The sequence below is a fragment of the Micropterus salmoides genome, unplaced genomic scaffold (genome assembly GCF_014851395.1).
Source record: "Micropterus salmoides isolate LMB-PRFRI ecotype aquatic unplaced genomic scaffold, ASM1485139v1 Ms_hic_scaffold_21, whole genome shotgun sequence".
NCBI classification, from domain to species: Eukaryota; Metazoa; Chordata; class Actinopteri; order Centrarchiformes; family Centrarchidae; genus Micropterus; species Micropterus salmoides.
Window position 1 is genome coordinate 12414580 of NW_024041262.1, and position 143805 is coordinate 12558384.

Here is a 143805-nt window from a genome sequence, read left to right on the forward strand (position 1 = left end):
TCTGTTACATGCAGATTTCAATAGTGCTTCAGATGAAGCAGTATGCAAACAGATAAAAGTATTAGACTTCTGAGGTATGTAGATAACAGAGCGGACCAACATGTCCTACATTTCACTGAGAGTGTCATTAATGAGTGTTATTAATTAAGGAACGAGATTCTTACAGAGTTTAGTGTTCCAGTATCTATTACTTGTGATATTAGAAGATATGCATTAAAATGCTGAGTAAGTCTCTGCTGTTCTGTATTTCTGTACTTCAGTAACCCTCACAGTCTGTACGCACTGTGCGTGTGTGGGAGCTACATTTTATGATATTTATGTAATTATTGCTTACTGAGCTAAATTATCATTTCTTTGGAACTGTAAAGAATATGAGTGACACTTTCACAGATAATAGTCCAAGTGTTTTTTGTTGTTTTGTTTTTTTACTTATGGGCTTTAGTGGTATAGATTTCAAGGTTAGAAGTACATGGAATAAAGAGACAATACATTTAGATTTAGAGGGGACCTAGAACTAAGTTTTTTTTAATGATCCACAACATATTGAATAAGAACAGGATACAGATCGCCCATTACAGCCCACATACCCTGTTTCTACACAGTAACTACTGTGAATTAGTAGTGAAACTGGACCGCTTTACTTTAGTTTGCATCATTTTGAAAACATACATACTCCATATTTGAAAACCTTAAATTGCAATTACTGTGACATGGTAGTGAAACTGGGCCTCTTTATTTTACAGCCTGCATACTCTGTAACTACGCTGTTATTACTGTGAAATAGTGGGGAAACTGGACCGCTTTATTTTAGTCCACATCATTTTTAAAACATGATACGTACTACATATTTGAAAACCTTCTACATTGAAATCTCCCAAATATCTTAATTTCAAAATATACTTTAACATAATTGAATTTCAGCATTATAACTTTTAGCCCATTTCACCATTTTCCTGCCTTGTTGCTTAGTAATAATACCACTATAACCTGTAATCAATAAATAGGCAATCAGTAATAAAAAAAAATACATACAGTCTAATTTATTTCCTCTTAAGTCCCTCCTAAACACAATTATTCCCACTTATTCTCCTCTTGTCTTTTTCACTTGTACTTACATATACGTACTGGTATACTAAATAATTACACTTAAACTGAAAGAGTAAAATTATTGTGTAATCTAAAGCGTTACGTATAATGTCAAGATGTATGATATGGAATTTAAGTGCCTAATTATTTACTACACACTGCTTCAAATCACAAGATATACTCCTAGATAAGTAATTTTCCCTTTGTTTTTACAGTATTGTGTCTGGTTCAAACTCACACAGTCTGGCTTTAGTATTCATACCATGTAGCCAAATCCAAACTTTTCACCGCAATCATGTGACATGCTGTCCCAGAATCTATTTGATAACCTGCCATGACTAGGTGTTCCCTGCTTTGTCTTTGAAAAGTGATTGAAATTCCTTACACCTACACCCACTCACCCACCCACGTACCACCACTGAGGCACACAACAAACCTCGCAGAATGCAATAAACCTCAAAGGATATGTTTTCACTTGCAACACGGGCGACGGATGTAAAAACTATAAGCGCTGTAATCTGTTAAAAAAAACACAATTTTACTAACTAGATGGGAAAAGGGAGGTATAGTACAGAAATAACTGTTTTCAAATTTCAATCATGTAGCAAATTTTCAGTTTAAAGGACCAACGTTTGATTTGACATGTGGTTTTAAAATTAGCAAAGCAGCTAAGGGATTTAAAAAGTGATTCAGCATGCATTTTTGTGGAATGCAGTTTATCAAGGTCAAGGTTTCAGATAAACAGAACAAATAATTTCATTGTGCTTCTGTTTCATTTAATGGAGTTCATGGACAAGCATTGTGGATATGGCAGTGATTAAATACTTTGTAACAAAAATATAAACATGGATTTTGCATGTAAAGCACAAGTGAAGTGCTGCATTTTGCAGCACATGCTAACTAATCTTATTCCTGCTGGAAAGAATGAGAAAGACATTTTTCACTCTGTACAGAAACTGATGAGACCAACAATTAAATAATATTAGGTGGTTCATACTCGCGTTATGGCTTTACATTTCAGATTTGCCACCACAGTGTTGCAGCTTAATTCTGCTCTCCACTGACATTTCCAAGGTCTTACTTTCAAGCCCTGCCTTGATTAGTAAAGCAGGTTTTAATAGGAACTAATCCCACTCCCTGGAATTTCCTTCTTTTAAATCAACCAGTTAGCAAATGGGGAATAGTCAGCAATAACACACAGTAACAGGAACAGAAAACATGTGATCCTGAAGCTGAAATGACGACTATATCTAGCAACAAACAGGATGCTGATGCTGGCTGGTACTAATGAAGTGCAAAAGCAATGTCATCTTAGTAATAATAATACTGCTTTTGCCATTTCACTTGAAAAGACTGCTGATAGTTAGCTATGATAGCTAGCCTAGATATATTACTGTAGGCAAACCATTTTTTAACATTCATGGAATACATAAATCTTTCTTGTACCATTTGAAAATATGTCAATCCTCTACTCCCACTTGAAATCATGACCCACCATTTCATAAAACTTGACATTGTAAGGTCTATAGAAGTCTCGCAGTTGCTCAATGGCATCTCTGTCTATCTGCACATGAGTTCGGCCCTTGGACTTGCCCAGGCAGCGGGGTGAGCCGCTGCTCTCCGGCTTCTTAAGGCAAGGAAAGCCCTTGGTGCGGTTGAAATAGAAGTGTTTGTCCGTGACAATGCGCTTTAACCCAAGGAAGTCTTGCACCCGAGCCAACTCCCCTGCTGGGTCTGTGATAAGACGCTCTCCGCTCACAAAATGGATCTGAGCCAGAGGGAAGTAGCGGAGCCAGTTTTCAAGGTGCAGAGCGTACAGGCCAATACGAATGGCGTTCCAGGACGTGTCCACAATGCCCAGGCTCTGATTTCTGAAGGCCAGCTCCTGGAAGCTCGGCAGGTCAGGCGTTTTGGTCAAAGTCTGAGTGTAATCTGATATTGCACGAGTGACGGGGTCACGCACCACCACAATGAGCTTGGTATCGTGGGACATGGCAGAGATCCGGTGTGGTGTCTCTTTTGTCACAAAGTAGCTTGGTGTCTTCTCCATTGTGATTTGGCTTTCAAGAGTCCTTGGCATTAAACCTCTGAGTGAAAGATGAAAACACAAAGTAAAGGTAAAGGTTTCTCATTTACATTCCTATAGCTTTAAATGTTTTTATAACATGTTTTAAATTGCTTAAATTACCACAAAGACTAACAGATTCAGACACAGAGGACGTAACGTCCTTCCATTCACTCTGACAAAAGAAAAAAGTGTGTGTTAGATGTCTATTTAGGACAGGATTACACAAGCGAGTTTCAAAGGCATAAAAGCACTCTAACTCAGAAGCTCCAGTTTAGCCATGAACCCAGTTTCTCAATGTAAATGATAATAGGAGCACTGACGCAAAGTCATAGTAGTCTGTTGTCACAGGAGGCTTGTCTCGCAGACAACTCTCCTGTGCATCGGCCCAGCATGGTTCAAGAGTAATAAATCACCATGAATGCAAACAGAACATGTAGCAGAGTGACTCTGTTAGGTTACTTCGGGGGCTTCAAACTAGGCCATTGTCGTCTTTGAAAGAAATTATTTGAACGGGTATGCCTTCACAGTAAAAGTTTGAAGTTTGAAGACAGAGTTTGAAAAGAGCCCATAAATAGGGCTGCAATTAACAATTATTTTCGTAATCGATCAATCTGTCATTTATTTTCTTGATAAATATATTAATCAATTGGCCTATATAATGTCAGAAAACTGTTTCTCTTTAAAATTTTCTAGGCCCCAAGGCGATGTCATCAAACGTCTTGTTCTGTCCAACCAGCAGTCCAAAACCTAGAAAATAAATGAAGAGAATGCTTGGATTTTGAACTTAACAAATTACTTAACCCATTAATCTCACTGTCCCCATGTTGTATTGATACTACAACCAGAAGGCACCATTATTGAAATGACACTTCACAGTTGTTATAACTTGTGAATTTGGATGATGCAGTGAATGACTACTTGACTAACAAATACAAGTGAGCGATGCATCATGCTGGTAATTTAGCTAGTACACTGACTAAATTACACTGTGTTACAGTATAAAGTTGATTACAACAGCTGGAAAATAAAGACTGCAGCATCAAAATGGACACAGCACAATTAAGCGGGTGCAGATCAAATCAAAGTTTTTTTGCACCCAAAATTAAATAACTTGTTTCATAATGTTGCTTTCCACAGTAGAGCAAGCTGTAGCCTTTAGCAATGCTCAGACTGCCATCTCATGCATCCACTTCAGGGATCTTTACCACTCATCTTCTTTCTTTATTCTTGTGTTTAGATATGGAATTAAACAAAAACATGCGCGCAGAACCCTCCACTGCATACTGAGAATGAGACTGTGGCTATTCAAAACAATAGTTTGGGCTCTATTGATGAGCGTTACCAAGAGAATTTTCTGAGAAGCAACTGTTTGTTTTGAAATCAATCCTCAAAAGTCAGCGAGTTGGCATTTGACCCTTTCTCCACAGCTTTGGCAGATGACAATCAAACTACGGTAATAGGAGTGGGTTCACATCTGGTTCACATCTTTAAGACACGTCTCTGAGATATAAGGGCTTCAGCCGCCAACCTTCCTGAAGAGTGCCAATTAGCGGAGACTCTTTCAGTCTATAATAATTTGATAATACCACTGATACACATCCCTTCTGCAGGCCACATGACAGCCAATCAATCAACATAGTTAGAAGTCAGTCTGTGTTTGAGTGTGTTTGTGCACGATAGGTCGTCTGTTTGTGTTGCATATGTGCACAATATTTGTAAACCAGAACATATCTCTGTTCTAAATCTGTAAGGAGTTCAAATAATGATGTGGATGTTTCATGAATGGAATTTATGTATATACAAACTAAAGTTAGTTGCACTTAGTTAAATGTGCTTAAATTGGCATTTTAAACATCAATAAATAATGTACTTTAACATTATTTTTTGGGTTTAGACTTATTAGTTTGCACACTGCAGCTTGCACAGTTTGCTTCCAGAGGTTGGATTTTATGAGAAATCTGATGAATTGCTCCACAGTACATCAAAAGAAAAAGAGGGCCACTGTTCTGCAGATGTAAACAGAGCTCAGGCCTCCAAAGTTTCTTGCAATAAGAATCTTACATGAGTTGAGAGACTGCAGAAAACACATCCAGCATGTTTACCCACCTCAAAAGATAATGTACACAGAGAGGCACCAAGGGGAAGTAGTACAAAATTGCACTGTTGCCAGTAAGCAGCTGATTTAGTGTGAAAAATGGTTTTAATTTTCAGCAGACATAGGCCAGCATTTTTCTCAGCTTTTTCCTTTCTTTAAATGATTTCTTTTTTATGTCATTTTTTGGAGACACAATTCCATCACTAAAGAATTTCAATACATATGTGACTAGGGCACATCCTACAAGAATACATAGGTTTATAAATGTTGTAATGTTATATAATTATATGTTTTTTAAGGGGAAAAAAGTCATGCCATAGCTACATATTAAAAACTAAACTCCTTTAATTAAACATATGATTTGGCCAAATATAGTCATATTGTCTGCTGTACAACCCATTGATTTGTATCATTATATTTGATCATTTATGCCATCAGCCTTAAATGTCCAGAGACTGCTGGAGCCTTTGATGGCCCCAGCCAAATGAAATGGCTACATTTTCCCTAATTAAGGCTGCTAATGACTCATCTTACAGGACTGCAAAACACATCGGCAACCTCAATCCCTGATTTCTTGGCACAAACCCTTATTAAACCGTAACCGTGGCGTCATTTGCAGGTTATCTATTTTAAGATTAGTTTTCATGACCACTGGGACAGACACTCATGCACCTGTGCAGGTGCCCTCTTACCTGTACCACTCCAGGCCTCTATCATAGTTCCTGTCGAAGAAGTGTGTCTCGGTGCCAGCCGCTCGCACGTCAGGGTGAATTCTTATGAACTCCAGAACAGCCCTGGTGCCTCCTTTCTTCACACCAACTATGATGGCATTTGGTAACTTTTTATTCCCAAACTTTAGATTACCTATGGGAGGACTGGGCGTGTCGTTCCCGACGATGTGAAGAATCGAAGGAGGTCTTTGGTCGAGTTTCAGCCGAGATGCCTCAACACTGCTCGGTCTCGCATCCAACGGCAAAACGCAAGACAGGTATTTCTGAGTGCGCCTTTTGGCTCCATCGGCCAGGACGCGCTGACAGCTGGGCGTCGGATCACCTGACTTTTGCATGATGGCATCTGCAGGGAACAGTGCACAGTAGCACAAATATGAAAGGAAAAGGGATAATAAGCAAATGGATGTTCTTGTGAGCCGGTGTGAGAAAGGAAGGAGACGACTGAAGAGGAGCACGCATGCCATCTCTCCATGGAAATGAACAGTGCATGATTTTCAAATTGATTCTGCGTTCCGTCCTTTCTGATTGTTTAAGTCGCTTAAATGGCTGAACTGTCCACTGTCCCCGAAGCTGGAACAAAATCAACTTCTGAGTCTTGTCACTTGGCAGTCACCGCATCCATCACTTCATCGCGGAGCATTGGCTATTAACATAATCCACCTGCGTCCCGTCTCTCCAGTACTTGACTTGAGGAGGCATCCTTCGCTGCACGCTGAGTTTGGAAATTACATCCTTCTGTGAAACTCCTGGACGCCTCCATGGTCATCGCGCATGAGTGGAGGCAGAGGCAGCGCGCTCTCTGACAGCTCCAAACCGGCTGAGCGACAGAAAAATGTTTCAACACGGTGACGTCAGAGCATCTTTGCATATTAAAAAAAGTATTCAGAGCTCTCATCTCGCTCATCTCACTTTACTCACTTCTCATCATAATTCCCTTTTGGCACAGCTTAGTATTGACTGCTTTTTGCCAGCATCCCCCATATGTGCTTATTTTTCCCAGTAAGACAAGATTCAGCATAGAATTTGAATGAGTTTGCATGTGGCTGATGTGTCAGGTGGCCAGGATGAAGCAACACCTATGACAGATACAGAAGGAGATAGTTGTGAAATTTCCTCTGGAAGTTCGTTCAGAGACATTTAGGCCAACAGCACAGGATAAACCAAAACTTCAGGATGAAACACATCCATAAACATCCATAAGTCTCCAACCTGAAGCCAACTCACCCTCTATCTGGTGTTAGAGAGCTTATTAGTTTGTAATCAGCACTAGTTTACTCTTTTACTGAGTTTACTAAGTTCCTTGATATTGATCTTAAAATGAGATTTTGCTTCATGGTTTGTCCATGTCCATTCATTAAAGTGCTCAAAAAATACATTTAAGAACAAAATACATTATAGTTTCTAAAATTTTTTATTTAATATTATATAGTGTTTGTGTTGATGGACTTGATAGAAGAACTGCTCTTGATTCTCAAATAGAACAAGACCTGCTGATGACAAAAACAACAGTGCCCAAATGAACCATGCTAGAATTCTTTTTGGTGACTTCTCATCATCACTATGCTGCCTCATATGCTAGTTGAGAAGCTAGTTAATGATTTTAAAGAGGATTTAAGTATTGCATGTTGGGTGCTCGACTTTCTCACTAATAGAACGCAAAGCAATTGTAAGGGTGAACGGTAAACTGTCCAGTGTGTTGAAATCATCCACCGGCTCACCTCAGGGGTGCGTTCTTTCTCCTCTCTTTCAACACACAAACGACTGCCAAAGCCATTATGACAACAAGTTTGCTGTTGACTCTGTAATTGTAGTCTTCTCGGTGATGATGAAATTGGTATGGTCCAGTTGTTAACTATTTTGTTTCCTTGTGTGATCAAAATTTGAATTGCTGTGTAAAAAGAGCCAGCAACACCTTTTTTGTGGAAACTTGCTAAATTTCAGATTGACAAGTCTCTAATGTCTAGAGACCATCTATTCTACAGAGCTTGAATCTGTCATTTCATTTTCTATCATCTGCTGGTATGGTAACCTTGGTACCAAAGAGAAAAATGCCATTAAAGTAGCCACTACGACAGTGGGAGTTCAGTATTTGAATATATTTAATCTAGTGTAAAAGTTGTGCAAAATATGGTATCGTAGTGTGAGACATTGTGGTGCAAAATATAGTGTAATATATTGTAGTACATATAGTTTATCCATAGTGTTAACCTCATTGTCAGACTAAGACAGATACGTTGGGTAATGGTGATGTATGTCACAATTTCATGTTTTTAGTACTAGGGTCAATGTGTTTTATATTATTCATAGGCCCTCGGTAGCAATAGTGGTCTCTTATGGCCTGCTTCAGATAAGCTAGGAAGACCAATGTTGCATTGGTGTAAGGAACCTGGTGCATAGGTTCACTGTTGTGTGTTTCTGTATTATATTGTGTGTCTGTGTCATATTGTCTTTGATATTTGTTGTGTGCTAATACGCCTGCCGCAGCACAAATTGCCCACTTCGGACAAATAATAAACTGATTGACTGATTGAAATGTGTTCATGTCAGTGACCTATACAAATACATCAACTTCCTTTGATGAGGGATATTATATTCAACCCCTTGTTTCTCCCATTCTGTGTGCATTTGTGCAGTTATTCTTTCATCAAATACCCGCTCAGAGGTTTGCTGTGTGGCAATTTGATTAGCACATTCATTTAGGAACAAATTTTGCAACATATAAGCACATTATCAGCTGAAATCATGAAGGTCTTATAACTAGATTTTGACACAGGGACCCTCCTTAAGGCATGAGTTTGAAGATCAGGGCCCTCCTTCATCATGTCCACTGATGTTGAGCTTTAGTGGTGCATGTTCCCAAAACACTTTTCACTTAAATGACCACAAACCAGCTGACACACTGCAAGGATGGAACTTCCAGGGGCCCAGGTGTTGTGGGGCAGTTATCCACTTTGCCCGGTTAATAATCCAGCCCTGACACAGAGCCTGCATTCTTTTGCAACCTTAAACCAGTATTCTTCGTCCCTGGTCTTCTTTGTCATCACTTCCCATCCTAGCAGAGGAAGTGCTGGGGTGTTGGTAGAGAGCAGAGAGCGCAGGGCAGGTCATCCCTCTTAGTTTCCTGATGACTGATACAAATGCAGACAAGCCCGAGGAGGAAACAGAAGAGGATAAAAACTCCAAGGATTGCAGAGACGCACTGGGAGGAGTTTGAGGTGTCACAGTTGTGCTCCCGCGGGTGTGTGCGCCCAATCTCAGAGGCCTCTGATTAAAGAATGATTTATAGGGGCCGGTTGGAGAGGGCCGCTCAGCAATCTGTCTAGTGAATGAGATTTTTCCTCAGGAAGAGGGCGGGTAAATCAAACCTTGGGGCGAGAAGCCTGCAAAGAGTGGCGATAGGACTCAGTGATTAAATGTTATAATCACCTCTGCTGAGTGTGCGGGCTTGTTTCTGTTGCTCGTTTTTATCAGGTATGCGGATATCTTAAATCAGTTTACCCTTAGTTTAATTCACAGAACATATGTCTTGTTAAAATTTGTTACAGAAGAGAGTAACAATGTGGAACAATTTATTTCAATGACATTTCATACAGAAAATAAAGATCTTATAGGGAAAGACACACTTCCCCTGTGGAAGAGATGTAAAAATTAGGCCATTGTTAAACTAGAAGCAATATTTAATTTTTAAAGCAGGTTGGTTTTAGCATCAGGTTACAACCTGAGATGATTCTTAGATTCCTGTGAGCTCTAGGCTTTTTCTTAATATTGTTGCTTGTCTTGTGGAGATCACTGAATAAAGGCCACAATTTGTCCACTGACCACTCCATCAGCACTGCTCATTTGTCAGAGGCAAGTGAAGCCAGAGGGCGGGAGATGTCAGCTCACCCCGACTCTGATCAGACGCAGAGTGCAGATACAGATGAGCCAGACAACTTTACACTGCATATGGATGAAGAATCACTCCCATGGATACAGTTTACACCCCCTTGTAAAACAGTGCACACACTGAACTGTTTTTTTTTTCTGACAAACATGCAGTCACAGTGATGTTTGCCTGTCAGAATTTCAATTAACACAGTGCTGCAATATGAATGTAGCTTAGACCGCTCAAATTAATGATTTATTGAAAAGAAGAATGACCTTATACATTCTGTAACAATCTTAGAGGCAAGGAGCTCTATAAGTAGAACATGTCTGTGATGATTTAGTGAGTTCCAAACGCTACAACAAACAGTATAATCCTGAACAGATCTCAGTGAGACACCAAATCCGTTATTGCTTTAAATATGCATTTTGCGAGATTCACTTCTATTTCAGTAGAGGCAAATTAAATGAGGCAGAGACAAGGCATTATGTTTTAATTAAGAAGACCCCACTAAAATCTGCTAGCCCTATATTATAAATCTTTAATTCCTAAATAGCATGTGGTTTGCAAAAGCTACTTTTAGTTTCAATTGCTTTGATACTTCATCATGTATATAGGGCATAGTAACAGCGACTGCATCCTTCTAAGTCCTGTGCATGCCACACAATGTTGCAATACCGACACCTGCTGGTCAGATTATGGCAGTGCATCCAAAGTGCGTCATTTCAAATTTGATTTAAAGTGAAAGTGAAAGCTCTTAAGGCCTAAACATTTGATTTCCTGTAAATTTCAGCGGCTGGTTGGTCACGGAACAACAACAGTTCGACCATCAAACGGCCCAAAAGGTAAACTGACTTGAAATATTAAATGCTTTAACTCTTGGAAATCATTAAAAACTTGTTGAATGCTACTCAACTCAACCCGTCGTCTTGGAGAAATGCTCTGAAACAATATGTCTGAGGATAAGTCCCTACCCTGTGGTGGAGGAACTAGTGAGTTCCTTTTCTAAAGTAAAATATATATTATCATGTGTCAAAATTGTTTTTATGAGACATTCTCATAAAATTAGGACGTGTCATCAAAAGTACGCTGATAAAATGATGTTAAGTACTTGTTTTAAGTTGTTAAAAACAGCACTCGAACAGAACATTAGAGTTATGTAAAACTGACAATTATTTTTGTATTTTACAGGAAAAATGAAGAAAAAGATTTACATACATTTAGCTGGAAACACTTTAAATTCTCATGAGAAATTTATTAAAAAGCTCACCAAAAGAGGTGCAAAGGAAGTAAAGAAATACGAGAAGAGTGACGTGATTATCATCTTCTGTCCCATCGTCAGTCGTTTTGAGACCGACATTAACTCAGCGTTATCCAGCGCCCCAGGTAAACATGCAGAAACTCACACATGAAAATGTAAAGCTATGTTTTGTCTTTTTGATGCAAACTATGATACTTTTTCTGTCTCTATCAAAAGGGTTGGAAGCTAAGAAAGTGATTCTGGTGGCGATGCATCACACTTTTGATGAAGACTACACTTTGCCAAACCACAGAGTGCTGGACAACAGTGCAGTCACACTCTTTGTGGACTGTCTCTTTTTTGAGAAAAAGGGACTTTTGACTTGCTCTCGCAATAAAGAGGCAGTCAAGAAGGTCCGTGAAGAGGTAATCACATGAAGTTAAGCATCCTTTCTATTTCGTGTATTATATTGGCTATTGCAATAGCAATCCATGGATCATGATCACATTTATTTAAGCATGCTCGTAGTTTCAAGGTCAACATGAAGATATTTAGTCTTGTTAATGGAGGCTAAGAAATGGAGGCAGTGAGGTTCACAGTTGTCCAAGTGGTGTCTGCAAATTCTATCAAATTCGGTTCAGTGAGGACAACCTGGGAGTGTCCCGGATTTCAACGCATTGCTCACATAATGATTTCTTAATTTAAAGGTTCAGTGCGTAAGTTTTAGTAACTTCTAGTGGTGAGGGTTGCGAATTGCACGCCCCCTCCCTTATCCAAGCGAGTAGTATAGCTACGGTGCATGTCATCTATTGGTGCTTTTCCATTACCAGTACCAGCTCAACTCACCTCGACTCGACTCAACTTGTCTCGGTTTGGTCGTGCCACGTTTTCCATTGCAGATAGTACCCAGAGATAGTACCCCTCAATGTAGCTGGTCGTCATAGCGATGCCACATACAACTGCCGCGACGTAATGTTCAATGCAACACACACATCAACGATCCACACAGTTTTCTCTTTCTATTTAAGTTAAAACGTTTCAACAGACCCAGCCTACAACCTACTCAGAATGTAAAGACAGATAAGCGGTATGAAAACCTTCCAGCTGTGTTTTCCTCTGCCGTTGTTGCTGCGGCGGTCTGTGTGACGGCGGGAGCAGAGGGCTCTGTGAGCGGGTGGCTGGCCGGCCTCACACGCTTGGCACAGGCATCCCCCTCAGCCACTTTCGGAGCTCCTCAACTTCGAAAACTTTCAAGAACATTTTTGTTCCGCCATCACTTTTCGTAAAACTGTCAATATTCGAAATCTACACAGTTTATTTCTCACCTCAAAACTTCTCAGAAGTGGATTTAGTGATGAAATTCCATACGAAAACTGTAAAATATAAAACTTTCTGTTGCTGGCCTCTGTCTGGTGCGCGCGATGATGATGCAGTAAATAGTGACAATTCTCTCTGACCAATCAGCTGTCTGCTGTGTTTTCACGTCACATTTTAGTATCACCTCAGCTCGCTTGGAACCTCGACGGAGGTGATACGAAAAAAAGTACCTGGAAGCAGGTACAGGTGCAACTTTTCCACACTGGAAAACCAAACAAAGGCGATTAGAGTCGAGGCGAGTTGAGCCGAGTTGAGCTGGTACTATGCAGTGGAAAAGGGCCTTATGAGATAGCAGAGAGTTGTACGTTGTCAAGAGGTTTCTTTAGATAGATATATTAAGAAATTATATTTACTTAATTATTCAGTAAAACAATATGTTTTTTTGAATATTATTGTTACTTGTTCATTACTAAACAATAGCAACATCAAGAAATTAAGTGCTACATGATATCTCATACACCTGTAATCCAACAAAGGTTGAGGTTAAGGGCAACTGGACTCGGTAGAAGAAATCAAGTCCAGTTGCCCTTGATTTTCAACCTTTGTTGGATAACTATGACCTGGATGACTGAAAATCTTCACAGACATACTCCTGCAATACAGTATTTTACAACTTGGGAGGGTTGGCGTATCTGGACTAACATACCAAAGTAAATAAAGAACGTCTCAAACACTATCACATCTAGTGCATCAAGTATGACCACTGACAGATAACAGGACAATGTAAGCCTCACTGTTTCTGCACCACAGTCCATTATAAAGCACACAATACATGAAGTTTACAAAGGCATTGTCAGGTGAGGATCAAGGCTCCTCTCACTTTGCTTAATTAGATAAGCAATCTGCAAATCTTACCAAAATGTCTTTTTAAAATTTTTAAAATATAACAGAAACACAAAGTAGTACTGACAGCCATAATTTCAGCTTGTGGTAAAACGGTGCAACGTTTTTAATGGGCATTTAGCATTTAGCAAGTACAAATTACACATTTGTGTGCACAGTGTGCTCATTCTAAGGTAATAGAAACATAATGGTTCATTCTTTGTACACCACTGAAAACATAGTTATGGATCTTATATTGCATTTCTGTCAATAGATCCTCAGAAATATTACACACTGAACCTTTAATAAAAAAAAAATCTTTTATAGTGTAAAGCAAGAAAAATATGTCATAAGTGAGGGTGGCATTACTGTACTTTTTATGTGTCATAGCTGTTTAGATTGAACAGGCATGTTCAAGAAACAATGTAATTCTGGCAAAGTTTGAATACCTCTGACAAAAGTACAAAAACATAACAGCCTATCAACAGTTTAATGCTGAATTTAAGTTAAGGTTCTTGGACCACTCTCACCTGTATTCTGTACAGGACAAAAAATATAATTTTATAATGTTAACATGTACGTGGTATTATCAATTAGACTACTGTATTTTATTGTATATATTATTTGAAAAATATATTTTCATCTGAAATTTTTCTTTGCCTGTGAGTGATATACCCAACATCCCCATCCCACTTTTATTTACTATCACTGTATGTACAACAGATTTATTATAAAGTTTGACTTTTTTTTTCTTTTCTTTTTTTGCAGCTGGGTCTCAAGAAGTATCAAATCAATTTGCAATAAAAGTAAACTGCATGTATAGTGTATGCAAGTAGCTAACAAGTAAGCTACTATATCATTTCCTTCTTACCTTTGTTGAGTTTCACATGGGCTATAACGGCTAATCCAAGGCTCAACAGTAACTGTCAGACCTGCAGCCTCTTCCCTCTCCGTCTGTACGCCTCCACTCCACGCACACACTCGCGCACACACAGAGTGAAGTTTACATTCTCATTTACTCATCTCATTTACATTTACATTCACATTTATTCATTTAGCTGGCGCTTTTCAACAACTGCGGTCAGTAGTGTAAGTAGGCAACGTGGTGCAATAAAAACCTAGCGAGTAAAAAGCCAATAGCCTACTTTACTAACATATCTGTTTAATAAGAATAAACACGCAAAACGCGATATTTTAATCAGCTCAGTCTCATCCACCGCAGCTGTGTTTTTGTTTTACACAGGCACATGTGCTATCCCGGCTAATAGCTTTTTGTTGAAAACAAGCTAAAGTGAAAGCTGTCTGTCTTTAGTAGCTGTTTTGCTTAGTTTGCCAGTTCATTAAAATATGGTACATTATAAACTCAGCTGCTGGCTGAGACAGACCAGCCCTCCTCTCGACCAGCAGCAGCAGGGGGAGGAGGAGGAGGACAGGAGGGACTGCTAGGGACTGAGTTCATTCTTTCTAAAGTTCCCTCAGTATTTTGATGTCAGGAATATAATTTATTTTACTGACATTTTAGATTTCTAGTGAGATATTAGTGACTTTGCGGTTTGCTGTAGAAACAACATTTAGTTAAAAAATATTAAATTATTTTTTCAAATAATAGGCTATATGCAATTATTTAGTAATAAATATGACTGAGCTTCAATAAAGAACTGAACCAACAAGGAGTACCAATGCAAATGTGTCAATAAAATCCTAATGATATCCCAACTCATGAGAAAATTTCTGGCCCATCATTGTGTCCTGATTTTAAAATTTGGCCCAATTGAATTTTTAATTGAATAGCCCTGGCATACATGTTTAATTACATAATTAAAGGGGCAATCAAGTGCAAGAAAGTAAGAGAAAAAACAGAATTGAAAACAACCACGACAAAATCAAATAAATTAAGGAGTAGGGAGATCAAAAATTTTAAGCAGAAATAAAGATCTGTAAAATCAAGACGGATTCCTCAGATGCCTTTTGTTGGACTGAAGACAAGGAAGAGAAGCCGACTCAAGCCAGCCTTCACCAAGCCTCACCTAAAATTCACGCTAGTTTGATAAATGTGATTGCTCATTATTTCAGTTTTTTTATTCTAAAGATGGTCAAACAACTATGTGCTTGTTGTTACAGTATATGACTGTGCAGTGTGCTTATTTTCCACTTTCTGCAACTTTGGATGTAATTTTACTGTTTACTTTCAAATTAACATTGAGCTTAATAGAATTTAGGTTGTAAATGTAGACTTGTAATACCAGATTAAAGCAATCTCGTGCACTTGCTCTGGTCTTTGGGCTCATTTCTTAGCTAGAGGTTCACTTTACAGAAACACCTTCTCTCTGTAGTTGTTGGCAAGACATTCTATAGTCCCCTACTTTGAAGAGTCACCCATAGTAAACCAGGAGAACAGAAGTGGAGCTTGATCCCGTTATCGCTCATCTGACTCTTCCTCTGCTGGTCACTGTGAAACATTTGCCTATGCTTGGAACTGTGTGTAGGTTATTTGTGCCATATGTTTTCATAGACGGAAAAGGTTACTGTCAATGCATATAAAATAAGAATCAGAAATACTTCATTGATCCCCAAGGGGAAATTCTTTGTCATAATTGCACACTTGTCAAGGCATAAGGAATAGAAATAATAATAAATGGTAGCTAGATAAAGAGTATATAAATAAAAAATATAAAGGAAAAATATAAAGGAGTGTGGGTATGTACAATATTTACATTATGTACAACAACTATTGGATAATTGTTATGGTGAACCAAAAAGGACTAGTGAATAAATAAAAGCAGAGAATATTGCACATTAATTATTAAACAGATAATTTTCCACAAAAATAGATAATACAGTCCAGTTTAATAAGGGCCCGTGTGTCAGACACTTAGAGGGAGGAGTTATAAAGTTTGATGGCCACAGGCAGGAATGACTTCCTGTGGTGCTCAGTGGTGCATTTTGGGGGACTGAAAGTGCTCCTGTTTTTGAGCAGCACGTCATAGAGTGGGTGGGAGACATTGTCCAAGATGACATGTAGCTTAGACAGCATCCTCATCTCTGACACCACCGACAGAGAGTCCAGCTCCACCCCCACAACATCACTGGCCTTGCGGATCAGTTTGTTGAGTCTGTTAGCGTCCGCTACCCTCAGCCTGTTGCCCCAGCATGCAACAGCAAACAGGATAGCACTGGCCACCACAGACTCATAAAACATCCTCAACATAATCTGGCAGATGTTGAAGGACCTCAGCCTCCTCAGAAAACAGACGGCTTTGGCCCTTCATGCAAAGGGCTTGAGTGTTCTTGGCCCAGTCCAATTTATTGTCCATGTGCACTCCCAGGTATTTGTAATCCTCCACAATGTCCACACTGACACCCTGGATGGAAACAGGGGTCACTGGTGCCTTGGCTCTCCTTAGATGATATAATAATGATAAAATGTAGTTTTGCTATGTCGTGGCGGTCTGCCTTTGGGTTTGGCAGCAGTGACTTTGTACCTTAACTTTCCCCTAGCTCCTCCATTTAATTGAGGGTACTTTAATGATGAAGTTGTGTGCTTGAATAAGAATGCTTTGCTGACGTGTGCAAATTCTGCTAAAGCATGAGCTTGGCACAATGTTGGACACTGATTCCCCTGGGATATCGTGTAAATCGTATGCTGATCTGTGTCTGACTCTTTGTGTTGCTGACTTTGTTGATTCACATGAGCCCGAAATAGTAATCTCCTAGTCCAAGGTTAAAGCTGTGTATTCTTTCATGAGCTGACCCAGATTTTTGGCAAGGTCTATACTGGATGTCAAAACCTTTCTTGGTCATTTTATTCTGTGTCATTTTGCATCTTTAGCATTTTAGCAAATGTGATACTAAGTAGTTCTGACATACATCATGTGATTATGATGCCTTGTGCACCTTTTGGCTTTTATATGCTGTGGTCAGTGGAATCTACGCTCATCAAACCTTTGACTGTATGGAGTCATCCGTCAGTTGTCTTTGAGTTCTCTGCTGGAAATTCACTGTAATCCCAGTAGACCTGTGAACCGTATTGTTTCTCTTAAAGATTGTCTTTGATGGTGAAGCATTTTTGTTTTCTTTTTTTTTTTGTTGTCGTTGAGGTTATAGAGTATTTTCTCTTTCTGTGGTTTCTAAACACAGGACTGGCCAAGCTTTAATAGTGTCATCAATCTCTTTGATTTTTTTTTAGTTCCTTCTCGATGCATTTGCAAAACAAAATCATTGCCTTCAAATGTATTTGGAGCCAGCTCTATTTCTATGTGAGAGCTGTTTTTGAATGTCAGTGACTCTGAACTCCAGGCACATGTCTGACTTAGTTGCATAATGAATACTTTTGGACACGGTTCTACTGTCAATACTGACTTCTCAGAGTCAGAGTAATGAGCTTTCAGCAGCTTGGTTTTCACCTCTTTTCTCTGATATATTCATGACTACTCTTTTCAGATATTAATGACTTTGTTAAGCAGTTTAATGAATCGTGCACCTTAGCACTTGATACTGATGCTCCAAATAAAACTACTTGTGACTAGCCCCAGTGTAGATGGGAAAAAACAAACCTCCAAGTACTCATGAAGGAGCTACTAACTGTGCTCAATCAAATTAATCAAAATGCAACGTATTTCTCTGGCCTGATCAACAATAACAAGCATTACCCTAGGTTTTTGTTCACCATTAACCGATTTCTGAATCGTGTCCATTCTGGTGCACCCTTTTCTGTTATAAGTTTGTAAATTTCTTTGCTGGCAAGATCAGTGGTCTCAGATCACATATCCACTATGACATTCATCACTGTGATGAAGTCACCTGCAAACCTAATTGAATATTCAATAATACAATCAATCATTTAGAGAAGACAGATACATCTTTAAAGATTTCTTTTATTGGAAAACCCCCCAAGAAATCAGAGTAGATTCTGCAGAATGGACAGACGCAGTACAGAAAATCCACCCTCTTTCTATTCCTACCAAAACATACTATCTCCTGCACTCCCTTTACAGACCCTGCCATATTTGGACAAAGCCAGTCAGTCTTCCTGCAAATGCTGAAACCAGTAGTTAATCAATCTTCGAAATTTGTTTGTGCCCAAATGAGCTAGCTTGATCCCGTTCCTCACATTTTTCCCAGTGAGTCTAAGGACACCCAGTCCTCAAATAACAATAACAGAAAAACATCTGGTTTTCGTATATTTTACGTGTGTGTGTTCACTTTGGCTGCAGTTTATGGAAGGTCTATCAAGTCTTGAAAGTCATGTCGTGGACACCCTTCTATGTATGTTTCTGATCCAACCTTGATACTAACTGTCCTTAACTGCATGAATATATGATAACAGGAGTGTAAACATACACATATGCCTTCTACCGCTCTAATTATGTCATGTATCTATCTCTCCTTACACAACCTTTTGGCCGATATGTGAACCGTACACACCCACCCACACAACGTCCATGGAATGTAGTCAGCGTTCCTGAGCCAAGTTTAAACACAGGAAGATCAACCCAACTTGAACGTATCCACTCATGCGTCCCTCTACATGATGTATTAAAATACATACAGTACTTACAGTGCATTGTGATAAATCAAAACTTTGCCACCACATATGTAACATGAAATAACAGTGACTTAAACAGCTAAGAGAGCATTTATTTCTGATTGCACTTCACTCGATTGCTCACAAGATGGCAGTTGAAGACATTTTCTCTGCATTAAAACACAGACGCTGCTTGGTAACCCCATAAAGAGCAGACTCTCTAGATACTCTCACTGACAAACTTGACAAACTTGATAGACACTGAAAATAAACAAAAACAACATTCTACATTAGTGGGATATCTAAACTTGTTCTAATACAAGGTAAAAACTGTGTTTATGGACTTAAATTTGATGTATGAGAAAAAATTACTTCAAAAATAACCGATAACTAGAGTTCTATCAGCATTTGTCTTGATGTCTTGACGATTCCCAGCTCCATTTAAAATCCTATTTTCTAAAATAATACCAAGATTGAACAAAAATAAATTGTTTCAAGTATACCCCTATACCCGTATAATGCTTATTATAGAAAATATCTATTTTCTTGTCTTTTTGATGACAAAAATTTGAGGGACATTCTTGAAAACACCCCGACTGAGACGCAAAAAATACATCATGTTTGCATCGGTGCACATACTGCAGACCCGCATCTGCATATGAACGTGGACACACGCCAACACACAAAAAACAGACACACACACACACACACATGCCCTCACACTCATACGCACAAATACACTGTGTACAAACCAAAAGTGAGTTCTCACAGACAGGAAATGATGTCAGTTCTTGTCTCCAAGGAGATGGAGGCAGTTGCTAAGATACTGTGACACTAGGATTTTTCTCTCTATTTTCTCTCCCTCTCTGTCTCTCTGACACGCGCGCACACACACACACACACACACACACACACACACACACACACACACACACACAGGGATGTCACCATGAATAACTTGAAACTCTCCCTTGAATCACTCTTATTCTTTTGCACAGATGGCAATGAGCACCAATCCAACTTTTTTTCTGTGACATTTCTAAAAATAACCACCACAAATATCGCTTTGTTCACAATTCCAATTGGACGCTTGGGGCCATTGAACAGATCACTAATACTCCTCACCCAAATCTAACATCGACGGTACTGCTCCAAAAATGATCCACGTTCTTAATCTTTGCTTTGAACCGTCTGCAATTACTCAACCACCCACTTCCAGAGTAGTGAGGCCTGCAGCTAGTATCCTGAAACGATGGAAGTGATGGATGTGTATCAGCACCCCTCCAAAGCCTCTTCACAGTGTGAGCTGCACCTCTCTACTGCTATCAGCATGCCACATATGTCTTGGCACTAGCATGTTGCTGCCAAATCCTCATCGCCCTCCCCTTCTCCTCCCCTGTGGCTCCTAACACAGCATTAAGAGTTTATGGGGTATGGGTTTGTATTGGAAATGCCATGCACTCGTCCTCTGGATAGTGGGATTAGCTCTCTCCGCTGTATTTCTACTCCAAGAGCCTTCCTGTACTGATGACACAAGCAATACAGCGATGAGTGTTTGTTCATTTACTGTGCACAAATGCACGTCCCTCTCCCTCCCTACCCTCCATCGCCTCTACACACACACGCACACACACACACGCTCAAGGGTGCCTGCACACACACATACATGCATAAGGAGGATATCAGATTCAATGTGCAATGACACAGTGAGGACATAGAGTGGAAAGGGGGGAAGGAAGGAGAGCGGAGGCACAGGGTGGGTTTGGCATGGGCGGCGTGGAATCATTTTAAATGGCGCGGGGGTTGGAAGGCAAAAAGATGTACAGACAGAGGAGATGGCGAGAGTGGCATGAAGGCACTGAAAGGCAGCCGGGGTCGGGCGAGAGACTGGATGTGGGCTAAGATTTCAGCATGAGTGATAGGGAATGAGGGAAGAGGGAGAAAGAGGGAAAGGAGGAATATCCTCTGCACCACTGTGTGACTGGAAATTTAATAGAGGGAGCGAGATAGAGGGAGAAAGAGAGGGAAAGAGAGAGAGGGAGATGGGTGGGAGAGAGAGGCAGAGGAGGGGGAGGGGAGAGGAAGAGAGAAGCAAAAGGCACAGAGACCTCATTGCTGTGCAGCTTTCAGCAAAAGCTAGTGGTCGTGAACAATGCTCACTACGGCATTCACAGAGAGGGAGGGAAGGAGGGAGAGCGATGGAGAGGAGGAGAGAGAGTATATATCTTGGGGGTCTTTCTGAAGCATAACTGGCCTTCTCTGTCCTTTGACCTTTAGTGTGAGCTGAGACAGAGCAAAGATGTACTGAGATTTATTTCTACCTACAAACTAACCTTTGCTAGTGGATACAAAGCTACAAGGGGTGCTTCTCTTCTTCTGCAATTTTGAACTGAAATAAATGCTGCCTGCTTTGTGAAGGGGATAATGATGATACAGGAGATACAGCACTTGACACATATGGACATACACATGGCAAAGATCGATATGGGTAGGCCACTTAGAGAGAAAGACTGGCATCGCTTTACTGACTGAAGCTTTCTTTATTGGCTAATAACTTGCTGACATTCATTTCAATTTACTAATTAAAATGTGCAGCAGCCCACTGGTAGCCCACTTAACTCTGGAACCTGATCTCAAAATACTTCATATGCACATTTTCAGGATTCAAAAGTATGTCAAGGTTTGGGTTTTAAAATGTGCAAACCTCACAGGGCTGCAGAGTGTTTGCTCTTTGAGTCTGGATGATGGTAGCAAGTAAAAGTGACTGTGGCTTCCTTATGTACAGCTTAAAATATACCACTGAGAAGGGTTTTAGGGGAAAAAATACTCATATGCAAAGACTGCAGAAAACAGACCTCATTAGTCTGCTAGATTTAATCTTAGCTGGCCATTACTGTAATATATGTGCTTGCACTGCACATTCATGATGAATATGGATGTTAGTAGGCCTACAAAACTCTTTAAGACTCAATGGAGCAGAAATGTTTCTTACTACAGATGTTTTGGCCCAATGGTTCAAAGCTAAACAAGTGTCTATGTCATGGTGATAAACACTGAAAACTGACCAAAAATGCTTGAAATGTCACAGAATTAGGAGAAACAGGCTGACTCAAGTTATCCTGTTGATCATTCAGAACTGCTGAGTCATATTAATAAATATGACTCCATAGTCATTACATGATTCTGTGCCACCTGCAATCTGAAACAAAATCTGCAGACTAAACAAAACCTAATAGACTATAGGCTAAAGAACCGTACAACAGTCATCCATACATGTTTAAACGTTTAAATCATCTAAGAAAACGCAGGTACATCCATAAGCAGTCAGTCCTTCATCCATTCTTCTAATGCTGTCTTAGTGGGATTCAGACTGAGCATACGGAATATGCGTAAAGAGCCTCTTATGCTGGACGCAAAATGCTCTGCCCACCGGGCGCCGTCGCGTTTGCTGCCTGCGTTCCTCTCCAAGGATGATAAGGCGCATGGATGCACTCGTCCCAGACCTCGTTCCTGAATGTGATAATACTAACATCATTTTCTCCAAAGACCCTTAATCTGATCTCCGTCCCCCCCCTCCCGTGTGTGTGGATTGTGTTCATCTTTAACCTGCCATCACTGTAGCACCCCGCGTTGCGTTGGCGCTGCGGAATAGCCTACAAGAACAAGAGCCTGCTCACAGCCGTGGAAACAAGCGAATCAATTTAGGGAAGAGAAAAAGGAGAGATAGATAGCGAGGTTAGAAAACTAACGGTCGGGAGAAGGGGCGAGAGGAGAGAAAACATCGACCTTACGCCGCAGCCGCCGGAACATTAAGGTACGTGTATATTGGTTGTACAGGTAGAAAGGACTGAAATGGCCGGCGTTAATTATTGCATTTGTTACCTAATCTGCATGGATGCTGAGATCACTCACGAGATGACAAAGATTGATTAATGAAACGTGCAAAGGCTACACAGATGCATAGTAACTTGAGTAAATAATTTATATAAGCTAAAGATACAGTCAACGTCGATGTCAGTTGAATAAAGCTGTGGTAGTCCTTGCAAATGTATTAAAATAACACGGTTCCTTATGTAAGCCTGTGTGTTTCACATGTCCACACGTTATTTTCCACCAAAATAAATAAAATAAAAATACAGAGCCTATGGATTATTTTTGGGTGCAGTCATGTTGTCATTACCATGAAGAGAGAATGGATGCAAGCCATTTTGTAATGCAGCATGTGCAGAATTAGGCCTATTCAGAATTTCAATTGCGTTCCCGAGAAGGTGCGCCGTAGTGAGCGCAGCTGCATAGATGAATAAGGCCATTCTGTTGAATTGTAGGAGATATTATGCTAGAGGCTATATGATGAGGAGAGATTGCAGATTAGAGGTTGCGACTGCAGGAGAAACCGCCAGGTTATGGCTGTTTTTTCTGGTGGTGGGGGGAGCTTTTTTTTCACGAGTTGATATGAGGCAAATGGGAAAAATATAAATGTCATCAGTTGAAAGTTTCAAAAATATTTGGCGTGAACCTGCATTTCTCTCTCTCTTAAAGCTCTGATTGTTACTGTGCTGGTGAAATGCGTCCCATCCTACCCTGATTCCCACGTCCTGAATCAATCTAGTGTTGTCATAGTTACAGCAGATGATGTTGGCCCTGCTGCACCTGTGTCGCTTTGTGTTTCATCTGTAAATACATGAGGTCTAATTGGGCCTTGTGTAGGCATACAGGAAACATCCCCACAGCCTCGGTGTTTATTGATAACAACACCACGATTTTTGCCTCTTTATAAACCTTAATGAATTTGTTGTGGAGAGCAGGGCATTGATACAATCAGGCGCTTACGATGATGTGATTGGTTTGTAGCAATTGGTCAGCAGCTTACAGCTAATTTGTCTTTTCACGACTGAGCGCTTTCTTAGGCCTGATCCAATAATCGATATCTACATGGCTGCAATCTGCTCTTGACATGGTAAAACGGCTAAGATCATGAAAGAGAAATACCTGTGAGGGGAATTAAAGTACAATAGAGACGATGTTTCAACCGCGTCATAAACCTAAAGAAAACACATTTAGCACAAGGATGAGGAGGAAGGCCACTGGCAAAGGAACTGACCCTCAGATGAGTCAAGGTGTATTATTCTAGAAAAAAAGGCCATCATCGGTGTATGCTGTTGTTCTTAAGCTCTCATGTGGTGGAGAACTTGAAGATTCAGGGTCAAGGCAACAGGCATCCTGCTAGCAGATTCAAGGTCTCTCCCATAATCCAATTTTACCCTGTGTGGTGTTTTACATATATAGTTTTTACGGTCTCCATAGTGACCTTTGCCACCTAATACAAAGACAAACTTTAACTCAATTCCTTCAATGTACTTTTAGTACTTATTTTGAGAAAGAAAATACATCAAACAACCGATGCTGTGAAAAATAACAATTTCTCATTTTTGCAAAAGGAAAATTAGACCAATATCAGAATGTATTTTTGATGAATACAACTGCTCATCTCATTCATTTACATTTAGAGAGCACATGCATGATCAATTCTATAACCAGCTAAATATTAATGATGTTGTGTTTTGATGCTTCCACGAATCATTTTCTGTTGAGCTAATCACTGTAGCTATTAAGCCACCACTCTGGATTAGATACAATTCTGACATGTGAGAGAGAATGAAACTTTTTATTTCAATTCAGTCAAGTTATTGAAATGCATAATTACCTGCTGTGTGGGGATGAGATGGAGACTCTTCAAGGAAGGACAGCAGTGTAAAGAACACCATAATGAGGAGTGCTGCAAAGGGGCTGCATAGAATAACATGCAAGTTTAGCATTTGCATTCATAAATCTACATTTTTCTTATTAGATATAGATTATGTGTTGTTATTTCTCTGTGGCAGTTACAGTTAGGACAGTTGTGGGTATGGATGTGTGAATAGCTGTGTGTGTGTCAGAGAGAGAGCGAGTCTGTGGGATGTGCAGAGCATCTGAAAAAGTCTATTTTTAGCATACATTCCCTTATGAGCTTTCTTAATAGCTGCTTTAAGAGTTCTCAGAGCTATGTTTTTAATAAAGACTGATGTTGACCTAATCCTCAGACCTTGTAGATATTAAGATTCATGGCAAGTGGTTCCCCCTGTTGTGATACTGAAGGCTAAGGTTCAACTGTGTGCTTTCCCAGGTTTCCCTGCACTTATGCAAATATATATTTTCAAAACTAGATTTTCAACATTCAGTTGTATTCCTCTAGGTCAAGGTATCTACTGAGAAAATGACTGTTGATTTTATATCTGGTGTAACACAAAATTCTGTGATGAGAATAAACCTTACGCTTTAAATCAAATATAAGATTTAGACCACAAAGGTGCTGTTGGTCAGTCTTGAACAGCAAATGTTCATCAAGCTCAGCTAAACACAGTAATGTGGAATAGGGCATTGGACAGTAAAAACACAAGATGGTGAGTGAGCAAGTTGCCACAGCAACCGTGTTTCTAGGAGCGCATGCATCGTCGCTACATAGGAGAGGAGATACTAAGGACTACCAGGGACCCTTTAAAAAATAACCTATTTATCAGAGAGTAAAAACATTAGGAGAGTTATTTTATATAAAATATCCATAATGGCAAAACAGTGATCATATAAGTGACAGGGAACAAAGATCTTCTTATTTGTTTTCAACAGACAACACAAGCTTGTGACTGCTAGTCATAGCATCAAGCATAACATGCTTGACAAAACAATGAACACTTTGTTTTTGGTCTAATCATTGTAAGGGTAAACAGCCCATCCTTTTCTAAATATAGTGAGTCTGCTCATGCTTGCAGCAATTTCTGTTTCAAGAAGTGTGTGACACTCTCTTAACCAAGACACACAAATTCACATTTATCTATTACAAATGCAAATCTCAATCTCAAATCTTTTTTGCCCTTTGTTCACAATCTAGTTGTAATTTTCACATTTGGTTCATCAACATTAGCTGATTGTGCATTGCACACAACATTGCAGTAAAATTTCAGGAATCAAGAATCATTCCTTCATATCTTAATTGCTAAATTACAGCTACTGCCTCATGATGGAATGCATGAATTTCGTCATTAACCTCACGTCTAGAATAATCCCGTCAGCAGTTGTAATTGCATTCCACAACCTTGCTTTTGATTTTTATGCGAGCATATACCAATATCGTGGATGAAGAGACTGCCATTCCAATGGGTCTGTTGCAGCACTTGTGACCAAGCTTGAGGTTTTAGAAATTTGTGGCCATTTCAGACCATGACCCAGATGTTAAGTTCAACCTATGAAGAAAATGGCAGCTGACTCACCAGTTGGACTACAGGCCACAATTTGAGAGCCACCTCTTTAGGAAAGAAAGCCTGACCTAGCTTGTCATACACTCTGGCGTCAGGACTTTGTAATATTTTGAGATTTAAATGAAGTCCTGAGAAGACGTGCATGTATGTGCTAAGCTAATATCTTAAAGCTACTCCATTGTGCACTTACTTGACCTCCTTCCTCTCTCTTCTTTTCTTTCTTCCTCCTACAGTGAGAAGCAACTGCCTCTACAAAGACAACACTTCCAAGAGCAAATCCTCCCCCAAATTTGATTTCTATTCTAATAATTCTCAAGGGAACCAAAAATACCAGGTTCCCTAAAATGATATGTTGAAAAGAACAATTGTTTGATGGTCACAGAAGCATGAGCAAAGTAAAATAACCAATTAATGATAGGTGTCTTTAACATTTTTAACAATTAACAGTTTTATCTCTCAATTCTTAAAGTGGCTGCTTGAAGGAGAAAATAAATAAATAAGAGCATACAATATGAACATCAATATATGCACTTAAATTCACTTGTTTGGAAGTGACTTATCAACATCATAGCAATAGGGGTGGGTCATGACTCAGTTGCCATGCGTGTTGTCATGGTGACCAGCCCCTGTACCCCTTCCCCCCTCCTCTGGCTGGTCCAACTTTTGTTGTGGTTACACAACCATGGACCTCAGCTGACAGAGGCAGCACCCCCCTGCCCCACCCTGTGTACCTGCTCCAATCAGGCGAGCCGTGTCATCTGTACAAGGAAGAGTTTAGATCAAGTCCCAGACAGTATTTCAGAGAACACAAGATACCTCAATCTACAAGAGAACACAATTCAGGTAAATATGGCTTCATCTACAAATTCAGACTGAATTAATATATTTTGACAGCAGTCATTTTGATGTTGCTACAACATGCTTCCATGTTTTTGTTTCCACACCAGGTGATCAAGTCTGACACATTTAAGCACCTGCGGCATTTGGAAATCCTCCAGCTCTCCAAGAACCACATCCGGCAAATTGAGGTGGGAGCTTTTATTGGCCTTCCCAACCTCAACACACTGGAGCTTTTTGACAACCGTCTCACAGTGGTGCCGTCACAAGCCTTTGAGTACCTCAGCAAGCTAAAGGAACTATGGCTACGAAACAACCCCATCGAGACACTGCCGGCATTTGCCTTTCACCGTGTTCCCTCTTTACGCCGTCTCGATCTAGGGGAACTCAGGAAGCTGGATTTCATCTCAGAGGCTGCCTTTGAAGGTCTGGTCAACTTGCGCTTCTTGAATCTTGGCATGTGTGGCTTGAAGGACATCCCTAACCTCACCCCACTAGTTCGACTAGAGGAGTTGGAGCTGTCAGGAAACCAGCTCGGGATAGTCAGGCCTGGGTCCTTCCAGGGCCTAGTGTCACTTCGCAAGCTGTGGCTAATGCACTCCAGAGTGTCAGTCATCGAACGCAATGCTTTTGATGACCTCAAAAACTTGGAGGAGCTCAACCTTTCCCACAATTCCCTGCATTCCCTGCCCCATGACCTCTTCACCCCTTTGCACCAGTTGGAGAGGGTGCATCTCAACCACAACCCCTGGGTGTGCAACTGTGATGTCCTTTGGCTCAGCTGGTGGCTGAAAGAAACAGTTCCCAGCAACACCACATGTTGTGCTCGCTGCCATGCGCCCCCAGGTCTAAAGGGAAAGTACATTGGGGAACTAGACCAGAGCCACTTTACCTGCTATGCCCCCGTGATTGTTGAGCCACCCACTGACCTCAATGTCACTGAAGGCATGGCTGCTGAGCTGAAATGTCGTACAGGAACCTCGATGACCTCTGTAAATTGGTTCACTCCAAATGGGACTCTGATGACCCACGGATCATACCGAGTTAGGATCTCAGTGCTTCATGACGGAACACTGAACTTCACAAATGTGACCGTGCAAGACACTGGGCAATACACTTGCATGGTAACCAACTCTGCTGGAAACACCACTGCAACCGCCGTGCTCAATGTGTCTGCTTCAGACCCCAGCAACAGCTACAGCTATTTCACCACTGTCACTGTAGAAACAGTAGAGACAGTAAGAGGAGATGAGAAGAACTCAGCGAGACAGTATATTAACGAGACCTTCATAGATTTTCCCAATCCTACTGTTCAAAGAGGGGTGTTAGAGGGCCGACCTGGCATCACCATATCACCTTCTCTCTCTTCTCTTTCCTCACTGTCCCCACGTGCCAACAGAGCTACTGAAAATGCAGTGACTGTGTCCATAATGGATGTAACTAACATTCCAGGCCTGGATGATGTAATGAAAACAACTAAAATCATCATTGGTTGCTTTGTGGCCATTACCTTTATGGCAGCTGTAATGTTGGTGGTATTCTATAAACTACGGAAGCAGCACCAGCTACACAAGCACCACGGCCCTGCCAGAGCCATTGAAATTGTCAATGTTGAAGATGAGATTGGAGCCGGGGCTGGGAGTGGCATCTCAGGTGGTTCGACACTGAATTCTGGCAGTGGTGGAGAAGGAACCCTAAGAATACATCATCCAGAAATAGTCAACCTTCCCAACATTGGCCGCACAGACACTCTCAACCATTACTACAAGACTCATCATTTCAACAACAACGTTATGGGTCTTAGTATTGGCACAGACGGGATGGGACCAGGAGGGATCCTCAATAACAAGAACCAGCAATGCCAGGATATCCCCATCTCCTGTACCTCTGTCCCAATCTCTACATCTAATTTGCTCTCTACTTCAGGCAATGGCACCAACATCAACCCCAGTTCTATGTCGCCACCGCTGCCGATGTCTCTCCCCATGCCTACCATGGGCTTACATGGATCGATCAAGGGTTTCATGGGCCAAAACCAGAATCCGCAAATGGAGCCTCTTCTCTTCAAGGGAAGCTCGAAGGAAAATGTCCAAGAGACTCAGATTTAAAAACAAAAGTGAGAGTATAGAGAGAGAGTGAGCAAGAGTCGGAGACAGAGAGGGGATTGATGTCGGGTTTATGCACGGAATGATTAGACACTAGAGTGCATTGACATTACACAAGGAGAGAGGATAGACTGACACGGCAATACACAAACACATAGACTTATCCGTGACAGTGTACTGAGCCAAGGATTACCACAATGGGCCACTTGTGTTTGTAGTAACGATCATGGCCATGGAGATCAAGGAATGGACATTGCTACAATGTAAATCTGTGCCAAAGCAAATGTTTTTTGCAGTTTCTACAAGCTGTGTTCTCATAGGGAAAAACTAGCCTTTCAGAGTTATCAGTCCCCACATCATCGTTGGCCATCAGAGATGAAAGACATGCACAGCATTCATCACACTGAAGATCGGAGATATTACAGAACAAAATTCAAGAGACATTTTTCTTCCACAAAAACACAAGCCACACTCTCTCTCAAGTGACTCAATAGACTCCAAGGTGACAATTATGTAGGCATACATAGATGGACAAAAAGGTACAGTGCAGTACAAACTACTGTGAAAAATCCACAAATTATATAAATATATTTTCATTTAAATATGTATCATTGCAGACTCCAATGCAGAGATATTTTGGGGTGGATGTATAAGCTGGTATAGTTTGTTTCTTTGTGAATAATCAGGGGCGGCGATAGTGGAGGTTGGTTATGATACATGTTTTAAGTTTGGCTACTTCTCAGAAACATAAGGGCTCAATTGCAACACTCATTGTGAATCTTTGAATTGGCTTTGTGACATAAAGTCCATTTAGGTTGTAGAACAGTAAATGCAGATCTCCGTTTGACAAACTTTTTTCTGTTGCTTCAGTAGTAATCATGATCAACTTTTGTGTTCTGAGAGTGTATTATGTATTTTGTAAAAACCAGCTACTTGGTATTTGAATTGACAATTCTGATACTTAAATGCCAGCATAAAAGAATGGTAAAACAATGATCCACAAACACGGAAAGGTGATCCAATGCAAAGACCTGTATGGGTAAAATAAAGTGTTGACAATGTGTTATTTGAATCAGATCAGTAGCCGGATATTTGCTTTTAGACAGGAATTTGATATGACCTCCTTGCTCATGGTTACCATAATCATGCCATAAAATGCTGTCATAAGGATGATTAGACATCTACCTGCAGCAGCATTTAAGAAGGGATTAAACATCCATATTAGGATGATTGGAATGAATGGAAATGTACAGTATATTAATAATAATAATGTCTGGTTGTATGGCAATTGTAAGATCCACATTTTTACAGTGTAACTTTCATATGTTAAATGCCATTTACGCTTCTTGCGTTTCAACTATGTATTTCTTTATTTTTGTTAGTTTGATATAATGTGTACAGTTGTCTAGCCATGTATCATTACGTGTGAAATAAATCAATCATATATTGGGTTGTGGCTGGTCAATATGGCAACCACATAAGTAAAGAGTGAGACATGATGCAGGCCTCTGTGCTAAACCTGGATTGAATGTATGGTTTGTGGTTTAGACATTAGTCACCCTGTTAATGATAGGTGCCATGTGCTCTATTAACATGCTCAGACAGTCTTTTAGTCACTCTTGTGTAGATGTTCTACAGACACTACTGGTTTGCAAAATTAGTGTTTTTAACAGATCCAGATGATCTTATTCTTAACAACGGCATTTTTGTTTGTAGTTAGCCCTCAGTTTGCTTCTCCCATGCTGATTAATTTTGTACTTGTTTGGAAATGGCAAGTAAGATTAGGAAAGACTTGCGTAGAATAACTTACCTTTTTTGAGGTAACAGACTGTATTCATCAAGCAGGAACCTAAAATGTTTGTTGCAATTGAGCACAAACTGGACATGCGACCAGTTACAGAAAAGTGTAACAATCAACAAGGACTGTAATGCAGCTCTGTACATGATTTTGCGTTTTTTTTGTTGCATATATATATATATATATATATATATATATATATATATATATATATATATGTGTGTGTGTGTGTGTGTGTGTGTGTGTGTAGGAGCTGTTTTATGTGAGTGATGATGGTTTTTCTTAGCAACTAGCCCACACTTACTGGAAGAAAAGGAACACTGAGGAATATTAATAATGGTGATAATAATATGAGTGATGGTATCAGACATTACCCACCCAGATTGTGCTGCCACAGAGGTTAATCCATGAAAGGAACATCTTTTACATCTAGGCACACCACGTTTATCCTGTTTAATGCCAAACATCTAAGTCATCTTTCAAAATACAACTTAATTAGAGGTACAATACCACATGTAAAACTGACTGATCAAATCACAAATTTTGTCTAAATTGCAGCCATGTATTTTCCCAACATTTGCTAGTGAATCTCATTCAAAACCATTGTAAATGTAAATGTGTTGCGACCCCACAGACAGAGCTAGTGGGCAACGGTAGCCCCAGAGATACACAAATAGAATATAAATGAAGCCTAAAGACACAACATATGGCTGCTCCCTTGATGTACTACATTTGGTGGCTTTGCCTTCAGATTTCAAAGAGCATACTAGATCCCTCCTTGTGTGTGAGGGTACATTCCTGCATGTTAACCGTGGAACAAATCGTCTTACCTGAGCACTACGGTGGCAGTGTTTTATTGTGATGGTGACTCACCTAATCGGCACAGAAATGTTCATTTCATATATCTAAACAGTTATCATCATTATTATTAACATTTGGAGGATATGCAGAAGAGCTTTGTTGCATCTTAGTATAGTGGCTGTCGTGTTACATATAGACCTTGATGCGATTTAAAAAGGGGCTCCTTCTACAACAGTAATGTTAACAAACATATGATCCCTTTTAACGAAGCTCATTAAGCTTGAGATTGGAATCTGAATATGTGCATAGTGGGCAACTGTACATCACTGTATTATATGGTGGTGAATTGATGCAGTTTGGCTATAGATAGAGTACTGGAATATGTGTATGCTCTGCACCATGCTGCTCAGCGCAGATGACATTTCTTGGTATGTCGGAAGTAAAACTCCTTAATAAAATGGATTAGCATATCTGAGACACCAGATTGCAAGACAAGAAATGGACTGACCTTTTGTTCCTTTAAAGGTAAGCTGTTTAATAAAACAATATGACAATAGTATGGGTCTGTGTTTAAAGCTTTTTAAAAAGAGGTAGAAAATGGTGTTAAGCTCTAGAAAAAATAGATCTCTTTAATACAAAAGGATTAAAAAATGACATTTTGTGGGTTTTTTCTCTTTTTTTCCAGTTGTTGGTTATATATGTGATATTATCAATTTGAGTCTTTATGTATTGTCATTAAATGTAATTTTTTTCATGCATTCATCCAGGCACACAGTGTGGCAGAAGAGTGTATGTCTTCAACTATAGCAAAATCATCATGTGCTGTACTGGCACTTCAATGACTGTCATATAATGACTGAGAGGTATATTATTTCTCTGTTTGCTACTTCTGTGACTTAAATTTTACACCCGCTGTAAGGAGTTATTCTGCTATTAGAAACATATACCACTTTCATTCTTTGTTGTGATTTCATCCTACAGAGCACCACAACTAACTAAATGATAAATCACTTCACATTTTTAACATGACCATGTTTCAAATAAGTTATTGCATAAAACTTTATAAAACAAAATGAAAAAAGGTCTGAAAAATAATTGTGTTTACACTGTTTTTATTAATTCTTTATGTTTTTGCTTTTTACACTTTAATTTGGAGACAAGCACTTTCAAAATAATGTTATGCTTGGTCACAAAGGCCCCTTGTATTCCTGCTTTGTGCACACTTATATTGTAATAGTTGGTAGCTTGTTATATAACAGTCCGTGCAAATGTTGTGGTATTACAGCAAATGTAGTTTCACAGAATTTATCAAGTGCCAGCAGCTAACAAATTCAGTCAGTCAGTCGAACCATTTGCAGATGCTGTAAAAACATAAACAGATTTCTTGAACTGTACATATAAACATGAAAATGACTCATTGACCTTAGAAGAACAACATAAAACCTCTAAAATAATATAATGGTGAGGTGGGCTCATACGTTAGCGTAATAAAAACCTCTTACTGATCTATTAGTCTTTGCTGATTGAAGTCATATAACAAATTAGTTGACTAATTGATTAAGTGGGGTGGCTGTAGAAGTACAGTCATATTAATCTAACAAATTCAACCCAACATTATTACGTGCTGTAATCACTACAGCATGGCAACCGCCTTAATAAATCAAATTCACCATCATGTTACATTAGCTAAATTGTACATTAACCTGCCATTTTTTATCATCAGCGCATGTTGTGAATTTACAAATCTGACAAAGCTGAAAGGAAAAGGAAAACAAAAAAACAAACCAGATCCTTTTAGTGAATAGTTAGACATTTTCCATGCAAGACAGGCGTAAAAGAAACGTATGTTGCTGGAATAACACATTTTTATGCTGGCTAAGAATAGGCAGGGTACTTGACCTTCATCAAAACATCATTATTGGATCTTGTCTTGAAAGGGCTGGCAAAATAGAGCTTTATTCTTTTGCTTCACTGTGTTGTATTTTGTCCTTGAGATCATCTACATGTTCTAGATTTGATATTTTCAAACTTATTTGTGTATAGACGATCACAGATGTCCACTGCGCAGCACAAATCCAACCAACATTATGAAAGAACAACCTCAAGGGATTCAAGTAATAACAAATGCATCAGTGATGAACCATGACATTGAATTTGAATTATATGTTTAGATAAAATGTTTGGGGCCTTACAGCAGAGAGACTGTATTTGAAATGTCTTAGGGGGCACTATGCAAAGTGATTTCCTTGAATGTAATTGTACTTGGCTTGTACTCTGGTCTCCAGAGATCTCAGTCCCCATGAGACGTCTTGGACATAATGCTGAAGGGCTGTACACTGAAATAGCAATAGAAAAGACAGCTACAGTACATTATGGTTACATCGTAGTATTTTCTGAAAGCTGTAACCCAAAGCAAAGGAACGCTATCAAACCAAATCTTCTGTAGCACCTTGAGGTGACATATTTTCAAACAGATTATTAATATCTGTGTTTTTCAGCTTTCTCCCATCTCTCAGCTTGTGTTAATAGTGAGCAAACAAAATGCGCAACGAAGGCTTGAATTTCTCTTTTTCTTGCTATGTTTGAAAAGGGGTAATGCTCACATGAAGTGGGGGGTGAGCAAAGCAAGTGTGTATGCAGCAGAAAAGAATACATTAATATGCACTAAAGATGAAAGAGAAATGCTCAAATGCAAATACATTTAGAGCATTCTGTGATCTTGGCTATAATGTGATGGAGTTACATGAATTAGAAAAGGTGGAATTTAAAAAGGCCACATACAACCGTTGCAGCATAAAGCAACCATATGCACAGGAGTTATGTTTTATCAACATGAACTCCCCAATGTAATTTCAAAATATTTTGTGTTTTAAAAAAAAAAGGAGGAAAACCGGATTTCTGATTTACATCTGTCCAGGCGTATGGTGCAGTCATTTTCTAGAAATCCACTCTGCCTGCGCTGTCCTCTCCTTTTCCCAATGCTGTCTTTTTCCCTTCAAATTCAATAACCTCTCAGCTGTGTGTTTCTCCAGGGATTCCCCAGCTCCCCTGGCCCACAGACAGACTGCAGAGTCTGTGGGGAACCTGACACAACATAAACTCCACTGTGAAGCAGAGGTGTCAGTATCTGTGGGCTGCATCTCCGCTGATCGAGGAACCACGAACATGCAAAAACCTTTTATTTCCTCACACTGTAAAGGCTGCAGCGAGAAACAACATGAGTGTAGTGTGTTCAATATGGCTGTGTGGATTACAGTCAAATATACCAAGTATAGATTCTGTGGCCTATTTAGGCATTGTTTATATGAGAACGGACTACACAGAACCGTTAGCAGGCTTAGCTTGGACTGAGAATCCAAAGTATTATGAAAAGTATGAAGAAAAGATGACAGTGACCCAGTTGGGCTTAATTTGTGTAAGATGGATAAAAGGAAACCAGAATCCTTTTTAAAGGCTGCTCTTTGTTTAAAGATTCAGATTTTGACTGTTATTACATGAAACTATGTTGGTGAATTATGAGCTTACTGCTGTTCTCAGAGGGCTTTCTCATACTGTACTGAACATGCTTTGCTTTTGTTTCAGTCTATATTTAGACTCCCAGTATCATTAAGAGCCAGATCCTTTGACGTGGGAATATTGCTTCCCTCCTTGTCCAAAGTTCTCAGGTAATGAATCCAGAGAGAGGATAGATAAACATACTATATGGAGGCTATGTTGGTAGACATGATTCTAGAGCACTTTGCAAGCACTCAGGCGCTCTTGTAACCCAAAGCCAGTTCTTCATGTCTTTTGGGGATAAAACCCTCAACCTGACCAACAAGGCATGTCACCCACTTAATGCTGTTGGAGTGGGTGGGGAATAGAGTTGCTGTTGTTTGTGTGTATGTATGGGCTCATGTTAGGTTTTCACATGGCGCGTGGTGTTTTCTTCTCATGCCAAAGTATTGTAAGAGCTAATGATTGTTTTATTTATTCATGTATGTATTTATGTGACTTCAATTACATATTCACCCTTAAAGTTAATTTGAAATGTTAAACATGCTGCACTTTTTGGTGAAATTAGTCTGATTTCACAGACTCTGATATGCTGTAATGGGTCAGAGACAAAAATATCCCTCAATGCTGACTTCTGAAAATCTGAAATACTAAAAAAAAACAAAAAAAACAACGAGTGCACAATAGGCTACTTGGGCTATAATGCGTTCTAATGATTACATGCTACCGGAAAGAGCAAAAAAATAATAAGGATTCTTGTTACACTGTAGGTCTATGTTGGAAGATGAGATTTCAAGTAATTACTTTCCAAAGAATATTTTGTTTCCAGCATACGAACAGACACTTCCTGTGTAATTACTGGAGGAAGGTATGTAGCAAATTGTTCCCCAGTGCATGCACTCCCACACACAAACACACTCTCCAGGCACTGTGCTGATGTTGTTATTAGATTATTACACTTACTTGAGTATTGATTTACCATAACTGTGGATAGGGGTAATGTTTTTACTTTGCTTGGTTAATGTTGTGACAATTTCTGCATTTTATGGCACTCTAAATGATGTAGTGAGTTTTACTTACCCTGTTGATCGTTCAGTAACATTCACATATTCAGCTCTGGCACTACTTGTTAAAGGAATAGTTTATCGTTTGGGGAAATAGAGCAATTCACTTTCATGTGGAGAGTTGGGTGAGAAGATTTATGCCCCTCTCATGGCTATACGAAGTTGCAGCCGGCAGCTGCTTAGCTTAGCATAAGGACTTCAAACAGGGGGAAACAGCTTGCTTCAAAACCAACACCTATTGCTTATACATTAAAGTTTTTTGCATGGATTAAACAAATGAGATACAACGTGTCAGTGAGTTTAAGAGGAGCTGGTAGGTTTATTTTCTTAACTTCAGACATAGAATCACTATTTCCCAGTTTTTGCTAAGCTAAGCTAACTGGCTGCTGGCTGTAGCTTCATATTTACTGTACAGACATGAGAGTGGTATCAATCCTCTCATCTAATTCTCCGCAAGAAAGCAAATAAGTATTTTTCCTACACTAGAACTAATTTAGGTTACTGAAAACAAAATCTGCTAAATGCTTTTTTTGAAAATTTGAGGTTTTGTGGCATTAAAATAAGTTTTTCTGTGATATTATATTGTTTATGAATATTTTCCTTAACGGGTGTGTGACAAAATGTTTCAGAATGACTGAAAAACACTGCCGCTGTCACTCTGTCTGTCAACACTGTTCTGGCTTTGCTCTACCCAGGAGGTCAGCCTGTGGGGTATTTCAATGGACAATGACTATATGAAGTAAAAGTACACAATGACATATGAAGGCAGAACAAACTCATCTTTCTATATCTCACTTCCCCTTCCTCCCATCTTGCTTATTCTCCTATTGTCCTAAAGAAGGACATTTTTGTCCCATGGGGGATAACAATATTGACGTCAAGAGATGAGTTATTGATTGAGAGGAAAGGACACTGAGACAGTTGATATGCAGCAGACTACTCCTGGTACCAAACAACTTAAGCATTTATACATGTATGTGGCATGTATGAAGGAATATTAATTTCAGTCTGGGCTGATATGTATCTTTTGAGTTTTTTTTACAGCATGCCAACCAGACAAGCACGTGTATTGAGGTAAGAGGAGGATGTGGGCGCTCGTCTCCTCTGCAGGCCACATGAGCATTGCCTGTTACATATCTTTACATGTTGGGAAATGCAACACTGCTTTGTTCTAACGCATTGCGATATATGCAACGATAATGAGATTGTGTTCTGTCCTGATTGAATGGGATGATGACATCGATATGAAATAGCTCTGGTCTTCCCATGGCTTCTGTGCATATTCCACACATCTTCTTGTTTGGTGGGTCATTTGACCTGCACTGGTAAAATCATTGGAATATAAGCCACCAGCAGTCTACACTATATAGAGATACACCAGGTAGGAGTCTGATATGTTTACTGTAATTCCTAATTGATTCAAAACAGCAACTGAAAGTGGATGCAAGCTCTGCAGAGTTGGTCAGTGTCACAGAAGGGAGAAAAAAGTCAGATGGCTGAGCGGAAACAGTTCTCATGTATCATATTGTGGAAGATATCAATGACCATAGCGGCATACAGACCAAATACTGTAGATTCCCACTGGCAATTATGCAAATGTGGTTGTGACATGTGAGTCTTCACCCAGCATGATGCGACGAGAGGGGGAATTCACCAACACTTGGCTGCTCCGCTGCTACAGCTACTATTAGCATTAGCATTGTTCACACATCCCCACATCTTAGGCCACTTCCACACCCCTCCCCCTCCCTCTTCCTCTCTACCATCACCTCCACCACCACCATGTCTCCACCTTCCCCTCCTCCTCCTCCTCCCTGCGTCCTCTCTTTCCTGTTCTCGCTGCGGTGTTGCTATAGCAACCGAGAAATGTGGGAATACCTCCGTCCTTCAGAGTGCGGGAGGGAGGGGGAAAGAAAGAGAGAGAGAAATACGAGCAGGCAGAGAGGAAGAGGGAGAGGATGGGAGACAGACAGAGAGTGAAGGGGTAGACAGAAGAAGAGACAAGAGTAGAGGAGACGAGGGAAGTGAAGGAAGTGTGGAAAAGACTGTTAATTAAAAGACAGCGAGCAAGTGGCTGTGACTCACTGCTTGAATGGACACCATTGCCTGTCACTTAGCCCCTGACTCCAAGCGTTTGTCCCTTCCTCCACCCTCCACTCCCTAAAAGCTAGCCCTCCCATTGATATTCAGTCTCTGTGATGAAAAAGACGCCACTGTTATCTGACTCGGGGGGGTGCCCGGCATGGGTTGGGGGTGGGTTCGACCACGATGGCACGGTGTCGCACAGCCATGGCGTAGCTTCACGCTGGGGCCCTACGCAAGCCATTTGTTTGACGATCCATGTGTTCTGGATGTCTCCATTTGTAGTGAGGCTGCAGTTTCCATGACAACGCCTGGACTAAAATAGCACCCCGCTTTCCTCCCTCTCTCGCTCCTCCGCTCACAATACACCCATAACTGTTCATTCCTGGTCTTGGGCCTCGTTCTATCAGGCTCAGATGTCACATACTGCTCATCTCCATTTATCATTATGGATTGAAGCACATGAACCCCTCCATCACCATCATCACTTTCACACACACACATATACATGCACGCGCATGCACACGCGCTTCACTTCTCTTCCAACCTCTTATCTCCCATTTTCAGTGTCTCGGTCGCCCTGCAACAGATTCTGTCAACATGCATCAACCTCCGCGTTGCCATGACAATGGTCTTGAAAATCACTGCAATTATTTCAACAAAGACAAAAAACACTACAGCCACTTGGGGTAGAGCGGGGGAGAAAGGATGGTGTGTGTGTGTGTGTGTGTGTGTGTGTGTGTGTGTGTGTTTGTGTTTTATGTTTGTGTGAGCGACAGATAGATAGAAAGAGAGAGTTGTGAGTCTGTACATTCGTGTTAAGTGACCCTTCACTGAACTGGTGTGTATCAACTGTAACGTTTTGGGTGCAACTCCTTTCTTTTCCTTCACTCAGACCCTTGAGAATGTATATGCTGTTCTGTGGATCTGTGCAGGTGGACTCACTGACCCAATTGTACAGGTGTATGGTCTTTCAAAGCTAAGTTGTACCAGTTACACACGTGTGTTAATATTCCACTACATTTCACAGTGAACACCAAATACAGGATCTGAAATTAGTTCCACGTGCTGAACTTGAATGAGCATCTGTCATCACAAAAGCTCCAAGTCCAATCAGCTGTTGTTAACACTGTACAGTACTGTTTGTAAAAAAAAACAAATACCATAACTGTCGCTCTCAGCCCCATGTCCAGTAGTTCCTTGTGAATATGTAAAAACTGATCACAAATATATAATTTTATTTCATTAAAAAAGGCTAAATAATTTCCTTAAACAGGTATGCACTGTATTACTCAAACAGGAGACAAATAGTGTTTGTTGGGAACTATTTTCAGCCACAGATTTGGTGCGCTAGTGAGTATTTACAGCACCAGAACACATGTGTGGGATTGATTCAAAATAAACTACAGTGCTCATGTTTATTGTAATAAAGAAACATGTCACCAAGTGCAATGTGGTTTAATTATGCGTTTTTTAATAAAGCTATCAGCTAAAATATGGAATTTGTTGACAATAAGAAAAGTAAAGAAAAAGTAAAAAGTAAAATTCAAATGCAATGGAGTGTTTTTATATTGCAGTACTGTTACTTTAACTCACTCTACTACACATCAGACTAATGTCATTTCAGTCTTAATCTAATGATTAGAACATTTAGCGTACACTGACAAGCTACCTCCATGAATACTGTACCGTGTATTACTTAGTACAACAGATCCTATCTTACACTTATCAAATATGATGTCAACGCTGTTTGGCTCTAAGTCTTCACACTCACTAATCCCATTGTATCCCATAAAGCTGCTTTGATTCTAACAGATACTTACACGTGTGTCGAGTCAGGGAAAACACTCCAGGCCCTGTAATTTTGGGGCCAAACCCACGGCGGATGACATAGCAAGTTATAATGAGTGTTTGTGGCCTTGAGCCAGTGTGTATGTATGCGTAGGAGTACAATTTGAGAAGCCAGGTGGGTGCGTCTTAGCCCATTTCTTTGTTACATTGTTACTCTAAAGCCAGAGTGTCCGTAAGAATATATGACTGTGGCTTTAAAGTGGAGTTATCCACACTGAGGAGCCAAACATACATCGTTAAGTTCAAAAGATGCCTCAAATATCAATGTCACTGCACAGCGGGGAATTGCTAAGGACAGTGATTTAGACTCTAGTCAACGATGAAGTAGATTGGGACCAGAATCCCAGGGGAGAGAGAGACACGAGGTCAGGTAGGAGGGCTATAAAAGCATTCCCTCCTTTACTGGAACATGCACTTAATGTCAATCTGGGTATGACTGAAGATTTGGGATGCCCAGCAGTCCGCTTCTGTTCGTAACTCGTTTGACTAAAACAGCAAAACGTGTGAACAAGTATGTTGATGTAAGTGTATATGTTTATCTACTTGATCTGCTGATTTTGTTGTGCATGTACTCTACTGTATATGTCATTGCATTTATATATTCTTAATGAATACTGGACTGCAATGTTTTAGTATTTTATGAAAAGACCAAACATTATTTTACATGTAATATGACTAATGTAGAATACACATTTTGCACAACCTCGAAATATTGACTATGCTTTGCTTCTAATGGCCTTTTACACATTTCTTGACATTTTTTCCCTCGTGTAAGCAGCGGAACTCTGTGAAGGAGGTATAGATCGGCAAGTCAAAAAGATGAGGACGTTCCAGAAAAGTTTGGGCTGTATATTCCTTCTCTGTTGCACCTGCTTGACTGAGTGCCGGGTGCTGAAGTTTGTCATAGCTGTAAGTCTACCCATTTCCCCTACTTTATTTGTGTACATAACTAATACTACTATCATTTGAACATAGCATTGTAGGTTTCACCTTAAGCTGTTTTACAACAGTGTAATCACATGCAAAATGCCTGTATGTCACTGACAAGGTTTATTTGTTGAATGCTGGAATTTTAACATTATCTGGAAGCCACTTTAGATCACATAAGAGTGACATTACTGTGCGTTGTTGCTGATTACACTGTGTTTTTCTGCTCAGTGAGCATTATTATATTTACACATTTATGTCACAAAGGATTACTTTGAGTACAGTGTCAAGCATATCTTTCCCAGACACTACTGCTTTGTTCAAAAACCTCTTTGCATATCTTTCTTTTACCCCATAGTTCCATGATACAATGAAAAAGACATTTGAAGGATTTAAGTGAAAATGAAAATCACAAATGTTTTCTATGAATGATGTGATAATGTTTTGTGAATTTATGAATCTCTTTTAGGCGTATTAACTGGGACTTCATATATCACACTAGTGTTTTATCACTTTATTTAATATTAAAATACAAATTAATCTATAATGCAGCTTGAAAGTTACCATTTTTACTAAAGTAAGGGCTCGCTTTACTTGCTATCTACTAACTTAAATATATAGGTAACTGCTTCATCAGTGTCTTTGCAATCTGTGAAATAATTTAATTTAATCTATAATTAAATATTATTATTTATAAATAATTCGTAAACGTGTTTTAATTCAACGATTTTGGTTAGTCAAGAATAGTTCGGTTTAGTTCAATTCCGGTTCAACCCTTGGAAGGTGTTTTGCTTTCAAAAAGACAGTGAGTATTGGAAAATACAAATTATCCCCAAACGCAAACCATGACTTTGTTGACTTGACCTTGTGGTTTGCTTTTTCTTGAGGTTTTACAGGAGTGAATCAGATGTGTCCATAATCCAGTTTAATCAACCTGTGTGTCATGTCACTGCTCAGAAAGTGAGTCCTCAGGTTAATAATACTGAAGCTGCAGCTCTAGCATTTGTGTCTTGATGGCATCATCACAATGTCTCAAATCCAGACTTGGAACTGTCCAAGATCACAGTTTTCTATTTCTGACTTCTGTATCAGGGTGGATATTTCCCTCAAGTACACAGCATAATGGCTGGCACAGCAGCATGGCATCTGAATCCATGTGACATAATCTGTTATGACTTTAAGGTTTTCCGGCATGGCGATCGATCACCTATTGAGTCGTATCCCAGGGATCCTCACGGGGAGGAGGTGTGGGCTCAGGGCTTCGGACAGCTGACTGAGGTACTGTGTGTTACTGTGGAGTATGGGCTGGTGTATGGCAGCCCTGAGGTGCAAAAAACAATATTAAAGACAACACAACAACAAAACTGAAAATACTACAACAAATTATTTCTGAAAACCCATTCGCAAATTAGAAAACACAAGTAATAAACAGAAAACACAACAGAATTTATAAAACCGTTTTGTGAAATGCTGTTGAGTTTTCTATTTTGTTATGGTGTTGTTGAGTTTTGCAGCTCAGGGCCACCGTACTGGAGCCTATCCCAGTGTGAACTTGGGTGACAAAAATGTAGGATAAAAACTAATGTCAAAATATTTGACAAGGTATGCATTTACAGAAGAGGATTTACAGAATGAGTACAATGAAGGCATAAGTCTAAGCTCCTTTTGTATCTCCATAGGTCTGGGGGCAGTAGCTTTGGATGTGGTGTAAAAAATTACAGTACATTTCTCTTGACATGTACAACACACAGGATGATATGTTTCAGTCTTGAGATGGAAGAAAAGCTCGTTGCACACTTTTAATTAAAGTCCTTTCTACTGTGACGCTGTTCTGCTTTCAGGCAATTAGCTTGTTTACAGTGAATACACTGAAATATTTCTGACTATGAGGCCCTGCAGAAATTTCATATTTTATGTAAATAAGTTGAATTTGACCTTAAATCTGCCAAATCTTCAGCAAAAGGTCAGAATTGACAAAAATGAATAGTGCTGCAATTTTCCTTTCAGCTGGGCATGAAACAACAGTTTGAGCTGGGCAGATTTCTGAGGAGGCGTTACGGAAACTTTCTCAGTGAAGATTACAACAACAAAGAGGTAAGCGTATTTATGTATGCATAAATGTGTGTGTGAACTTCTGTTTTTTTCCCCCCTGCCCTTAGTTAGCTAGCATCCCCTGTGAGCCAGTGTGCTCCAGTGTCACCTAATGCTGTTGCCTCCCTCCAACATGTCAAAAGCCGGGTTCATGTGTGGCCAGCCAGTTAATGGCTATAACAACATACACACACACACACACATACACGTTAATGAGCATGACTCATATTGGTGATATCACTGCCATGGCCTTGTAATGCTGTTACATGTGGGGTAATCTTGCCCCTGGGCTCCATGCACATAGCTGGCAGCATGCATGTCGGCTCAATGTGCCGCCGGGTTGCATGCTCAGCATACTGTCATTATAAAGATATAATTTTGTATTCCTTCCTCTGTTTCCTTAATACTCACTGTCTTCCTTTTTTTCTTCCGCTCTCTCTCAACCCCTCTCTCTCCATCCTTGTGTTCAGTCCTCTCTTCCCTCTCTCAGATAACATGCAATTACCACAAAAATAACAACTCTTCTTAGTACCTGTCATTGGCGATTTGTTGCGCAAGTCTCAGTCAACTTGTACTGTACCTTTCCCTGCGCTGCCATGTCTGTTTTAATTTGACAAAGGGGGGGGACATTCTCGGCATCACAGGAACATCCAACCTTATCAGCGTGATTTATTGTGCGCAAAAACCTGACACTGGGTGACAGAGAGATATAGATGAGCGAAGGCTGATGTCAGAAGAGATCATTGTAAAAGAGATCTTTTTCCCCCTCCCTCTCGCATCCATTTGGATCTCTTCTGACTCCCCTCCTAGTCATTTTAAGGGAATACCTCAGTTGACTTGGGATAAATACAGCTCACTCATGATACACTACTGTTTTGCTGGGTGCATTTATTGCGCATTTTTTTTGCAATGCAATCCCTTTGAGTTTCCCAGTGCATCTCCACTTTCTATAAAAAGCAAACTGAGCCTGAGTGGAAGGACACAGTAGACAGTGGTATGGATACATTTTAATACAGCATTCCCTCCATGTTTCCAACAGATATATGTCCGGAGCACTGACTATGACCGCACTCTGATGAGTGCCCAGGCCTGCCTTGCTGGGATGTTCACCCCAACCAGGCGCCCGCCTCCCATCATGCCCCAGTTACTGTGGCGGCCTATTCCAGTGCACACCATCCCCAGGGCCCATGACAAGGTGGGCTGGTGAGCCACATAAATATTTCCTTTCACACAGCAGCCATACACAACTAAATAGAGACCTGTCCTCGTTTATGTGTGTTTTTCTCTGCAGCTCCGTGTTGTTGTCTTGTTCACCTCAGCTGTGAACCTGGTGTGCTGAAATTCCCCACTGTTTTAAAGTGTGAAATGAACATATAATTGTGCCCAGAAGACTTACAGTACCTGCAGTAAATGTGAATTATTTCCACTGATGTGCTGTTGTTTTCGATTTCTCAAGCTGTTGAAGTCTCCAGGCAAAGACTGTCCAAGGTTCAGAGCGCTGATGACGGAGACCTTTGAGAGTGCGCCCTACCAGAGGTTCCTCAGGGCTCACCAGGTGAGACAAACCACAGAAGAAGACTCAAAATACAGTGTACTGTAACTCATCCTCAGCATCTGTTCAATGACGTGAACGTTCTGCTCACAGCTTAGTTTGTGTTAAACATCACTTTTCCATGAGTCATGTGCCTGTCAAGCACAAAAACTTGTTTGTAACTCTGTTGTTTTCATCATCACATTGTTATATAATCAAATTAGCTGTGAATAATAGCCCACCTTTACTTGCCTCAGCTGCTTCTATTCTGCTGTTCCATGCCTTGATTTGTAAATGAACAAACACTGTGAAATGCACATTTTTTGTTAAAACAGTGAAAAATATATACTTCACAGTTGCTGGTGCCAACGTTATCAGCACCTCCAGTGGACGTGTTAGTTATGCTGTAGACATCATGTCCTCTCAGTGATTTTCTCAGGCACAGTGACTCCAGTGCCTAGAAAAAACTGTGCAGTGCAATTTCTCTCACATTCTCAGAGAAGCTAATTAACGGTTGGATTGAATTAGATTAAGAATTACAATGAAAATGTTTTAATTAAACGGAGTCCCATGTGCGGCCTATTAAGGTGGTGTTTGAGGTTCTGCATTGAATTTGAACACCCTCTGCTGGAGGCACAGTACCTGTAAGTTGGATACAAGAACCAAAATGGTGTAATTTTTCACTGTGTGCTCTGACCAAAGGTTGAACTTACAAACAATCACAAAACAATACTAACGCATAAAATTAACCAACTAATGTCTGTGATTTTAAAGACTTAAATAAATGTGGAGGAATGTTACTGGTGCATCTATTACAACAACCAACAAAGTTTACTGGTAAAAATGGCTAATTTAGGTCTTTTTTCTTTGAACATTATCACCTCACCTCATTTAAATGACTTGTAAGTAATGAAAGTAAAAAAGGCAAAAACTAAAGTCCAAAATATGAATAAAAATCTTGGTTGCAGAACTTGTTCATCTTCAGTACCTCGCTAATCATCTCACGAACCTCCAGATTTATTTGCAACACTTTAAAGGGGCCCAACCCCTAGGCTGAGAACCACTGGAATAAACTACCTAAACTGTGTAAAAAGTAGTTAAAACTAGCGCCACCTTGGACCATCTTCAACAGTAACATTCAATTACAGTGGCAGCTCCTGCCAAATCTCTCAGGGGGGGCAATTAATAATAACTATCAATGTTTTTTTACAGTCACAGTTATTAGCTTAGCCTCTCGCATTTTACGGAGCATAAATTAGCCTAGTGGCTAGCGGACTTTTCCTCTCCTCAAAGCTTAACAAATTACATATATTATTTATACTGTGTCTTACTCACCGCCGCATCTCCCGACACAACAACACAGCGATCGCAGCTCGAAAAAACTGCCTTTACATGAAAGTCTATGAGAGAGATCTGGGTGATTTACAACCATACTGAATTCGCCCCAAAAGAGGTGGGACTCCACGGAACACGACTTGACGCTGATTGGACAGCGATATTCAGAGACAAACTGTCAAAAACAGTCACTGCTCACTAACAGTGTGGTAGAAAGTGTGAGAAAAATATCCCATGCCTTTCCCGGCTTGGCGGTGCGTCGCCCAGTCGCCCTAATGGACAAGCCGCCCCTGTTCAATTATATCAGTCACTGGGGACATTTTCCTGAAGTTTTACTCTGAAGTATTTTCCTTCTAATAGGTCTGTACTTCAACTTAAGATGGATTTTGAATGCAGAACCTTTACTTGTAATGTATCTGATATATATATATTGTATTGCTTTTCTTTGCAGTACTTTGTGGAGGGACTTTCCAACCACACTGGATATCCCATCTCCAAACTGGTTGGCAAAAAAATATGGCGAGTCTACGACACTCTTACATGTCAGGTATACTTGATACTACACAGCAAGCGTATAGACACACACAAATACACAATGAAGCTTGTATACTATCTGTATTCTGCAGTTTACAAATGCTTCAATTACTGATACAAACACCAGCTGTAGAGCAGTGAGCGTTAAACAGGAAGAAGGAATAGAGAAGGGATCTGTTTTCTTCAGTGCGTCTGCAGAGAGATGGGGAGGGGGCTGGAGCGTGGGGAAATCATTTTATACATACAGTACGACATGAATAGAACAACATATTGAAATGATAATTAAAGCATTATGAGATGGGTGGATTCTAGGCCAGGTTGAATACACTCATTCACACTTGCAAAATGAGCATCTGTTATCTTCAGACTGGCGCTAAAAATAGCCAGGATAATAGAAACGATGAAATACAGCCATTTAAAGCCCTTTTGTTACGGTTCATGTGCTGTGTAATGTGATTATTAGCCTGATGCAGGGTAATAAATGTTATTTGCTTGTGCAGAGGATCCATAACTTGACTCTACCACGCTGGGCCACCCAAGATGTTCTGGACACCCTGAAGAGAGTGGCATCATTTGAGGTCATGTACAGCATCCTCAGTCACAAACGAAAAGAGAAGGCCAGGCTTTCGGGAGGTGAGGATTCACATTATAGGCAATTAATTTATAGCACTGTTCTGGGAAAAAAAATGTTATTAGAGTTAAAAGGCTCAGTGTATCTAATATCGTGACTGCTGGCAGAGGCTTTGTTTACGCCTCAGACAGTGTAAAGTGCTGGGTTGGGTTTCCCACAAGCATATTAGCACATATGAGCTAATGGGACAAAGATGATTATGGCGCTAAGACAAGATACTCAATAAGGTCAAAAGGATTGTGTTGGTGCCTGGGATTATTTCATTTGCACTGTTGATGTGTTAATTTACCAGGGGTCTTACTGAATGCCATCCTGAGGAATTTCTCCAGGGCCGTAGAGCAAGGGAGCACTCTCAAATTCATTATGTACTCTGCTGTGAGTTCAACATTTGGGCATATACACACATTTATAATCTGTTATGCAAACTGCTGTTTCCCATGCTGTATTTCCTCACCTCCGTGTGTATTACTGCTGTGATGTTTTCTCATTTCAGCACGACTCTACACTCATCACCCTCCAGGCGGCTCTGGACGTGTACAACGGCCTTCTTCCCCCTTATGCTGCCTGTCAACTCTTTGAGTTCTACCAGGAGAATGATGGGTAATTACGTCCCGCCAACGTTACTTTTGCATATTTAATTTTCTAGGTCAGATTGACAAAATACACCATATTTTGAGTAATTGCAGCCCACTGTTTAGCTGCACCAAACCAAGTACATTTCTGCTTTCCTTTTCAATTCGATGACAACCTGGCAGCCATCCGCGACTGCAGTGGCCAAATTAGCACATGACGAAAACATTTACATAACATTTACCACAACTGTGTGCCATCTCATTGTGTTAATCCTAATAAATTCCCAGTTCCTATTCTCTGGAGCTGTATTACCGCAATGAGTCCTGGCGCGACCCCTACCCCAACCCTGTGCCAGGATGCAACGGGTTGAACCCGTGCCCTTTGCCAATGTTTACCGAGCTGGTGCGGGACGTAGCAGCAGAAGACTGGGAGGTTGAGTGCGGGTTTAGGACACGATGGTCAAGCACAGGTGAAGAAGTAGATGTTTTCTTTTCCCAGTGCACTGACTTCTATTTGCTTCAACACATATTTTGGCATTACTAAGGTTTCACTGCAATATGTTTATTCCTGTATTCACTAAAGGGACTGGTGTGGGGATTTTCATGTACTATATTCAAATGTACCTAAACAGGTTTGTTGTCTCCCACAGGTGTCATAACAGCTCTTGCAGTGGCTGTGGGTCTCCTTGCAGTGGCGCTATTGTTCAGCATAGTAGTGGCAATCCGCAGGAGGAGAGCGCACTACTCCAGGGAGGTGTAGTACAGACGGCTGTCACACATGTGCCAAAATACAGAAAGGTGCCTCTCAGCTGTGGAAACAGCCATGTGCCATGTATTTTAATATTTCTGATCATGTGTGGGTTCGCAAGCTCTGCTTCTATGAATTATGTTTGTGTGACTAAAATAATAAATATGATGTGCATGAAAAGTAATGAAGTATTTTATAACAGAAAAAAAACATATTCAAAGCACACAATTATTTGTAGCAGGCATGACTAAATTTTATTTGATTCACTCTTGACAGTGTGTAGGCTACATACTGACAGTCACTGTTCATTCACTGTTTGGTTCATATCATTTCACATTCGTTGCTGTTGAGTTTCTCACTTCTTGTCCGGGTCTGTGACAACTGTGGGAAAAAAGGACAAATGATGAGGGTTGATGATGAGTTTTGTTGAAATGAGCCAAAATGTAATGGCATGTACCGTGTTGTAATGTATTTTGGTAATAATCAATGAACCCTTTTCATAACCATATTCAAACAATTTTGTGACGTTGATTGTGTATCACATAGTCAGAACTAACCACCTAATAATTGTCTGCACTGAGACATGAGACTTATCTTGCACTCAGATTAATAAGGCTCCTTCCCCCCATCAGCCCTCCCCTCCCACCTTGCAGCCCTCTGCTCCAATTTGTTCGTACCATGTACATCCAGCTTGCACTCCACTTCATCCTTGCCCAGTTCATTGACAGCCATGCAGGAGTATTTGCCTCCGTCAAAGGTGCTTGGCTTGCGAATGTTGAGGGTCAGCACTCCCTGGTTGTTCTGCATCAAGTACTTGGGATCCTCACCGATGATCATCTTGTTCTTCATCCAGATAATTTTAGGCTATGATGTGGCAAGATAAATAATAATAAATAATCAGGTGCAATAAATCTAATTCTTAGATTAGATAAAGTCGATTTATTTTTATAAAATGTTTTGTCCTGATCAGATTGTTGCTAAACATGATAAGAAAGGCTACTGCTGTAAATCTGCATATACTCTGACTTTCATTTGCTTATGACAACTGACACTGTCAGCCTCGTCCAGTAAATCACGCTCCACAGGCTTCTTTAACATGCATGTTTACCCTGGGGAAACCTTTGACGGCGCAGCTGATGGCAGTGCTGTAACCGGCCACTACAGATCTGTCAACCAGAGGCTGAGTAAACTTGGGCACACAGGACAGGTCCTTCTCCTTGTAGGGGGTTTCTTTGCACACCAGGCCTATGGAAAAGAGTGGAAGGGCAGGCAAACCTAGTCAACCCCCATAAATCAGAGCAGTGGCACATCGTGTTTGACATCTCCGATGCTCAAGTAAAACACAATTCACACTACAAGCACATACATGGATACTGTACTGTACATACACACGTGCATGCACAGTCACACCTGTCTTGGCAATGACAGCCGTGTTCTTGCTTTGGCGCGGCTCCTCACTCAGGCCACAGAGGTTTTCACTGTAGACGCGGAACATGTATTCGTTGCCCATGATCAGATCTGAAGCCGTGCAGTTTGTCCGTCTGTTGTGCTCATAAACGGTGAACCATTCCTGATCAGAGATTGAGCATAAGGAACAAGCAACGTTTCCACATCAAACACTGGCTTGACTTGCTTATTATTGGCCCTAACCAGACATTTTGTGGGGATGATGTGGATTTGAAACGCTGCCCCTTCTCCCTCTCTCACCTTAGTCTTCATGTCTGCCTTCTGGATGGTGTATCCAGTAATCTCACAGTTGCCATTGTCCTTGGGAGGCTCCCACTCCAGCGCTGCATTGAAGCCCCAGACGTCTGTCACTCTGACGTTCACAGGAGGTCCAGGCTTATCTGAATAGGTTAAACTTCAGCGTCAGATGTTCAGTACACTTCATTTGTTTAACTGTGATACAGACAAAGTAGACCACCACAAGAAGAAATGGATGTTTCCAATCGCAGAGACCTTACCAACAATTCTGATGTCAACGGTGGCCCTGTCCTCCATGTTCTCGATCTGTAGCACCAGCTCATATTTTCCAGAGTGCTCTCTCTCTGCTGAGCGGATGAAGAGGATGGAGTCCACATTTGAGTTACGAACGTTGACCATCTTGGGGTCAAGGGCTTGACCATCCTTGTACCAGGTTGCGACAGGGCGTGGTTTGCCCTGTAAGACCCAACAATGATCCATTATCCAAGATAGAAGGGATTTTTGGAAAGATGTAACATTTACACTTCCAAAATGATTCATGGCAAAATGAAAAAATCTAGTCTTTTGTTGTCAATGATAATGTCTAATGTGTTAGCTGACAAAATATAGTATTTGAAAGTAAAGATCTTTAACAGAAACATAATCACTGTGCGTGAACTGATTATGAACAGGAACGGGAGAATCATGCCTAAAGATTCTCCCGGTTTCTGGCTTTTCCCATTAAAAGAGTACGTGACTGATTTAACATAACACACACTTGAACATTGTCAATGGACAGCAAAAAAAGTAAAATCGATGCAGTACAAACAGATATATTGTCTTTTTTATTCAATGCAGCTCCCTATGGAGCCACAAAAGGCTTTATGCAACTTTTTCACATATGCAGTAGTACCCCCAACACCTGTAAACAGAGTTAGATGTGTACAATTGGTTGAGATATAATGCCTATATTTGTTACTCTGACTCACAGCAACAACAAATTCCCAAATGTTCTTACAGCTCAACGATTAGAAACTTAAGGCAATTCACTGCACAATTATAAAACTAATCTGCATTTTAATGCATCCTGACCGTATTTTCCCCACTGGAAATTATTATTATATCATATATTTTAGCACTTAGCACAGCTGTTAACGGAGACTTTCATCCCAAAATATTAAACAAGTTTGTTTGACGCTTTACTCACAACGCGCTGATACATGGATGTCACTTCACTGTAATTGATTTGAACATGACGATAAAAGAACCTGAACATGTTTCTAACCTGGAAGGGGACAGTCAGGTTGATCTTTTCGCCTACTTTCCTGATGTACTTGGTTCTCAGATCACGAGGGAGGCGGATCTTAGGGTGTTCTAAAGCATAAAAGGGCAATTAAAAAACACTGTATGATACTCTGAAAGAAAGCATCCGTATTTATAAACCATAAAATTCAATCCTTCATGCTATGACTGAATATGATATACAGTATAAATCATAAAATATGATAACAAGTACTCTGACTGGTCTTTTCACAACTAAAGCTGACTGGCTCACCCATGATCTCACGGATGGTGACAGGCTGCGACAGTATAGCAGGTGGACTGCGTCCAGCGATATTTACTGCCACCACCCTAAAGTTGATCTTCTCTCCCACAGGGAGGCCACGCACCACAAATCCCTGTCTCTCACAAAGTTCCTGGTTGGCCACCACCCACTCAGTGGCTGAAATAAAATAGAATTACATGCAGTAAATCACAGTGATATTTGAATCTTGGGACTTATTATGTTGTTGTCCTCTAATTACATATATTCATTGTGATAGTATTATATCTGTTTTAGACATAAATTACCATTATTAATTATGAGCTGTAGCATTTTAAAAACTGAGTCACTTCAGCTATTTGATAAATGTCCTCAAGTTAAAATTTGTTTTGAAAGTGTCAATGAATGTAAATGTCACAAATTATAATGTTAACAGAATGTTAGGTTTTATCACCTCCTTCCTTGCAGTATTCAATAACATAGCCATCCAAGCCCCCAGCTCCAATCTTCTCTGGGGCGAGCCACTTGAGGCTGCATGTGCTGTCTGTCACGTCATGCACTGACAGGCGCATTGGCTCACTAGTTGGGGCTGAGGGTGACAGAAAAAGAGACACAGGAGATCGCTGGTCTGACTGACGAAACATGATGCACAAAGGGAGGAAAGATGGTTCAAAGATGGCTGTGATACGTACCGATAGGCATGAAGGGTTTGGAGTTGAGACTTGGTTGAGACAAGCCAATGCTGTTGACAGCAAAAACCCTCATCTCATACAGAACACCTTCAATCATCCTCTTAGCCTCATATGTGGTCGAATCATATACGTCAAAGTTGAGCTTTGTCCATCTGGAAGAGCCCTTCTTCTTCCTCTCCATGAGATAACCTGATGGAGGATAAACAGAGAAAGAATCAACATGGGCAGACTAATAATTTAAGACACAATACACATAGAAATTAAATTAATATTCCATGTGCCCAGCCAATTAAATATGAAAAGGCTAAGACAAAAGCCGTCCTTTACCTTTGACTGGAGCACCTCCATCAAATTTAGGAGGCTCCCAAGTGATGGTGGCGCAGTCCTCTCCCACTGACATGCATTTGACATGCTCAGGGGGGTCAGGTACATCTAAAATAAGAATACAGTTTGTTTTAAAATATACCAGAGAAGTTTACACTATAGTAGTTTTATGACATATTTGAAAACTGGTGAATGGTTAAAAACATTACAGCACAGCTGTGTTAACATTAACACCTGCTGACATTATCACAAAATCTTCACTAACCCACAATCTTCACAAACAGCACAGCCTTGTCTTCTCCGGCAGGGTTGGTCACACAGATGGTGTAGTTGCCCTCATCGTCCCTCTCTGCCCCCTCTATGACGAAGCAGCTCAGGTCTTTCCTTGCCTCCACCCTAACACGCCCTTCATTCTCTGTAATTGGCTACCAAACAGGAAATTGTAGCGTCTAAGCACCATGAAGGGTAATTTTGAAGCAACCAACAATTTTATCTTAAGGAAAAAACATCTGGGTCCAGCGGAACTAAATGGGACAGCATGTATTTTGGATGTTCACACCTAACGATCCTGTTCCTGAATCAAACCACCGTGAGGATGATAAATTGCACATATAAATTTTCCAGCTGGTCCGGTTTGCGTTCATAAAGGCAAAACTCAAATGGTCCAAAAATTGTGGTGAAAATGGCGTTTGATTATTGGTCACACAGTCGGCGGGTAAAAAAACCAACCCCTCCAAATACTTACATACTAGTACTTTGATGTACTGATGACGCAGTTCATTTAACTTCCACACAACACTACTCAATACATTGCTGGAATCCATTCTCTTTCATTTCATCGCTCAATATTATGAATACCTGAGTGTTTTTATGCACCTTCTCTAGTAATTGAGAAACGATCTCTTCAGCACAAATATGCAGGAGGCATTTCACTTCGTCGTGAGCCTAGGGCTATCCCCTGTTAGTCGACATCTTGGTATTAAACACGCTACTAGTTTACCAGTCACCAAATCAGGATGAGAAAATGTTTTTTTTAACCAATGAAATGAGAAATAGAATAGTACTCTTCCCGTTATTGGCTCGAATGGTGTTCACACCAGAAATGAACCGCTCCAGAGTTCACTTGACAGCAGTCCAAGACCACCTCTTAGAGGCGACCTGAGAGTGGTTGTTCGGTCTGCACCACGTTCACAACAGCCCAAACAAAGCGCACCAAGGGGGTAAATGCTCCAGGGTTCGTGTTCAACCAGACTAATTAATAATAATATAATAATAATAATCCTTATTTGTAGAGCACTTTTCAAAAACAAGTTACAAAGTGCTTTAACAAGTGTAAAGAATAATACAAAAAAAAAAACAACCAACTTAAGGTTGGTGTGAACCCGCCCTAACATATTACAGTTGTACATTTTCTTTAGCCAAGGCTGTGAAATACTTAAGCAGAGCACAAGTATCTCAGAACTGTAACTAAGTACAGTACTTGAGTAAATCTACTTATTTACATTCCTTAACTGGCAGATAGACCTCGAGCAAATCACAGGGGCATTTGGGTCAATCATAGGGGCATTAATGGGCAGCTTGAGTTGACCTGAGGGAGACTATGGCAGCACTTGGGCTTACCAGTGGTCACTTAGGCCGCTAAAGTGCCATATATTGTGGCTTCAAAAGGAAGCAAAGGACATATCCTGTTTACAAAAAGAGGGCCCTCTTTCTTTGCACTGTGCCACTATGCCATTAGCTGCCTGTGGGGACAAAATATTTCCCCCTTTCTGGATTATGGTTTCTGGATGACTTATCTCTGATAAATGTTTGTATGTTTGACAAGATATGCAATTCAAAATTAACATACTGTATGTATTTAGTGAGCACCGTGTGATATATTCTGTGACCCTTCACTTGTCACATGCTTACTTTATCTCCCTTTGACCAAACAACGGTGGGTGCTGGCTCTCCTGTGATCTCCACATCCAGACGGAGCTTGTTGCCTGCCACCACAATGATGGTGTTTTGGGACACCATGTTTCCAGTGGTGTCCAGGTGGATCTTTGGAGGATCTAGTTATTGTACAAAGAGAAAGAGAGAGAGAGACAGACAGTGTGTGTATGGTGGGTTTGAGATGTTAACTATACAAGACTAAAAATAGTTTTTATTTCATTAAAATTTAATTTAATTTATGAACAGGGGTAATTTAAAGGCTACCTACCTTGTCTAGGCACATAGTCAATCTTAATTTCTGTATTGAGAGAAAAAAAAGACATTACAATATCACGCAAGCTGCTCGTGATTAATGCATCTATGATAGCACCTTTGAAATCATTCTGTCTTTCTCACCCAAGAAGTTGAGCTTGGCAGAAAGTGACAGAGCGTATCCATCAGGAACAAATGTGTAGTCTCCAGCATCCTCTGGCTTCACGTCATCAATAAACAGCCGATGAAACCTGAAACAAGCAAGAGAAGACATCATGTAGGGTAAAACATCTGCCTCATGTAATAAGCATTTAGATAAACACAGAACGTGCTTGATGCTCAGTTATGAGAAATGACCTTCAGATGTTTTTGAATCAACTCATATGTCCTTGTACCTTCCAACGTGAGTCATTCTGATACGATCGCTTGGCAGGACCTCCACTCCATCTTTGTACCACTTTCCTGTGACCTTGTCATCAGACACCTCACATTTGAACAACGCCTGTTCTGCTGCCCTGACTGTCAGATCAGCAATGTCCTGCAACACCTCCAGTTGTTTTTCTGAATAAGACATCGGAAACCACAAGAGCACCGTTCAGGCAGGGGAGAGAGTGTGTGTGAAGGTAGGGGGAGAGGGAGGTTCATGATGGCAACATCTTGACACCCACTGCCATGAGCTGTTAGCTTGTTTGAAAAGAGAGGTGTTAAGCCCTTAGGCCAGCAGTTAAATTCAGCTGCACCCTCAGCACTGAACAGCATGCATTTAAATGACAGACAACCCAGACTAAATATAAATCTATATAAAATGAAGTCTATACATTAATGTAACATCTTTGATTTTCTTCATGACAAACTAAATTAAAATAAATAATAATTATTAGCTTTTATTTTTATTTTAGTCCACAATAAGAATATAATATTTTTAAGTGGTACCTTCCACCTCCAGCTCTCCTTTGGTGTGCCCCCCATTTGTCCAAGCGTGGTACATTCCAATGTCATCCAGCGTAGCCTCATGGATAATCATCGTGTGTTTCCTTCCATCCTTTTTGAAGCGATACTTGGAATCTTTATCTTTGTGAAGCTCTATGTCCTCAAAAAACCTAAGAAGGAATATTCAATGAGCACATCTATTTGAAACACATCACTGCTAAATGTTTGATACAAAATAGTAATAGTAAGTGAGCCCGAGACTGGTGTAAATTTACATTACACTATATTTCCACCATTCAGTGACTGCTAAAAAACTGCTTTGAAAAATATGAATGGGCTTTGCATTCATCAATGGGAAAGTGCAAAAATAAAGCATGTACTTGTTTGTGCTTGTATGTATACATACACCTTGAAATCTTCCATCGCCTTTGTGCATTTTCATCTCTCATTTTGTATAATATAGAACACTGCTAACACATGCTACTTAATATGTATTTATTTGTCCTTTCGAGCTTTATTTACACGTAAAAGGGATAGTGAAGAAAAAGAAAATACAGAAATCCCATTAAAACACAGGCAAAGAAATCAAGAAATCTAGCTCGAGCAGCTTGAACAAAGCCGACTTTTTATTCACTGTAGAAGCAGAATAAGTTCCAGACCACCCTGTGAGAAGTGAAGATACATAGATGTCTATCTAGAAGAACTTGATTAATAGACCGCATGCAGTGATGCTTCTTGTACATAGAGAGGCCAGCCTGCACTTTGACAAAGAATGCAGTGATGTGTACAAGTGTGTTTTAGGGTGGGGGTAGATGCATGCAAATAGTGTGGATGACACCATCATAATCTCGGACAATGTGAGAGACAGACAGCTGTGCATCCACAACAGCATGACAACAGAAACTGTAAAAACAGTTCTTATTTCTGAGTTTCTTATTTCTAAAAGCAAAGGATCAAAATTTACCAAGGTGATGCTGCTATGTGTAAGTAGGTTGTTGGAAAAAGCCGACATCTCCAAGCTTGTCATCGAACTGTGATTTCCCCAAATGAAAACCAATAATTTTATGAAAAAACAGGACAACAGACTTTCTTTGTTTCTGCACAAGTAATAGTTGAATGTATGATATACTGACCACATGACGTGGGCGCCCTCCTCCGACACCTCAATCTCAAACTCCACTCTCTCTCCAACAACCACATGATAGTCATCCATCAGCTTGGTGATGGTCACAGGGGGCTCTGGGCAGAGCAGAGAGGGATGTTGTGTGATGTCATAAGGTTTACAAATTCACATCAATTACATCCATATTTTTACTGCTGATGAAATGTCAAAAAAGGGGGGGGGGGGAGACGCTGCACCTTTGACAAACACCTCTGTGAAACACTTGTCCTCGCCCACCACACACTCATATGCAGCGTCATCAGACAGGGTCGCCTTATTGATGGTAAGTGTTCTGACATTCCCAATCGCCTCCATCACATACCTTGAAAAGTGAGTAAGGGTTAAACAGAGTGCTGAATCAGCTCATCAAGCCATTTATGAGCCATGTTTTAGTACAAATGTCTTAAAATAAGCTTAACGAAAACAACTCTTAGCAACTCTAACTCTTAAATTAGATTTAAAAATTTTTATTTAAGTTGATGTTACCAAGTTTAAGAAAGACTGTATTTTTACAGATCCAGCTTGTGCATTTCAGTTTTCACCTAAGCCATAGAACCTAGGAATGAGGGGTGTTTGTCCTGGGAGTGTATCTGCATTGGTTTAAATGAGGTAAATATGCTTTGGCAGTGTGATATGGTTAAACCTCTGGGAGGTTCCTTATGACTGCCTAAAAATAAAACATGTTGATGGCAGAATCGTCTCAGCGTAACTTTGTAGTATGGATAATTTTAGTTTGATATATTCAACACTGCCCATCAAGTCCATCGGAGCTTGATTGATATGATAGATCCTAACACTACTGTCTAATTAAGCAAAAGTCTTGCATGGAGCTTGTGAAAAAGGTCTATGTGAACTAATGATAGGTGTGTGTGTGTGTGTGTGTGTGTGTGTATGTGCTCTTAAGCATGTACTTGGCTGAGGGTTTGATCTCCTGGCCATTCTTCAACCATTTGACCTGGATGTCGGGATCGACCACCTCACACCTCAGGACGATTTTCTTGCCCTTTTCCACTGAGTAGCAAGATTCAAGCTTCTTCAGGAAAGCTAGAAAATGAAGAATTAACAACTCATCAGCTCACAAAACCCCCCTTCTTTTATTTTCTGTGTCCAGTTTCCTCTTGTCTACTTGTCTCCCCTGCTCTCACCACCTAATCCTAATTCCCTGCTTGACCTGACTTACCCTCGCTATGCTTGGGCTCGACCTTCATCTTTTTCAGACGTTTCAGCATGCCCCTCAGGTCAGTGATGCCATACTCAAAGGCGATTTTCTCATACTCGCTCGGATGGGCATTCTTGAGCAATTCCCACACATCTATCTCTGGTTCCTCTTTCTGAGGTTTCTTCTTTCTGTCAGTCAAGGAAAAGGGCATATGTATGTAATTGGGACTGGAAAAGCAAAAAACGATAACAATCCCACTGTGCGTCTGATTTTACAAAACAAATAACACTCAGCTTCTCACTTCTTAGTGGCTTTTAGCAGAGCACTGAAATCCAGTTCTCCCTCGTCCTCTCCAGCATCCCTATGTGTATGGAAACATACAAAGCATACAGTGCAACAAGAGCAGAAATATCTTCTGGAATAACATTAAATGTACTATATGGTCATATACCATCTGTGCTGAAAGACATTCTCTCACACACACACACTGGAAAATTTTATAAATAATCTATGCGTGCATTTTCCCTCTGGTGTATTCTCAGAAGTGCACATACTAGATTACCGAGACCAGCTGAAATGCAAACCCCAGTGCACTTACGCTCTCTTGAAGGCAGACAAAATATCTGTCTGCTCCTCCTGCTGTGCAGCTGTCACAAGAGAAGTTGCAGAGAACGCACATTAGGGCCGGATCAGATCAAAACATCAGCACGTATGGAATCTATGGCAGTCTCAGCAGGCCAGGGTCAGTTTTTACTCACACTCAACAGAGATCTCAAAAGTAGAGCTGTCACACTTGTCCTTTGCCGTTACCTCACACCTGTAGCCCCCAGCATCTCCAGGGACCACTTTGATAATCTTCATTTCGTAAGTATAGATCTGGAGGGTGGTATAACATAATTACTTCTTAGTTATTTCTGAAGGAAGAGGATCAGGTGGCACAGTACATAAACTGTTTCTGTCTAACACACAAACCTTGGTATTTCTGTCATAAGTTTCTTTGAACTGCATATGTTTCCCAGCTTTGCTGCCAAGATCCATCCACTTGCCTTTCAGCCATTTCATGGTGGGTTTTCTTGTCAGGGTGCTTGAGTCAACCCTGGCTATTAAAGTGACATCCATTCCTGCGATTCACAAACAACAATTAACTCAAACAACATTATGTGGTCAGGTTACACATGATGGATTGTTAATGTTTCCATCATCCATCCTGTTAACGTTTCTAACCTGTAACAGCGATGACATTTTCTGGGGGCTTTTCAACGAAGAGCCCAGTGAGCTCAGTTGACCCTTGCTCTGAAAAGGAGGAGGAAAAACAAAAATCAATTTTGAAATCAATTTTGATGGATTCAGCTAAGACAAGCACTGAAAACAAACATACATGAGCTCTTAAATGGCACTGGCAACATCTACAGTATAAAAGAAATGGAAGTGCAGAGGACAAGGTGAAATGAACCATACTTTTCTGAATCACACCTGCACACAGACTGTACAGTATCCAGTATATGAAACATAACAAAAAAAGGTTGTTTAAAAGGACAGTTAACTGTTTCTGCTAACGTGTACAACATACTGACATAAAAAAAAACAATGTTGCATTTACTTGCTTAGCTCTAGCTGTATGTTATCATTTACAAATGCTAAATCAAATCACAAAAAATGCATTTTTAAAAGCTATAATACTATACTATACACCAAAACCAATTGTATCATTGCAGTGTGTGCTTCTCTTCCTAATGTAATGTAATTACTTCCTGCAGTTTTACACCTGTTCTGGCATTCTTGACTAATAAGATCAACCATACGTATGTCTAAAACTTCCTCTTACATCATTGTAATATATTAATATACGGAAGTCATTATTGACAGGTACTACTTATGTGCTGTTCTTTTGTGGTTTGTGTTTTTCTCAATGTGATCCTGTATGTACAGTAGCAAGAAGTTAAAGCTAATGAGACCATTGCATTGAACATCTTCTAACACAACAGAACACAAAGTCACCTGACCAGTACAACACTCTACACACATTTCCTCGGCTCAAAACACATACAAGAAGGACAAGAAGCCAATGTGGATATTTCATGTATTCAGGCAAGCAAACGCTCTAGTGATACGTGATCTCTACAGCAAAGTATCATTACCAATTACAAGGTCCAGAATGTGTTAATGAACTCTGACTGTGCTAAGTATAAAACTTCTTGCAAGCGCACCCGCTGACTCCCATGCATCAGCACCTTCTACCCATATCAAAGATTTAGCATTCAAGGTGCATTAACATTAGCATCTAAATAAAGTCATACTACATCATCCTCATCATACTAGTCATCCTCAGTTTATACCTTGCCTTAATAAATCTAATTAAAGAATTAATTAACCATACACAGCCAAACGCTCAGAAATATGACATTGTCTTTGGGCATGATGTTTGACTACCACATAACAACACAATGAATGTTTACATGTGCACTTCATTACATTACATTTGCATGCAGTATATAGTAACAGTCCTGCACTGTGCCTTCATATCACCCTATCTTTCCTCTGCAGGGTTTGCATCAGATGGGAAAAACAAATATCCAATTTAACATATGGAAGTATAACAACTGAATGTCATACTGTACCATAAGTCAGGTAAAACAAGGCAAGTGAGCAGCAATTACAGAATGATTATTCTGTAGAATTATTACATTAACACACCACACAGTGAAATGCAATCAACACAGAATTTTACACGTGGAGATAAGATCATGGCTGTTATCAATCAAAACAGAAAGTAATCAGATGGGCTGATTACTGATTTAATCACTGAACTTGGGATAAATTGAAATTACTTTGATTACCTATTTGGACTGATCTTACAAGGCCGCGTGTGACAATTACTTTACTCTATACAGAGCATGTGCACGCCATGCCACCTAATTAAACTAAATTAAATTAAAAGTGTGACTTAAAAAGACATTGTTGATAATAACGATTTTGTTTAGAGTAGGGCTGCAACTAACAATTATTATAATAATAATTGTAAGTAATAATAATAATAATAATCATTATCGCTTAATCTGTCTATCATTTTCTCGATTAATCCATTAGTTGTTTAGTCCAGAAAATGGTGAAGAATGTTGATAAGTGTTTCCCAGAGCCCCAGATAACGTCCTCAGATGTCCAGTTTTGTCCCAAACCCAAAGATATTCAGTTCAGAATCAGAAAAATATTCACATTTAAGAAGCTGGAATCAGAAAATTATGTACTAAATACCTTTTTTTCTTAAAAAAATAAAATAAAATACTCTAAGCGATTAAATGATTATCAAATAGTTGGTGATTTATTTAATTGTTGACAACTAATGGGATAACTGACTAATTGTTGCATCTCTAGTTTAGAGTATTGATGTGTTATGAATATAATAATTTGAGTTTGTTGCATTTCCTTCTCAAGATACCCTTTAACTAATGCAACTCTGGACAAACTGTACACTTATGCTCTTATCACATTCAAAATGTTTCCATGGCAGGAATTTCTCCCTCTCTTTTTTTGTTAAGAAATTGGATGCAACTTCCTTAGCAATACTATTGCAAGTCCCCAAAACCATCTGTAGTTGGCCAAGTGATGATAATCCTCCACACACATTATACCCCCATGGGTATGGCTTTAAACAGCATTGGCATGATAAGCACTTCCCACACAGAAAATCCACTCTAATAGACCCAGTGACGGCAAACTCAGTGTGGTGCAATTCCCACTCTGCAGTCAGGACTGGAGATCAAACAAATGGTAGACACGAAAAATCTAACCAAAATCAATGGCAAGTACATAAAGTAAAAATGTCCTCCTACACAGTGTACATTGAGTATGCTTCTTTGTAATTAAAATAATTAACCAAGAGTATCTCCAACGCAAGGACTTAATATCACAAACTCTGTGTAGCCACCAGGAGACAATTTAAGGATCCTTATCAGGTCAAAAGTGTGTTTTTCATTTTGTGCATTTGCAGGTGTCACATTTACACTACACTGATAAAGCCATTAAGTTTCAAACACGTTGTATCTTTTTTACTCATTTTCTTCTCCTGCCTCAAACATCTCTCCTTTCCAGTAGTGTAAATGGCAAAAACACAATTTCAACTAAAGTAAATGGCAGATTAATTTGTATAAGACTGTTCCCATGGCTAAAATCTGACTTGGATGGCCTGGCATCTAAGCTAATTCTGACCAAAGAAAAGCACATCTCAGTTTTCCGTCTGCAGCTGTTCTCTTTGGATTAAGCTATCTTTCTAGCCATCCTTCCAACAAGCTAAAATGTTGTGTTAAATCGAATCACCATGCACACACAAACAACGCCTGTCTGTGGACACAACAAGGTGGAAGCTCAAGAGAAATAGCGCTCCCACTAGGTGAGGTCACATGGCTGATATAAGAACAATCCATTGTGTTCTTATTGTGCCGAATTTGTATTTGCTGAGCCCTTTTCCCTCTTTGTTTCATTCTCCACTTTTCCCCTAGTCATGTCTGCCGCTGCGCGCTTCTTTTCTTTCCACAATAATTGTCACAGCTCTCCCAGAGCTCCGCCTGGATCGTCTGCCCCACATTCAGTGACGGGCTTTAATGACAGACAAGAAAGATGATGAAATGTGCACTTAACTCTTAACTGCTAAGGAGAGATAAATAGATAGGAAGAAGCTGTGGCAGGACTAGCATCACAGGACCCATTTCCCAAGAAATTTTTGGAAATGACATACAGGACAGTAACCAAACTTAACATTTAATGACCTCACCTTGGCTGCTTGACCGCTCTCTCCGCTCAGCAGGCCATATTTCAGGGCAAGTTCCAGCTCTGCAGCCAACCTCCCCAAGATAGCAACCTCGTTGTGAGGACATAAAGCAGCCATGCACCCTTTGGAAGGATTTGTTGCTACCCACCTGTCCTCTGCATGCACCAAAGCCCATGATCCAAGTATTTCCACACTGGCCAAATAGCCTAAAAAGGAAGCAGCCATGATGGACAATTTGGCCATCCTTTTGGCCTTCCAGGCTATCTGGGTAAAGCTACAGACCTTTCCTCAACAGGTGATAATATGTACTGCATAGAAGATTAAGGGATTCTCACTTGCCACTATTGCCACTGGTTAAGCCTAACCCAGGTGTCCAAGTGGGAAAACGCAAAGCTTGCTAATGTTTGTGTCACCCCTTAGGCACAGCAGGTACAGGACATTTCACATACATTTGGAGGGAACTGCACTGGATGAGCAGCCATCATCTCTGAAGTCTTGGCACTTCACAGTCCTTCTCTATCCAATTTACTCCTCATCAGTCCAGACAGAGCAAAAGTCAAACACATTGCTCTGGGAGCTGTGCCCTAGAAAGATCATGGCAGTCAGGGACAGCTTTGTGATGCGCTTAACAGTTCCTGAATTTCACTTGTAAAACCTGAGTTGTGGTGCAACACTAAAAATTTTTAGACAGGTGGTTTATGAGTCACATGGCATGGTTGTAATGTACAACCATGGTTTAGTTAGTAGACAATCTACAGGACTTTGGGCTTCAGATAAAGCATGAGACATGACCCAGTATACAGAACTTGCCAAACTGGTTTGGAGTTTGATGTGCTGACTATGATATCTTAGATGACTTTAGCTTTCCTTGTCCTTACTGCATAATGTTAAATTGAGGACAACTATAAAAGTGTCATCACATCTGATGACACTTGGTATGTTAGAAGCAGCAGCTGCCATTGTTCTGCAATGACTGTCAGACACGAACCACAGATGTGTTTCCACTCTCATCGTTTACATTGCCAGAGGGACAGAGGCAAAAGAGAGCTGGTATCAAAGGTCACAGATAGGGTGAGCAGCACTCTTCATATGGAGAAACAAATTCTGAAAGTTCTTATCGAACATAATTTCAGTGCGATGTCTGGCAGTATCAGTGGATACCAGCGGTAGAGGACACAACAGGTAAATGAGAAGGATTGCATCACTGATTAAACTGCAAAGGAGACCACTCAGCTTTTTGTTTTCTGAGGCTCTGCTGAGTTGTAGGCCCGAGGTGTGGCGAGTTGCAAGAAGCTGCAAGCTCTGAGGGGGATTTTCAGCAGGGATTTTCATGGGATCTGTAAGATATGAGCATCGAGGCAAGCAGAGCTACTCTGCATACTTGTTACATTTTACATTTTGAATCTCGCTAGCAGCTCTGTGGCATACTACAGCAGAGTTTTCATTTTAAAAGGTGGGGTATGCGATTCTGGAGAAATAACATCATGACAAATTCCATTATATAGAGTGAACAACAACACAACAAGTACTGTAATCAACGTTAGCTAGGTTGTGGGTTAACCAACTGTCACTACAGTTGCTACTGCAAATGTAACATGCAGAGATGACAAGATGAATTCCGAGAGCCAGCTCACCAGCTCACCAGCTCCAGACAGTGATGCTAACAACTCTCCTGCTACTATAGCTAACATAACAACAACAACATACGTTGGCGCCTTTAGCTGAATGTCTGTGGGCAAGTCATTTAATGTTAGCTGACACACAAATCATGGCTGGAATAGTGTTGTGTGGCTTTGTCCGAGCCATTTGAACAGGAACTATTTTTCATGCTGTAATTTCAGTCCAAATAGAAGTAGTCAAAAGGATTTCAAATAATAAAATAGACCCAGGTTCACTTAACACTTTATATATTATGTGACATGTTGACTAGCACATAATACCACTCAAACCAAACTTATAGAGGGTCAAAACTAAATTATCATCAGACAAGTCAATATGAACGTTGCTCTTTTCTTACCATCCCACTCAGCTTCTGATTCTGCTGCAGACAATGAAGCAAACATACATGAAAAAAGCAACTAGGAAGCAAATGCATGTTTTTGCACAAGAGATGACGCATAGTTGCAACAGAGACCAATAAACAAATATAAAACAGAAGCAACATGCACCAGATAAATTTATAAAAAAATCCACCAAGTACAAATGTTTTCCTTTGATATGTTTACTGTTACTTCATTCAGAAATACACACATGGATAAATAGAACACATGAACTTAAAATACAGATCGTAACAGTATATTAGAAAACTACAACAGAAAACCAAGGCTAAGTTCACACGTACCATATACTACACAGTATATGTATTTATCAGTCCAACGATGAAAAACAACATAAGGCATTCAACATGAAGTGTATAATCTTGTTATCCATGTCATAACAACATGAGCAGTCACTTACTTAACCACAAGCATATTTATTATATCTTCATTTGCATACTTATTATTGTATTTTTAGGGTGTACAAAAATAGATAATGAAATTATATGCAGGTCACCTGAGACCAACCGGAAAGATCTTTGAATTTAGTCATGCAGATACTATAATTTTAACACAGTGTGGCAAATGTATGCACTCGTATGTGAATACATTCGACGGATTACATAGACGAACATATTAAAACAGAACATTCAAAGTACAGGATTCTACCTTACCTCCATCTGCTGGGAATGCATCTAAGGAAAATGAATGAAAATGAGCTTGAGTCCCAATATTTACTATAATTATTCACTAGATGTAGTCATAATCTAAGAAGTTAATAGAAAGTGTTATATTTCTGGCTGCGGTATAGCGGGGCAAATAAAAATCATGGATGAGTGGTTGAAAAACAGGAGACAAAACTCAACCAAAACACTTAAACAAAGAACACTTGCAGATACTTGCTCACATGTCACACATCTGCAGTGAAATGTAACCCAAAGGTCACTGTGAGAAAAAGAGTTCACAGAAGTGGAAAATGCACCCAGTTGCAGTCAGTCAGTAATATCCACACAGATGGCTTGTCTTGTCTGCTCTATAAATATTTTCTCTACAATCCATAAGTAACACGTCCAGCATGCCATACACCTCCAAATCAACAAAAGGTGACATGAATATTAATTTCCGTTAGACAGGCCACATGACAGCAAAACAGAAAGAAAAACTGATTCACATGATGCTGATACACAGTACATACTCATTTCACTGATTTTACATACAATACATTGAGGAAATAAAAACTGTTACCACACACTTGTGCCAGACGTAATTTCACATGTGACACATGTTGTAGGCTAGCTGATAGGGCTGTCGCGATAACCGCAATATTGAAATACTGCACTAATGATAAGCAAACCACAGGAGATGTTCATACCTTCTTGTTTTACACTTCAGTTCGTGTTAAATTAATAAATCAATGCTTCAAAGATTCAACAAGCAATGGGCTGTCCGAGACCTGACTTCAAACTTGGAAGCTTTAAATTTTGCCATGTTTTAAGTTGTTTTACTGTTTATTTTGAAGGTTAGCTTACTTTTCATTAACAAATTGCATGACTAATTTGGCTAGCAGGATAGGCGATGTTGGACTAATACTGAGGGATAGTCAATAGAAACTGTGCAAACTTTAATCTTCATTTGAAGCCAACTAAAAAACAAGTAGCAGGTTGCATGCCTGTTCTGTCATTTTGCTTTTTGAGGAACTTTAGCTATACTAATTTAGCACAGTTGTTAGTTGTTAACATTATAGCCCATTCTGCTCCTCACTGGGATGAGTATGTGTGTTGCTGCTGTATGTAAATTTATTTGATAGACATTTACACTACGCTACATTTTTTAAAAAAGACAGAAAAAAGACACGGTTAAACTGCAGAAATTAATTTGCTTGGCAATGTTGTATGACTTTGACTAGCACTCGGCAGCTAGCTTGCTCAGACCACACTACTATTAGTTAGTGACTCGCTGGGCAGTGAGGTGAGATCCACAGATATACTTGCTATGCAGTATTGCGCCAAATTACTTAATTTATCATAAATTAATTAATTAGCAAAAACAAAACAAAAATGCTGCTGATGGCGCTAATGGCGTTAATACCGCACTGCTGAGCAACAATAAATCACTGCAGGGAAATTACTTCACCGCGACAGCCCTACTAGCTGAGAAAAGCAAACATGTTGAATCAAAGTGAATAAAAATTGCATTAGCCCCCTTCAGCAGCGTCATGTTGTTATAGACCTACTGTATCGTCTTGACTCAGTAACTGCTCAACTTATTATCTATCTCAAAACCATTTGTTACGTATTATTCAGATAATTACCCTGACTGATTAGTTCAAATGTATTTTTCAACACTCAGTACAACTCAAACCCAATCCATGTCACATATTAACATTGTGTGAATGCACTCAATTTCTCAGTCACAAAAAAAGGGACAGAAAAGAAAAAACAAATCATTGTCCCTCACCCTCTTCAGCTGGCTCCTCTCGGGCTAAAATTAGTGGATTTTTGTTAGACATAGCAAATGAAAAGTAATACCATGGTAGACCCTTTGTAAAATATATATTTCACACACTTAAACAGCTGAGCTAATAGATTTTATTAGTGTGTAGCATGTAAAATCCAGGCCGGTGTCACATGGCCACGCTCAAATACGGCTTGTGAAAACCAAAGCATTGATCTCATTCTGTCATCTGTGTTGTTGCGTAATTTGATAACAGTTTAGTTAACAGCTTCAGTAATCTGATAATGTAAAAACAACTAAAAATGCCTGACGGTAAAAATATAGAACATATACATAAAACAAAAATAGCCATCCTGACAAAAAACAGGTGCTTAATGTTTACAAATGAAGACTTGGTACAGACTCGTTACACACGTTCAGAAGTCAGAGCCTGCTTTTGCTTGACACAGGCATTTCACATGATGGCAAAAGTGAAAATGTGAGAGCTATAATCAAGTCACTGGCATTCAAAAGGTCAGTAGGCAAAAGCAGCTGACTTACCCTCCGGTTTAGCTGAGAAATAGAAAGAGAACAAGATGATGATTAGAAACATGCATCACATAGTGTATTTGTACAGAATTATATATGTTAACAACACATTGTTTCTGACAATACTGTTCATTTAACATAATTTGGTGTGTCCCTTATATTTTAAATTACTTTGAGTGATGACAAATGTGAACCATATTTTCTCTTTTAATCACACCTAGTTTATGATGTTTAACTGGATGTTTGTCTGAAACTGATGGGTTTATATGAAATGGTTATTTCAGGAATGTTTAGATTATATTGGATTTCACTGTGAAGCTAGTAATCTTGGACTATAACTCTAAAATACTACCTGCCAGATAAAAGGATAAATTCTGTGAAATGGCTGCCTATGAAATTTCTACTAAGCTGCATGACCTCTGGCACAAATGTTGAAAGTGATACTGATGAAATTTAACACACCATCTTAACTGATTGGCATGACGTGTTCCTTTGGTCAATTTGGAGCTTCAGAGGATGACAGACACAGCACTGTGGGTGTAATTTTTGAGGCCTATATCTGATAAAAGGAAATTCTGAACTGAAATAGAGGCAGATTATATACCCAACCTTCCAAGTGTCCCTGTGGAGGTCACTGCAGTAGCTGGTAAAGGCCAGGGACGGTGTCTTATGACCTCCCTGAAGTCATGCCACGTTCTCTTAAGTTGAACACAGTTTCCTTTAATAGTCAGACCAATTTGATCTCACTTGCTTTACTGTTCACTTCGGACTTGTCATAAAGTCCCTGCTAAAAAATGTTGAAATGACACTGAATTCACTTTAAATTATAATAAGGGTTATTTGTTTCTCTGTTCTGTCAAAATGCTCATAATATATTTAATGTCTTTATCCTTACACATACAGCAGTGTAGACAAACTGGGCTAACCTGGATCCTCATGCAAACAGGTGATATCTTACATTGTATTTAAAGCCACAACTGCAGTACATTTATCCCATATGGCTTCCTACTGTCTAAGCTCCAAGTAACAAAAGCCTAAGAGTAACAAAGCGTGTTACTTTGTCTGTAGTAAAAGAGAACATTTGCAAATGGTACTCACTACACACTGAGACTTTGGTGTAAATACTTCATACACCCTGTGAGGAGACTTAACACCTGCATTGAGCATAAATCTGCATCAGCATCTGCTAAGTCAATCCACTTGAGGTGAGAATCTTGATCATCTTCAACAAGTTTGTGATAAAGCAGGGTAATGAACTTCTGAACAGCTGTTCCTCACAGTTTAAATGTTCCCCTTAGAGACTGTCTGCAGATTGTCGGCAAAGTTGTCAAAGTTGTTGTAGATGTTTTGCTTGTTTCCTTAGGCAAGATTTCTTTTTTTTCATTCCTCATTTTAATTCCTAACAGTCTCTGTCTCTATTACCTTCAGTTTATTTCTGGAAGCATTATAAGTTATGATTATGTTTTGGTGTTTGTCCGTGGTCAGTTTAGGTACTGCACTTAGGTACCTCACTGGTTGTTCACCACTGACAAGTTGATTTACTTTGTGTGTGATGACCCAGACATAAAAAAAGATATCGGATGGTGTGACCTTATAAAACCTCTAAGGATCTCTGTGTGTCTCTAGACAGAATGCAACGATGTTTATGAAGATATTTCAGCAACACATAATTTAAAACATATTGGTTTGCATCTGCTCTAAGCAAACATGAGTACTGTACATGTAATTTATCTACTTCTATCAAGTTACAGGTATTTGCAGTGGGAAGTTTCAATCACTGGGAAGTTTGTGCTACACAGGACAACACAGTGTCCCTCAGGTTTTAAACAATCAAACAAATGTTTCAAAAATTTTGAAAAATGTTCTCTGTTAACTATCCTGCATGCTTCAAAAGCTAAAAATGATTTGATCTGAAACTTATACTTACATGATGTCAACCTCATTTCTTTTGAAGAGAATAATAACCTTTTTGTAATGATAGTTGGCTGGATAAATATAAGAACTTTTCTGTTCAGGTCTACTCACTGATTAAAGAGGATTAATTTCCCATCATGAGTCTGGTTTTTGGAGATTGGGCTTTTCTTTGTACATTTTGGACCTCGGACTGTGCCTTTAGAAGTGATTTTACAAAAAGCATGGTTCATTATCCTAGACAGTAGATACATCATTTCACTTCCTGGTTTTTGCATCCTAAAGAAGATAAACAGTGTTGGGCCATTGGAGAAACTACACAGAGCAGTTTTGGTTCAACTTGCCCTCATAGTGTTTCATAGCGTCAAATTGATGAAAGGAATTCCAGCCATGAATCATATCATTGCTTCCAACCACTGATGAGAAAACTGTCATGTGCTTGATGGACTACACTGGAGCTTCATCACATTGAGGAGGGAGCATTAGGCCTGCTTACCATGAGGGAACTTTCTGGATGAAAGTGACCGATTACAATGTGATTTATCTCTTAGCAGGGACTGCAAAAGGGTTCCAGTAAAACCTGATACACCCGAGAGTGTGAAGCTCTCTGAACTTATGAGGAATAAAAAAGTGCAAAAGGTCAGGGGTTATTGCAGGGTAATTTGAGCTGAGGGTGGGATTTGGCTGCTAAGTTAAGCAGCACAGAGCATGTTTCAACTCATCTCTGGTGTAAATACAGAAATAATTCATATTGTGGGAAATTAAGTGCTGTTAAGTGTAGGGAGAAAAGGTTGGCATTTCTTTTTCATAGGATTGTAGCTGTTTACTATAGCTTTTTTGAGTATTTCTAAGAAACATCAAGTAGAGATATAAATTAAACAGTGGCAGGTTATAAGGCAATCAAAGCTTTCAGCAGTTGAGTTTGGCTTGGAAAGTGCTGGTGCACACATACAGCAAAGTTTATTTGTATCCATATTACACGGATAAGTTCTGTGGCTGCATATGGTGAATAAAAGTAATGGTTATACTTCTGGGATAAAAATAAAGAAGGCCTAGCTAAGATCTGTAAAAAGATTATCCCAGGGACAGATGCAGATAAAAATAATCAAATAGTGCAAATTAAAATTAATCTGTGGGCTCCAGTACCTTTAGTCCTCTGGAAATTTGTTCGAGCTGAGAAGCACCTGATTCACGGAGAACCCTGTTTCTACTAGAATTGGGAGCAATGTGCTAAGAAGTCCAGCAATTACATTCACTATAACAGCATGGTCAGTGAAGAAATTATATGAAGGGGTTTGAAAGGCTCAACATCTCTTCCAACAATATTAGCCTGTAAAACTCAACTCCTCTAACAGACTCATCCGCTATGACAGACTCTCATCTTAGGTTTCCGTCAGTTCAATGATTTAGAGCTGCACAGGGTCAAAGTAGAAGACAGATGGCTCCACTAAGGTGAAGAACAAGAATCAACTATTTATGAGAAAGTAGCATTTACCCGAGGATACCAATGCCAGTTTTATGGGAGAAAAATTCCTTTCACACACTGTCACAGCAGCATGAGTATGAATAACTTTAAATCAGGCTTGCGTTTGCTTTTTCAGTATTAATATTGCATTTTTGCATAACACATTTCTAAGAGAATACAGGTTATAGGGTCAGTGTTAATGTAATTGGTTACATTAGCCTACTCATGTTGGATTTGCTAAAAAAGTGTCAAAAGGTTCTGTGTGCAGAAAAATGAAGGATAAAATGTGATTAATTTCATATATTATAATTATGAATTAACATTTTTGGATATTTTAAAGTACTTCTCTGTTTTGGTTAATATCAACATTTTGACATGTGTTGTGTTGAGCAGTGGATATTCTTTTTAAAATTAGGTTTGACATTATGGCAGTTTGTTCTTTTAAATCTCTCTTTTGTCAAGCTATGTACAAATTACTGAGGTTATATTTTTGTTTTCCACAGTTGGGCAAAACACCTTTGCAGGAAACAATTACTGTGGGTCACATGGGGTTAAAGATTTTGCCACCTGTTTGTATCTGATACCATAACAGCAGGCATCATGCTCTTCCCTAAACACATTGAAGCTCTTCTTCAAAACCAAATGTATAGTATTTTTAATACACACTATCCATAAGTACATTATACAACAAATGGTACTAAAATACAATCAATCTTACCTTACATTTTATACAATACAGCAATCCTTACAATACCCTTACATACAAAGTATTATAGAACTATAGCAAGCAAATATACCTCACTAAAAGCTTCAACCAAACCAGGCATTCCAAACTCAAAAATCAATATTGCCACTTAAACCCAGTCTCGAGACTAATAACAATGAAATATGCTTTCACAAAAAAGTATCTGCATACCTTCAGGGACTGGCTCAGGCATGGTTATTCCTGTCTTCTCTTTGCTGCTTGAAGACTGGGGACTTGTGGTGCTTATTCCTTTTATTTCTTCCCTCTCCCTCTGTTATTCAAAGCTCTCCTGGCACTCAAATCCCCCACACCCTCCAGTGAGTGGGGAGTGCAGAAGTAACTGACGACACCCTTAAGGAGTTTCAAAAAGAGAAGAGCGTGAGCGTGATAAGGTGCAAATACAAGAGGGTGAGGTAGCGGTGAAAAGGGTCTTACACATTTATGATGAGATTAATGGACTGACTAAATCTGTTGAGCTCTAATGTCCGCTGGAGTAACACAGAATACACTGAGATGACCACCAACGGATCTAGTTTTTTCACAGATCTATCTCTCCTTCATCACCTCTTATAACCCACATTAAAATCAGGATCAACAAGTATTTGCAAATCATATCCGTGGTGTCTTAAAGTACACTTCACTTGATACTACAAAAGGTGTGCTGGGCTGGCTTTAGAAGTGAATTCCAGAAAATGTGACATTGGCAACTAAGTATTAGAAGGTTTATTTAGTATACTGTCCTAAACACATTTTGAACAGAATTATCTTATCAGACGTTTGGCAAATTTAAATAAACATCACGTATTATTTGCATACATTATTTAATCGGGGGAATCAGTTAAAGTGATGTGCCAAAAATGGGTACATTGTATGTACTGTAGCATGTTGCCACACAATGTGTAACATGTAGTCAAAGAGTATAGATGCATAAGATACTTGGCTACATGGCAGTCATAGAATAAGTACTTTTTTTCATGATTTCACTAACTCTTAGTTTTCATCTGGTTTGGCTTTATCACTAAGCCTGATTTAAACTTCTGCTTCCAGTGTACACTGTAGCGTACGGTGTAAGCTAAGCACGTCGCCAATCATTTATAATTCTGCGTTGGTGTCATCATATTCAAGTACAGCGCCAAAACGCTAGTTTTAGGTAGCTTTATAGTGTCCACTGTGTTGACTTCTACCGGCCGAGCCAGATAACTGCCGTTTTAACCCTACGCTAACTTGAATGGGGGTAAAATGATAATCGTGCGGCTTTTCCAGACTTTTCAAATGTTGTCAACAGAATAGATCACATTCTGATAGTGAAACAAGTCATTTCAAGACAAACAACTAGCCTCTATATTGGGTAGAGATGCACCGATCCTTATCGACCGTGACCGGTGACCAGGGCCGTTCAGCGTCACATATCCGGTTCTTTGCCAGTGAAATTTAAATGCATGCTGCGATGCACAATTTTTCACATCATGCAAACAGTGGCGCAGACAATAACAAACTACTATCACTGCCACACACACACTAAAAAATGTGGTGAGTGTGGAAGTTCTTCACCGTGAGTGAAGAAGACACAACGCTTGCAATTTGAATAGGCCTACCTGTAAGGCCAAAATAAGGGCCGTCAGTCCAGCTATATTAACGGTCGCCACAGTAGGCTATATTTAGCGACATGTTTCAGAATTTTGCAGAGAAACACAGAGAGAGAGACGTTATCTGGTACCATGTTAGAAGACACACCTGTTGGTGAATATGTCATTTAGTACCACGTTGGTCTCAATCCTTTTGATAGGCAATTTCATTAACAAGCCTTCTCCACACGTGGCCTACATGCTGCTGTGAAAACTGTGGGTGAAATAAATCTAAATGCGGGTTGTTGTTTTTGTAAAACCTATGATGAAGAAAGCCAACAGAGCAGATGGATACAGGGAGAGAGAAACTGAGAGAGACAGGCGTTTGCATGACCGGTGTCTGGAATACATCTGTTCGGCCAAGTGGCTGAATTCTCATCAAGCAAGGTGGGCCAACTTCTTCAACCATTTTAAATTCTACCTCTAGTACAGACCAGACTCTAACAACCATGCCCTGCCTTATCAGTTTCAGGTGAAGAGATACACGGGCCCCCCTTAGAGTAAAGTCCTAGATGCTTGCTCTCCATTTGGTGGGTGAATTCTCCAGAGTCATCAATCTTGCAGCTGTCCATCTTCATCTGCTGCCATCCGTGAGGATTGACCCCACCTTCCATGTCTCCATGCCCCCCCCCCAAGTGATACCATTCACAACTATAGTTCGTCTAGTTATTTTTAAGTTATTTTTTTCTATTTTGGTATCTACAGTAGCATTCTCGCAACCCCCATGGGACAAGGTCCCAACCCCCAGGTTTAGAACTACTGGTCAAGAGTAATCATTTCCACTCAGCTGATTGCCTGACAACTGGTTTTGTTTCCTTTGGACATAACCAGGCTAGCTGTTTCAAGTCCTTATGCTAAGCTAAGCTACCTGGCTGCTGGCTATAGCTTTTGACTGTGCTGGTATGCGAGTGGTATCGATCTTCTCCTCTAACTCAAGAAAGTGAATAGACTAAGCTTATTAAGAAAACGGTAAATGTAGCAATCCAAAAGTGTAAAAATATTCATGCAGTCAAAATCTTACTTAAGTAAAAGTATATAAGTGTTATCAGCAAGATGTAAGTAAAGTATCAAAAGCAAAATGTATATCCTATGTGGAAAAATTGCCTCTGTGATTGCATAGCATTTTACAGTCAGTCGAGCTGGAACTCATTTTAACTAAATTACAGTGTTTATAAGCAATTACTATAGCTGTCAAACATGTAATGGAGTAAACAAGTACATTATTTAAGTATAAAGTAATTGCACTTTGTTACATTCTGTACAACAAAATCCTACTTAACTACATTACTTGAGTAAAAAAACTGAGTTACATTTGACCACTACTGGTTGCCTTCCCAAATACAGTCCTAATGTTTCTAAGGGCCTATTTGTAGTACAAAGACAGTCGAATGCCAGACTTACTTACATGGTCAGCTGACCACAGCCAGCAACAGTGTGTGTGTATAATATTACCTTATGCAGCACTGTCTGCCTCTTGTTTCCTGGCATCACTCACAGTGAAGATTAAAGTCTTCATTACGTGTCGTCATCTCCTCTTTCCTTTATCAGAAATGTGCATAGGTCAGCAGCCGGAGCTACTGTGGAGACAAGTCTGCTGCAGGGGTCAAAGTGTGAATCTGTGAAAGGGGCAGGCAGGGACCACCAGAAGTGTGAATTCATAGCCTAGCTGAAGCGGTTAAAATGTCTAAAGGAAAACTTCTGTATTCTTCTACTTTTCATATGGAAATATTGTCCTTTTTACTTCACTATGCTTATTTGATAGTTAAGGATGCATTGTAGATTAAACTGCCCAACAGTATATAACGCTCCATCTCTATCAGCAACATTAACACATGTTACAAACTAATGCTTTGGTCAAAATAATCCATTAATAAAAAATTCTGACAGGGGTCCTTCTGATAAGTGAGTACTTTTTGCTTTCAAAGACATTTTGCAGATAATACTTAGTACTTTTACTTGAGTAATATTTTGCATGCAGGTGAAGTATTTTTATAGTGTGGTATTGCTACTTCTGTTGACATGAATACTTCTTCCACCACTGTAAGAATGTGAAAGGAGTGGTTGGAAATACTTTTTCGCTTTCTTGCCGAGATTTAGATTGATCTCACACCATGCCTGTGTGTTCTGTAAGCATGAAGATAGAGCGAGGAGGTGATTAGCTTAGAATAAAGATTGGAAGCAGGGGCTATCTTCGACATTAGAAGACATGCCTATCTACACTTTAGCTTTATAGGTTTTGTTAAGTATATTTTTGAATTTTGGACAGAGCCGGGCTAACTGTTTCCTCATGGTCCAAACTCATTACTGTATTTCATAAATTGTTGAACTTCTTTGTAACCTGTTACCATCCATGATAAAGATTTTCTAAGTTCAAGAATAAAATCTTTTGAAACCTTACTACAGGACACTCACAAGCTAATATAGCTGAGTGCATTTATTTGCACAGACATAGTGACAGAGCAGTGAAGTGGTGAACAGTAAACCACATAAATGACAAGTAGGGAGAGTAATTTAAAATAGCCCTGATGAAGAAAATGGAACCACAAAGGAAGTTTATAGCATGGTAATGAGAGAGTGTGTGTGTGCATGCACACTGTGAAGAGCAGTGTGTGTATTAAGTTTCTCAGAGAATACTTTGAACAGTTTAGCTTCGCAAAATTTTTTTTAAATAGTGTTGAGATGAAGATTCACTGGCAACATGAAAATAACTCTTCCCCAGCCAGCATCCTGTGTATGTAATGTGATTAGTCAGTGATTAGTCTAGAATCTGTGGGTTTAATGGAGTGTCTCCAAGTACAAATTTAAATTGAATTTAACAGAAAATTTGCTTTACATGGAAAGGATTCTAGCTTATGTAGTATTTTCAAAAGAAATGCTGAAATGTCCATTTTGGGTCTGTAAGCATTTAACAGCTGAAAAACTGACAAAACCCAAGAGAAGGTGGCAGAGGTACGGTATGCACACTGCATTAGAAGCCTGGGGATGCTCACTTACATTGCTTCTCATTAGTGCTGTTTAGTTTTCTTCACTTTCTTATACTATATTTTTAGTTTTCACATGCGAGTTCCTCTTTTTATCTACTGTATATTCCTTCACTCCTGTAAAAGTGATCCTACCATTCATATTCATGACCGGCACAATAAATATTTAGACAGACATTATATTGACTTTGCAGATGATTCTGACGTTTTGTAGTATCTCTCAGGCTGAGTCTTGACTGTGTTGTTGGGGACTTTGTGTGATGATGCAATATATTTTAGAAGTTTACAGCCTGCTTTCAAAGCCGCTCTAAAATCTGATAAGGGAATTGAATTGGAGGGCAACTGTAAATATCTGGGGACTTTTGCTGATAGCAAACTTCAGAGACAGTCACAGAGATAATTTGCAGAGAAGTACAGCAGTTTTTGTTTTATGTACAGAAAATGAAATCTTTTAACATCTGCTAAAATTATGACCTTGTTTGACCAGATTTTACCGCCTTAGCTGTTTATATTGCAGTTGTTGAGAGGGACTTTGTGAGTAACACCAGCTTGGTTACTGTTCTGAGCTGCACACAAATAATTGAAATCTGTAAGGGTCCTGTGCTGAAAGACGAATATCTTTTTTGACTTACAGAGAAACTGATATTCTCTGGCTGCTCCTTCACACTGGATACACTGCAGAGCCGAAGGACCAGAGTCTTATATATTCCTTGTGCAATTACATGGCTTGATTTAAACATGAAATTCAGCAGCAGTGTTTTCCTACTGCAACAGCTTGGTAATTTACACTAACAACTGACCAATTATTACACTGTCTGGTGGGCAATATAGGTATATCTGGTAGATTTGTGTATTCCAGTGCTTTCCTATTTTTTCTGTGCTTTAAGTCTGGTTTTATTGTTTGTATTATTTGTGTATTGTGCTTTCTGGAAACTATATTTCCCTTATATGTAGTTTTTCAATGAAATCACTAAATATACAATACCATTAATAAATTCAAATTTTACTGCCTTTTTGTCAGTGGGCTTTAGCCTTGATTAGTAACTACATGTGCGCTCCCGAGCCTCTCTCCGAAAAAATAACAAAAAAGTTTTATGTGCCGAAGCCTATTAGGCCATACAAGAATCAGATGATGTCGGTTGAAAACAGTCAAAATCAAGGCTGATTGCCAACCAGTTTCTAATGTAATCCGGTGCAATATACTATAGTTGTAACCTTATGGCATTCCACATTACTTCACCATCCAACTTGATCCATATTACTATCCTGTGTACCACTTTTATGTCAAAGTATTGATTTTAACCTGCAAGAAATTATGTAACGGTACAAAGCCAATGTGGAGCAATTTGTTTACAGTAGCCTTGAAGCAAGGCAGGAGCAGCCAGCTAACGTTACATTAGCACGGATCTACCGCTGTTTGCTTTGTAACGTTCAATTTAGATTTATTGTCGTTTTACTGATACTCAGGTACACCACTTTTCCTCTGGTCTCTACCACTGTAACTTATGTGACCCACATAATACTCAATAATGCAACACAATGCACAAGACAACACCACAGCCGGAACATGTCTGTGTGAAAAGGTTCTGCGTTTAATGTGGGATCTCTGTATGAAAGTTGTTGTGTTTTGGATTATGCACGCTCATGACTACAAGCCTATGGTTCAAGCATGCGGGCGAGGACAGGCTGGGCAGGCTGCAGCGTATCATTTGCTCTGCAGAGAAGGTGATTGGCTGCAATCTTCCTTCTCTTTAGGACCTATTACTTCAGAGTTATTCTTATATAACTTGCATTTGTTTATTACATATTTACATATTTCTACATCTATTTATGTCAGCTGTATATCTGCGTGTAGCACCTTATCACCAAAGCAAATTCCTTGTATGTGTAAAACACTACTTGGCGCTAAAGCTCCTTCTGATTCTGATTCTGATTCTGAGCACACACCTGGTTGCAATCTTAAAACCGCACCACTAGTGGCCTCTGAAAACTTCATACTGCCCCTTTAAGTGTTGAAATGATTTACACTACATATCTTGTTTCAGTTAAATGTTACTTGAGATTTTCCACTTTCCTTACAACCAGTCTTAGTCAGACCTGTGTCATATGAGAATTTCTAAGCATGGCTATGGGAAAAGTAATTGTAATCCATTTTATTCTCATGAACAGACTAATATAATAATGATAAAACATGTATGCTAAATTCTATAATTTACACATGAATTTAAAGCAATTCAAAGTCAAAGTAATAAAAAACGGGCTATAGGATAGACTGTAAAGTCTATCTAGTCCATTCATTTATCCTTAATTAATGTATGACACCATGGCTCCATCTAGTGGATATAAGAGGAAGTTTCATTTAATTTACTGTGGATGAACTCTACTGAGGTTGTGCTCTCATCTTTGAAAAACGAAATAAATAATAATAATAATAATTTATTATTATAAATCGTCTGAATTTAGATACTGTGGCACTGCATAGTTAAAGGCTCCATTCCTGTCAGGGCACGTAGTAGCCTAAACGTTGAGGTATTTTAGATAATTAAATATAAAGAGGCACACACACAAAGTGCTAAACAAAATTGGTTAAAATTATAATTTAATACTTTATTTGCTTTATATTTTAACAAAATTAAACTATATAGAAAACACACATAACATACACTAAATATTAATCAGACAAAACTGATTACATATGGGCTTTATTGGCTGGTGACATGTTATGTTAATAAAGCATACCTATATATTCATCCATCGTCAACCGCTTATCCTGCACACAGGGTCAGGGGCGCTAGAGCCAGTCCCAGCTGATATTGGGCAAAAGTACACCCTGGACAGGGCCACACATAGACAAACAACTAGGCACACTTACACTTCAGTTTAGTAATCAATTAACCCAGTTCACATGTTGTTGGATGGTGAGAGGAAGCTGGATCACCTAGAGAGAACCCATGTGGATAACATGCAGACTCCACACAGAAAAAGGCAAAGTATCACACATCACACAAACTGACATGGCAACACTTTTCTGTCAATTTGCCAGCTTCTAGAAAGTGTTGCATGTGTGGTCATGAGCCTTAACTCATACCTATATATTTCAAACACAGCAGAGTTGACAAAAAAAGAAGAGAAAAGAAAAAATAGTTTTGCAAGTTACTAGGATAAAGTGAGAGCAGGTCAATTTAAACCACAGCAGCTTTAATGAAGTCCAGGCAAACAAATCACGCTACATAATGTAGCCTAACATCTCAATAACACCCATAGGTGTCATTTACAGTGGACATTTACAGTTGGACGTTTCACACAGACATGTCCCCACCACTTTTTGAAAGAACTGATTTTGTCCCCATCACTTTTAAAAGCATTGAGAGCTTTGAGAAAGGTTATTTTGCACAATAAGAAAACATGCAATGTAATTTCAAATATAGAAGAAACAAATGTGCGTTGACCAACAAAATAAATATAATCTAAAAAACAAGTTAATGATTATAAAATGACCCAAAAATGTGCACCAATCAGTAACTTTAACAAATTTGATACCATTTCTTTTTGGGCAAGTTCTCGTGTTCTCTCCCTGTGAACAAAACAAAAGAGTAGGAAAGATCAAATCATGTCAGCATGTGTGTTGACTCAGCAGGGATAATACTAAATGAAAAATGTTGATCTGCAGGTAAAACATATCTGAAAGCAAGAATGCCTAAGAGCTGCACTGCATTGTATTGTATTATATTTTTATATTTAGAATTTTTACCTGTCACCTAAATTTTGTGTTTCCTTTACATACATAAATAAATAAATTTTCATTAGAAAATGGTGCAGAAACTTTCACCAGAATGTAGGAAATAATGTGTTTAATGCTCAGAATTTCCTGGGGGAGGCCCCCCACACTGCCCGCTCATATATTGAGGCATCAAAGATTTAGAACACTGTTTAATATCCGATCATCTCATTGTCACCAACCCAATTGCACATATCGTAACGTCTTGTGTCTTTCTTCACACCCCTATTCTGAGACCCTCAAGTCCCCACCACTTTTCAACATAAAGTGATGCCCTTGATAACATCACTAGCTACACAGCAAGGAGATAATCCAGCAAAGAAGGCGCAGATAGTCCCAGAGATATGTTACTTCACATGAGACAAAGTTCACGCTCTTTGGAGATGAAATTTCCATATCATAAATCCCACTGCTCTTTGTGGGCCGTTGGTCATTTTGTGAAATTGCTCACAGAACATCTCTTAAAGAGGTGGTATTATGCTAATTTTCAGGTTCAAAATCCTATTTAGGGTTGAACCAGAACAGATTTCAATGGTTTAATTAAAAAAAAAAAAACATATTTTTTTCATACTGCACATTGCTGCAGCTCCTCTTTTCACCCTTTGTTGAAGGCTTCGTTTTAGCTGTGGAGTGATACATCTTGTCTCTAAAGGATCTTTGTTGGGAGTTGCACATGCGCAGTTCAAATTTAAATTTCAAATTCAAATTAGCTTTATTGGCATGAATGTATAGCAACAATATTGCCAAAGCTATATATAAAGTACATAAGGACAATTAATTTCATACATGTCATTAGATAGGGAAATAAAACAGCAAAAGTTGTGTTTGTGTGTGTTAATACAAAATAAAATAATAATAATAAAAAATATATAAAACATAAAAATTCCGTAAAAATAAATATTTAAAAAAGTAAATAAGTAAAACAATAAGCGTGTGTGTTAGTATGTTAGAAAATGAAAATAATATATTAAATTAAAATAAATAAATAAAACAGTAAGTGTGCGTGTTTAAAAAAAAACAACTAACTAAACTAAGTAAATGACACAGTAACGTGTGTTATTAGAATAATATATTTAAAAAATTTAAGAAAATGAATAGATAAAACCGTATATGTGTGTGTTTATATTAAAAGGTGGAAAAAACTCAAATTAATTAATTAGTTCATTAAAAAAAAGACAAAAAAATGTGAGATTCCTATTTAAGGACTACTAGCTAATCAGAAGCAGAGAAGGGCGAGTCAGCGAGAAGCCCGTAAAGAGCTTAGATTTAGCTGTAGTTCATGTTGCCAACCAGCTTGGCAACATGGACTGGAGCAAGAGTTTCAAAGAGCAGTTCAGAGCAGTGTTTTAATTTGAAAACCTATTACATGCACAAAAAGGTAAATAACTAAATAAAGGAGAGTATGGAAGCCCCAAGCAGCCATCGATTCAATTATCTCATGATCTTGAGGTAACGATTGTTGTTTTCTCGTGATAACGGGATCATTTTCTCATGATCTTGAGATAACGAACCATAGCTGAATACAGTGCAAGACTTGCATCCCTAGGATTGCAGGATTTTTTATTCTTCTTTTGTGTTTTTTAATCATTCTCTTCAACAAAGCTGTTATGATCAAAGGTTCTGAAATAGCCATCAGGAAATGTGTAGTTAAATGGATTCCCCTGAATGAGAAGTGGATGAATTTCCTCTGCTTGGGAATGATGGGGAAATGAAAAGTCCATAGGTTGATGATGTCACACTGTGTGCCTGCCTGCCTTGTTTAGTTCTTAGTTTTGTTATTTGTCTCTTCTGTATCTGTTATGTAGTATATTTTGTTGTTGTTGTTTGTCTGGTTATTATCCGTCAGCTGGTGTTTAGTGGTGTTTTGCCCATGTCTAATCTGAGTTCCGCTTTATCTTTGCTTCAGTCTGGGTTCCTTGTTAGTGTATTCGTGATCTGTGTTGCGAGCTTGTGTCGGTTCCGCCAGTAATTCCTCTGCTTGCATGTCCACTAAACACTTTGAGTTCCAGTTAATGTATGGTCTTGTGTTTTGCATCTGTTAGTATCTGTCTTTTTTCCCTGCTGTCACTCTACCGGTCTGTGTGCTTGATTAGTCCCTCATGTCTTTCACCTGTGTATCCCCTCCCAGATCGTTAGTCCCTGGTGTTAAATGTTTGCTGTTTCTGTTCAGTCATTGTCATGTGTAGTGTTCATACTCTGTTGTTTTTATGTGTGAAGCATCCTGCCTGTTTTCTGCTATTTTGAATTAAAGTCGCTGAACTTCATCTTCTGTCAAAGTGTCTTGCATTTGGGCTCTCTCCTGTTGCTCTTCATTCAAAACCCTGACAGATGAATGCGGTCCAATCACTGGGATGCGCACACTCCAGCACAGGCTTTATTGTGAGTTGTTATGAGTCATCTTCATAACAACTTTGTTGAAGAGGAATATGAAAAGGATTTTTTTTTTTTAAATTGGTCTTCCATGAGGATCAAAATGATCTTGAGACTTTGAGTCTTGTGCCTTACCAACTGAGCTAATCACTGACACAGAAACTATCTTGAAATTACCATTAAGAAACGTTCTTGCCAACCCCAACAAAACTACTGTTTTGTTATCTCGAGATCACAAGATAATTATCCCGTTATCACGGGAAAACGGAGTAAAATAAAGATATGAATCGATGGCCGCTTAGGGCTTTCCATAGGAGGGAAAAAGCCAAAAAGCATAATACCACCTCCTTAAGGGAGTCACAGGGGGATCCTGGCTTGGTGGCACAACTTGTTATACTGATGAGAGTGGGTGGGGGGAGACAAAGGCAACGTTTTCCCTACGCAGAGGATGAGCCTGCCTCATATCTCAACCAGAGGGCATCAAACAGAGAAATGGCCCTCAACGTGCAGTAACTAACTAACGAACTAACTAAATATATTGTTTGAAATCATTTCAAACGTTTGAAAGCTTTAAGTCCCCCTTGAACGGAACTTTTTATCTCTCTGCCTAATGCATTACTGAGATGGGGTTAGAAAAAAAAAACATTTTGATACATGGCTCACAAGCCGGATAACCACTGTGATTTAAAACAATAAACTACACAGCACGAGTATGACCTAAATTAAATATACAATATACAGAAATAATGCCAGAGTACTACAATGAAAATCATTTTTGTGGGCTGTTGATCATGTTGTGTGCAATACTCTCTTCTGTGTTTTTTGAGTCTAAGGCCTGTATGTTAGGTATTGTGAATTATTTTCAATATGCATGTTAATGAGATCAGTGTGTTTGCTATTGTCAAAATGTTACAAAACTCCATTGCACAATTTACAGAGACGCAATTCATAATGCAATTCATGAAAAGGTGTAAAATCTTGATCTTTGATTCAATCAGTGTAAATTGTGCCCATGTCTTATATGAATGTATTATTAGTCACTTCCCCCCTTCCTGTCCCTTGCACAGTTCAGCTGTGCCCCCAGGCTGTGGGTATCATCACTGATCTCTTCACTCTTTGAAATTACTCTGAATTCTTATTAATGAACTCAGCATTGAGTTTAGTCCTTAATTTTCTGCCTTATAATTCATCAACTCTTCTATCCATGCACCCTCATTGTCCCTAATGTGTGTGTATGTGCACACATGCGATCTTGTTTATTGCTTCCCAGGATCTGCTTTCATGTCATCAGCCTAATCCTCTGGCTCCCCTGCTCAGTGTTAACAGGGGAAGGTGAAGAATGAAAGATCCACAGCAGCTGAAGGTATGGTACCGTTTGAATGCTTCAGTGACAGTGATGAATTAATGTTCCTATGCTGTAAGCTTGTATTTATAAGTCGTGAGTAACCCTGAGATTAACACAAAGCAATGCATCTTAGCAAAAAAAATCTTTTTGTCCTTTCTTGAAAATATTTTACATGAAAACTTTACTGACTGTTGATCAATATAAAGCTCATTCTATTACTTTTACTCTCTCTCTTTACTTAATCATGGTACCTTTCGGAAGGATAGATACATTTTGTATGTTGCAGATTTTGTGGTATCCTGGATATTTATGTGCATGTGCTGTATGCATTGCATTGCTTTACGCATATCACTGCACAAACTGCATATCACTGTTCAAACTGCCATATTTTCACATATTCATTATTATTATTTTAGATTTAGATTTTTTGTCAATATTATATTTATATAAATATAAATACTCTTCCCCTGTCATATGTTTGTACAACACAAATCTGGAGTAATGCAAATGTAAGTAACTGCATTTACACATAAACATTATTTTAGTTTTTTTTCTTTTACTCTATTATTCTTTTATAACTTGCACATCTGTTTATTCCATAGTTACATATTTTTACTTTTAATTATGTCAACTGTATGTCTAACACCTAATCACCATAGAAAATTCCTCATACTATGTAAAAAACTACTTGGCATAAAGCTCTTTCTGATTCTGATTCTAATTCTATGCATATTTATTTGTATATAAAAGTTAAACAAGAAGGTTCTGGACATTCACGGACTACACATGTTTATTCTGATAAGTCTTTTGTAAATGAAATCCATTTTAATTTAAACATTAATTAAGGTAGTTACAAATTAAAGTTTTACAGTGCTATCAGATATTACAGTTAGAAAATATGTAATGTTATATCCTTTACTATCAACTTTACTGTTAATGAGAACAATGTGAGAGAACTGACATCTACGGCTGAAGGACTGACTTCTGTTCAAGGTAACTGACACCTTTTCATCTCATGACAAAATGAATTTTATTTAAATGGAATCACACAACTTACTATTTTTGTGTAGAATACACATATGGCACCAGAATATAAAGTATACAATGCTACAAAATATACACCACTCCATTTTGACAAAATGAACACGTTAATGATGCACAAATACTTAAACAAGTAGCAGCTTCTTGATAAATATGTATTTCTATATGCAAATATTTGCTTCATCTAAAAATATGGATTGTAGGTGAACATAATTTAGCTTTGGATATGTATTGTGAATTAGACCTTAATGGAAATGTGAGAAAATGGAAATGGAAAACACACTCTTTACTTTACTCCCCTTGTTTAACCAAGAAACATGATGACTTTTGTCCCACCCAGAAACCCGCCAACATCCTCCCCTTGAAGGAGCTCTTAATCTGCTGCAACAGTCTGATCTCCTTCCTGCCTTCGCACCCCTCGGCCTCCTTCACTTCTTCAATGGCATAAAAATTGAGGACACCAGCTGGATGATCAAGGTATACCCCGATGGTGGTTCACTGGGGAATATTCCAGATTTCGGTGGTAATGCTATTGAACCACACCTGGTAGTTGCATCCACCCCACCCAAGACCCCAGGAGTGTTCATTCTCTCCCAGCTCGCAGGGTCCGTCGCTTCCCCTCCTCCCTGCATCTTCATAGGCGACTCCGATGACCACCCATCCTGAGTATTTCACTTCCCAGTAAGCTCGGAAGCCCAATATTCCTTTTTTACAAAATACCTGAAAGTGAAAATAAGAGAGTGAAATTAATTGAGCATATAGGAAAAAAGAATTTTTCATCTGAATTTGTTGTTTAAAACCTACCTGGGGGACATGCTCATATCTCTCTGGTCTGTCCAGAACGGGACATGTGACATATGTGACGTCATGCGTGACACCTTAGATCCACCCTCTGTGATCCACAGCATCGTCTTGTCATCAAAGGAAAGGTTGATCTAGTCTGTGGAAAGATTTGCCACCATGAAAAAAAACTTTGGTAGAATAATGAGAGCAAATTTAAATGATCTTATATTTTAGAAGATCAGCTCTGCATGTTGGCTCAGGGATGTTGGGCTCGTAGTCTGGGATTTTTTCTGAGTGGCAAGAAAGGTTACACTGTTGGCAGCTGATTATAAGATGATATAATAACAAGCAAAAAGAGGCATTGTATTAAAAATTCAAACAAACATCCTCAGCGTGTTCACAGCTATATATAACTGTAAAAGTTATATATTTGAGTATCCACTCACCAGGTCTGCCTGTTGCAGGCGTGATTCTCTTATTGGGCGCACTGGTTGGCATCTTTATCGCTTCTTTCCGTGTTGAGGTTTCCTGAATGCTGGCATCTGTCAGCGGCGTGCTGCTGTGATGATGTAAACGGTTTCTTTATATACCCCCCAGGAAAGCGGGTATTAAATGTTTTGGGGGCCCCTGGGGCTCCCTAAGATAAATTCTGGTGATGGTATGTGGACATAATGAGATCACTAATGGGCATGCCACAAAGCCTGCCAAACCAGAATATTGAGGTTAGTGCGTACTGAATTTGTTTTTACAATTATACTGTCATCTCTTTGTAAACAAACACACATCTTGGAAATTGATACCCCTTCGGGAATATGGTCATCCTGTACAGAAAAAAAGGGGTTATGTAAGACTGGAAGAACAGAGCATAACGGCACCTTTTAGAAATGGTGATGGAGAGAAGAGAAACCTGGTTCAAGTGAGTTTCATTTGGAGATGAGTTCATCTCTGGTTATTCATGCACTTACAAAGGAGAGAACTTCAAGGTAAAGATATAATCCTTAAAAAGTTTTTATAATGTCCCTGATTTTCTCTGTCATGTCCTTTATTCTTTTCTTTATGCGGTAGATTTTGAATCCTTCATGTCTGTGTTCAGACACCACATAAATGTAAAATGTTCCCTTTACATATCAATATACAATAAAGTGTTCTGTGGGCATTCCCTGTGCTTGTAAAAGTTAATGAGTCGATTATAAGAACACATCAATGTTGATTGATTGGTTACATTGTCCCACAAAAGTAGTTAGATTCAGGTTTTTAGCCAAGTACATCACAATAAAAACATGAGAGGTGTCTTTCCATTTAGCAGTAATATATTGGTACACTTTTGTTCCCCATTAAGCACATTCAGTACAAAAAGATGTATGATATTCAGATCTATAGACTCTCTGAAAGTCATGACCTTGACCATCGAGATCAACCACTTAACAGGGTCACAGCTCAGTCTTTTGGCTGAGATCTGCAGTGCTTTGGAAGCCTGGTGCCTCTGCTTTATGATCCTCCTACTGGAAAACCGGAGGAACTCAGATGAGTACACATGCAAACCCGTTACCCACACTCTCCCCTCTCCTTTATTTTCAATAAACCCCACTGGGCCATTGGGGACAACATAGGTACTGGTATGTAGTGTTTAGTGTGTCAGTTCCACTGCATTAAGTGCCCCAGTCAATCATCTGCCTGGGCACGCAGGAACACAAGAAAGGTGAGACAGCCTTGACTAGAGGTTTGGCAGGATGCCTAAGCAGTAAACACCTCCAACACGCAGCCCGCAGTGGAGAGCATATCACAAGAAAGGGTTTACAGCCCGCACCATGCTCTTACTTTTAGCCCAGGCCATATGTGTTATGGCATTTGCAATTGTAAATGGTTGATGTGATAATGCAGGTCAAGAACCAAGGAACCTCCAGTCAAGGGATTTAAAGTCTGTATATTAGGATGGTATAGGCGTCTGTAAATGCCGATACTATCATGATGTGTGCAGACAAATATATACAATTCTAGAGATGTATGTTTTATTGTGAAGTAATTTTTTTAAAACGCCATTTAAGGTAAGAGCTTCTCTTTTATAGTGTATAATTTGTGTCCAAAGATTGTACTTGAATGTGATCACTTAATTAATACATTATTTCAGATGTTTTCTTTAGTTAATTTTAAGAATCGAAAAACTTCCTCTTTCGTGATACAGTATTTCTGTATAGTTAAGTTAAACCTATAATAAGACTTCATATGTACTTGACTTAATCCTTAGATATTTACACAGCTGTAACAATGAAAGTTTAAAAAAAAAAAGATAAATAGATTCACTTTAAAAAAAAGTTTTTTACATTTTAAATGTACATTGTAAGAACAGTAAATAACAATAAATGTTGCTGCAAGAGAAGTATTAATTATTTATCACATGTCACAATAATAATTCTTTTAATATAGAGTGTATGTTGTTTTTTTAAACTTTTGATTTATAAACATCTTCATACTTTAATATGTTATACATTTGCACCTGTTGGACCTCCTACTGCTTGATATCTAACACCAGGACATCTCCCATGCAGATTTAAATATTTGCAGCTGCATACTCAGAAATTTGTGTGTGTGTGTGTGTGTACACCAATCACCCCATTCACCATCAATGCATCAATGCTGTCACTGTGCAATGTGAAGAGATCAGTGGTAGCAATGTAGAAAGAGGGGGCGGGATTTACTTGGTACTAGCGGGTGTCCTACAGACATCGAAGCATCCATCAAACCTTTTTAAGGAAAAACATACATACACAGCTCCAATTACAAGCCTCTGTCCCCCCGAACCCCTTTCCTATTGGCAAGTTTTATCTCACTCTCATGTTCACGCCACCTGCCTGATTCCTTCATCTCTGTCCTGCATTAAAGGTATATAAGAGTGGCATTTAGCTGTCACACAGTGTTGCTAACAGATTCATCCTACTCAGAGAGACCAGTGACATCAAGCTGAGACAGGCTCATTGCCGGTATCAAGATGCCCACCACCACAAGAATCATTTCTGACAACCAAAAGTCAGATAAAGGTGAACTTTATTTTCTGCATTTTACATCCATCTATCATTTTTTAATGTGATGGTTTGCATCCTTTTCTATCAAATGAAACCACTAACCTGCAGCATATATTATGATTTACTGCATTTAATACAGATATCATTATCAGCAAAGCTTTAAATTAACTGATTTAATAACCTCAGCCTGTGTCTGCAGCAGTGAGGCTTTTTTTTATTATCCTCTGAGGCAGATCCTGAGTGAATGGGTCACTAGAGTTTATGTCTGTGTGGAAAGCGCAATATTTCACTGGCTGATTTCATGCTTGTCGTTATGAGGGGCGTATAATGGTTTTATTGCCTAGGAGCAAGGGTCTGCAAGTGTCAACATCATCTGCTTTAAAAAAGATTTAACATGCTGTATGTATTTAACGTGCTGTATAAACTGTATAATACCAGTCCTGAAAACAGATTGTAGCTGGAGTATTTGGTATAATTGAGTCTGGACTAATTGATGTTAGCCTCTTTTGACTGTATAACCGTGACAACAAGGAAAGCATGTAGACTCACATGAACCTGTAACATATCGTGCAGAGGAATAGAGTCTTACAACTAGTTTGCTGTTACTGTTTGCTTTTTAATGGTGGCAATCACAGCATCTTGACCTATATGAAATAGAATATTATAGAATTTCTTTTATTCTTCACACACTTAAATTTGACAACCTCACAATGGAAACAGATGCAGCGAGGAGTTAATCACCCATGATCAAAAACATTTGTTCAGATCCGATCACAATTCGACTAACAAGCCCTCTACAGATTGCCAAAATAGAGTTGAGGCTGATTTCAAACTTAATGTTTTGTATGGTGTCATGTTGAAATGAGGCCAAAACAAAGCAGTTATTTCCATCACCTCGTGCTACATCCAGACAGGTGGCCTAACATTCTGGCGTGGCCTCGCTCAGCCTCCAGTCAACAGAGAGATAAATATTAGCTCATTTAGACTTGACACGCATTCTGCATGAGGTGCAAAAATAACCGTTAGGTTTGAAAAATGCGAATAATGATGACAAGTAGATTTACATGTACTAGCAGACCACTCTCTGTCTCAACATTTAAGTAACATACAAAACCTAGTTGGCTTAACGGTCATGCATTTTGCTAATTTTTCTGCCATGATAAACTTAATGAATGTTCTGAGGTGATGTTGATGTGTGAATGAAATAGAGTAGTTTATTTTGGAGGTGGCTTGTTGATATAAATAAAACACAGAACTTATGTTAGTCGATGTTGACATCCTAATGCTGAGGGGATTAACTGTCTCCGCCTTTTGAGTTCCATCCTTGACAAAAAACTGGACACTGCATTCTTTCACATGACACCAAAGCATTGGTTACGAAACTGGCATTAGGGAGAAGCCTGTTATGTAACTACAATTTATCAATTATTACTTCAAGGACAGTTATGACACAATACTGCTGCCTGTACTCAACCTTAATTTGAAATCTAAATGCTGGCAGACTAATAATTTTCCGTCTGTATTACTATAAGCTCATTGTATTAAAGGGAGTCCCCTACATTGTTATATTTAGGGGTGAAGAACAAGGTGCATGCAGTATATTATCTTTACATATACAAATAATAAATACTAAATACTTTTGATTTGAGACCAGATTTAAAATGCATTTTATCACATTTTGGAAGAAATCTCCTGGTTGTTATTGTCCTCAATAAACAAGTGTTGGATCTACATCCCTGACATATCTGATCTGAGCAAGTGGCTCATGCCCCTCTTCCTAAATGATAAACTGCTCTGAGCTTCACGCTGCACTCCAGAATGACCGGAGCCAACCCTGCAGCGTGTGAGGTGTCTTGATCGTTCCAGCCACCTGGCATGAATAAGCCACTGGCTCCAGAAAGCATGCAGTTGCTAATGTAATGATCTGACAGAGGCAGATGGTTTTCTAAGTATACACCATTTTGCGGTGGCTCACTTCATCATCTGTTAAGGCACACCTGACACATACACACAGAATTTATAACAGCCAACTATGTTGATCTCTATATAGGTTGCTCTGATGAAAACAAATTTAAGTTTTTGTATCTTTTTCACAGAAAAAAAAGCAAAAGCTGGAAACACACTCACAGGTAGGCAGTGACCTCATTACAGGCTTTTAAAATGTTTTATGAACGCAGATCATCCTGCCACAGTTCCCCTGACCCTGGCTGATTCTTGACTGATGCTGTTATGTCACTCACTCCTCAGAGAAGATCCCAGCCTATGAGCCAAACCTCCCTGAACCAAAATCCAGAGCCGATCTCATAAATCGTAAGATTCTTTCTCTTGTACAAGTTTTTATCCTCATACAATTTGGTCCAAACATAATCTTTCATTAAACCGTCATTTCTTTCTGTTTATTCAGACTGGTTCAACCTTTCCTTGGATGACAAGACAGCCAATAAGATGCTGTGGATCACAGAGGGAGGTGCTAAAGTGGCCCGTATGACTGATGATGTCACTTGTCCCGTCTTGGATAGACCAGAGCGATATGAGTATGCTCCACAGGTATAGTATGATGATGTAATTAGATTATTTGGGTCTGAAATTATCATATTTAAATTATATTTTCTCTTGATTCACCATATTGTGCACGCCATTATGGTGTAAAATGAGCTGAGAGTACCATGAACTTGTCATCACCATGCCATAGCACAGTGGAGTTTGATGTGACTGTAAAATACAGCCAGAGGGCTGTCCCCTGTGTTTATTTAAATCCTGAGCCAACGGGTTTGGCATTGCAAACCGGAGAAAGCGAGGCTGCTCTACATTCTCCGGAGTAGCAGCTATAATAAATCACAGGTTAAGTTAGAGTGCCTCTAAATTACACTCATTCTCACCCACATTCCTGAAGGTTCTCTGCAAAGAAGGCATCCTGGGCTTCCGAGGCTACTGGGAGGTGGAGTTTTCAGGGTGGGTCGTGGTCGGGGTAGCATATGAACGAGCGGGAAGGAGGAACAGTGATGGATCCTGCGGCCTGGGAGAGAACGAGGAGTCCTGGGGTCTTGGCTGGAGTGGTTCCAGCTATCATGCCTGGCACAACAGCCAAAATATAGAGATCTTGGGGATTCCCAAGAGCTCCACAATTGGTGTATACCTTGACCAGCCTGCTGGAGTCCTCAATTTCTATGCTGTGGAGGAGGTGAAGGAGGGAGGGGAGAGCACAGGAGGAAAGGAGGTTCAATTTCTGCAGCAGTTTAAGAGCTCCTTTAATGAGAAAATGATACCAGGTTTCTGGGTGGGGACACAGTCACACTGTTTGATCATAAAGAAGGAGGAATAAAGGACTGAATCAACATTATAAAATCACATGTACAAGTCAGTGATCATGACCTGGTCTCTGAGGCAGATATAACCGACATAGGTTAGTACATTTCAATAAAGGGAACAAAGTATAAACAGGTAGGCGTTTAGCTGGGATTCATCTTTCCTGAAACCATCGGACCACTCAAGGTTTATACTGATATATTTGTATGTATTTTTATTCCTCCGTTGTTTGCTAAGAATGTATAGGGTACATAGGGCTGGACAATATGGCCATTTTCATATCTTTCAATAATATCACAATAAGTATGAAATTGTTATTTCTTTTGAGTTTAAAGGCTGATTTCTGCTCCTGATTTAAAGTTGAAGAAACCTGACAGTTAATTGTAGTTTAAACTCTTCTTTATGTTCAACATTTGATGCCAAACTTTCAAAACAATTACGATAAAATCTTTGTTATGCATAAAATATGCGTATGTATAATTCAAGTGAAAAAAAAAAAAATTTGAATATTAATTGAAAATGTATTATATTGATATTGAAAAAAAATATATCGTGATAATTATTGTTATTGTTTTATTGTCCAGCCCTAGGGGTTACACACTTTGGTATGAATGTATGTAGAATGTAAATATGCAAAAGTTTAAATAAATAATAAAACACTGAGAAATATTTCATCCTGTTTTTTTCATCTAAATATTAACATAAAAGAATGAAAGGAAAAGTATCTAAATGCTGCACTGAATGAAAGCCTTCATCAGTTGACATATAAAGTATACTGATAACAAACTAAACAAGTGTCTGTTTGACTTACAGCAGTACATACTACCGTCATGGTGTAATACTGTAAGACAAAAACAAACACACTAACCTCCACACTAAGCTGGTTTCTTTGCATCTATATAGTTGCCAAGCAATTTATTAGTAATTTGCATTTGTTTTTAACTAGAAGGAAAATGCGAGAGATGCTGCAATAACAGTAATCCTATTTATTGCTCTCTTCTATTTAAACAAACACTGACGCTCTCACTTCGGTTTTCACATACAGTCTTAGCCGGTGATTCAATTAAAAATAGATGGATTATGTGGACCATAGACCATCTGTCACATAGTTTAATATCTTTGACCAGTTTGACTGAGATGTCTCAGTGTATGTATTTCTGCTTCCGCCCCTACCCCCCGTGTTGACAAGATCAGTTTCTGAATGTTACTTTAAGTCATGTTTGAATCCATCTTCTTGCTTTTCTAAAGACCTTCCTAAAGTTTAGGGGTGTCAAATGTCAGTGCTAGCTTCACTTACATCTATATGTCAAGTCAAGCGCATACACCCCCTTCTGGGCACCCATTCCACTGACCTCAACACCTCTTGCATACACTCCTAACACCCCCCTGTCTCATTCTCACTGAGTGTATATGAGGCAAATGGAAGGTGAAGACTTCGCACTTTTACTTAAAATATTTTTGAAGACTCTGGACCTGGACTATTAGTACACCCTCAAGATGCCAAATAGATCCAATTCAACATCAATGCTCTCCGACACCAGCAAACCAGGTACAACAATGTAAAACCATTCTATTAACGTAAAACAAATGGGTAAATTATTTCTTTGCTGAGGCAGTTACTAACTCCGAGTAGTTTAGAGTCTAGACTTTAAGAAAGATGACTTTATATTTAGAGTGTGATGCTGAACTTTCATATAACATCATTGCCTCTGCCTGCTCTTAGATACCACTTAGATGGCGGTAGTCTGTCTTGTCAAACACTGTATTTTGGATTTGTTTGCTCACACTTAAGTGTGAGTGTGTATAAAAAGGACCTTTTAAAAAAGTACATGTTGTACCTTTTAACATAATTAGTTTAAAAAGTTTTTTTCCCCATAGAATAGATGTATAGTATAATAGTTTGTAAAGTATCAATTAAGTAGAATCGGCCATGACACGGCATGACAGCAGAACCTTTTTAGAATAAAACACTGACTGTAAATTGTTAAACAACGTGTGTGATCACACATTTGTCAAACAAAATTAATATTGGAAATGCATGGCATGATACAATTTGTATTACTTCTCCTGCTATTAGACGTGTCATTGTCGTGTGTCATTTCTTGACATGAGGGCTTTTCTCACTCACAGTTAGTCCCAAAGGTTTAACTTACATTCATGTCAGAATCGTTAGAGGGTTGTGTCATGCGTTTGTCTGGAAAATAACTCTTCACATCCTTGCAGTTTAACCTGTGTCTTTGAACTTTCAAGGGAAGAAAATAAAATCCAATAAGAATGAGAAGACAAATGCAGGTAATGGGCTCGATGCACGCTTCAGTCTACTCTTACACTTTAAGTAGTGAGCACAAGTGAGTTTGTATTTAAGCCTTTTATTCCTCTCCTTACAGAAAAAGATTCTGTTTATGTGCAAAACATCCCAGAGCCAACAAGCAGAGCTGAGCTTGTAACATGTATGAGCAGATCTTTTTTTCTCCAATAATATAATGTTCAGCAACATTTTCAGGACATATTTAAAAACTAGACTTGCTTGTTTTTCTCCTGTAGATTGGATAAATTTGTCCTTGGACGATAAGACTGCCAACAAGATGTTGTGGATTTCTGACAGCGGGTCTAAGGTGTGTCGTAGAACTAAGGAGGTTTGTCCTGTCCTGGATAGACCAGAGAGATATGAGTACTCTCCACAGGTAAGAAAATACACACAAATACAGTTTCAGGCTATCAGGTAAAGAAACAAATGTTGTTGTTTTTTTTCATTTTTCTTCCTTTTTTAATTTCTTCAAAGGTGGTGTGCAAAGAGCGTATTTGGAACATGAGGGCTTACTGGGAGGTGGAGTTCTCAGGTTGGGTGGTAATTGGAGCCACTTATGAAGGAGCAGGCAGGAGAGCCCATTCTGGCCCGAGTGGCCTTGGAGAAAATGAGGAGTCCTGGGGTCTGTGTTGGGCAGGAACGTGTTACCAGATCTGGTACAACGGTATAAACAAAGACATAAACGATTTCCCATATTGTTCCACAATTGGAGTTTACATCGACCAGCCTGCAGGGATTATGAACTTTTATGTTGTAAATGGTGAGGGTGCAGAGAGGGAGGTTAAGCTGTTGCACACAGTTAAGGCTACAATTGAGAAAAAGATTCTCCCAGGTTTCTGGATGGGAATGCAATCCTCATGCACAATACTGAAGAGACCAGAATGAATCACTAAAGTGAAAACCCATCAAATCTGTGTCGATGATGCTACAGTCAGGTTTTGACACTTAATAATGTTTTATTTACATATTCCTGTAATTCTTCATCAGTTCTATTCTGTTTGTGGAAGAAAACATTTATTGTTATTAAACATCTCAAGTTGTTTTGAGAAATGTTTTTTCATTTTTGCATACTTTGCTGTCTGATACTGTATGTATATTTATGAACTCATGACATGATGTGGTGTCTAGTGACTTCATGAAATCTGAAATAAAAAATGTATTACTATAAATGAATGCTTAATTACTTTAAAATCTAAATCTTCTCCTTCCTTTTTGTGTTTGTGTGTGTGATTAAATTTTGTCATATTTTAAATTTAGCATCTCTGTGACATTGCAGAAGTCATAACTAACTTTGTCACAGAAATGAAAGCAACAAAACCCACTGAATTTCATGCTTATTTCCAACAGATAAACTAAATATAAAAATAAAATTTGTGCTTGACCTCATTTCTATCAACACACCCTAATGGATGAAAGCCAGTTGCACACACACTGTAAAGTGCTCACTGCATCGATGGATTTGGTTGCGTAACGAAAAGTGAGAGAGAGGAGTGGGAAACGCTCCCCTCTGGGTCACTTTGATATGTGAGAGGCTCCAGCCAGAAGATCACTTTCCTACTTTGACAGTTGGACCTCAACTCCTGCCGCCTTCACACCTAAAGCATGATCTTCACGGGGGTACTAAAAGTGGGGCACACCGACAGAACATTCACACTCCTGGAGGCCCAATGCATCACGTAACCTCATTTAACAAGCACTAAGAAGAGCCCTAGTGAGAGACTACACGCACGATCCATGCCAGTATTACATACACTGTAACTGCTGTCATTTCTCTTACATACAATGAAGGTCATGTGTGGCTGAGACAACTTGGGACGAGGTATGCAAACATGCATAAAGACATATTAACCCTTAGGTGTATCAGTCACACTCATAGACTGTAGGTCATGCTACTTAGCTACAATACAACTTTACAACAAGGAAAAAGGACATCCACAGCTACAGTAATGTTAGCTAGCAATCCAATGTTACCTACTGTATAAAGTAGAGTCATATTTACTTGTAATCAAATTGTAAATGATTTGTAAAATAGCTACACCGTAGTTTTTTAAGTTTAGAATATAAAACACCTACATCCAATGTAAAATCGTCTTTTTGTGTTCAGTAATGTGTATAAGTGGTGATGTGAATCAGAGTTGAGATGTGGACGAAAGTACCACATCCGATACATTTACAGAGGAAAAGCATACAGGTCATTTTAAAACAAAAATTGGGTAATAATACAAAAAAGTTCATTTTCACATAAAGTAAATGAGACACACAGACAAATTTGAAGGAAAAAAGATTTTGAGGAATAAACAAATTGAAGATGTACATGAGATAATAAACCCCTATTCATCTAGGGGTTTAAAAAGCAAGTTCTTTTTTTAAGCCAAGTTCATTTTAATAACATATGGAAGATATTTGAGACCCAATGTAGCAATTCTGTTGGGTGCAAATTTCCAATGCCATACTTTTCATTCATTTTATTCATTTAGGTGATGCTTTTATCCAACAAGTTTTAACCCGGGTCTCTCATACCAAAGGCATAGGCTTATCCATAGCACCATCGCCACCCCTTAAACATAAATAAACTTAAACGTACATAAAACACACTACATTCAAAATAATATATTAACAAATCTTTGTTTCACTAACGATAAAATAAACAAAAACATAGTTACTTAAATGCATGTGTATATATAACTGCCGAGGCACTCCTGCAATCATAGACATCAAAGTGTGATTTATGCAGTATGGTTATGAGCATAAGTGAGAATTTACGGTCAGTGAGCTCGACAGTTAACCCTACATGACGGGTACAAACATCCATCGTAGCCGAAAGAAAACACAACTGGAGACCAAGATCCAAGAATAATCACACCCAGAGCGCCACCACCCTGCATATTTGTATCTGGAAGTGATGTATCTGGATGAACTTATGCTAGGCATGTGAGTGAGTGGTAACTCTTAGCTCGTGTCATGGTAAAGTGGTTTAAGCTATATAAGTGTCACATTTAGCATGACACATTTTTTTTGGGAGGGGGGGGCACTTAAAATAAAATGTTTTACAGCCAAACAGTCATTTATTTCTTTCTGATGAAGTTTGATTGTGAAAGAAATAAATTGTCAAGTGTAATTTAATATAAAAATTAATTTTTCTCTTTTGTCCTCATGTCACTGTTCTCACTGCTTCATGTGAACACTTGTCCAGCAGCTTGATGAGTTGCACTCAGTAGCAGGTTCTAAATTACATCTTCTCAATGTGCTCCAGTGATATAATTTCCATCTGGTCCAACACCACCCTATTGATGATATGCATCACTCATTTCTTCTGACACTATTGGTCCCGGCAGATTTACTGTCAAGTGGCCATTGGCCCGGGTTCAAACTGTCTAAAATGGCCTGGTGGGAGCATCAATTACATGTTGCTCACTCTCTCTCTCTCTCTCTCTCTCTCTCTCTCTCTCTCTCTCTTACCACCTGTGTATGTATGTACAGAACACACACCACATATATACACATGCACGTTCATCTTCACTGTGTCTGTTGTTTGTCCTGCACATAGTTATAATAGACATATACTGTGTCTGGGATATGTGGTGATCATGTAGCCCATACAGGATACTGGGTTAAGGTCTGTTTATGGTTTACTGGTGGAGCGTTTTTCATCCAGGACATCACCAGTATAACTTATAACTGGTTTCATTGAAAGTAGTGAACCACAACTTGCAAATTATTCTTAGTTGTTAGACAAAATGCTGTCAAACCCTCAAATATGAAACCACAAATAACTAAGCAAATTGGTAAACTCTACTAAACATTAAGTGGCTCAAATCCTGTTCTGTGTGTAATAGTTTAAATACAACAAACCATTTGGTAATTAGGCCATAGGTGTGATCTCAAATATAATCTCTATTATGTTGATTCATGATATGATTTGTTACATTTAACTCCCACCAAAAATCAGAAATTTTACACAACAAACACTACTGGTGTAAACACGTGGTATGTTTAAAACCATCAGAACAACTTAAAAATTTGTGTTTAGGTGTTTGATGCTAGTAATTGTACAAAAAAACTGACGATAAAAGCCATGTTGTATTTACTTTTGATACTTTAGAAACATTTTCTTATAATACTTATGTAACATATTTAGCCCAGGATCTGAATATTCCGGTCTTTCTAATAGTCTTTCTGGGCTGTTTGTTCACCTGCGAACCAACATGTTTGTTCAGTGGTGTTCTTCATTGCCGAAGACAACAGCATCATCTTCTGTATACTGTAAGTGACAAGCTAAGTTACAAGCCAAGAATGTTCGCACTGGCTTCTGTATACATATTTTACTATAACATAGCCATCTTATGACATCCCAAAACCGCTCTGTGTATTTTAGCCACATATAATATATAATACTTGTTTATTTGAATTGTTTTAGTTAACTGTCAGGAGAAACTGTATGTGACATTCACAGTTATTAAACAGCTCCACCTGCTGGGATGTTTGTACACAACAAAAGGCAAATATTGAATACACAATGTAGAATGTCTGCATGCTGAAATGGATTTCACTAATATGCTTCCCTTTATGTATGTTGGATTTAGAAAACAATAAAATAAAAACCATAAATGTATTACAGGATGAAGACAGATCATACTAATGTTAAATTTCCAGTAATGATGAATTATGCTTTTCTTGAATGTTAAAATAAAACATACATATTGTGACTTTCTCTTACATCAAATTATATATTTTTTTACTAACCTACTAATTTGTACAGATCTAACTAATCTTAATATTGTCACATCTAGGCTATATCAAAATAATTATACTGAACAACTTTAATATGCTACTTAATTTATCATCAATAAACCGTGTTGTAGACTGAAGATTAAAAGCTAAATAAAAGATTAAAACATTATGATTTGGAACTGAACACAAAGTGTGTTGTGTAGAATGAAAATTAGAAAGAAGTTAGCTGCATTTGTTGTACAAATTGTCTGGTTCTTCCGATTGTACGCAGACCATTTGTTTGCTAGTTTGTAGAATGAGGACACTTGTCTCCAAATTGTTCTATATCAAATAGATAATTAAGACATCCTATTAATAAACAGGCCCGCGACCCTGTACGCAGGATAAGCGGTTGACGATGGATGGATGGATATCTACATATAACATTTTCCATGTTAGTTTTTAATTCATAATGTCACTTTTTAAAACAGTGGAGTTGTCACCAGTCACCGCCCCTCACCTCTCAGCCAATCACAGGCCCCCTGCCTCTAGCAGGGCTCAACAACTGCTGCCAAGTTTTGACCAGTTAGCTTCTGCTAGCAAGATCAACAACAATGTCATCTTAATTCTGAATCAGCCACCTAGCTGCTGCTGCAAATAAACACAGTGCCTAGACACAGTACCAGTAGCAGCACTGCATATACTACCTACGTAGCCATCTAACTAGCTAGGATGGCTTATAGCTTTGATTATTACATGGCATCAATGTAAGGAGCCAGTGTTAACAGCAAACCCTTGGACAGTGGTGTGATTCCAGATAATAAAAAGACATACTTTCTTATTAGTTCCTCTAGCCAATAGCAGCCCAGCTCTAGATGGCAAGCCAGTTTGTTTCATTTAAAGATGTCACTTTATTTATTCGTATAATTATTTATTTCAAAATCTCCTATCAATTTATTTCATATTGAACACTTTGGGGCTCCACATATTTCGGGTCAATGTGGACATGCTGTGTTTTGGAACCAGTTAGCAGTCTTTGTCAAGAACAACATTTCCCATGAGCCCTGAAACCACTGTTCCTGCTTCCTGAATGAGATCACCCCACAGGTTGTTGATTGTGTAACAGGAGATGATAAGTAGCCATGCAGCTGTCAGTCAACAGGACTCATTTTGAAGAATGCTAAAAGGGAGGGGTCCAAAATATCTGGAGGCAGACCGATTCATTGCCTGTGAGAACAGGACATCCTGGGCATCTGAGGTCATGACCTTCCTGGTCAAAACCAAATAGCCTGAACATATGAGGTACTAATTATAAGATGGCATAATTACTATTTGAGTGTTGAACAATGGTTTGAGTGTTCTGTGCCATACTTATGTGTCGAGGTTGCAGGTGTTTTTCAGGAGCATGTCTACACAAAGCACTGGGTGTTTTTCACCACTTTATTCATGAAGTTAAAAATGGTGCCATAACCAGCCAGGCCTTTAGGCAGCTTTCCTCTGAGAGTAATTTTAGACTTGACTTTTGTCCTATCTGCTTGTTCTCATCATAGCTCTTAAAGTGCCTTTGATATCTTCCTCTTGTACAGCAATAACGCCAGCTCTCCTGAGGCATCTGTCGTGGCCCGCTGCAGAGTATCGGCTTTCACTTTTCCTTTGAGTGCTTTTCTTTCTGTCTATATATATTTTTTTATATTATTCATAACTCGAAATGCTCTCACTTTTGTCACCTTAAAGCACTGTGCACCTGTTTTCTTACAGCTGGATTGGTGAAGCACCATCTTTCCCGTGTACTGCATGCGAGCCGAGTGCATTGGAGGTACTTCAGTTTCTATCTTGAGAATATTTGAAGAAGAACTCCACAAGACGCTGACTCAGTGCAGCAGACAACCTAAATAAGAGCCCACCATCTGGGAAAATGCTTATGCCTCATTGTGGAAAAGTCTAGACCGACTAATTATAAGACAATTGGATCATGTCTGATAGCTATGCTGTATTAGGTCTCTTTATGTGTACTTTATATATATATATATATATATATAAATATGTTTTATCCAATCTGGACTGTTCCTCCACAAATGATAAGTTCAGTGGAAATGTTCACTTGAAATGATCTATTACGTGTCAATATTTGAACACTGTAGTTCGATTGTTTACTCCACAAGTTACATGTATAAGTTTGCGAAAACAAACCTTTAAGCCATTGCGTTCAGTGAACCCTTCATACTCTGAATGGTTAGGCCTTTATCAAGGGGTGATAATTCACGACTGGCATCCAAATCTTTAATCGTCATGAAGCTAGATCCAAATAGCTGAGAAATGAAATTCAAACAATGCAAAGGGCAGAGAAAGAAGAATGGGAGACCAGCTGGGGGGGTTTTTGTAAATTCCTTAGTCACAAACCCACACTCAGCAAAAGACAGAGAGGCTGTCAAGGGCAGGGTGAGAGGGAGGGACACTGAAGAAGAAGGAGAAGAAGAAGAAAAAGAAGCGGGGGGAGAAGGGACTCACAGAGAGTGCACTGTTAGAGAACAGAAAAGCAGACTGAGTGTTATCAGCCAGCGTAGGTAGATCACCGGACAATCACCACTGCTACAAGTCAGAACAGAGGGAAGGAGTGCGAAACAGAGAGGGAGATTCACACGTAAGAGGAGAGAAGAGGAGTTTAGCAGGAGAGTGTTATGACTGGCAACAGGAGCTTGTGGTAGCCAGGAAGAGGGCAGCCAAGCCTGAGGAGATGCTATGAGGAAGAGTGCCAAGTGATGGAGCTTGAAGCAGCCAGAAGGCGGGCGCAATTAGTCAGGTACAGCAATATGGCATCTTTAATACGATTTATGTGTCATGTAATTATGAGTAGTATTTGAACAGTTACAAATATTGTTACAGAAAGATTTTTGAACGTATTTCATAATTTCTTTCATTTCATTTTTTAATCTGCATTTGTTTGGTATGTTTCCAGTAATTTTCCAGGTTGTTGTACATTGAACAAAAGACTAAAGTTACAGTATTGTAAAGCAGATGTGAAGTATTATCTGTGACTGAAATATTACAGGCTCACTAGGGGACTTTTTCTCAGCTTTGCTAAGCTGTGACATCTTGGCATTTGCCTGCTACCAAGGCCACCCAGCGACTTGTATGCCTCCTATTGTCCAACTTTACTGTCTAAAGCCATATGAAATATGATGTGTACAATAATCCAGCATTCTCATTATGCAATCTTGTCAGGCAGTTAAATAAGTAGCTGTGGCAGTGCCTTACGTCACTACCTTACTTATCGAGGTCAAACGTATAGTGATGATTTTGTTGACATTCAAAGTCATGAGTATGTAGGAGACATGCAAATGTTTTTGTTGATGGAGAGGGAGGATATTTCCTGGGCCGATGTATTCAACATGCTCTGCGTCCAGCTTCACATGATGCTCCAGAGTCCTTGGGCACCACAAAGCGCACTCTGTGTGGTACACAGACCCACCATTTGTCCTCCCCTCCATCCCTCTTTAGCATTTTAAGTTTTCTCCTCCCCGAGCTAGTGACCCCCCCGCTGATTAAGAAGGAGATTTTCCAAATATTTCACAACACCCACGTAACCCCCAGTGTCTACAAAGTTGTTTGTCTCTGCTCTCATCTCTTACAAAGACTTGATTGTTTTTTTACTCTGTGTCTCACTTGTAGAGGATTGTGGTTCATACTGACATAGACCGCGGCAGCTAAACCATGTCGAACCTCTGGGTCGCCCACAGTGTGAGATGTTTCTCATGAATTTTTATCCACAAGTATATCTGTATTGCTGTTTCATGAGGGTCAACAATAACTGCACAGTTTAGATAAGCTGTAAAATGAAGTGGTGCTAAGGCAGCTACAGCAGATGTAACTTAGACCAGCTGACAATCACTTTTAAAATTAACTGCAAATACAGCACATGCACACATAAAGTAGTTTAGCATATATATGGGGGGAAATATTTATATGTAGATTTATACATATATGCACATATATAGTATATAATGTATATGTATACAGTATAAAATAATAAAGAAATACATACTTTAATTTAAATAACAAATTGTAAACATATAGACATACAATACATAGACAATAATACATGGAATAAAGTACTTTATATAGCTATGCACTAGTACAGCAGTATGTAAAAAATAAATGTTTTTTTTATTTTATTTAAAATTGAATTTGAAATTCAAGAAATAATTATCTTTTCTAAATGCATACCTACATTAAAAGTCATTTGAGACATTTAACAACATAAATAAGATCTAAGTGTTTTATGCACGTACTGCATTTCATTTTTAGCACTTCACAAAACATTACAAAACACAAAAACAAATATATACAGCATATCTAGAAAATATTGGCCCGATAAATGACTACAATAATCAAATGGGCACAAACTTCCATAATTATATTGTCACACAATAATAAAGTTTAATTTACAACAGGATTACTGGGCTGTAATGTGGGTGCAGGTACAAGAAACAAGCTAACGTGTGACCTGAGGTACAGAACCAACGATGCGGATAAAACTTTGTGGTCACATGGAGAGATGACAGAAAAGAAGAAAAGCACAAACCTATGACACAGTGAACCCACGCCCCTCCCTACACATTTGACTTCAAAATGGCACTTTACTTCCCCCACTCCACACGCTTTTATTTTGGTTTGCTGTCCTCAGCCGTCCATGCTGTAGTTCTACAGTTTGGGACACATTCCAAATCTCTCTCAGCCTCTCATACCAATCCATCCCTGCTGCCAGATTGGTTTTCACACAGTCACGGGCCCCTCCCTGCTACCACAGCGACGCAGCTGTCACCTGTCAGTTTCATGGTGGGGATGCGCGCCGGTCTGTTATGGCTCAGAATAGAATTGTGGGAGAGTTTTGCTGGAAGTGGGAGAGCAAGTCTCTGAGAAGAGCTAACAGTTGACCAGGAAAACAATCTCAACTATATGGGAATGTGGCATATGTGTGCTTGGAGGAGACAGGGTGCTGCTCATGGGAGGGACTGACGGCTTCTACAGAGAGAGAGAGAGACTCTGGTTCAGATTGTATTGGTAAGGCCTCGTGTCTTAGCCTCACCCAGAGCAACCAGTTGCAACCAGTTCATTCAAATGTCTAAGTAGAGTTTCAGTAAAGGGAAGTGTTTGCTAAGAGGTTAAACTATAACTGTGCAGGACTGGATTGATGTTAAAATTTGAGCCTTCATTCACAAATCAATCACTATTTAGTTACTTTGTGTACTTTAGTGGGTGTGTACCATAAGTAATCTTGAACGAACACTTTGTTATTTATAAACACACCTGTATAAAAGAAGGTTAAAATGCATGTTAGGGGTGGGCTTTAGTTTGGGTTCAAACACAGTAGAAAGGAGTGATCCAGATATGACATTTTAGATGTGACATTTGCATCCAGCTCTGACATTTTGGACAAAAGCTCTTCTAATCAACGCATCTTCTTTTACTTTTTGTCAAGTGTCTATCTGGCTGTTCAACTGTACTGTATGAATGTTTTTGTCTCCACTGCAGAATGGACGACCAGGACAGAGTAAGCCAAGCATCCAGTGTGGCCACCATTTCCTACTTTCCTGTCATGAAGGTGTGGTTTTAAAGTTTGCATTTTCTATCTTGCCTTTATGTGCGGACGGCTCACTGTGACACTGTTAATGCATTCTCATGTATCATTCCTTCTTTGGACAACAGGATAGTGATGGAAGGGTTCAAACATTTGGGAAAAGATGCCAGGCTGCCAAGAGAGACCCCAACTGTCCTGTGGTCATCAGAGGATGGCTCAACAAAAAAGTAATTTTCCAAACATGGCCTACAATTTATAACATCATTCATTATTACATTTACAAGAAAGTGTGACTGAGATAATCAGCCCCTAATTAATCCTCCTTCCTGCAGGATAGCTCTGGTTTGAAGCTGTGGAAGAGAAGGTGGTTTGTCCTCTCCAACTACTGTCTGTTTTACTATAAAGGTACAAAGCTCGTAGCACGAAACCTGCTCATGTGCTCTGATTTGGCAACAATGCGGCTCATCTTTTGGTCACTTCTTCCCCCCCCCCCCCCCCCCCCCCCCGCACCAGACAGTAGAGAGGAATCTGTGTTGGGCAGTATTCCACTCCCAAGCTACAAAATCCTGTTCTGCACACCGCGAGAATGCAAGAACAGAAAGTTTACCTTCAAGGTACGATCACTTGGTTACTCACTTAATTGAAGGGTCATCTTAACAGCCATTCAAGTCCTTGTCAAATTATCCATATATACAGTGAAAGATGTAAGAGGCTTAAAAAATACGTTGGTAACATTTTATTGTAAGTGTTGTTAATCACCTATTGAGCCATAGTACACCTGAAAACAAACCAAGGACCATTGATGCTTTATGAGGGGAAGAATAACAGTTTAACATTGTCAATGTAAAACTAGGTGGTGCACCAGGGAATGCGCTCTTATTTCTTCAGTGCTGACACTCAGGAGGATATGTTAGGGTGGGTTCGAGCTCTTAGCCAGTCTGCTACAATGGAGCCAGACAGCTCCCTGAACAGGTACAGCACAATTCACTCTGGGCATGAGCTGGTCAACACTGAATATCAAACATTTTTTCATGACTGCACTTTGCCTTTTTTTTGCTGCATCTCTGATCCTTTCAGGCGTTGCTCAAGTTATCAGGATTTCACACAGATAGGAGGCAGCAGTGAATCAGTGGACTTCCCTAAACCCCTTTCTGATGGAGAGGATCCCTCCCAAAAACACAGGCACGTCAGCAGGACTTTGAGTGAACCAAGTCATCTCACCGGTGGGAGGATGGGGACGTCGCACTCAGAGCACAGGGGGAAGCGAAGCGTGCGTCAGAGAAACAGCAGGTTGTCAATTTGTCTCTGTGTGTGGGACAAATTTAAATACCAGTGGTTTACTTTAAGGGGGAAAAAGGTCCCAACTTTGGCATTCTGTTCTGTTTTCTCTTTAAACAGAACACCCAGTCCTCCTGATTTTAGCAGAAGAAGAGCTTGTGGTCCAGATCAAGAGGAAGATTCACTTCCAGGCCAAAACACACACACAGAAATTATGGGAACAGGATCGTTGACCTCAAGAGGTCAGCTGGGGTCACGCCCCCACACACCGGTGGGAAGGGTTGACATTCGACCACACGATGACTCGGCCATGGTGCCGCAAACCCTGTACTATGCACCTGCCTCACCTAAACTGGAGTTCAGATCCACTCCCAGCACTCCAGGCACAGAAAGATGGCAAAACCTAAGCAAGGTCAGAAATTGTTTGGTTCATCTTGATCATAAAATATACTCCATTAGCCTTTGTTCACCATGTAGTACAAAAGCTAATATCTTGTTAATCTCTTATTATTGTATAATTAAGGGGATCAGTCAATAATAATTTGTTTCCTCTTCACGTAAAAGATTAACTGCTGGAAAAGGACGGGCACAGAAGCTCTGATTGATGATTTAACAAGACACTTAGAATTTAGGGTACTTTTATTAGCTTGCTTGCTTAAATGTATACAGAGAAACACAGAAACCTAAATTTGAAGTAAATATGTTCATTTTATTAAAATTAAACAATGATAAACTTCTTAATATTAGTCTACATTCGTAAACGACATCAGCATATTTAATTTCAAATAAATGTTGTCATTATATACTTTACAAGAGGTTCTTTTGGAAATATAACTTTTCTATTTATTAAGAAAGGACAATTTAGGGTTTCAGCTAAATATGTTCTAATTTGCTTCTCCTTTAAAAGGGCACTTAAAGTTTATTCATTACAAAGAGTACTGCTCAGCCTGTAAAAACAGTTGTATAACATTTTATGTGGCCCTTGAGGAAGGTTGAAAAAATAACCAAAGTTGGACATGAGGCTTGTATTTTTCAACAAACAGCCTTTGTTACAAACTGAAGGTGAGGTGTGGTGAGTGTTGCATCACTTTTTCCTTTCTTTTTTTTTTTTTTAAACCTGTCCCTCAACTAATCTCTTCAGTACCCCTTTAACAAAATTCACACCTTACCCTTTTCACTGTTTACAGCCTACACCTACATATGGTTCTGTCCATCATATCTCGAGTGGGAGAAGACCTTTAGGAAAGGTGATTACAGTACAAACAATACATTTACATCAAAACACATCACTCTTACAGAGTAAAGTAATCTGATTGTTAGTGAGTAAAACCTACTTAAAAAGATCATTGAAGTTACTAAAAATGGTAGATTTTACTTACCCAGTACTGTACTACCGTATGTTTTGTTTAATTCCTTATGTTGTCTATTTTTTTCATATACATGCTGTCTATTCTTTCAGAGCTACTCTACAGGGGCACATTCAGACTTACTGCCCCCTTTGCCCCCCTCATCAAGAGCCGCACATGCTCCCCACCCCCCACACCACCACCACCACCACCATCATCACCATCACCGCAGCAATTTATCTGTTTGTGTGCTACCGCCAGCTATGGTACAGCCGTCCGAGCTGCGCTCTGTGTTCTTGGTGTCTTGTGTGGTACAATTATAAAACTGTCCACTATTGTGTGAAACAAGTATATATGTTGTTTGTGCTGTGGTGTGGTGTAGTCTCTAACCGTGGAGACTTTTAACAGAGTGACTCTAATTCTTAGTAGTATGAGCTACTACGTTTTTGTAAAGACCTTGTGATATTGTCCCACACTGTTGTGTGTATGTCATGCTGTGCTCTATTGAAAGACAACAGCTCAGTCTTAACATTCAAGCATTAACACTGAAGCATTAACCTACACCACATACCCTAAATATGTATTAACATTAGTGAGATCAAAGGATTTCATAAAAAAAACATATTCAAAATGGTCTCATTAAAATCACACTGATCTGGTAAACATGAAGAAGCAATATCAAAACTACTTTTAAAAAGTATTGTTTAACAAATTGATAACTTGCGTTTCAGGCCCCAAAGCCTGACCAGAGGGAAACCCCATCAATGAGGCCTCTCGAAAGTGATGCAGATGTGAGTATTCACAATGTTGCCATTTGGCTCTCTGCAGTCACCAGAGTACAGTGCAGTTTTTTATCATCTCATTAGAAGTTTCTCTCTGAGTTGATTTTGATTTTACCTCTCCAGGCTGTGTTGACGAGGCTGTGTGGGTGTGACAAGCTGCTACAGTCTCTGTCTGTAGAACTGGCCCAGCTACAAATGGATAAGGTCAGTAATTACCCCATAAGACTAGAAAATGTAAAGCTGTCTAGACATGTCCGATAAATGTATTTTATGAAAGCTAATGCATTAGATATATAGGTAAGCTCATGGTTTGTTGTACAATATTTAGTTCAAACTAACCAAACACCGTGAGAACTGAAGTCCAGAAAAAATAATTTTACATATTTGAATGGTTGTAGTTGCACTCAACCATAGCATCCTTAAAATGCTTCTTTTCTAGTACTGTATTCTGGATATTTGGTAAAATAGCAATAGTAAATAGTATATTGTGACACTTCTAAGAATAAAAATAATGAGGGTTTTTTTGTTGTTGCAGGAGAGCGTCCATTGTGCGTTAGAGGTGTCCAGACTGCAGCTGGAAGAATGGAAAAGCCAGGGGCCCAGGGCCCAGGAAGAAGCACTGACCCAGAAGGCTTTGCTTCAGGAAGAGCTGGTCACAATCCGGGCCAGAATGTGTGATGTATCATTGGTGTGTAATAAGCCAGGGGGCACAGAATGAGACTAACAATGGCATTGCATGACTAGTCCTTTAACAGTAGGTATTGGGTTGTACATGTACAGACTAGATTCTACTGTTGATTTACATGTTTTTATATTCCTATTATGAGTTTTTATTCACAATGTATTGTTCACAAATGTCATTGTTTTATTCAGGAAATGGAGAGGGTGTGGAGTCAATATGAGAGAATGGAGAGTGAACTGTCTGTTATCCGTTCGCATCTTCAGCACATCTGTCACTTTGGAGTGCCACAGGTATTTATCAACTACAAACTGGATACTTTGTCACTAATATATTAAGCTTGGTTTATATATGTATGCTGCACTAATTGCAAAACCACTCTATCTCACCCAAATGTCTTTCTCCAAAAGACTCATGCCGGAAGATATTTCATGAGTCCTTTGTTTCTTTATATCAGGAGCAGTCTCAGGCCCAGAGGGAGCTTTGGATGATGGAGGACATCCTGGCTGGGTTAAAGATCAACAGGGACCATTTCCGCTTCCTGCTGGGACTACAGAGGCATCATAGTAAGCATCAGCTCTCCCTCACTGTAAAATCTATGGCACGTGTAGATGTTTGTACTGTATAAATATGCCTGTAGAGTGCAACAGTTAACAAAAGTAAGTTTTTGCTTCAATATTTTGTTGTGGTGGTGGTGTCATCAGTCAATACATTTCTAAACCAGTAGAAATACAGAAAAGGAACTTTACTGTACATGTCTGTTTTTAGGTGAATAGACAGCAGGGGAGTGTTGTGGAGTTTGGTTTATTATCAACATTTAATAATATTATGTTGAAGAAAACCTGATGTTATGATAATGCAGCACATGGTGAATAGTTTGATTTATCTTCTGTTTTGAATTGACTGCCTTGTATTAAGCTATACAGTATTACACAACACTATTATTTATGAATATTTTATGTCTATTCATGGGTGAATGGATGGATGAATCACTAATTCCTGGATTTGTGAATGGTGAACTGATTTAAGCTGCAGGATACACCAGGCAATATTATATGTAAACAAATGCTCTGTCCTGCTATCCTAATGCCCAATGTTTCAATGCAGAAAAGTCTGAATCTTTTCATCACATTCACCTGCATCACTCAATAAGGAATTGCAGTCTAAGGTCCGAGCAGTTACTTGTTACTTCCATTTGAGGCCGCCAATGCTCAAAGTTGCCTGGTTCGTTGTGATGACGCACATGAAATCTGACAATGGATGAACAGTGTCAACACTGTGATCTTTTCTGTCTCCAACTCAGCGTTCCAGCAGTCAGCTCCACATCCTGGATCCCCTGGCTCACCCACAGAGAGACTGCAAAGTGGACTGCCAATGGTACGACTCCTGTACATTGTCCCTTTCTCAGTTTGCTCGCTGCTTATGAACAAACATGGGATTGTTGTCCACTCGAAGCAAAGGTTAAATCCATCTGCTTGCATCTGCTGACTAGATCTTTGAGTCCTCCAGGTGTTTTCATAAATTCTAAAACATTCAGATCTAATTACTTTCAATGTGATGGCTTTATACGACTTACTCCCCTCCTTGAAGTCTGCCACGATGTCTGGCTACTTTTCCAAAATACAGTTTTACTGTTGGGATGACCAGTTGCGTTTTCTATCATGTAAAGGATTGACATCTCTAAAATATGTTTGATGAGATGCAGTATCAGTCTTTAGCAATCTGGTATGGATGTGGTAAGATCATCTATCACATCCCTTGTGACAATGATCTATGCAGGATGTGGAACAAGAACCACCTGTCCGCCCACCATTACCCCAGGAGCTACATGAAATCCACCAGAGCAGGGATCAGAGCCATGGCTGGACAGAGTCACCATATGAGGTGTGAATATAGACATTATCTATGACAAATATTATCAAATTTGATACTTTTTACAACATTTTTCTTTACTTATGTTTCAGGGAATCTACAGCCACACTGTTGATCCAGTACAGAGAAGAGGAAACAGCCAGCCTGACCTCCTTAATGTGAAAGCGCAGAAAGATGCATTTGGTTGGCACAGATATACTCAATATCAATAGAGGACAGGGAGTGATATTAATACAATGGCCTGTACATTAATGTTTTATGACACATTAAACATTAAACAGCTTTAATAGGTGTTTTATTCAAAGGTGATTTTTTTTCAGGTTCCAGTGGCTTTGTTTTGTACTCCATCCTCATATTTCTAATTTATTTTTCTACCTGTCACTCTCTTCTCCCACCCATCCTCTCCTGCCCTCCTTTATTTTCATTTCATCTTTAGAATCTCAGTCTGGCTCAAAGTGGATCCCACCAGATCCGACGAACCAATCAAGCAAGGTTTGATTCTTCATAATTTCCTGTTTTCTGGTGAATTAAATCTGTATGTGCGCAATGTGATCCAAAACGCTCCAAATATAGAAGCAGTCAAAGCAGATTTTTCCTCATTGCAATCACAGCCAAATTCCAATTCTTTGATTTTCTCATCCTCCTTGCAATTAGGGCAAGTTGCAGTGCCTGTTCTAGGTGAGAGGGGGAGGCAGAGGCTGCATGTCTCAGTACAGTAGCTCAGTCTTCTCCCTTCTGCCACCCAACCCCCCTTTCTCACGTGCTCACACATATACATATGTATAAGCGAACATACAGATGCAAGCAGCCATACATGCAGCCATTCACGCATACACCTCTGCACGAACAGATGCAAACAGACAGCCTTAATAGTCATTTAATTATTTAAATATTTTTGAGATATTTTGCAAATTATGGATTCTGGCTTTGCCTTTTCTACATGCATATTGCTGAGGTGCATAGTTCACAAATGACTCATTCTAAACAGCCTATATCTTTTCTAGAAGATGAAGATGAGTGAAGAAGAGCAGATTGAACGGATGAAGAGGAATCAGGAGAGGTTGACTAACCGGAAGAAACCCCCCATATCTGCCCCAGGCGCCCAAAACCAGAGTTCAGAGGCAAAAGAGGAGGTCTGCCAAATCATTTATTAAAATAACTGACTGAATCACTATATCATTTATTTAATTTATGTATTTTTACCAATCAATTTTGGTATGTCCTCAGGCCCCCTTTCCTCTAAGGGTGACAAGAGTAGTCACAGCCGTACTGCCGTCCTCTCTAGTGGCCAGACGGGTTTCTGTTGAGGATCCACCGCCTGAGCTCGACAACCCACTGCCTGAGCAGATCTCTGCTGAGATGCAGCAAAGATTGGCTGAGCAGAGTAAAAAAATGTTTAACAAACCACCCAGGCGTCTGTTCCTGGAGAGTCCTGTTCAAAACTGGTCCTCAGCAGAGATGCACCAGGATCAGCCCGTTAAAAAGACAAACAGAGAGCAGCATCAGGGAGTACTGAGGTCCCCCAAGAAGGAGTCATGGTCAGAAGTGAGCAGATACGAATCTACAGAGAATCATGTTCGTTTGTCATCACCAATCACAATTTCGAGCAGATTAAATCAATTGTATTTAACCATGTTTTACAGTTTTGGTCTCTGAGAGCACAAACAAAAGTGATGTGACATTTTCTGTTGCAAACCTTTGAAATATGTCGTCCCTTCAAGATCATGTTTAAAAGCTATTCTTGTAAAATTAGAAAAAGTCAGTATCAAGCTGATGAGATAATGCTAAGTCTATTTTTAGAGCAGTTAAAGAGAGCATGGGATCTCCACGACCCTTAAAACAACATTAGGATTAACTGCATCAGTAATAATGCTATTTCCTGCACATCATTTGCTACATATCATTATAAAGATGATTAATAGCATTGATATACAATAGCTATCCTAAAGTGTAGTGTAGTGTGCATTCTAATGTAAAACTGCTTGAACAGGTGCAGGAACGGCCCTCTGCACTCCTGGCCCCTGACATGGACCCTGACCACTGTCCAACCCCTGAGCAGCGAGAGGCCAAACTTCAGCGTGTGGAACGAATACGGGAGAGAGTCATAAGAAGGTGGGATGTTTGTTGCCATTTTTATATGTTTTACATATATGAAGGTCTTCACTAATCTATCTATCTATCTATCTATCTATCTATCTATCTATCTATCTATCTATCTATCTATCTATCTATCTATCTATCTATCTATCTATCTATCTATCTATCTATCTATCTATCTATCTATCTATCAGCGCAGTCAGAGAGAGTGCTACTACACACAAGCAACTACCAATCAGTGGGGAGGGGCAGGAAGTTCAACAGGTGCCCCCTGACACAGCAAGAAAACAAAGGTTGCAATCAGGTATGTATTTCCCAACACAAAATCAAGAAGTTAAGCATTGTAATTAAGATCAAATTGCTGAAATTAGACTACAGTTACATTTAAAAAATTGCAATCGCATAATAAGTTACTTTTAATCTCAAAAAAGCTTTAACTTGCTGTTATCTATTACAGTAAAATATGCTATAGCAATAGAAGTATCTGCTGCTGATGCACTATGCATCCACTAACTTACTGGCATATTTTGATCTGTTCCTATTTTCAGACCATGAATCTTATGACGGCTATGGAAGCTCTGGGGATAACATCAGAAGCCCTGCTGAACTTCAGCGTTCTAGTGGAACATCTCAGGATGAAGATGAAGGTGGCCATGTGAAAAAATCCAAATGCCAAGTCAAACTTGGGAACAAAACACAACACAAAGATCACAGTGGACGAACAGGGGTTGCCAAAACTAAAATCAAACGTCCGGCTTCACCCTATCATATCTCATCTATGACTGTCTACCAGAAAGATGGAGGCAAGGGATTTACAAGTTGCAAGGATGGAGAGCAGCGAAAGCTTGAAGAACCTTTGGCTGATGATGATGATGATGATGATGATGATGAAAGTGATTTTTCATCCTCCAATATGAGAGCCAAGTGGTTCCTCTCCACCAACCAGTGGCAGGGGTTCATACCTTTGCAGATCCCTGGCATAGACTCATTGTGCCGTGAAGAGGTATCAGACATCGAGAACCAACCGGCATGCACCGACGACGTGACTGATTCAAATGAAATGTCATCCACAGTGAGTGAAAGCTTAGAGAAAATGAAAGAGAACCATTCACTCTTCTATAAGATTGCATGTGACATTAGTATTTCAGACACAGATATAACAAAGAATGATGGGAATTCAAATGCCCAAATGTCATCCAGGCCAGAAGAAGAAGAAGAGCTGCTGATCACCGAATCTGTGCAGGGTGACACGACCCATAATGTTGGGAGATCCTCTAAGCAAGACAGCAAGAATTCCAGCCTACGTTTGCCATCAGATGTTAATGAGAATAGTTTACCAATTGATGACAAACTTCAAGATTCAACACTAGAAACCCAGGACAAAGCTGCGTTCAATACTTCGGCCAGTCCAGCAAAAGAGCCCTGTGTTTATGCAGAGATCCTTCAAAAAGAATGTGTAAACACCTCAAGAGAAGAAAGCCTGTTGAAGGTTAGAGAATCCGTCCACGGCGCTCCTGTTCAGGACATTGATTCTGATCAGGCCCAAGATGAGTATGCAAAGACAAGAGAAGAGCAGAGTGGAGAGAAAGAGTTAGAAGACAGGAAGGTGGAGACAAGAGAAGAAAGATCTGAAGAGCAGAAGAAACGTAGTAGTTTGAGTGAGGTGAACAAGGAGCCAGTCCAAGAACGAGGCAACGACCACTGTATCGCTCCATCCAGCTCTGCGTATGAAGGCGGACGTGTGATCCGGAGTGCCTCTTTCGGGAAGGCACGAGTTACAGTATTAAGGACAAGTTTGTAGAGGTAATAACGGTGACAGCTTAAGGAGCTTAAATGAGCGAACTTTGGAAGGACAAGAACATAGTTAAGTGATTTATGGTAAAAAGAAAATGCCTGAGGAGGAGGACGTTAAGTGATTGGAGGTATTTGGACCTAACTTTGGATTACAAATGGTAAAATGGGAACATACGATATAAGAAATAATCATAATGATAACTTGAACATTTCCATTATTCATAGAATGTGGTTTGAAATGCAGATTAAACAGAAGGTCTTAGGAATATTTCATGAAAACAAAAACTATGTACATATAGTGTAGTGTTGTTTTGCAGTTGATGGTAAACACCAAATACCTTCTTGCAGTCAAATACAGGCTCAGTATTTCAGGTTAACACTTTCAATCCTCTCAAAAGAAGCATCTAACATAACACAGAAATGAGTGCTTGCGGATGGCAACATAACCCTTGTTATTGTCGGTGTAACAAAATGTGTTTTGTATCTCAAATATCCTGATTAATAAACATGCTGTGTGTCTGATATCAACATGGAGACTCCTGCTCATGATTTATGTGCATATATAAGAAATCACATTTATGTTTTGCTTTCATTACATACATCCTTTTTTTTCTCCACAATGAAAGTTCACCTGGTGCTTGGGTGCTGCTCTCTGAGGAGCCCTGATGCAGAATTACATGGAGCCACTGAAAATGCCTTTGTCACTTTAAATCCCTGCCATGTCTCAGTCGATGACATCATTGTCTGAGAACACATTACATCACCCCTTCCCAGGCTCTCTCTCTCTCTCTCTTAAAGACAGCACCACCTTATGTTTACTGAGCTACATACACACATATGCGCACATGCACACACTGTGAAAGACCTGCTTATCTGTTTACAAATGTGATATCAATATCAACATAAATATTAATAACAGTCTTTGTGAGATCACATTGTATGTGTGGGCTGGTGATTTCATGTTATGTTGATGTAGTTACATCCAGGACAGCATCCACAGATATGGATATAAGCTACAAGTTGGCAATTAGATGTAATAACATTCACTTTAAACACATTCCTGCCATGATTGAATAGTATTAGTATGCTTTTCCTCCCAGACTACACACAGTAAAGGCATTCCTGAGTACATTTTAAATAAGTGCTTGTGTCTGTTTTTAACCTGCATATCTAAAACACACGTTATGCCTGAGGAAGAATTGGGAAAATATTATCCTTAAACTTTGATTTATGGAACCTACTTTCATAATATTGCAAATGAAATTTGAGTGATTATTGATATTATTACTAATATCCACATTATTTTAATTCTTCTCATGGTCTGAAGTTGGGCCTACAGAGCGCCACACAGATTTAGCTTTCTTTTGCAGGAACACAACAAATAAGGAACTGCTTGATGACAGGACAAAATAATTTGGATGCATGTTTGTATGTTTTATATTGTGGATTTTTTTAAATTGGTGAATTTGGGCTCAAGCTGCAGCAAAGAAGGGAATATGGACTAGATGCAAGTAAAATGTCTGTCATTTAGTTTGCATTTGTCTACAAAAATCATACTATCATAATCTCTCAATACCCACTGTATAACTAATCAGGTGTTTGATTGGCCTGCGAGTGCGCGTGAGTGCGTTGCGCGCGCGTAAATCACAGAGATGCGGAGAATGCTGAGAGAATGTTTCTTTAAGACCCATTACCTTCCAATCCTACAGAGGGAGAGTCTGTGGTAAGGTGGCGTATCGTCTCTCTCCGCGTCCCCCCCTCCTCCTCCTGACCGTTTACATGTGGAAAAAAGGGGCAGAAAATATAACACATACAGTAAGCTTTACTGTGGATTCGGATGGGGGGCGCGGACACCAAGGCAAGATCCGCGGAGATGGACCTCAGGAATATTTAACATCAAACATGGATACTACAGGCTCCCCGCGATGACTGTGGTAAGGATGCAACTTCACACCGCCCCATCGCAACCCAGTTTCCATCGAGATGGTAAATGAAATCCATCGGAAGACGCATCGGAGACATATGCATGCACTAATGTAACAATAAATGCATGTATGTGCGCGTGCATGTGTGTGATAACAAGTAGGCTACCTAACATTTGTGTTGTCAAGGATTGAGGGGGGTGGTAGTGGTGTATGTATGTGTGTGTGTGTGTGTGTGTGTGTGTGTGTGTGTGTGTGTGTGTGTGTGTGTGTGTGTGTGTGTAGAAGGGGAGGGAAGGGGATTACTATTTGAATAGAGGCAAATAGGCTTATATTATAAGACAATGCATCGCTTGGTGCCTATGTCAGTTTCAGGCATTGACAGGTGTGTTGGCAGTACACAGCACGATTTATTTAGGGGACGCTTGCTCGTTGCCGTTTGCATACAGTTAGGTGAGGTGGTATCTACTTGAAGAGACAGAGAAAGAGAGAGAGAGAGAGAGAGAGAGAGAGAGAGAGATCATAAGATGCCACTGTATATTGGCCTACTATGTGTTGCTTGTAATTAATCATGGCTGTAACTAAGCCCTTTGCCGTTGGGAGCTTTGAAGTCAAACCTCCCAGCACGTCTCATTGCTATCACTGGGCCTATGGAGTTGATTATAATTCTATAATGTCCTGGAGAAGGCAGGCCCATTTCTGAAAATGTGCGATGTGCATTTTTGGGCCATCCTCCTGACATGATGCTTTCTATAGGCTAATCTCAGTCGAGCAGGATCTCAAAAGAGGAGATTTATCTCCCTCCTGTTTGCTTTAATGGGCATTTTAACACACAAAGGGCCAATTTAGAGATCCCCCAATACACAACTGCTAAGCTTTTTACTATAAGAATGCAGATCTGTGCGTGCGTGCGTGCTCGTGCGCGCCCATGCGTCTATCATCAAATGGTCTTTCCTCCATACATTCAGAAATGGAGGTAGCCACAGACAAGTCGAGCTGTCATCTGGAGCGCCTCGTCAGTTCCCCATTAGCCCAGTATGCAGCGTGGATGCCGGCGCAAATAAAAGCGTGTTATAGTCCGGATCCCGGTGCTTTCATTCCCTCAACCCAGCTGCCAACAATCACTTATCGATTCCAATGATGCGTTTCTTGGCCAGGTGGTACTGTTTCATGGTGTTTGGAAGGGAGGAGGAGAGGAGGGGTGGGGGAACGTTCATTATTAGTCGCTATATGTTCTGCTTTCATTGAAATGCCAAGAATGCATCTGACATGTACCGCTGAGAAGGTGATTTTAACATGTAACTGGATGTAAAAACCGATTGCAGAGAGCCTCTTTCTTTAGTTCTAATTGTCGGCGGCTGTGGGAGCAGCAAACCCCTCTCCCCGCCCCATGACTGGTGGAGGAGAGCTGTTCCTGCTCTCTCTCTCTCTCTCTCTCTCTCTCTCACACACACAACACACACACACACACACACACACATACACACTCACACACACTCACACACAAGGCAATGCCATTTTTCGGAGACAGAATATTTAGTAACATGATACACAGCCTAATTGGGGGCCTTGTCCTAATTGGTCATCTTGCAACCACTGTAAATCCAGTTTCCCCTCTCCAGGGTAGGCCTAGCAGGGTTCAGTGTGACTGTGTAATAATAATGTGAAAACATGATGTAATCATGTGGGCAATAATAATATGAAAACACCCACATGTGCGCACACACACACACACACACACACACACACATATTTGATGGAGTTCAGTGGACACTGTGACATAAGCTCACCTCTCACGCCAATGAATCTAATGCAGCTACTTGATAATTTAGCTGTACAGTAGCTCTACATTATTGAAACATGTTATCACCAGCTCTTTGTTTTCAAGCTGCCCTCTCTGCCAGCCCCCATGCTCTCATTTCTATGGCAGTGAGAATGGCAACCATTCAAAGAAATGACATGTAGCTATCATTTGTTTTCCAGCTCTCTCTCTCTCTTGCTCTCCCTCTGTCTCTCTCTCTCTCTCTCTTCCACACAAACTCAAAAACACAGGTCCTGAAGCCCAGTGACCTCATAGCTGACGCTTCAGTCAAAACTGCAGGCTGCACAGTTAGGTTTTGCCTGTTCTGAATCAGGACTTGACCAATGAATCCTTTGTTTCACCAGCACAGACTCATCATATGACACAGGAATACAGTGAACTATTACTGTGAGCTGTACAGTGATTGTTACACTATATACAATAATCTGCAGTAATTACATTACCCTGTGTACTGCTGGCCCTGCTGAGCTAATGAAGAGCTGCTGGTAATGACGATGAGTCCACGATTATCCCAAGCTGAGTATTTGAAAGTTTTTATTACAAGCTACCCTATTCTTAGTTTTTCAGGTGTTTCGAGGTCCTGCACCAACTCTAAGGAATTTCAAAAGGATATTTTGGGTAGCTTGGACCACAAAGTAGCAATCAGAAGCTGTTGTAGTCTTGACATATTTTGATCAACAGTCTTTTTTTTAAAGAGACAAAAGTGACACACCACACATGTGTTTTTCTCCTATAAAAAGTATTATATTCTGTTATGTTGTTTTCAGCACTTTTGAAAGTAAATATTAGCTGAATGCTTTTGAAAGTTGACACCATCATGATTCTGGACCATCTAACATTCATGTCCACAATGTGGTGTTATGATGGCACGCTATTACTACTGCAAATGCAGGTGTCAGTGGAAGAGAAGTTTGAAACATTTCCTCAAGTTTGATGACATTTTAAACTCTTAAACTGTATTTTAAGGAAATGTCACCATTGCCAGTTCAGTCTTGCTTCAGTGATTATCCATCAGTGGAGCAGGGAAGGAAGTAAGTTGTTTTTTAGTGGGACATGCAGTGAGGTTGCCAAGTGCTCTAGCCAGCTCACCAGCATGAGGAGCTAATTCAGTATCTGTATCAGGCCTCCAATTACCAGCTAGCAGTCCTCATCTTTGGTCATGGACGTCCATATAATAATAATGAGGAAACTGGCAAGACTTGTTTTCACGGGTGCTGAGGCCTGCAGGCTGAATATGTTTGATTCACAAAATGGATGATTTTGGTTGGATAAAGAAATTCTTTATTGTGCTGCCCGGGCTCACTGACGTAAAGAAGCCTGCATGGGCACTAAATCAGTCCACACCACTTAGTATAAAGGCCAGTGCAAGCCCCTGAGTATTATAGACTAGACAGTGAAGAATATGGGAGGAAAGAAGAGAGAGGCATGAGGTGCTACAATAATGCTGATTGCCTGAATCTATACCATTTTGGCCCACAGTTTGCAGCTTGAGCCAGAGGCTTTCTCTAGTTGAAAAGGTAATTTAAGTTATGCGGACGATTTCCAACACAACTGATTAAAGGAAGTTTTGTGTGATCACATATTTAAATCTCTTTGGGGTTTTTTTGGGTTTTTTTTTGAAAAACTGAGAATGACAACAAATTAAACTTGTTGTTATCTTCCTTAAATCATTAAGATTGCAATTTTAACATGTTCATCTATTCTAATGTCACACAGAGTCTGATTAATACCACTCTCACATCTGTCTGTTGAATTTACTATAAGGCTACAGCCAGCAGTTAATTAGCTTAGCTTAGCTTAGTTTAGCATGAAAAGTGGAAACGAGAAAACAGTCTGGACGTAAGATAACTCACATACCAGCACCTCTAAATCTCACTAATCTCACTTGTTATATCTTGCATGTTTAATCTGAAGTAGTTTTACAGGTTAAACAAAAAAGACAAAACATTTCAATTTGTGAGCTTTAGAGGTGCTGGTATGCAAATGTTGTTACCTTTGGACAGTACCTGTCTAGCTGTTTCTCCCTGTTTCCAGTCTCTGTGCTAAGCTACGCTAACCAGCTGCTGGCAGTAAGCATATATTTAATAATATTCTGTATTATTTGGACTATCACTGAGTTAAACATTAACAGTTTCATTCTTGTCTCCTCAACAATTCCTCAAGTTACATAACTTGGTGTGTGTGCTACTCAAATACATATTTCTTCACAGTAACCTGATATTCTAAAGATGCACAGTAGATCTGTAAGCAGATATATAGAATTGCTGATTTTATTGGAGTTGTCATCACATTATTATGTACTAAATCAACATACTCTTTATTTTATTAAAAATACTAATGCAAACCATCACATTTCCATAGACTTACATTAGTCAGTGTTGTTGTCTCAGACTAACAGCTCACTTTTACAGTGTCCTTTCTTATTTATCGGCACAGTGAAGTTTACTGAGGGGGATCTAATGCAATGTCCGCTCTCTTTTTCAGCTCTTACCCCGGGTGCAGTGAGGAGCTTTGCCTCTTGGAGACAATTTAGGAGCATCGGCCCTCCTTTATCCCTTCCTTCCCCATAACCCCTTTCCTTCCTCATCCTCCGCCAATCCTAGCCACCCACAGAACGGCTTCCCCGTAGATACATCATCCACTTGTATTACACAGGAGTAAGTGCTGAAAAAGAAAAAAAACATAAAGGCAATAAACAGAGGAAGACATGCAGACCAAAGGAATGATATTTTTGGAAAACTGAAGATGTAAAGATTTATATTTTGTACATCAAACTTTTAGTACAAGCTCATAAAAACAAGAGGCACGAAGACGTTTTGCACGTATCATCTGCTGTTTTGTTTTCTTTATTAACGTGACACACACACACATTACGGTCTCATGATGATGTGCGAGGTGATGCCCACCATTTCTGAGGATGGGCGAAGTGGGACTGCTGGGGGCCCCTCCTCACCTGTCGGGGCAGGAGGCGGAGGTGCCGGAGGTCCGATGGGAGGTGGCTTCAGTGGGAGGGAGCCCAGAGGAGGAGGAGATGAAGGAGGCAGCACAGGGAACCTGGAATCGTTGATGGTCAACATGCTGACAGAGAGGGAGAGGCTGCTGGAGAACCTGAGAGAGACACAGGACTGCCTGGGCACGGCTCAGCTACGCCTCCGCGAGCTCGGACACGAAAAGGAGTCACTTCAAAGGCAGCTTTCTATTGCTCTGCCACAGGTACAACTGTGTGTATTTGTGTATTTACAATCTGCACACATGTAGGAATCAGTCGAGTTTGGAAGTGAAAGCTGGCTGATAGAGCAAGTGTGTTAAGTTGAAAACTTTTCCTTGTGAGGTAACATTGTTTGTCCTCGGTGATATCAGTGTCTAGTTATGTATGACTGTTTATCTGAGTGTGTGTGTCATTGTGAAGCGAGCTCATGAGACAGTAAGCCTTCACAGTGACAGTTCATGCAGAGACGCAGCTAGAAAGTGGATGTTAAATACTTCCCCGTCTGCAGCTTCAAAGTGTTCCTCACTAATGTTCTTACTAATGCAGAGGGTTTATGTTCCTATCATCTTCTGGCGGTTTAGTCAAAGTTGCATCCGCAATTTTCCTCTTATTGTGAAATCAGGTTTTATCATGTTTGTTGACCATGTTGTTAGTGGATGATTAATGACCCTGGAAGCTAATATTTGTTTATGGCTTCAACTTAACTTAAGTGAATACTTAATTTTCTAGTAAATCTCTTTAGTTTACTGTGTGAAATTTCTAATTAATAATAGCTGGAATTTAAAGATATTATCCTACATTTATTGTATGAACAGCTTTCTCTTTTTTTCACGGGGACAAATCCCCAGCTCTATTCGTTTACATTTGTTTAGTAGTATAGTTTGCTGTCACACTTTAGTCTCTTCAGCACTGTTTGTGAGGCCCATTTACATTGTATTAATCCTAAATCCTGTATAATCCAGTATCAAGAGATAGGTATTTTTACCAAGTTTTTAGATCTAATTTTGACATTAAAATGTGAAAGGAGACAGAAAAGATGACAAGAGCATTTCAAACTTGCAGAGAACGTGGAGCATGATGAGTCACCAGAGTTCTTTATTCCTAGACAGACAACATTTCCACATGTTGTTTGGTTGTTATGCTTGTTGTGGTTCAAATTTATAAGAAGTGGATACATAGCATAAAAACCTATGCAATCTAATACAATACAATTTAGTATATGGCTCTGCAATTCCTCCTAAAATATTTGGTGCAAATGACAAGATAATGACAAAACAACACCTAAACTAACATTTAGCCTTTAGAGCAGTTGGTTTGTTTAATCATCTAATAATCAAGTTTGATTATTGATTTATTCTTTACAGTCATTTTTCAAGCCAAACATTCCCTTGTTCTAGCTTCTCAACTGTGAGGATTGGCTTGCATTTCTTTTACTGTGATGGGATAATAAACTGAATATCTTTGTGTTTTTGGACTGTTGGTCCGACAAAAAAAGTGATTTGAATATGTCACCTTAGCCTTTAAGAAATCGCAAAATCGTTGAATTGTTATCTTTAACTAATTTTGTTAGGTTGTAAACTTAACAGTTAATCATTTACTTAAGAGTAAAGGACAGATCAATCGATAATCGAAAGATTTGTTGCCGCCCTAAATACCTCTCCGATGCTATTTCAACCAACAACTGAACAGTATAAACACCACAATGTTAGTTTTTTGTTAAAGGGCTACATTATTGAATTGCATTTAAATATACAGGTGTTTATGATATTGTGTACAGAACCTGTAAATCGTTATCAATTTGCACCAGTCAAAACCTTTTTGCAAATTTCTTCTTCATATATATATATATATATACACAGAGTTACACACAGGTAACTCTGGTACATCAAATTCATTTAAATAAGTGGAACCCATAAACTATAAAGCTAGAGTGAGATGAAATAGAAAAGAAACTATAAGGGGACAAGGGAAACCAACTGAGAAGCTGACCCCTATCCAAACAAGAAAGAATCCCATAAGGCCAAGAGCCAATGGGCCCACTGTGTCACCATCTGTATAGATCCCTCTCTTCCCTCCTCCATGCAAACAAAGACCAATTTCCTGTGTCTACTTCAGTTTTTGAATCATATTGCAGGTAATCCTGACAGCAAACATCAAACCATCATTGTCATCCTCATAAGCAGCAACTGCCTCTAAGCAGAAGGCTTCAACAGGGTTTTATGACCATGGATTCTGCCAGCATTCTTTGCTGGTCCTTTTTTGTGTTACAAAATGTAAGACAAGCTCTCCTGTTTGCACTCGGTTTCAGCGTTATGCGGGAATTGAAATATGTATTCCCGGGATAAATGACATATCGATGCTGTGTTTTTGGGGGTCTCTCTTGTGCATTCCAGTGCAGAGCCATTGTGTAACAGTGTGATGTAATCCATCCATGAATGCAAGCTCACAGGGTAGGATGAGCGAAAGAGAGTGGTGGTGGAAACTGTGTCAGTGATTTACATGATTATTATGTAGGTTTACATCATGTACGTCTTCCTGCATGGCTGCTCTCAGGTGTTTCATGAAGTGTGTTTCTGGAAGGTTTTGGATATGTATATTTTTAGCATTATGTGGCTGTGTATATGTGTGTGTGCTGAGAACACTGAGAGCGGCCGATAATGTTTAATTTTCAGAGTCACAAGATTTGGCAGTGTCTAGCCTGAATTATTATTTGTTCCTTCAAGCTCTCACCGCAGCTCAAGTGGCTGAGCAGAGACCACTTACACTAATAAAACCATACATTTAAACAGTTTGTTTTTTGTGCCCCTGAACGCAGCTTGTGTGTTCCACAGGAGTTTGCCGTGTTGACTAAAGAGCTGAACGTTTGCCGGGAGCAGCTTCTGGAGAGGGAGGAGGAGATTGCTGAGCTCAAGGCAGAGAGAAACAACACACGTGTAAGATGTTTAGCGGCCATTTTGCTTATTAGCACTGTAACAGCCTCTGTGTTATCTTCCTCACCCATTGTGGTTGTGTGGGTGTGACACTGTTTCATTTGCTTATGGGGTTTTTTCCTCCTTCACTTTCTCTTTCTCCTGCACATTCTCTTTTCTCTTTGTGACTCCCTTTTTTGTCTGTATCTGCTTTCCTTATCTCTCCCACTCACTCCTTGTCCCTTTCTGCTATCCGGAACTTCCTCACCACCCAATTTCATCGCATTGTCACTCTCAAAACCCCATGCTCCTCATCCTCTGTGTCCCCGTCCTTCAAACTCCCTTTCTTAATTCTCTTCTTCACCTCTTTTCATTCGCCTGACACCTCCCCATCTCCTTCCCCTTTAACCCACACTCACTGTAGTTGTTGCTGGAACACCTGGAGTGTCTGGTGTCTCGTCATGAGCGCAGTCTGAGGATGACGGTGGTGAAAAGACAAGCCCAGTCCCCGGCAGGAGTCTCCAGTGAGGTGGAAGTCCTCAAGGCCCTTAAGTCTCTGTTTGAGCACCACAAGGCCCTGGATGAGAAGGTGGGTCGAACTGTTGTCCTTTGCAGTGTAGATCAGGGCTTAGAGTCAATTTAAAGTGTGATTGATCCATAGGGAATGTGAAGATACGCCACGTCGTGTTGTGAGGTTCATGCTCTGTTTACCCGTGAGCCTCCCAGGTTGTTATGGTGGTTTAAATCAGTAAAATTTGATGGAGAAGGGAAAAGAAAAAGAAAAGGGACCATTCTGGGAGAAATTGAATGTCACTGCCAAGAAACAGTATTTGGAGAAACTAATAACCATAAACAACCTAGATCTGTATGACTTGGCAGCCCAAGCTGGGATTACAGACCCAGACGCACTACCTCCATTCAAATACCCAGGCATTGTCAATTACCTGGTTTTTGGACTGAAGTGCGTACACTATGAGTGAGTTTAAAAGTTATAAATGACTAGAAGCTCATGAGCAATTTTGCAGTGGCTGGGTGCAAGATCTGCTCATTCATAAGTTATCAGTCTAAGAGAACACAGTCATACTCGCAAAGGTAAGATGGCACTGCTAAAAAATACAAAATGCAAAACATTCAGCTATGTTATTTTATTGATTCATACGCAGTGGGTTTGAATAAAAAATATTTTATATAATCTTGGACCTTGTTAAAAAACACAGGTTTTTCTACTTGCAGTGGGCAGATATATTTAGTATGGACAATAAAACAATAATGATAATTATCGCTATATAATTTTCCTCAATAACAATCTAACAAATATTCAAAATATCATCAATAAATGTTTGATTTAATTCATTGTAATCATGAATGAATTAGGACTTAATTTTTCTATTAACATATGTATTTTGTTGAGGAATAAGGACTGAAAAAGATTTACTTATCATATTTTTTGAAAAAAGATTTGATCATAATCATTTTGAATGTTCTACCTCAGATTTGTTAAGTTTAACCACACAATTAACCATCTGGTTTCTTCAGTTTTACTTAGGAGCAAAAATCAGCCTTTAAACTTGAAAGAAATAATCATTTGAAAATAATCATGATAATTATCAATATCAAATGGTATTAAATTTTTTTATCGTGAGAACATTTTTGGCCATATTGCCCATATTCCTATATTGTGTGCATTAAAAGAAGGCAGCAGGGTCTTCACAACATGGTGGTGTAAACTTCATGTTACCCATAATTCAACATGGTGTGACGTCAATATCACATTCCCTATATTTTTTGGAATTTTCTGACAACTTGTATGTGAAAGGGGTCGCCTCACCCGACTCTGCAGTTCCTCTCAACTCTGCGGAGCTTGATACCATCTTTCAGCTCACTGTTTTGGTTTTCAGGCACTCAACTTTACTGATTTGGTTCACACTCACCAATATCATCTGAGCTGTTTTCGGTTGCAGAAAAGTTAAGTCAGTTAGTCAGTTAAATTAGCTAACCTAGCACCAAATGGCAGGTGAACATAGTGGAGCGTTTAGCAGCTAAAGATCCAGATATTCCCCTCAGGAGGTGATGAGACCAGAAACACAATGCAAAATGAATACTAATGTTGCTCTCTATCTGCTTAATGTGTAGCCTAAATAGTTAGTTTGCTAACAAGTTAGTCATATTAGCTTGAAAGGTGATACAGTATATCAGTATTGTGGTTACAGCTTGTTTCCGCTGCCACCAAGTGGCCAAAAAAATCACTACACTTACCGCAGGGAGCTATCAATAAAGTTTCTTTTGACTTCATTTATAGCCTGTTAGCATAGCCTATCAGGGTCTTAGGTGGCTGCAGTACATTAACATTTACACGCACCTTTTAGCACGTTTAAGACAGACTGTACAATATAATATCGGTTTTGTGAAGTGATATAAATCAGAATAGGATAGTTTTAGCTCACAGGTTGCAGCTTTTGCTGTCTCATAAATGGCAAATGGACCTGTATTTATACAGCGCCATTCTGCCGACCACACTCAAAACGATACCAAGCTCACCCATGTACAAACACTCACACACTGATGGCCCAGCCACTGGGAGCAATTTTGGGTTCAGAACTTTTCCCAAGGACACTTAAACAGGACTAGGGGAGCTGGACAACATGCTCTACCACCTGAGCCACAGCCCTATAAGCAAATACACATTTGATATAACCTCTTAAAATCATATTTTATGCTAAAAATGCATACAATGGGGCAGATGAAAAGTAAATGCTAGATATTTCTGTTCTGAGCATGCATATCATCACGTGCTACTCTCAAAGCTTCCTCCTACACTTCACTGCAAGTAGGAGTAAGTTTCCTGATAAATGTCTTTTAATCTTCACTCTTATTGAATAATGTTTAATCGGAATGATCCCGCCAAAAATGCAGGCGTGGAATCAATTGAATGGCAATGCAGTGCAACTTACGCACTTTATGAACCTTTTGTCGAATGATTCTGTAATAATGAGAGTGTTTTGGTCTCTTGAGAAGTGTTTCATTGGTTCTCTTGTAACTTTTTCTTGCCCTTTCTAGCAAGCTTATCAGGAAGCACAAGATTATGTCTTTAGAATACAAAGGCAGCTTGAATTGTAATTTGTGAAAACCATGATGGTCCTGATATCACTTATACCACCTACAGGTTCGAGAGAGGCTCCGTGTTGCCCTCGAGAGGGTGTCCATGTTAGAGGATCAACTTGCAGTGTCTTCTACAGAGGTAAATTCCGATATGAATGATTTTCTGTGTCTCAAGGATACTTTAGCTCGGTGTAAAGAAAAAAAAATTCATTTGTATCGTCTGTTTGCCCATTTTGTCTCCCCCTTTCTAGGTAATCTCTTTAAGAGACCAAATTAAAAGACGTCAACAAGGGGTGGACGGCGGGAAAGATGTAAGGGAGGGTTTTATGCATGTTGGTTCCAGTTGTTTTTGTGTATGTGTTAGCGTCCAGAAAGTCAGTAGAAAAGTAGATGTATGGGTACCACGGTGTGTCAGTGTGATTTTAAGTCGTAAGTCTTACCCCATCCACATTTATTTCAGCTACAACCTCATCTAGTTCAAACTGTATATTTTTCATCACCACTTTTTGTCTGTATTGTAATCATTCCAGCGACTACCCAATGGCCCCTCCACTGGTTTGGAGGATAGCGAGGTCGAAAGGCAACGAGAAGGAGAGATAGAGCGGCAGAGAGCTGAACTCTCCCAGCTGAGGGAGAGGCTGGCCCTCATGTGCCGGCAGGTGAGTGTATGTTTCTATAAATCTGTCATGGTGAGGACCAACATGAGGTTTTGGAACTTCAGAGTTCCAAACATTCCCGCTTATGTTTTATTGTCTGATTATTTTACTGTTTTTATGTTGTTGCTTATATTTTATTGTTGTTTCTTTGCTTTCTTACTCTAGCCTTATTTCAAATGTTTTACTCTTGTAAAACACTTTGTTACCTTAACATGTGAAAGGTGCAATGTTAAATAAACCGTACCTACTTACTTTACATTTTTGAAAAGCAAGGACATCTTCACTGCTTCGAGGGGATATTTCAGTGTTAGCATATGGCTAGGATTAAATGAGAAACCTAAGCTGAAATGTTTCAGTTATATAATATATTGTGATCACATCATCTGTGTGATTGAGTGTAATGAAACACTAACAACAGTGCATTTGTCTCTGGTTGAAGGCTTTGTCATACTTTGCCACTAAGAAATTCCTTGCTGGGTCACACTGTCTAGTTGATGTTGCTAGTGCTCTTCAAACTCATCACTTCAATAAATGCTGTTTTTGAGATCATGTTACCTTGATAACAACTTTTTAATGTGAAGCACTATACAGTAAAACTTTACAAATGTACTCATTGTCTTTGCTGTTGTCAGAAACTGCAGAGACTTACACATTGCTGTTTTAAGGTTAAAATAACTATAGGTAGAGGTAAACATTAGGGGTAAAGTAAAGGTTGATGTAAGTGCTGATTGTTAGGAATATTTTTGGGAAATAACATACAGAGAATACGAAGAAAGAGAGGATCTAACTACAATATGTCTGCTGGTCTCCCTCTTCCCTCTTGTGGCCAGTAAGACCATTACAGCAGCTTCAAAAAGCCATACTATTACTCTAAATTGCACACTAAGGCTGCATTTGAATTTAATCATAGACTGTCCAACAAAGTCTTGTTTTATGGCAGTCAAAAGTATTTAGGTGAAGATGACCATAACTATAATTTTAACATCCTGACTATCTGTTCAGACGATAAAAGGATTTAAGAGTACATTGAAAACTAAAAAGAGCACATTATTTCGCCAGTTTATTGTGTATTAGATGCGTCAGACTCTCAGCATGTTACACTTATGTCAGTGATGCTTTTCAAGAGTTGTACATTGAGCAGACAGCCACTCGTAATGAATCACTGTCATGTCTATTTACAATTGGTGCTGTGGCAGTTAACACTGACTCACGTAGGTTCAAACTGTGTCATCTTGTGTCCCTTTGTGGTGTCACGTCAGGTTGGGGAAATAGAGGAACAGCTTGCGGCCGCCAGGAGGGAGGTGACGAAGTCGGAGGAGGCCAATCTGAAGCTCCAAAGGGAAGTGAAGGAGGTCTGTATAGGGCCAATCTGTCTCTTCCTGGCCAAGACCCTGAGCTCCCTCGATTCCCGTAGCTCCAAGTGTAAATTTGAACACAATGGGCATATGTTGGAGAAGTATTAATATGCATTATTTTCGAGGTAATAAGAGGGAAATTAAGAGAAATTAAATGTTTGAGGTGGATTTTTGCTTATTGTCATTATTGCAGATATGGAAGTCTAAAATAAATGCAATTGTAAGGTGATTGTCCACCTACAGTCTTAAAATGGGCTACTTATGCAGGACATCCACACATTAAATGTGTCTCCTCCAGTTGGGTATCTTACCTAGCTATCAGTTATCATGTAAATGTGTAATAAGAACTGTCATCTCATGTATATCATGAAAACCTCAACTGCATATCATCTGGTTTCTTGATACATTTTTGCTTCCTCTAGGCCCTTTGCCAAAGAGAGGACATGGAGGAAAGGATTACAACACTGGAACGCAGGTAACCTTTGCTGTGTTTGTAGAATCTATTCTCAGTTTTAGCGAGGGTGTTTTTAGAAAACAATTATTTTTGAAATCAGAATTTCAGAATGAGCTGTACTAGCAGAAAGGCCATATGTTTCACCTGTTGGCTGACAATGTGTTGCGAAAGTGTCCTGACACCTCTTTATACAGTCTAAGGTTGTTTTACATAATTACATTTGCAGTACATTAATATTAAGAATGCAGCAGTGTGAGAAAAGCAAAAAGCAATTTGAAAGCTTGAGGAGTTACCTACTACAGTGTGGACAATTACTTGTTAGGTTTGACGTACTTTAAATGTTTAATTGAAGAGTTAAGACCAGAAATGAGTAGTTTGCCCAAGGATATGTAAAATGTACACATGAATAACATTACAATACAATTCAAAATTCAAACTATCTCCAATGTCAACAATGACCCTTTAATATCAACGAATAATGTTTCATTTCTTTCCTTATTACAAAGAGTACCGTCTTTTACGGCATTATCTTTGATTGATGACACGTTCTAGTGTCTTTTTAGGAGACTGATTTGTAAATAAAAACTCAGCCCTGAATAGCATCTGCAGGCTTCCTCACGAGGTGGATACAGCACCAACACCTCCACCAAGACAGGTTCGGGCAGGTTCTGTGCTGCTTGAGATGCAACATGGGGGCAAAATTCTGCATTTCACTCGCTACTGCTTGCAAAGCTTAAATGCTGTGAGCGCACAGTAATATCTGATGACAACTCAACTGAGCATTTTATCATTTTGTTCAACTCAGAGCATGTCCCATCTGGATTTTGGCAGTTAAATAGTAAGAGGACACAGTTTAGTGGTATTTTAGTGAATAAATCAAACTGAAACTGTTAAAAAGAGAGGGACAGAAATAAGATTTTGAAAAGTCCCCAGTGGACATTACGGCCCTGCATATAATCACATATATCATATGTTATGTTAAAGTGGCTGAGAAATGCAGCTCTAATAATTCGATGACGACTTGGTGTTGAATGCAGGTACCTCAGCGCCCAGAGGGAGGCGACTTCTCTCCATGATATCAAAGACAAGCTGGAAAATGAGCTAGCCAGCAAGGAATCACTGCACAGACAGGTAAAGAATGTTTCAAACAATCCAGTATCCAACTACGCTGTGTTTGATGGAGTTACACTGTACAGATATGTTTTTGTCTGTGTCCAGAGTGAAGAGAAGAACAGACAGCTACAGGAACGTCTGGATGAAGCCAAGCAGAAGCTCCAGCAGACCCTACAGAGGGCAGAGACACTGCCTGAGATTGAGGCCCAGCTTGCTCAAAGGGTTGCTGCTCTCAACAAGGTACTTTGAGTCAGGGTCAATCAGATACTGTACCTGACTGACCAGGCAAGCTGCCATTCAGACTCAGTGATATTTAAAAGCTGGATTTGTTTGAAAGTCGGTCATTGCTTCTAACAGTTGACTAAATAATCAGATAATAATGCCTCTTTTGAATAAAAATCCTCAAGCTTTTATTAATATCTATTTTCAGTCTCTCCTACATCACAAACAGGCGCATCTGGAAATATTTTTATGCTTCCTCTAATTTAGGCAGAGGAACGCCATGGAAACTTTGAGGAGCGACTGCGGCAAATGGAAGCTCAACTTGAAGAGAAGAACCAAGAGCTGCAGAGGGTAACATTTGTCATTGTTATTTTATTTTTTCTACTTAGCTACATTTCCCATTTTAAGCTAAATTAGTTTGTTGTCCACTTTTTTTTTTATCTTGAGCACTTCTCTTATGGCTTTATTTCAGGCAAGGCAGAGGGAGAAGATGAATGACGAACACAACAAGCGCCTCTCAGATACAGTGGACAAGCTTCTGTCTGAGTCCAATGAGCGACTTCAGCTCCACCTCAAAGAGAGGATGGCGGCACTAGAAGAGAAGGTAACGACAAGACTAATTAGTGGTGCAGAATATTTTGTAATATAATGGAAAATAAGAATGGATAAAAAAGGATATGTATTCTTCTTCTCTCCTAGAATGCTCTCTCAGAGGAACTGTCCAATATGAAGAAAATCCAAGATGATCTTCTAGCTAATAAGGTAATATCAAACTTTTCCCAATAACTCCACGTTTCCCTACAAACAAGAGACATGATGATTAACAAATAGTGGTAATTTTCCCTTGGGGAGAAAAAAAAAGCTAATTATACTATTTTCCTCTGTGCTGTAGGAGCAGCTCCTTGCTGAGCTGGAGCGAATCCAACTGGAGCTGGATCAGCTGAGAGGCAGGCCTGGCTCCTCTTATTCCAGGTTAGCCACAATGAACCTTTAAGGGAATTTATTTACACAATATAGGACATATATTTTGTGAATGCCCAGATAAAAATAAAGTCTCCCAGGGGATACTGTATGTACACTGCTCCTTCTACAAATATTTGTTTACTCCCCTGTTTAGTCGTAATGTATTTCCACTAATATCTATTTTTTTTAAATTAGTCATGCTGTATCTAGAGGGTGTTGTTCTGGTTGACAAATGTGCAAAATATATGCAGTTTTAATTCACATGGTTACAACTCTTATAATGTTTGTGTTTGCGTCGCATCCTGTCTGTTGCAACTTTACACCCAGAAAATGGGGACATTGTGAATTTCAAGTACTATGGCATAACTAATGAATTCTGGATCTCACCATAGGACGGGCAGCGTGAGCTCACTTCCCTCCACCCTTTTTCGAAGATCTCTTCCAGGGAGCGCCTCGGAGCTGCGGTACCCCCAGGGTGGAGGCTCACTGCCGGCAGGCTACGGCAACTCCTCTAGTGGGGTGGTGGTGAGGCGAGCACACCGTGGCCGGTGGGGGACTCCTAGAGACGATAGTAACAAGGTGTTAATCTCACACTAGCATAATGATGATGATGATGATGGTAATATCATTTGTTATGAGGATGATAATTTCCTGCATCTTTCCCACCATTTTTCCCTCTTCCCAGTATGGAGAGTGGGACAGTGGCACCATGCTGGGTCCGGGATTTGAGGGTGGCGTGGAGGGAGGCTGCTCTGACGACGAGGATGACAGGGAGACTCTGTTCGGATCGGAGCTGCTATCTCCCAGCGGACAGACAGATGTACAAACTTTGGCCATCATGCTACAGGAGCAACTGGAGGCCATCAACAAGGAGATTAAGTGAGTATTATGAGACTAATTTGAGATCCCAAGGCTATCTGTTTCACCTGCATTCAAAATTATGTGGGCTTTCTGTTGGAATAAAGATCGGATAGATGTAGAGATTTAAAAATCTTTCTCTCCCCTCCTCTCTTCTCCTCTCCTCTCCTCTCAGGCTAATTCAGGAGGAAAAGGAGAGCACAGAGCTGAGGGCAGAAGAGATTGAGAGCCGGGTCAGCAGCGTGGCCCTTGATGCCTCACCTCTTCCACCCTCCTCGCTGGGAGGACGGGACAGCGTTGGGAGGGGTTACATGACTCCCTCCATCACCTCCTCTACATTGGCATCTCCCTCACCACCCAGTTCTGGACATTCCACCCCCCGCCTGCCACATTCCCCTGCCAGGGAGAGTGACAGACAGGTATTGTGTCGGAGCTGTGATGTAAGCCACAGATTTGCTTCAAATGAGGATAGTTTAGGCAAGACCCTGTAGAAAATGACCCAACTCTTTCCACCCTACAGAATAGCAAAGATGGTGAAGAATGTAGAGCACTTGCGCTGATTGACTCCACCCCTCCTCCTGTTCCTCGAGCCCTACGATTGGATCGAATGACACACACTCACCCGGGGGCAGGCCTTGATGACCACCGTGAATTTCGCAGGTACTCTCAAGAAGGTTTACTCATAAATTGTTTATTGGGCTAACAAACTATATTTGCTCAGTGTCTATGTTGACTTTACTGTTCTTCCTTTCGCTGTCCTTCTAGTCTCTCTGCTGATGGTGCCACCACTGCTAGCCAGGATTCCCTCCACAAAGCCAGCAAAAAGAAAAGCATTAAGTCGTCCATTGGTCGTCTCTTTGGCAAAAAGGAAAAGGGGAGGATCGGTGCACCTGGGCGCGAATCTGCCTCTCTGGGTCAGTGAACAGATTGGAAACTACTCATTCACAACGCCATTTTGTTGTCCAACTGACAAATGTATCTGTTCACAGTAAGAGAATCATCAACAGTGAGGCTGATACATAAAATAACTATTATTTTGACCTTTCCAGCCTCCACACCCTCTGATGACCTGGGTTCAGCTGACCCACTAGGCCTGACTAAAATTGGGACTGGAACAGTGGAAAAAGACCGCCGTAGCAAAAAGAAGTGAGTCATCGTTCTACACACTTCTCATGCTATACAGAGATCTTTGAACCCTCCTGTACAGGGTGTTAGGAAATGGCCCAGTCAGGTGCCATCGGTAGAGAATGACGCTAACAAGGCTTGGGCTGGGGTTTTGATTCCACTTGAGCCATTCATTTATAAAAATATATGCCCTTGTGGCCCGCAAGGCACAAATGTCATGGTATTTAGCATCTCAGGTTCAACGGGATTTTCTATTTATAAAAGAAGACAGTGGTGAGGTGCGATGTGAAGAAATTAATCTCTGTCAAACTTCTGCTTTCCACTCTCCTTGCCAGGCACGACCTGTTAGAGGAAGCCTGTCGTCAGGGTCTGCCTTTCGCCTCATGGGATGGCCCGACTGTTGTTACATGGCTTGAGGTACGTCATTGCACACTGTCCCGTTAAATAGGAGGATCAATTCAGTTTGGTGTATGTATAGTCTGATATAATGTGTCACTAATGACTTTATATAGATATCCAGCGTCTTCACCTTAGAAAAATAAGAGTGTGGGGTTAATTTTAGTAATAGTAATAGGTTAGGGGTTAGGGCTACACAGCAATGGTATCATCATTACAAGTGTTGCTGTTCACATCCTCTTTCTGTTTATCCAGCTGTGGGTAGGGATGCCAGCATGGTATGTGGCAGCGTGCCGCGCCAATGTGAAGAGCGGCGCCATTATGGCTAACCTGTCGGACACAGAGATCCAGAGGGAGATTGGCATCAGCAACCCTCTACACAGGCTCAAACTCCGCCTGGCCATCCAGGAAATGGTCTCCCTCACTAGTCCATCTGCACCTGCAAGCACTCGCTCTGTAAGGCTCAGTGCAAAGCAAGATATAACTGTAAACATCAGCAAACAAAACGCAATGGTGTGTCCACACAGCTGGGACTAATTCATGGATTCAAGGAAGAAGACTGATATTGCATTTGTTTTCTGTCATTACAGTCGACCAGTAATATTTGGATGACACATGCTGAGATGGAGTCTCTCACTGCTGCCACCAAGCCAGTAAGAATATTAAATTTCAATTAAATCTAAACAGAATTCAATATTTTAGGATGTTTGGTTTTTCAAAAAAATACATTATTTTCTGTATTAAAGCTGGGGTAGGCAGTTTATTTCAGAGTTTTGCTGTATTTGTTGAAATTGTCTTTGCATCTCGACAGCAATCAATAAATCAAATCCTCTGAAACAAAAAGGAAAAATCTAGCTTCTCTTGCTAGTTTTCCAGTGTTGCCTACCTTAGCTTTAAGGCATGTAATATAATTTGTTATTTTATGTTTTGGCCTCTTTATTCTTAGCAATATGACCAAAGGTCTCACATTGATGAGCTTTTTTCTTTTTCTTTGTCTCTGATTAGGCATGTTTGGCTACTCCTTTCCCTTACTATTCCCTCAAAATCTGTTTTGATGTAGTGCTTTTCCAACTAATTCTCACTCACTAACAAAACGTTTCCTCCTTCTGCCTTCCCTTTCTTATCTTCTCCATTCTGTCATGACACCATAACTCGCACACACACACACACACACACACACACACACACACTCCCCCTGGTGATCTTCCCCTCTCTTTGCTACTCTGTCCCTTTTCTCTCTCATTTCCCCTCTGCCCGAAACACAAGGAGCAGAAGGAGTTCAGCTGGGACCAGGTGAGTGTCTCGCAGGTGACCATCACATATAATGTTGAATAATGTGACATTCATTACAGACAGGCTTAACCAGTCTGATGTTAGGTCAAGAGGAAAACAGATTATTTCAGGATAACACTATGGGATGTGAAGGGAACTCCCTAACCATGTTTTTTATCACAAACATGACTTATTGCATTATGAACACTATTTATGCAAAATCCCTTTTCAAATGTGATGTGCTAGCTTGTGTGGTTACGTAATCTATTATCCCTTCACACAAACACAAACTGACAGCTAGTGTGGACTCACGCAGACTGTCATTTGTAGCTTGTTTTCTGTCAATTGAAGGTAAAACTGGTAAATCTGTCTCTCATCATTTGGTTATGATGAAAACCAGAATGGCTCTGGGACCACACAGAGGCCAAGTGAGGACCAAAATTTAGGATTTTTATCCAGCAGCAGTGACATTGTGTCCTGTCTGAGTATTAAATGGAAAATACCCTAACCGTAATACTTTCTAATAAGCCACCATTATAAGGGTTTATAAGCTGTAATTATTGGTTGACAAAGTATTTGCTAATGCTATATAACAAATTTTGGGTCAGCAGGTTGTAGAAAATCGTCCTACAGCATGACACTTTTTCTGTCCTGTAGCCCTTTTCCATTAGGTTAGTGGTCAAACAGTCCATTATCAGGTCTTCCTGATAAATTTAAAACAGTGGTTGGCTGAAAGAGGATTTTCCACAACCTGGCAGCCCAAAAGTTGTTATTAATGGCTTATAACTAGTCTGTAAAGCATTAGTTAGTTATTTATTAACCATTTATAAAGTAATTAGTTGCGTTGTAAATGGTACCTAGTTAGGAAGTGGTATCAATCTGGCATAGCTCAAAATTCCAGTATAACTCAACTGAGTGATGTTTTGCATGGCTGGCCAGAGATGTAGATAGAGTGACTTTTAGGTTACACTTTAAAGGTTTTATGTGCTTTAAGACCTATGAAACTTGTGTAGTTGAGTAGGAATATACACATATTATGTGGGGGTCTCTAGGGTCCCCCACATAATACGGCATCAAAATACATAAGAAAACAGTTATATTATTTTTATAACAAAGTTGCAGAAAATTGATTAAAGAGTAGCAAAATATCTAGATACTGTGCTGTTTTAACAATTTAGTTAGTTAGTCAGTTTAGTGTGAAATATTTGGATGTATATACAGGTCATAGTCCTAGATGTTAACAATTATGGGATTGTTTTGTTTTTTACTTTCTCTTGATTTTCACGCGCCTTGTTTGTGTTCTTTCCCTCTATTTCTAGATCCTGGCCTATGGAGACATGAACCACGAGTGGGTGGGAAACGAGTGGCTGCCCAGCTTGGGTCTGCCCCAGTACCGCTCCTACTTCATGGAGTCACTGGTGGATGCCCGCATGCTTGATCACCTCACCAAGAAAGAACTGAGGGGCCAGCTGAAAATGGTGGACAGTTTCCACAGGTCTGAAAGAAACATTCATGGGTCATTTGTGACATTTATCAGACACATTTAATCTCTACTTCATCTTTTAGAGCAATGTGTCCTTCTCATTTACAGGGTGAGTCTTCACTATGGTATCATGTGCTTGAAGCGCTTGAATTATGACAGGAAGGAGCTGGAGAGGAGGAGGGATGAGAGTCAACACCAGAACCAAGGTGAGGGCTGTGGTTAATAGCTGGTCTATATTATATATTGGTCTATATTATACATTGAACTGGTGATAACTGACTTTCTGTGTCCTTACACTTTCTGTGTACGTACAGATGTAATGGTGTGGTCCAATGAGCGTGTGATGTGTTGGGTGCAGTCTATCGGTCTGAAAGAGTTTGCAGACAACCTATTAGAAAGCGGGGTGCACGGGGCCCTCCTAGCGCTAGATGACACCTTTGACTACACTGATTTAGCCCTCCTCCTCCAGATACCCAATCAGAACACACAGGTACTCCGCAGTTACATCACCTTTATTGGCAACTTGACAATGAATGTAGAAAAACACCTCTGTAGTGCACTTGTCTCACAACTACTGTCAGAAATTGTCATTGCCACACCTTCTGTTTGCCTAACACCAATCTTAATTGTGAGCTGTAAACCGTGTTTGTCTCTCTTTTGCAGGCGAGGCAGCTCCTAGAGAAGGAGTATAATGCTCTCATCTCCATGGGAACAGAGAGGAGGCCAGATGAGGTACGACAAAGCAGACTGTCATTAGAAAATCAATCAAGATAATCACTCCTGCCAGGAGGCGGGAGTGTGTGTTGATTGTAACCACCCTGACTAAGACTATTTTACTTGACAATAGGGCCTTTGATCCAAACTTGTCAATTTTCATCCCTTGTTAAATGTGTCATGACAGGATAATTTCCTTTCTGTGGTAAAATAGCAGACTGAAATATCTGTCTTCCTTGAAAAGAGAGCCTTTATGGCATCAGTGCATGTACCAATGCTGGCAAACTGCTGACATGTCAAAGCGGTTCAGCTGTGTTTACACCAGTGCTAATTGCTTAGTTACAGCATCTACTAAAAACTGTGCAACTGTGGTATACTGTCACAACAAATCCGGCTTTGTCAAATACTACTTTGTTAAACCCTACGAATGCATAATGAATAAGGCCTTGAAATTGATACCCTCAACTGTGAACGCTGTTATTTTTAATCACTGTTGTTACTGTTATTGACCATACAGGATGGCACGAAAACATTTACACGGTCACCATCATGGAGGAAGATGTTCAGAGAGAAGGACCTCCGCGGCGTGACCTCCGACTCCTCAGAAACATTACCTGCCAACTTCCGTGCCTCCGCCATCTCGACCCCCTCTGTCACCCTGAGAAAAGTCCAGAGTGAAGGTGAGGAGATGCAGCTCACAGCGGCTGAAAGATCAGGCATTACACAGAGGTTTCTTCCTGTTTAAAAATTTGTGAGGGAGAGAGATAAAACAATCTGCATTTTGAAATGTTAAACGAGTCATAATAACAAACTAAGTCAAACACAAATAAAACTGTGTGACGCAGAAATTACAGCAAAAGATGCTTCCGCAATCAAGTCTGTGTTACTTCAGCCTGATGTTATTTGTTTATTTAGTGGAAATAGTGGTGATGAAAAGTCAGCAAAAGAACAACAACAGAAAAGGTGACAAAGGTGGACATTGGAATCTGGAGATTTAGCAGCCATTTGATTGGTCAGGGGTCTCCAAATCCAAATCAAAGGACAGAAGCATTTCATGATTCGTTCAGGAGCTTATGTTGAGATGTAGCATGAGATCTACTTTATATAATGCCAAAAGAACAAAAAGAGAATTGGAAACAATCTTCAGCAGGGCAACACAACTAACCATGCAGTACCAGACAGTAACTCTTTGGAGCCTAGTATGCAAATCAGTGGTGATTCTAGCACTTACTAACAAACCACAAATGCTTATTAGCTACAAATTTCACACTACAGACAACCATTTTTCAAACAAAGTGTTTTCACTACTTTTCTTCCAAGCTGACATGTTGGTTTCAGTCAGTACTAGTAAATCCAGCCTTTAGAGATTTAAATATTGTGATTGTTATTCATCAACATAAACATTTTGTGGTTGTGTTGTTGGTAAGAGTTGAGTGCAGAGACTGTGCTGTTGTTGGTGAATTGTTTGTTTGAGGCTCCAGCATCAGCAATTTCAACCATGTCGTATTAACAAATAGCAGTTAACAAGAGTTCTGGGGAAAATTAAGCCTAAAACAGTTAAACAGTCATGATTATTGTGAAAAGGATAGTGCGCATTTGGAGCTGTGGTATGTCTTTCAGCTATGTTATGTTTTGATTTTGGGACACTTCAACCCTCCCAGAGAAGCTGGTCTTTTAGATATGAAGAAATACAGGAAGTGCCCCATACACAGCCTAGTCAGGCAAAAAATCTGTTTAAGTGGTGACACAGTCTGAAATTTCGGGCAATTTCAACATGTCAGTCAGATATAAACAGCCATTTCAATATGAGGAAACTGTCAGCGACATAGCTATTTGGCTCACACCAAAGGGTGAAAACAGGATTTTAAAATAAATAGTTAAGTGTTTTGGTTTATATGCTTATTCTTGCAGAGAGTTAGATCAAATATTAACTCCACTCTCTTGTCTCTGTGGTAAATATGAATTCACCACCATCAGCTGATTACTTTAGCTTAGCCCAAAAGCTGGGGGAAAAGGGTGTCAGCTAGTCTTATTAGCTCACTAGCTCACTAATTAACGTGTTTAGAGGTGCTGGTAGGCAGATTTGGTTACTTTTGGGCAAAGCAAACTAGCTGTTTACCCTTTTTCCAGTCTTTGTGCTAAATTAAGCTAACTGTCTGCTGGCAGTATTTTTAGGATAGTAGCTCCACTGTACAGATGATGCCTTACAGAAGCAATACCAACACTATTCCTCACATATTATAGTATAAAACTAAAGAAGCCTTTTGCATTAAAGGCAATATATCTACAATTAAAACCACAGTTTCCTGATTTTGAGTCAATTTCAAATGTTGTGGTGGCTTTTTGAATACATTGTTGGACCAGTTAGAATCAGAACAGAAAACCTACTAAACAAAGTTTATTTTTACAATTTTGCATTTTTCAGTTTGAACTACTACACTGATTTAGGTCTGTTTTTCCACATTGATTCAAATTTACTAAAAAGCTTCTTCTCTCTGTCAGTAAACTCTGGTCCAAGAGGAGAATCGGGGTCCGTGAGAACATATTCCTGCTAAAAGATAAGCACACCAGGTGAGAAAAGCACCCTCACTCACGACTGTATCGGGGGATAAAAATAGCTTGTGTGAACACCAAATCACACATCTCATCTGAGCAGGAGCTATTACGGTTCTTTAAGTGTGTTATATTGCATTTTGTAGAATCCCCACCTCCATCCTTACCCAAGGAAGAACCACATTTTTGAAGAAGAAAAAAAACTGGACACTAGAAGATGACCAACAACATTCGAGCCAGATGTCTCGAAGAATTAAAGACAATGAGTGAATGATGTATGAAAAGATGATAAAATAATGAGTGGATGTCTGTTTATCCATCTCTCTCTCTCTCTCTCTCTCTCTCTCTCTCTCTCTCTCTCTCTCCCTCCCTCTCTCTCACACGCCATCTGGATCCATAGTTGTGGCATGATGCTGTTTGATTCTGTAGAAAGTGACCATTGCCTATTGTGAACACATCTCCTGTCTGTGCGAGATGGCAATACTGACACAATGAGTTTATTGTTTTGAAATTGGAGACATGCATTCCTGTTCAAGATCAAGGGAACAATACCCCAACACGCATCCCTGCGGGTGATCTTCCTATGATTTAGACTGATAATAGAACATACTCTGCCTAGTAACACCACAATGCAGTAGAGTTTGGGGAGAGGGAGGTTCAAAGGGAGAAGCTAAGTGTACACAGGGTGAAATGAAATGTATGTTCTTAAGCCATAACAGACATGAGATGCACAAATGTGAATTGGACAGACAATGAAACAACTAGCAAAGTGCTTTATGACAAAATCCTGTTCAAACTGGGGCGGAAAAAAAGAGTTAATCATTTGTGTTAAATATGCATGCCAAAATCAACCATTTTAGAGTGAACGTCATGATATCAATCATCTAATGATGTGAAAGCTTGGTTCAGGACTTTGTAAAATGTGTGTATTTTATTTTTATCATTTTTTTATGATAACTGCTATTGTATGTATGTACAGTGTGTGTGTGTGTGTGTGTGTGTGTGTGTGTGTGTGTGCGCGCGTGTGTGTATGTGTGTATTAAACCGTACGTTCATTTCATACTTAGTTTTAAGACTGACTGTAATTTCATTTTAGGTTGAAAAAGGAAATATGTTTTAAATTATGGACATTTAAGATATGCTACTTGTATGTGTACATTTTGAAAAAAAACTAATTGTGTTATGATTTAAATTCATATTATTGGAGAGTAGTGGTGATAATTGAATATAATATGATAACAATAATGATTATGATTGTAAAAGCTGTAATTAAAAAACATACCTGTAACTGCTACTGAAGGAGTTATTTGTAGTTTACTCTCACGCTGACCGGTAACAGAAGATCACAGGTAAGTGGATGTGGACACATTACAGTTAAACTCTGCTGTCAGGGGCATAACTAAGACCTGGACTATACCAAGAGACACGGTTTGGTGTATTCATGTTTTTACCTTTTATTTCAGTGTTTAATATTGTCGTTTGGGGTGGAAAAGTCATGTATTCTATGAATACTACAGTTTACGAATAATGTTTATTTCATTCAAAGAAACTGCACCTTATATTTAATGAATAGAAATAAACATAAAAAGGACATGATGGTCTTCTTGTTGGGAGTTAAAGCCCTTTATTATTGATACATAATGGCAAAGAAATTGATTCAGCCATATTCTTCTAAGTAGCCCACAACATACACTGCATGTTTTTGCTCAGTCACAGGTGAACTGATCACCACAGGACTTGAGATGAGCCAAAACAGGAAGAGGAAACCCCAGTGTTTCTTAGACATGGTGAAGGTTATAAATAGTACATGTGTTTGTATCCTGAACAGGTGAGTCATAGTGCGTATATGAAATACAATGGGGAGGCCCAACAGTGCCTTCAAGTCAAAATAATCTGTTTTGGATTAAGTGTAAAATGGCATTTTCTCCCACATATTTTTGAAATGAGCACATGTACACATGTACATACCATGATGGTGCAGCTGTGCAGGAACTTCCTGTGAGAAAGTGGTTATGGAGGCTTACAGAGTAAACAGAAAATAGAGTCGGGCCATCTCCTTAAAGAGTCCCATATTTAAAACTGTATCCCGTTTATGAATCACATGGAATTAATTTGTTTTAGAAGCTGAATTAAATGGTTTTGTTACCCTGAAGGGTGAGCACGGGCACACAAAAACATGAAGGAAAATTTTTCTTTAAATTTCACTTTCAACAATCGGAAACATTATTATTATTATCAAACATTATTATAGCAAGCTTCATTATTAAATACAAACATACATTTTAATGAAACTGTCACAGATGATCCATATGTAATAATGGCGCCACAATACTTTCTCTGATGTGATAATAATTTAATGATTTATTTGATTTTAAAAATAGTATACTTTTGCAGTGTAATAACACTTTATGACATCTTAATGTAGCTTTCAGACTCAGTTATGACACGTGAGTAAGTGAACCTACATCAATATACATGAACTAACCCCTGAAGTAGCATCACAATGAACGGAAACATGCACTTTGTGAAGTGAAAGTTAAGTTTCTTGGTAATGTGTGTTTCTGTAACTTGTGAGTCTACAAGCTGACGAGCAGCCCCTCTCATGACTGCACAGCTGCAGTCACATAAACACTTGTCTTCTGCTTGTAAATCAGTTTCACCCACCATTTCCCTCATTTCTCCCTCTCCAACACACACATATCAAAATAAGATAAACAACGTAAAACCCACTCATAATTGTTTGTTATACTTTATTTGGCAGATGACGTAGAGAGATACGGTTGTGTTATATCTTCTTGCGGTTGTGACATGTATATTTTTGTGAAAGTGGAAGCCTGAATGGAAAATCACCCTGAGTTCCTGTAAGCTGTTTTGTCCACAGGTGACAAAGCATAATTACTGATATTTGTCAGTCAAGTCAAAACAAAGTGGCTTATCACGCTAAAACATGTTTTTAAAAAGCTAAAATGGAAATTGGTAGTGCAATGTCAGAATTCAGTAATAGGAGGGATATTGACATTTTTGACATAATACAAATACAAAAAATAATTCATTTATTGTATTGTTGGAATAGGATGAGAAATAAAATTGTAGCTTATGTGTAGTTAAGCAAGAAAATGAA

The 143805-nt window shown here is 39.5% G+C and overlaps 8 protein-coding genes across 21 annotated transcripts; 6 read left to right on the forward strand and 2 right to left on the reverse strand.

The window, feature by feature from the left end:
- Nucleotides 1–1840: 1840 nt before the first annotated feature.
- Nucleotides 1841–6757, reverse strand: LOC119916332 (heparan sulfate glucosamine 3-O-sulfotransferase 2-like). The gene is made up of 2 exons (XM_038736314.1): nucleotides 5942–6757; nucleotides 1841–3173 (listed from the first exon to the last, which is right to left on the reverse strand). Exons 1-2 carry the CDS (start codon nucleotides 6442–6444, stop codon nucleotides 2555–2557), a joined length of 1122 nt encoding a protein of 373 aa, XP_038592242.1. The 5' UTR covers nucleotides 6445–6757; the 3' UTR covers nucleotides 1841–2554.
- Nucleotides 6758–22197: 15440 nt separating this feature from the next.
- On the forward strand, nucleotides 22198–30971 carry LOC119916324 (leucine-rich repeat-containing protein 4B-like). The gene is made up of 3 exons (XM_038736302.1): nucleotides 22198–22622; nucleotides 26334–26943; nucleotides 27048–30971. The coding sequence occupies exons 2-3, from the start codon at nucleotides 26701–26703 to the stop codon at nucleotides 29043–29045; spliced, it is 2241 nt and encodes a 746-aa protein (XP_038592230.1). The 5' UTR covers nucleotides 22198–22622; nucleotides 26334–26700; the 3' UTR covers nucleotides 29046–30971.
- A 9394-nt stretch (nucleotides 30972–40365) lies between these two features.
- On the forward strand, nucleotides 40366–48739 carry LOC119916128 (testicular acid phosphatase homolog). Its single transcript, XM_038736025.1, has 12 exons — nucleotides 40366–40654; nucleotides 40912–41042; nucleotides 42243–42338; nucleotides 43068–43154; nucleotides 44191–44346; nucleotides 44608–44706; nucleotides 46469–46564; nucleotides 47052–47184; nucleotides 47475–47557; nucleotides 47676–47782; nucleotides 48043–48224; nucleotides 48405–48739. The coding sequence occupies exons 2-12, from the start codon at nucleotides 40953–40955 to the stop codon at nucleotides 48512–48514; spliced, it is 1239 nt and encodes a 412-aa protein (XP_038591953.1). The 5' UTR covers nucleotides 40366–40654; nucleotides 40912–40952; the 3' UTR covers nucleotides 48515–48739.
- On the reverse strand, nucleotides 48731–72411 carry LOC119916127 (myosin-binding protein C, fast-type-like). Of its 7 annotated transcripts, none has more exons than XM_038736019.1 (31): nucleotides 72258–72411; nucleotides 67978–67989; nucleotides 67441–67464; nucleotides 65658–65678; nucleotides 64965–64985; nucleotides 59407–59475; nucleotides 59155–59303; nucleotides 58941–59058; nucleotides 58781–58829; nucleotides 58484–58543; nucleotides 58204–58370; nucleotides 57935–58067; nucleotides 57221–57345; nucleotides 56995–57100; nucleotides 55865–56031; nucleotides 55327–55492; nucleotides 55076–55182; nucleotides 54948–54977; nucleotides 54656–54798; nucleotides 53010–53169; nucleotides 52748–52852; nucleotides 52421–52609; nucleotides 52183–52317; nucleotides 51741–51908; nucleotides 51471–51559; nucleotides 50467–50662; nucleotides 50210–50349; nucleotides 49913–50072; nucleotides 49611–49747; nucleotides 49180–49366; nucleotides 48731–48883 (listed from the first exon to the last, which is right to left on the reverse strand). In XM_038736019.1, the coding sequence occupies exons 1-31, from the start codon at nucleotides 72277–72279 to the stop codon at nucleotides 48858–48860; spliced, it is 3381 nt and encodes a 1126-aa protein (XP_038591947.1). In that variant the 5' UTR covers nucleotides 72280–72411; the 3' UTR covers nucleotides 48731–48857. The 7 variants fall into 7 exon arrangements, with proteins under 7 accessions (XP_038591947.1, XP_038591946.1, XP_038591950.1 ...); XM_038736018.1 differs by having other exon boundaries at nucleotides 64965–64988; XM_038736022.1 differs by lacking the exon at nucleotides 67441–67464.
- Nucleotides 72412–88995: 16584 nt separating this feature from the next.
- LOC119916507 (stonustoxin subunit beta-like) lies at nucleotides 88996–92866 on the forward strand. The gene is made up of 4 exons (XM_038736549.1): nucleotides 88996–89044; nucleotides 91277–91339; nucleotides 91434–91576; nucleotides 91923–92866. Exons 1-4 carry the CDS (start codon nucleotides 88996–88998, stop codon nucleotides 92349–92351), a joined length of 684 nt encoding a protein of 227 aa, XP_038592477.1. The 3' UTR covers nucleotides 92352–92866.
- A 966-nt stretch (nucleotides 92867–93832) lies between these two features.
- Nucleotides 93833–95528, forward strand: LOC119916509 (tripartite motif-containing protein 16-like protein). The gene is made up of 4 exons (XM_038736550.1): nucleotides 93833–93884; nucleotides 94723–94785; nucleotides 94880–95019; nucleotides 95118–95528. The coding sequence occupies exons 1-4, from the start codon at nucleotides 93833–93835 to the stop codon at nucleotides 95526–95528; spliced, it is 666 nt and encodes a 221-aa protein (XP_038592478.1).
- Nucleotides 95529–101856: 6328 nt separating this feature from the next.
- LOC119916552 (pleckstrin homology domain-containing family A member 4-like) lies at nucleotides 101857–115307 on the forward strand. 5 transcript variants are annotated; one of them, XM_038736582.1, is made up of 24 exons: nucleotides 101857–102153; nucleotides 104886–104955; nucleotides 105060–105158; nucleotides 105264–105336; nucleotides 105445–105545; nucleotides 105785–105903; nucleotides 106009–106221; nucleotides 106330–106621; nucleotides 107397–107456; nucleotides 107669–107821; nucleotides 108287–108346; nucleotides 108461–108541; nucleotides 108873–109025; nucleotides 109211–109309; nucleotides 109474–109582; nucleotides 110320–110393; nucleotides 110796–110900; nucleotides 110981–111071; nucleotides 111325–111380; nucleotides 111893–112021; nucleotides 112116–112463; nucleotides 112879–113000; nucleotides 113180–113289; nucleotides 113534–115307. In XM_038736582.1, exons 1-24 carry the CDS (start codon nucleotides 102113–102115, stop codon nucleotides 114784–114786), a joined length of 4011 nt encoding a protein of 1336 aa, XP_038592510.1. In that variant the 5' UTR covers nucleotides 101857–102112; the 3' UTR covers nucleotides 114787–115307. The 5 variants fall into 5 exon arrangements, with proteins under 5 accessions (XP_038592510.1, XP_038592511.1, XP_038592513.1 ...); XM_038736583.1 differs by having other exon boundaries at nucleotides 112116–112433; XM_038736585.1 differs by having other exon boundaries at nucleotides 113185–113289; nucleotides 113534–113673.
- Nucleotides 115308–116473: 1166 nt separating this feature from the next.
- LOC119916359 (liprin-alpha-3-like) lies at nucleotides 116474–141978 on the forward strand. Of its 4 annotated transcripts, none has more exons than XM_038736346.1 (32): nucleotides 116474–116713; nucleotides 121008–121736; nucleotides 124344–124445; nucleotides 124846–125010; nucleotides 127585–127659; nucleotides 127772–127831; nucleotides 128051–128179; nucleotides 129436–129528; nucleotides 129954–130006; nucleotides 131023–131116; nucleotides 131204–131338; nucleotides 131588–131671; nucleotides 131793–131924; nucleotides 132020–132082; nucleotides 132213–132292; nucleotides 132676–132862; nucleotides 132969–133162; nucleotides 133317–133560; nucleotides 133662–133801; nucleotides 133907–134055; nucleotides 134191–134287; nucleotides 134602–134683; nucleotides 134918–135118; nucleotides 135253–135315; nucleotides 135929–135955; nucleotides 137254–137429; nucleotides 137526–137623; nucleotides 137732–137907; nucleotides 138081–138149; nucleotides 138649–138811; nucleotides 140634–140702; nucleotides 140831–141978. In XM_038736346.1, the coding sequence occupies exons 2-31, from the start codon at nucleotides 121404–121406 to the stop codon at nucleotides 140684–140686; spliced, it is 3717 nt and encodes a 1238-aa protein (XP_038592274.1). In that variant the 5' UTR covers nucleotides 116474–116713; nucleotides 121008–121403; the 3' UTR covers nucleotides 140687–140702; nucleotides 140831–141978. The 4 variants fall into 4 exon arrangements, with proteins under 4 accessions (XP_038592274.1, XP_038592275.1, XP_038592276.1 ...); XM_038736347.1 differs by having other exon boundaries at nucleotides 132718–132862; XM_038736348.1 differs by lacking the exon at nucleotides 127772–127831.
- Nucleotides 141979–143805: the final 1827 nt, after the last annotated feature.

Excerpts from the sequence above, each read along its gene's own strand:
- LOC119916332 (XM_038736314.1), bottom strand. The coding sequence starts at position 6,444 with ATGGCATGCGTGCTCCTCTTCAGTCGTCTCCTTCCTTTCTCACACCGG. Across the intron at positions 3,174-5,941 it reads AGAGGCCTGGAGTGGTACAG|AGGTTTAATGCCAAGGACTC; the intron begins GTAAGAGGGCAC and ends TCTTTCACTCAG.
- LOC119916324 (XM_038736302.1), top strand. The coding sequence starts at position 26,701 with ATGCGTGTTGTCATGGTGACCAGCCCCTGTACCCCTTCCCCCCTCCTC. Across the intron at positions 26,944-27,047 it reads TACAAGAGAACACAATTCAG|GTGATCAAGTCTGACACATT; the intron begins GTAAATATGGCT and ends TTTCCACACCAG.
- LOC119916128 (XM_038736025.1), top strand. The coding sequence starts at position 40,953 with ATGAGGACGTTCCAGAAAAGTTTGGGCTGTATATTCCTTCTCTGTTGC. Across the intron at positions 41,043-42,242 it reads TGCTGAAGTTTGTCATAGCT|GTTTTCCGGCATGGCGATCG; the intron begins GTAAGTCTACCC and ends TATGACTTTAAG. Across the intron at positions 48,225-48,404 it reads GACACGATGGTCAAGCACAG|GTGTCATAACAGCTCTTGCA; the intron begins GTGAAGAAGTAG and ends TGTCTCCCACAG.
- LOC119916127 (XM_038736018.1), bottom strand. The coding sequence starts at position 72,279 with ATGCCTGAGCCAGTCCCTGAAG. Across the intron at positions 50,350-50,466 it reads CGTTGACATCAGAATTGTTG|ATAAGCCTGGACCTCCTGTG; the intron begins GTAAGGTCTCTG and ends TAACCTATTCAG. Across the intron at positions 50,073-50,209 it reads AGGCAGACATGAAGACTAAG|GAATGGTTCACCGTTTATGA; the intron begins GTGAGAGAGGGA and ends ATCTCTGATCAG.
- LOC119916507 (XM_038736549.1), top strand. The coding sequence starts at position 88,996 with ATGCCCACCACCACAAGAATCATTTCTGACAACCAAAAGTCAGATAAA. Across the intron at positions 91,340-91,433 it reads CAGAGCCGATCTCATAAATC|ACTGGTTCAACCTTTCCTTG; the intron begins GTAAGATTCTTT and ends CTGTTTATTCAG. Across the intron at positions 91,577-91,922 it reads GATATGAGTATGCTCCACAG|GTTCTCTGCAAAGAAGGCAT; the intron begins GTATAGTATGAT and ends ACATTCCTGAAG.
- LOC119916509 (XM_038736550.1), top strand. The coding sequence starts at position 93,833 with ATGCCAAATAGATCCAATTCAACATCAATGCTCTCCGACACCAGCAAA. Across the intron at positions 93,885-94,722 it reads CTCCGACACCAGCAAACCAG|AAAAAGATTCTGTTTATGTG; the intron begins GTACAACAATGT and ends CTCTCCTTACAG. Across the intron at positions 95,020-95,117 it reads GATATGAGTACTCTCCACAG|GTGGTGTGCAAAGAGCGTAT; the intron begins GTAAGAAAATAC and ends ATTTCTTCAAAG.
- LOC119916552 (XM_038736582.1), top strand. The coding sequence starts at position 102,113 with ATGGAGCTTGAAGCAGCCAGAAGGCGGGCGCAATTAGTCAG. Across the intron at positions 102,154-104,885 it reads AGGCGGGCGCAATTAGTCAG|AATGGACGACCAGGACAGAG; the intron begins GTACAGCAATAT and ends TCTCCACTGCAG. Across the intron at positions 105,337-105,444 it reads CTGTCTGTTTTACTATAAAG|ACAGTAGAGAGGAATCTGTG; the intron begins GTACAAAGCTCG and ends CCCCCGCACCAG.
- LOC119916359 (XM_038736346.1), top strand. The coding sequence starts at position 121,404 with ATGATGATGTGCGAGGTGATGCCCACCATTTCTGAGGATGGGCGAAGT. Across the intron at positions 132,863-132,968 it reads CTAGAGACGATAGTAACAAG|TATGGAGAGTGGGACAGTGG; the intron begins GTGTTAATCTCA and ends CCCTCTTCCCAG. Across the intron at positions 133,561-133,661 it reads CCAGGGAGAGTGACAGACAG|AATAGCAAAGATGGTGAAGA; the intron begins GTATTGTGTCGG and ends TCCACCCTACAG.